The 118288-nt window shown below is 42.6% G+C and overlaps 1 protein-coding gene across 2 annotated transcripts; it reads left to right on the forward strand.

The window, feature by feature from the left end:
* The first annotated feature begins 6404 nt into the window (after positions 1–6404).
* On the forward strand, positions 6405–80713 carry ARK2N (arkadia (RNF111) N-terminal like PKA signaling regulator 2N). Of its 2 annotated transcripts, XM_074952312.1 has the most exons (5): positions 6419–6562; positions 27513–28322; positions 50140–50322; positions 66515–66641; positions 77761–80713. In XM_074952312.1, exons 2-5 carry the CDS (start codon positions 27599–27601, stop codon positions 77948–77950), a joined length of 1224 nt encoding a protein of 407 aa, XP_074808413.1. In that variant the 5' UTR covers positions 6419–6562; positions 27513–27598; the 3' UTR covers positions 77951–80713. The 2 variants fall into 2 exon arrangements, with proteins under 2 accessions (XP_074808414.1, XP_074808413.1); XM_074952313.1 differs by lacking the exons at positions 50140–50322; positions 66515–66641; positions 77761–80713 and adding an exon at positions 36770–38885 and having other exon boundaries at positions 6405–6562.
* Positions 80714–118288: the final 37575 nt, after the last annotated feature.

Raw genomic sequence — 118288 nt, forward strand, 5'->3', positions numbered from 1 at the left:
TTTTCCTTACCAAGTTAGTATGAATTGGAAGGGTCTTAAAGGTGTCCCACCTTACTTTAAGGAATGTTTTGCTTCCTGAGCACTTGAATGGGCATCTCTAGATGCTGCTGTGTCATGGAGCTCTTGTAACAAATCAATGTTGATCTTTGTATGCCTTTTTCCTCCCTTACACAATGACTCTAAGGGGAATAATTCCAGGAGAGGCCATTAGAAAGCTCCGCAGGGAAGTATGTATTCTGTTTCCCTAGTCTAAGTATGCACTTGATTTTTGGTTTGGTTGCAAACTGAAGCACAGCGTCAGAGAGATCCAAAGACTGGCCAATGGCATTTTCAAATGATAAAGTAGCGATATCAATCTCTTGTTGGCCATCGTCGATCGAATATATGTTTTAATGAGCCTGAGCTTCGAAAAGTAGCGATCACCACTCACGACTGTGACTGGCAGCGTGAGCAGAATCCTCAAAGCTATCCACACATTTGGAAAAGTGTCCTTCAGCTCTGCATCATGAATGAATTGGAGAACCTGGGGTGGAGAGTGCTTCCCGTGTTGCAAAATGTGACAGGTGTTGTTCAATTCAACATAGAGATCTTTTATTATGGACATCTGAACATTACATTCCCCATGTGTCAGTGTCTTGTGAAGGTCTGTACAACTGTTCAAGAATGCTACTAAGGTAATACAACCCCCCGCACCCCCAGGTCCTTTTGTGGTGCTTCATTTGTCCAAACCTTTCTTCAAGGGACACTAAAGCAGTGTAAACGAGTGAGCAAAAAACCTCCCTCTTGAATTTTTCTTCCGAGCTTCCCATTACCTCATCTCTTCCTTCATAACCAAACTGTCTCTTCTGATGAATACAAGTTTCCTTGAAGACAGGCTCAACTCCTAAGTTTTCCGCCATTTCTTTGGCAGCAGTAATGGCACCTTCAAATCCATTATCTCTGTAGGCCACGATGAAATTAAGTCAGCTTCTCCTTAAAGTAGTAGCGGTCGCAATGTCCATCAACTGAGTTTGTAATGCCTTGCTTACAATGTTTACTTGGAACAGGATATTTGAAGTCAGTGATCTGGTTTTCCAGGCTTTGCACCTTGTGTTGGATTCTGGCCTTGGCTTTACTTGACTACACCAGTTCCATGAGGGTGTCGTAAACCTCAGACATTCGGTATTTCACTGGCCTTTCGCTGTCGATGCAGCTCTCCCAGCAAGTGTCACTCGTGTCTTCAGAGTCAGATTTGTAGCATTGTCCATGACCTACAGGATTTTCCACCTGATAGTTGATGCTGAAAATGGGATGTATATCCCTTGCAGTACTTTGAAGAGAGATATTGAATCTAAAGAAGACACTGCATCTGACACAACCAGGTTGAGGGAATGACAACCACAAGGCATGAAGAAAGCTTTTGAATTCAGCATAAGGATTCTTGCCAGGACACCACTGTTTCCTCCCTTCGTATTCATGCTGTTATTGTAGCCTTGGCTGCGGCAGTCGTGAAGCTTTATTTTATTCTCATTCAAAACGTTCATGAAGAGTTCTGTTAAGCCTTTTCCAGTAGAGTCATCCACTGACAGGAAACAGATTAAGTGTTCCTTTACTTGGATACAGCCATCCTTGTCATCAGCAATTCTTACTGTAAATGACATCTTTTCCATGTGACTAATGTTGGGAGTGCAGTCCATTATTATGGCACAGAAATTCACTTTTCCAAGCCGCATCAATATGTTATCAAGAACCTTCCTTGCCATAAGGTCAATCAATTTGTTTTGAATTTGTAACCCTTCTGCCAGGTGGAGCCGGCAGCAACCAGGGCGCGGTTCAATATCTAGGGGTTCCTTTTCAACAATACAACACAGAACTGGCTCAAGCCCGCACCCAGTAACCTGGGAAAATTACACACCACCCCTGGGCGCCTCTGACAGGCAATACATTCCCACTTGCAAGCACAGAGTCTGAGTGTAGAAAAGAAACTTTTAATGAAAGGAGGGAACTCACCTGACATTAATTAGGGAAAACGCCACAAGCAGGATTCATAAACATAAACCTGTAAGCAGGATACCCACCCCAGACTGTGTGGGGCAATGTCTTCTGTCTCATGTTCTTGAGTTCTACAACCAAAACTTCCTTTACTGTGCCACACCTTCCCTTCTCCGCCACCCCCGCTTCCTCACCGTACCCTACTCACAGTGGTTGACCTTGGTCAGTGAGGACCGAGGGTTCAGAGGTGCATCTGTGTGAGTTCACCTCACACCTGGGGAAGAAGGTGGATTGCTCCACCACCTGAGTGCTTGCTTTGGCTGGCTGCCTCGCCAGCCACTGTTCCTCACTGCTTGGCTGCCTGGCCATTCTGCCAGCCGCTATTCCTAGCTGCCTCTCGCTGGCTGCTCCCAATGACAAGCCACCTCCCGCCAGCTGACTGCTCGCCTTCTGCTGCCACCTGCCTCTCTGCTGTGACCTCTGCAGGTCAGTCTCTTAGTGACTGTCAGCTCTTAGGTTTCAGAGTAGCAGCCGCGTTAGCCTGTATCCACAAAAAGAAAAGGAGGACTTGTGGCACCTTAGAGACTAACAAATTTATTTGAGCATAAGCTTTCATGAGCTTTCGTGTAGAGCTTTCTTTTTGTCAGCTCTTAGTGATTTTTAGCTCTTAACAGGCTGGGCAGAAACACTGTCCCTGCACAAGTGATTTCAGCTCTTATTGAGCACTTAAAATAACAAAAGGTTCCTAATGGAGCCTATTTAGTTTATCTTTGAAAAGTGGGGAGGAACAGGTTAAACCAGACCGTCGACCCTTAGGGAGAGTCCACACCTCCTAGCTGGGAAACATGTCTCCTCCCCACCCCTGTTACTTTCATTGGGGTCTGGCGTTCGAGCCCCTGGCTTAACGAGGTCCTTTCAGCTGAGGGTGACCTCCTTATTTGGGACAGGGGAGCAAAACTGTGCTTAACCTTTACTCATACAATAAAGACAATAACATTAATAGAATCATAGGACTGGAAGGGACCTTGAGAGGTCATCTAATCCAGTCCCCTGCACTCATGGCATTACTAAGTATTATCTAGACCATCCCTGACAGGTGTTTGTCTGACTTGCTCTTAAAAATCTCCAATGATGGAGACTCCACAACCTCCCTAGGCAATGTATTCCAGTGCTTAACCACCCTGACAGTTAGGAAGTTTTTCCTAATGCCCAGCTTAAACCTCCCGTGCTGCAATTTAAGCCCATTGCATCTTGTCCTATCCTCAGAGGTTAAGAGGAACAATTTTTCTTCCTCCTCCTTGTAACAACCTTTTACATACTTGAAAACAGTTATCATGTCCCCTCACATTCTTCTCTTTTCCAGACTAAACAAACCCAATTTTTTCAATCTTCCCTCATAGGTCATGTTTTCTAGACCTTTAATCATTTTTGTCACTTTTCTCTGGACTCTCTCCAATTTGTCCACATTGTCCTTCCTGAAATATGGCACCCAGAACTGGACACAATACTCCAGATGAAGCCTAATTAGCACAGAGTAGAGCAAAAGAATTACTTCTTGTGTCTTGCTTATAACACTTCTGCTAATACATCCCAGAATGATGTTTGCTTTTTTGGCAACAGTGTTACGCTGTGGACTCATATTTAGCTTGTGGTCCACTAGGACCTCCAGATCTCTCTTTGCAGTACTCCTTCCTAGGCAGTCATTTTCCATTTTGTATGTGTGCAATTGATTGTTCCTTCCTAAGTGGAGTGCTTTGCATTTGTCCTTATTGAATTTCATCCTATTTACTTCGGACCATTTCTCCAGTTTGTCCAAGTCTCTCCTCTTCCCCAACTAGCTGTCAGGGAAGAACTCATTCAGACCCTGCTTACAAATTGTTTTGCTGTAGTAATGGTCGATAGCTTCTTTACGAACTACTCAATGTAGGTGCTCGCGCATGACATTGTCATATTTCCCAAGGAGCGCTACTAAACCGAGGAAATTACCATTATGTTCCATGAACAACTTATCCAAACCCCAGAAAGGCAAATTATTCTTTGCAGGGAAGAGGGTAATTGAGATCAGAGGCTTGAGCACGTTCCTTCAAAGCTGGGTTTCTACATTATTAATGCGCTGGTTTTCTGGATCTATGCATTTATTCAGCTTGAACCTGGACTGGAACTCCATCCATTTGGAGTAGGCCATAAAATGGCCAGACGCCTTTTCATGTTGCTTCAAAGCATCAGCTAAGTTATGCCAGTAATTGTACCCCGAAAGCACAAGCAATCATTTGGCATTCTTGTCAAATATTTTGCAATAAAAACAGAACATGTTGTCTATTGATTCTGAGTAAACTAGTTAATGCGGATTCAGTTTCTTAGCATTCTTGAGCACTCTTTCACAGTGTGACTTTGAGAAGTGTCGCTTCTGCTCATTTACTGGAAACATCATATCCTTGAATTTGCCCAGCCCATTCAAAATTTTATGATCAGTATCGGCAGAGTTTAGGATGGCTGGCCATAAAGCAGGATCTGATGTATCGATTTGTGGGGTGCAATTTTTGTCACTGCTGTTTCTGTCATCATGCAAGGCTGATTCTTCTCTATTGTTTCTCTCCTTTTCATGTAAACCAGATTTTTCTTTATCATCACTCTCCTTTACATCGCCAGGAAAACTGGATGATTCTTCATCACTTTCCTCACATTTCTATTCCTTATCAGGTAAATCTGCTAATTCCTTAGTAATAAGACTTCCATAATTTACACTTTGCTCCTCAATTTCTTCTGCACTGGGACGATCACTATTGCCTAAAGCAGGGGTGGCCAGCCTGCGGCTCCAGAGCTGCAAGGCTCCTCAGAAGTTAATAGGTGGCTCCTTGCATATGTGCTGACTCCAGGGCTGGAGCTACACATGCTAACTTTCCACTGCTCAACCCCAGGCCCTGACCCCACTCCACCCATTCCCCCAAGGCCCTCACACCTTCCCCTGAGCCTGCTGCGCCCTTGCTCCTCCTGCTCCATCCCAGAGCCTCCTGTACACTGCGAAACAGCTGATCACGGTGGGCAGGAGGCACGGGGAGGGAGGGAGAGGTGCTGATCGGCAGGGGTGCCAGCGGGCAGGAGGTGCTGGGACTGGCGGGGTGGGTGTGGGGTCTGCTCATGTATTACTGTGGCTCTTTGGCAATGTACATTGGTAAATTCTGGCTCCTTCTCAGGCTGGCCAACCCGGCCTAAAGCCCAGTCTGTGTTGTTCTGTTTCAGATATTTTCCCATCAAATTTGCCCCTTGCTTCAAATGAGATTGCAGCCGAACTTTTTGCTTCCTATACTGAGCACCTGAAAGCTTCTTTGGGGGCATCTTTTGTTCTCCCTAATACTGTCTGTTTTTCCCCATAGAAAATAAAAGTCTATATTCCGCAGTCTTAGAAAGTCATCAAACATTATGTGTTAAGCATGGCAAAAGGAGTAACAGTATTTCTTTTATATTGTTGCTTAGATAGGGGTTCAATAGATATTTCTGGTGTCTCGTTAAATAGTCCTATATTAGTCAGTATTTACTCTCTTCAAGTCTTAAACCCCAACGTACTTTCACAATTACACAATATTGCAGCTGGGGTCTCACTTCACTCCGTATCTCACTGACTGACTGGCAGGACACTGCCCCTTACACACCCACCAGGGTCTGGCTGACAAGAGTCGAGGCGGTTCAAAGAAAATGTCGTTCTCAAAAAATCTGGAAGGCTGCACGAGATTCTGCAAAGGTCCAGAACGTTCCGCAGCTGGAACACCTGAAACATTTTACTTCAAACATTCTATTTTCCCTTGTGTCGCTAACAACACAGACGGCACCTTGAGCCTGGCGCTTCCCGAGCCTGGCGGCCCTGGACACCCCACTGAGGATGGGGCTGCAGTGTTAACTGGTTTGTGGCTAAGCCACCTCTCTTTCAGCCCCATCCATCATGGGCTTGCCAGGCCTGCCCTGCCTTGCCAGAGGGTGATACCACAAGCCCTTCCCATGGGGCCCCAGAGGGAGCTGGCAGGTGAGGCTCCGGGTCTCTCCCAGGGGGCTCGAGGGGGGAAGAGAAGCGGGACTGGGAAGAGGCTCTGGGTCCGATCCCTCTGGACAGGACCCTAGGTAGGAGGCTCTGGATTATCCCACCCCCGACTCCCCAGAGGAGCGGGGTCTCCCTGGTTCCTTTCCCCATGGGGCCCTGGAAGGAAGGGTTCCGGCTGCTCCCCCATCCCCATGGGGCCCTGGCGGGGGGGCTCGGCCGGCTCCCACTCTCCGGGGGCCTGGCTGAAGGCGGTTCCCGTTCCTGCGCGGCAGGGGGAGGCGCGGCGGGGGCGGGCCGCCAGGTGGCGCTGCAGGGGCCAGCGGCGGGGTCGCTCTGTGCGCGGTACGGCGCTCGGCGGCAGCCCGGTCCCGGCCGCCGGAAGTGACGCCGCGAGCGGAGCCGAGCGGCCTCCGGTGACATTTTCTCTCAGTGGCGCTCAGGGCGGGGAGTGGGGTGGGCAGGCGGCGACGACCCGGCCTCGACCCCCCATGTCCGAGCTGCTCCCCCGCGAGGGGGAGGCGAGGAGGAGCCGCAGTGGCAGTGGCAGTGGCGGCACTGGTGAGCGACGCGCGTTCAGCCGCTGGGGGCTCGGGCCCCGCTCCAGAGCCAGTCTCGGGGGACCCGCCCGCGCGGCCTGCGCTCTCGGAGGAGCCGGCCTCGCTGCCCCCCCCCCCCCCCCGCTCCTCGCCTCAGGCCGGGCTGGGCGGAAGAGGCCCGTACACCCGCCCCCAGCGCGCCGGGACTGGCAGGAGGGGCGGTCTCGGGTAGAATCCGCGTCTCCCCCTCTCCGGGCCGGGGAGGAAGCCCGTGAGCTGGGGCCGGGCCCGGGTCCCGGCGCGCTGCACCGGGCTGGGCCCCGAAGGGATGCCAGGAGGGGCCTGGGCTCTGAGAGTGCGCAGCGCGGGCTCAGTGCGCGGGCGGGAGGGGCCCGGCTGAGGGGCCCTGCTCTGGTGCCAAGGCGCCGGGTGAATTCTGCGTGGGGGTGGGATTCAGGGGTGGTTCTAGCACCCCAGTGCCCGTGTGAATGCCGGGCCCCCTGGCGGGAGGTCACATCCGCACCCTTGAGCTCCGGGTAATGCAGTTCAGCGCACCAGGGGGTGACTCTTGAAGAACTTTATAGCTTCTGGGGGCGGCTTTTCAGGAGCCCTTAGATGTATTTCTCCCCCCCCCCCCCCGCCCATTTTACCACATGGCGGGAAGTGTGGGAGTGCAGCACCTCACTTCTGATTTCAAGAGAAGCCCAGTAGAGACCTTTAGTGTGTCTGGATTTGTTCCAGTCAAGGATGTGGAGTGCCGTTTGAAGTGGGGGCCAATAGAATTTGCTTCTCTGCCTGACCTTTCTCTTTCTCTTAGGCACCCCACCCACCCAGCAGCCTGGTCCTCTGGCCCATGAGTCCCTACACCCATCCCCTCCAAATTTGAACCAGTGATGCTGCAGTCTGGCATGTGAGGTTGCAGCATCACTCAGGTTTGACCCAGTTGCCCTTCCATCATGATGGAGGGGAAACTGGGCCAAATTGGAGTGGGTGGCATTGTGACCCCGGTGCAAACTTGAGTGCTGCCGCAACCCCGTGTGCCAGGTGGGAATGCCATTGACTCAGATTTGGTTCAGCTGCCCCTCCGTCATGACAGAGGAGTGTCCTGAGTGGCGTTGCAACCTGGAGTGTGGGGTCAAAGCACCCTCAGGTTTGGCCCAGTCAAAAAGTGGTCACGTGCCTCTTCTCCCCCCCCCCCCCCCCCACCACTCCAGCTCTGCTGCCTGTCATTCTAGTTATAAACTCTTATGCTCATCCCGTCTGCCTTTAGGGCTCTTACTTACCATGTTTTTTTTTTTTTTAATTAATATTATTGAGGACAGAAAGAATACATAGGGGTAACTGAAATAATAGTTCCTGGTGTTCAGGTTTACTAGGTTAGTGCCAGTGAGCATTGATGTGATATTTTGTGTTCATTCATGTCCTGACTTAAAAGCTCAACTCTCAAGTTTTCCAGTTGCCTTTATAGCCCCATAATCTGTTGTAATTTGATTACTCTAGCTCACTGAATCTGTCTTGACAATGCTGGGAAGCAAATTTTTGGTTTCTTAACTTAAATAGTTCTAGAAAGAAATTTACATAATCTAATACCATAATATGTTTTGTTTGAAAAGTCCCTGGAAACAAATGCATGCCTAATTTATGTAATAAGTAATAGACCTGTCTAAATTTATGCAAAAGTTCCAATTCAAGAGTTTATGATGAGTTCAAATTGTGCTTTCCTTACTTAGGCAAATCTCCCATTGACTTTAATAGGAGTTTCTACTGAGTGACAGTAGGACTTGTCTCCGAAGCTTTAAGTATAAAGACCTTTTAAAAATACTGTAAATAAAGCTTCACTGTCTTGCTTGGTTTGAGAGAGACACTATGGCCATAAGTGCACACTACTACGTATGCCAGCAATTTATGTCAGTCAGGGGTGTGAAAAATAGCACCCCGAGCGACATAAATTATGCTGGCATAAGTGGTGGTGTGCGCTTCTCCTGCTGACATAGCTACTGCCGCTTGTTGGGGGTGGTTTAATTATGTTGACAGGAGAGCTCTCTCCCCTTGGCATAGAGTGGCTGTATGAGAGATCTTACAGTGGTGCAGCTGCATTGGAACAGCTGTGCCGCTGTAGCCCTCTAGTGTAGACATAGCATAAGCTGTTGAATATATTTCAGATGACATTTTCTAATGTTTGAGCTTTTCTTTTTGGTCCTACTCATTGTTATAAATTCTGGCATTTTTGGACAGACTTTTCCAAAGTTGTCTTCACTCTTATTCAGAATATTGAAGAATCTATTCTTAAATCTATCTGATCCTATGTAACTTAAATACACTTCTGAAATGTTTTTAATCTTTAAATAAATCAGCCAAATTGTTTGTGCTCTGAGAAGTTTACACATTTGCCTTTGTAGTCTTTTTGGGAAGTCATAACTCAAACAGCGTAGTTATAAAGTTTCAAACTTTTGATGATAGCTAGTGTTAATATATAAGTAACACACAGTTTCTGACTTTGTTTCAAAGACTGTTAGAACTCCTGTGTAGAAATGCTAGTGTCAAATGTTTTACTGGAATCAGTGAATCTTGGCTATTAAAGTCAACCAAACATAAATCTTTGCTGAAATACGTAACAGTGTTTCTTTAAATATATCAAATTTCTGTTATCTTCTGAAAACAGTTTATTTAGCTTTAACCATTCTTCTGCAGTACTTGCAACCCAAATAATACTGTTATGCTATTTAGACTGATTATAACAAGTGAAGTGCTAGTCTATTTTTCTTGTCCAGGCTAGTGAAATTCAAAATATAAACCGTATAAAAGGTGAAGAGTGAACAAGACTTTTTCAGTTTAGTTTTTCTTGGTCTTTAGTAAGAGCTCTAAAACCTGACAGTTTCTTATTTAAATCTTTTTGTCTTTACAAAACGGAATATTTGGCCTCAACTATCTGACAGCATCCCTTTAACCATTTTAGATAAAAGTGGTGCGGTGGGAAATGAATACGGTATCATCCTTCAGAGCAGTGGTTCTCAACCTATTTACTATTGTTATGCCGCCCATGAGGTGTTATGTGGGCCGCAGCCAATACTACCTGTATGGTCCTGAGGATGGCACCTGGGCAGCAGCTGTGTGCTGATTGGGCTGCAAGTGGGCCGTGGGTTGAGAATCACTGCTTCAGAGGCAGGTTTCAGAGTAGCAGCCGTGTTAGTCTGTATCTGCAAAAAGAAAAGGAGGACTTGTGGCACCTTCTAGACTAACAAATTTATTTGAGCATAAGCTTTTGTGAGCTACAGCTCACTTCATCGGATGCATTCAGTGGAAAATACAGTGGGGAGATTTATGTACATAGAGAACATGAAACAATGGATGTTATCATACCATATTCAGAGGCAGTTCTATTGTGGTGTTTGCCACACCTAGCCCTAATGTTAGGTGTAATTGTTTTTCCTGTGATTAAGTGCTGAGAGCTGTGTCTGGGGAAAATGCAACTTTCTCTCCTTTTCCAGGGCAACTGTTCTCTTAGGCCTCCTTGCAAATCTAGAATTCATTTTACAAGCTTGAAATAAAGTTTTGGGTGGCACAGGATTTTCTGTGATTTGGGTATAGCAAGCGCACAACCTTTTTTTTTTTTCTACATGAAGTTTAGATCCATGTATAAGTAAATCGGTATCACCCAATCAGTGAGATGAAATGTGGTGCAATCAACACAGCAACCATTCCTAAGACTCTAATGACATGCTTGATCAACATGTGAGTGCTGTACTCTTGAGCAGTTTATCTGCTTGGTTAATGATCTGGAAGAGTCAGGTGTTTACAAAAGAAACTGATCCAGAGAAGGGTTTTATTACTTGGAGACTTGAATGGCTGGTAAAATATCAGATAATAATGCCAGTGTACCTATAATACCAGTGTTTTGTTAAGTGAATAATGAGGGGGTGAGGGGCAGAAAGGATGCTGGAAAATGGTTGCTGAATATAGTAGCTGCATATGAACAGAAGGATTAAGATAACAGTTCAGATTCATTTTTATCTATCTCTATTTCTATCTCTATGTATATAAAACACACTTGTATTTTTTTAATTATAAGTGCCAGCTATCCCTATCTGCTTTTCAAACTAATCATTAGTTGGCTGACTTCTTATAGGCATTTCAGCAGAAATGTCTCGAGTAGAGATTCGAAAGAGGAAAAGATAGTGACCTTGTGTTTACTTGTATTGTGGTAGTACCTGGTCTCATGCTAAAATAGGCATTGTAAAAACTGCAACAAAAAGACTACATGCTCTGAAGAGCTTACAGTCTATAAGATAACAAACAAATGGTACAACAAACAGATGATGAAGGAAATGCAAAGCAACAGCCAGGCAACTAAGAATAGCATGATAGTTAGTGGTCACAGCACATGCCATGTAAATCCTCCTGAATTGTAAAAGAAGACATGGAAGCACCTGTGGGAAGCTGACAGACTGGTAGATAAGGCTACCATGAACAATGCAGAGGACATGGGGGTTAATGAAGTAAGGCTGGACGAACAAAGAGTAGAAACAGAATTGTGAATGGCCTTGAAGATTAAGTAGGAAGGAAGGAAGGATACAGTGGAGAGATCCAAAAAAGGGTATGGTTTAGTCAAAGCAGCAAGTAACATATCTGCTGTCAACTTTGCCTGTTGCTCTGATCACATCTCTCCTCTTTGAATCCCTTCACTGTCTTCCCAATTATACTGCATCAAGTTCAAGCTTTCTCTGTTTGTTTTTAAAGATCTTCATGGCTCTGTGTCCTTACTTGCCCATTTCCTTTTGTCTTATTGTGACCACTCCCATATCCTTTGCTCCACCGACAATGCAAATTTCATCACAAAGCATCTGTGTCCCTTGAACCCTGTAGTTTCCGCAGATCTTACAGTATAAAGGAGTGGCTGCAGGTTGTATTTGCTTAAAGAAGGTGGTTAGAACTCCGTTGGCTGTGTTTATTTCCACCCCCCCCCCAGTTCCCCCCCGTCTACACTGCTAACTGAAGGTTTTTGAAAAATTCTTGTAGATTTTAAAGGAACACAATGAACTTTTATCTCTCTGAACACTTTATTACCTACAGTTACTAGTAACCTCTAATGTTCCTAAAAAAAGGTCACAGGAAAAGTGTCTGTATTTTAATATACTCTTCATTTGACTGCACTGAGTCTGTAACGTAATAATATTAAAATGTGACCTAAAACTGCAGACACTGGTAGGGGACTGCTGAGCAAGTGTAGTAAGTCTTTTATCTCCGTTAAAACTGACTAGACTTGAAGCTAACGGTGTTCATATTGCAAAACGTGTATCCACACTCAACCCAGAGGGCCTTCAGTTTTGCGTTTAACTTTTAGCTGTATTGAAAGCCCTAGGAGTTGCTGAGCTACCACAGTACTAGTGCCTGCTCCAATGAAATAGTATTATCTCCCTTAGTCTATTTATAGTGATGATGATTTCCATGGTGGACTGACAAACCAAGCTGTTCAGTTCTCACTAATATATGTGTGTCATTAATCACACGATCTTAAAAGCAAGTCAGTAAAATTAGTATTTTCTTCCCTTAGTTAATTGTACTGTTATAATTGAGAGGAGTATAGGGGTTCGTATAAAAATCCATAACAAAAAATACTTGGTGTGTAGCATTAGATAATCTTCAGTATTGGTAACACCTTCATCATAGAGAATTATTATCCCTATGTTAGATAAGAAACTGAGCTAGAGAGGTTGCAACTGAACTGGTGGCATAGATGAAGTCCAGGCCAGTGTTATAGCCAGGATTAAAACTAAATAGTTCCTTGCTCTCAGCCCGGTGTTCTCTTAGAATATGTTCCCCTGTTCACACGCATCTGTAATACATTTTTCATTGATAGCTGAAGAGGCCAACACAATTGTATTATAGTTACCTTATTTCGCTACATCTTAGATTTTTGACACTTGTATAGTAATTTTACTCATTCAAGATTAAAAACTAGGTTAGTGAGTTAGTGAGATGTTGCTCTTAGTCAATTACAGATGGGTTGCCTGAGGCACAGGAAGGTCAAGTAATACGCCCATGGGCATGCAGTGGGTTGAGTTCAGATCCAGGGTGATCCAGCATCCTCTGTTTTCTCTGAATTTAACTGTGTAGCTGCCTTTCAAACAGAATATGCATAACTCACTTAGCATAATATATTTACTTTCACAGATATACTATGCCTCTCTTGATGCTCAATCTTTGTGGAGAAATCTTAAATTGTTATGATGTTTACATCAGGCTACTTTTAATCACAAATAACAGGTATTTATTTAAGGCTAGATGTAGGTATCAGTGTGTGTATTTAAGATACTTTCAAATTTACATTTGCACCACTTTAATTTCAAGAGGTTACTGAAATTATGGCTTTGGGTATTTATGGTGAAATTCTCCTTTTCTAATAGTATCCTATAGACATTGTTTCTCTGTACCTTCTTAAACTTTCCAGAAAGGTGGACATGCATAACCTGATCACATATGGCAAATTTAACTCCTATCCCAGCCTGCTCCATCAGTGTTTATCAGATGGCCTTGTGTTTTAGTCATTGATAAAACTGCACAAGGCTTCCTTTCACAGAAGCTGGCATTACTGTTTCCATTTTGGGTAAACTGAGGTGAAGCAGTTAAGTGACTTGCCCAAGTTTACAAAGCGAGTGGCAGAGCTGGAAATATGCCCAAGGAGGCCTGACTCAATCTACTCTAAATGATAGATTACAATTGCTATTGCACTCTTTTTCTAAGTTAGATAATTGTCTGTTTTGCTTAAGCAATTATTCCAATATTTAAATGTACCCTATATTAGTTTGTCATAATGCTGATATCCATCTCTGGTAATGCTGGGGAGTCAGGCTGACATTCGTTAGCAGGAAAACAGTTTAAGACTACTAGACTTCTCAGTTTTATCTTGGCTTTCTAATCAGTTGTCAGCTTCCAGTCCACCCACTTCACTCTGCCAGTTCTGTCTTTTCTGAGAATGCTTTCCCAGGGAATTCAAGATGACTGTATAGCAAGAACTGGCACAGCCTCTTAGGGAAAGAGGTGGTGAGTACAGGAGGGGGATTGGAGACTGACTCCTGATTGTGTATGCTTGTCACTGTGGCTGAAGTTAAAATATTTTAAGTGAGCTCACTTACAGTAATATTTTCTATAAACTGTGTGGAATCTCCCACAGAAAAAATACAGGGCTTCAAAGCAGTTTGATTCAAACTTTCTACTTTATGCAGAATTTCTCTTCTTCCTCTTTAGATGATCACTGATAAGGACTGTTAACATTGGGCATTGGTACAGGGCAATAATTTAAAAAACCCTAATACTACAAGTTCAGTACAAACAATATGCAAGTTGACTTTCAGTATAAGGCATTTTGGATAAACTTGTAACCTAAAGAGATGGTATGAGTCGCCTGTTGAATATATAATGCCATTGCTGTTAGATGGACTAGATCTAATAGGTTGCCTCCGTTACCACTTGTAGCCAGTCAGTACCTTTGACAAGAGTAGAGGCATTCAGCAAAATAGGTGCGAACAGAAGACTTTTCTTTGTCTTTAGTGAAGCAGAAACTGACCTTTGGGGGGAAAAAACGTGCTATGACTGACTTTAACATTTGATAAATGAGAAGTATTTAATATCTAAATTTAAAATATTTGAGAGGAGAGTGAGGTCAAGCACACTGCAGGCTAGTCTGAGGACGCTGACGGTGCCTGTAGCAAACCCTGTCTCCAGGCTGTCAAAGTAGAACCTTTCACTAGCACTAGTTCACTTTAATTAAGAGAAAAAGTAGAGGAAGTATTGTAGTTGTTTATTCTCTTCTAAATATTAAAACCTTGGGGGTTAATGATAAAAGCACAGTGTAGCGATGTGTGTTAATTTCACTGAATGAGGCTGCAGCAATATTTTCATGCTAAACTCTGTAGCAGAGCTTGCAGGTACAGCTAGCAAGAAAGTTGGCACGATTATAGTTGGCTGTTGCTCCCTGTGGCAGACTGACAATATTCTGTATTATCCTGAATAAACTTTATGGAATTAAGGTAAAATTTATTGAATTAGGGTTAATATCTCTGAGCTGCATTGTATGAAAAATGCAATCATATATGTGTTGTGGCATTGTATATACCTTCCGTAGTCGGGGATGTTAATATACTTTCTCCTATCAACCTTTTGAAGCCACCCCTCTGGAGAGGTCTGCATATACTAGTTCAAACTGGATTCTCCAGGGCCCAGCGGGCAAAGAAAGGGTTTGTGGATAAATAAGCCTGGTTTTAAACTGGCTCAAGGCCTTCTTCCTCATCCAGCAAATGGACAGGACCCTGATCCATGGAGGGTCCCAATCCTTAGTGGAGGGTTGGAAGGGCTGGGTGCTTGTTCTGAGCTGAAGCTGTGATGAACTAGTAACTGCAAGAACTCCCCTTTGGTTGTGGGCAGGTGGAGAGGGGAAGGGTTTGAAGGACAGTTCCTATTAGAGCTTATTTTAGGGTTATTTTCATTTGAGTAGGTTCTTTCATTGTTCTCTGTGTGTTTTCTCTGTAATGCTTTTTACCTTAAGAGGCTTGCATGGGAAGTACTGTGTGGTGACTTATATCTGTAGCACCTGATAACCTTCTCTAAAGAGAAAGCAAGCAGGTGTCCTCAAACAACCTGTCTGAACTGGGAAATATACAGTGAAGTCAGGGAACTGTGCAGCCTGGAAGTAAGCTGGTCAGAAGGGAGAGGGATGCGGGTCTCAACCCAAGAGAGGTGGAAGCTGGAAGCCTGAGAAGAGTAGGTGCCCTGGCTGGATCACTGAGGAGCAACACAGGTGCAATTGAACTGTGAAACTCCCTGGCCACAGAATACCTGTAGTTTTCCAGGGTTTACAATACAGTTTGATTAGCAGCGTGTAAGCAGAACACCTGATGACAATATTTTTCAAGGCATAAGGAAATTGATGCTGTATAATGTGGCTGATACCCTATCTATATCCATGATTTCATCCAATAAAATGTACTATATTTTGAAAATTGACTTATAGCCTTAATTAAAAGGGGTGTGCAGTAGCCCTTTGAAGGCTGTGGGTTGAGCCTGGCTGGGTATCAATTCAGCATGGTGTGAGGGAATTCAGGAATGGTAGGTTGCTGCAAAACATGCTGGGATGGAGTGCCATGGAATTCTGGTTAGAGAGGAAGTTTTCACAACCCAATTTAAAAAAAAAATTCTAGGGTTCTGATACTATAGAGCCTATATAACTCAATTTTCAAAAATAATTTGAATTTAGAGTAGAGACTTAATTTTGTCACACATGATCAGAGAAGTTTTTTCTTCTGTTTTTCGCAATATGTGTAATAAATCTAATCTTTTTTGTCTATATACTTCTTTGCTGAAGTACGATACTTGGATAAGGGCATGTAATTAAGAGTGAGGGGATTTAAAAATACAAACTAGTGAATGTTGAATTCTTTTAACATTAGGGGTCTGCTATAGGAGTGGGTGGTGAGGTTCGGTGGCCTGCAATGTACAGGAGGTCAGACAAATCAGTGGTTTTCAAACTTTTTTTCTGGTGACCCAGTTGAAGAAAATTATTGATGCCTGTAACCCAACAAAGCGGGGGATGAGGGGTTTGGGGTGTGGCGGGGGCTCTGGGCTGGGGCAGGGCCTTGGGGTGTGGGAGGGGGTCAGGGCTCTGGCCTGGGGGTGCAGGCTCTGGGGTGGGACCGGGAATGAGGGATTTGGGCTGTAGGAGGGGGCTCCGGGTTTTGGGGGGGCTAAGGGCTGGGGCAGGGAGTTGGGATGTGGGAGGGGTCAGGGTTTTGGGCTGGGGGTGCAGGCTCTGGGGTGTGGCCAGGGATGATGAGTTTGGGGTGCGGATTTGGGGCGTGGGCTTATCTCTGGAGGTTCCCGGTCAGTGGCACAATGGGGGTCCTAAGGCAGGCTTCCCGCCTGTCCTGGCATCGCGGATTCCGCTGCGCCCCGGAAGTAGCTAGCAGCAGGTCTGGCTCCTAGGCGGAGGCATGCAAGCAGCTCTTTGCGGCTCTCGCCCGCAGGCACTGACCCCCACTGGTTCTTGGCCAATGGGAGTGCAGAGCTGGTGCTCACGGCAGGGGCAGTGTGTGGAGCCCCATGGCCCCCCCTGCCTAGGAGCTGGACCTGCTGCTGGCTGCTTCCGGGGCACAGCATGGTGTCGGAGCAGGTAGGGACTAGCCTTCCTTAGCTGGGCAGCACCGCCAACGGGACTTTTAACGACCTGGTCAATGATTCTGACCAGAGCCGCCATGACTGAGTGCCTTACATTTCGCAACCCAGTACTGGGTCGCAACCCACAGTTTGAAAACCACTGGAGTAGATGATCATGATGGTCCCTTCTGTCCTTAAAGTCTGAGTGAGAATATTTAAAGGGAATAGTGTTGTTCTCTAAACATGCTAGGTTTACCAGCTTCTCCACTCTTTTCCTACAGTGTGAGGGTGATATTACTATATTTCCCCTACTGCCAATTCAGTTTTGCCTTATTCTTCTTCAAAAACAAAAAATAATCAATGCAGGTACCAGAGTACTCAGGAGAATAATCCTATGCTAGTGACTAATAAATTTAAAGTGCCTCTTATTTAGAGTTACCAATAGTACCATTCAGTCCATGATGCTGTTATTACCAGCTGGAGGGGAGAGAGTGGGTTTGATCATGCATCCTAGGGCCTCCTTGAGCCAGAATAGTTGAAGAGCATATTGTCCATTTATGGAACCAAAGTGCGTGTAGTTGAAACGTAACAATCATCTGCTATCATTCAGCTTTAGTTCTAAAATTCCTCCTCTCCTGCCTTGTCCTCATAACTTATCATAATTTACTACTTATCTACATCAGCTGATGGGCAGAATATTATAATACAACTGGTGCTAAATATTCTTGGACTCCCATTAGCATCACAAGAAATTTTATGCAGTCATAAACAGAGCAACTGTGCTAGTGGTCAAAAGAATCTTCACTCCCACACCACCTGCAATATCTCAACCCAGACTGCAGTTGACAGCTTCAGACCGGAGTCCCTCTCATTGTTAAGAGCTCTCATGCCTCCTTTGTTGAAAGGATCAAAAAAATTATTTTGTTACAGTAGTTCTCAGGTTCTCAAGTCTGGTCAGTGTCCCATTGTTAAGAAATGTACAAACATGGAATAAAAGACAGTCCCTACCCTGAAAGGTTTATAGTCTAAACTGAGAATTTGAAGTAGTCTTTTATGTGACCCAGTTGTACAAATGGGAATTCTTAATCAGAAAGCTGTGATCTATATCAAATGGACCTGTTACCCCCGTGGTTGTTGGAGAGTAGCTGGGTCCTCTATTGACCAATATTATCAAAGTTTGTCATTGTGGGCAATCGCACTGATCACGCTAAATTGCACAGTAACCTAGATAGTTCTCGAGCCAACTAGCAACCCCACTTTTGTCCTCAAAATTATCAAGAAAGTGGTGCTGAGAATAGTCCAGCAGAAGCTGATCTCAATCAATGTTCTTAGACACTTTAGTCAGGTTTCAGATGAGGATATGGCACTGGTACCACCTGTACTCACTTTACAAATGGGTATATATATTCATCCTGCTGGGTTTATAAGAACATAAGAACGGCCATACTGGGTCAGACCAAAGGTCCATCTAGCCCAGTATCTGGTCTTCCGACAGTGGCGAGGTGCCCTGGAGGGAATGAACAGAACAGATAATCATCAAGTGATCCATTCCTTGTCGCCCATTCCCAGCTTCTGGCAAACAGAGGCTAGGGAACACCATCCCTGCCCATCCTGGCTAATAGCCATTGATGGACCTGTCCTCCATGAATTTATCTAGTTCTTTTTTGAACCCTGTTATAGTCTTGACCTTCACAACATCCCCTGGCAAGGAGTTCCACAGGTTGACTGTGTGTTGTGTGAAAAAACTACTTTTTGTTTGTTTTAAACCTGCTGCCTATGGATTTATATAGAGGCAATATGATATTTTCTGTCTTATTATCTATCCCTTTCTTAATGATTCCCAACGTTGTTTGCTTGTTTCACTGCCGCTGCACAATTGTGTACATGTTTTCAAAGACTTATCCCCACTGACTCCAAGATCTTTCTTGAGTGGTAACAGCTAATTTTAGACCCCATAATTTTATATCTATAGTTGGGATTATGTTTTCCAATTTACATTACTTTGCATTTATCAACATTGAATTTCATCTGCCATTTTGTTGCATAGTCATCCAGTTTTGAGAGATCCTTTTGTAGCTCTTTGCAGTTTGCCTGGGACTTCACTATCTTGAGTAGTTTTGTATCATCTTCAAATTTTGCCACCTCACTGTTTACCCCTTTTTCCAGATCATTTATGAATATTCTGATTCGTACTTGTCCCAGTACAGACCTCTGGAGGACACCCCTATTTACCTCTCTCCATTCTGAAAACTGACCATTTGGTCCTACCTTTTTATTTCCTATCTTTTAACCAGTTACCGATCAATGAGAGGATCTTCCCTCTTATCCCATGACTGCTTACTTTGCTTAAGAGCCTTTGGTGAGGGACCTTGTCAAAGGCTTTCTGAAAATCTAAATTCACTGGATCCCCCTTGTCCATGTGTTAGCAGCAGCTTTCAGTTCTGTTTGATCATACTGTGCTGTAGATTTCTATACAAGAGCTAGCAATGATAGATAAACCCAAGTTTGAATCCATGCTCTGCCTGATTTGGAGCAGTGACCTGAACCCAGGTGTGTTCAAATAGCTGCTCCAAATTATGCAGATCAGTGGTTTGAGGGGTTTTGTGCGGCTCTGGTGAGTGCCCTAACCACTGGGCTATTAGCTATTATGGGGCAGATGTCTGTTGAGAGTGCGTGTATGTGTGAGAGAGAGAAAAAGGCTGACCTGACTTAGGTGCCTAACTCAAAGAGGGAGTTTGGGGCTGTGAATCCTGAGAGCGGTGGGTGTTTCCCTCTGGCCTGGAGTTAGGCACCTAACTACCTTTGAGGGATGGTGCTTAGATGCTGCACCTCTCCTTGGAATTATTACTGGCTAGTTTAGGCAGCTCCCCACTCAGTGTGTTGGCTTCTGTGAATCCCTTTTTTAGGAACCTAACTCTCCCCATAAAATGCAGGGGGAGGCTGGGCACTTAACTTGGAGCTGTAAATACTACTGGCTGGCAGGGCACCTGAGTCCCTTTGTGGATCTAGTGTCTTCTGTCTCCATTTTTAGGAACAAGCAGTTTATAAAAATCCATTTCTCTTGAATTCAGAGGGAAGAAGTCTTGTAGATTTGAAAACGCCGGCTACTCACAACAATGGAATATAGACAGCCAGGCACAGTGGAAGGGAAACACTTAACAAAGCGAACACACCTTAACTTCTGTCCTCTTCTCCTGTATATTAAACTCATGAATTTATTTTAGCAAGGAAAATGAGTTCGCTTGGTTCCCTTTCAGCTGGTGAGTGCGTATAGAGTGCCGAGTGCAGGCTCATGTCCTACAGGTATGTTTTGGATTATCTTGGCTGGTCAGTCTTGACTAGTTTTCTTTAATATTCTCCCTTTTCAAGTTCACCTATATTAATATTTTTAAATGGAGGTTTTTTACTCTAAATTCTTGCTTGCTTATGCTGGAAAAGGACTGTTTTTTTTTTTTTTTTTTTTCAAGAATGCAGAGGTGTTTCACATACCCTCTCTTCTGAGTCTTGGATGGTTTGTATACACAGTCTGAGGGCTTAATAGAAATAGTTTATTTTTTAACCTCATTTGTTTATGCAAAACCAGTTGAAGCAGAGCTTTAGTTTCATCCTTTCATCTCATGTTTCTGTAACCATATTGGTTGGAAAGGATGGAGTGTCCAACCTTTTAGGATTGCTGCTGGGCCTGAGTTATGAATTAACTGGCTAAACAGCCAAGTCCACTCCCCAAAAATGTTCCTTAGGTAGAATGGTGTGCTATTGAATCAGCTTTAGGAGAGCATTTTTCTAAGGACCATTTATATAAAGAAGTACAGTATCCAGAAGGTGGTGGTATAGTGGTGTGAAAAAGGCTAGACACTCTAGAGCAGCCCAGGTTTCAAATTCAAGCAAAGATGACTCCGCCATCTTGAGTTAAACCGAGTGCCATGCAGTCTTCTGTTGTTTTATGTATATGGATATGCCTGGCACCTTCCACGAGCAGATAAAAAGATGTGGTGTTGGAGCTTGCAGAGTAAATCAGATCAAGAGCTCAGTAAAAATGACAGACTGTGGTGGGTGGGAAGGAAAACGTCCGTACTTGCACACCTGTCTTGAGGGAGGCTAGTATTTCCAGCAGAGAAAGGACCAATTGAATTGATTTAGTTTTGCTTGTTTTCCTTTGGTTACTTAGATATTTTTGTTGTTGAACATTTATATAAAACTTGAATTCAGTGTTAGATTATCATTGATGGGCTTCACTGAAGGAGTAAAGAAGGGTTTTGAATGGAGACGGTGGCCTATTGGTACTAAAGGGGAGGGAGGAAGTTCCAAGCATAAAAGATGGCATGAAAATCATGAAGACCTATATGTGGGTCTTTTGGATTAGATCTTAAAATTGGAGGGCATTAAAGGTCTCACAATTCTCTTTGTAAGAGTAGGAATTTGCTTCAGTGTCCTTGGCCAAAGCTTCCTCTCTTTGCTTTACTGTGCAGTAGTGCATCCCTGCACTTCAGAGGTGGCTGTAATTACATGTGGTGGAAGTATTTAGACTGTGTGCGAGCTTGTATACCTAAACATACTTGGGGATCTTTCAGTCTGCTACATAAACGTAAAATATATAGGCAGCAATAATTTTAGGCTGAGATAATGAGAATATAAACTTTCATCATATTCTTTAGAACGCTCTCGGCAGTGAGGAATAACTAGCGCAAGGCCTGGGCCTGTCCCAGAAACACCCCGAGGCCCTACCTCTCCACGAAAGGCGGACCAGGTGTGGGCAGGCTCCACCCAGCAGGATCCAAGTGTGGAGGGGCTTAGTGTTTGGGAGGATCCAGATGTGGGGTGAGAGGATTCTGTGTGGGGCAGTCCGGGTGTGGGCAGCTCAGTGGGGGTCTGGGTGCTGGGGCAATGGGATTCTGTAGGGGGGGTCTGGGTGATGGTGGTTGGGCCTCAGCAGGGAAGTTGGGGGATGGGGCTTGGCAGGGGGGTCTAGGTGTGGGGGGCTCCGCAGCAGGGGGCTCAGCAGCGGGGTCTGGGTGCTAGGGGATTTGGGCTTGGTGGAGTGGGGGATGGGTGCAGTTGGTTGGGGGTCGAGGTGTAGGGGGTTCGGGCTTATTGGGGTGGGAGTTGGGGTTCAGGGGGCTCAGCAGGGGTGATCTGGGTGCTTGGGGCTTGGTGGGGTGGGGGTCTGGGTGCAGTGGGTTGGGGGTTGAGGTGCGGGGGTCCTGTTGGAGGGTCGAGGTGTGGGGGTTCCGGCTTATTGTTGTGGGGGTTGGGATTCAGGGGGCTCATCAGGGGTGGTCTGGATGCAGGAGGTCGGGCTCAGGAGCGGGGATTTGAGTGGAGAGGGTCTCTGGATGCAGGGGGTGAGGCTCAGCGGGATGGGGGTTTGGGTGTGGGAGGTTCGGTGCGTGGGGTTCTAGGTGCATGAGGATCTGTGTACGGGGGCATCCAGATGCACAGGGGTTGGGCATATGGGGGAGCAGCTCCCTGTCCAGTAGCTCCTCCCCCCATGGCTGAGGAGTGATGGGGGCAGGAAGTGGGGGTGGGGGGCCTGCAGAGATTCCTGCAGGGGAGGTTTCTGGGGGTGGATTTGACTTGGTCTTGGCTGCTCCTTGCAGGGGAAGAGAAAATCCCATCTCTCCCCCCCTCCCAGCAGGGACTAGCAGCTGAACCCGATGCAGGGTAGGAGCCACTGGCCGAGGCATCCATAGTCCCTACAGTGATTTACTTCTCTGTTGGCTACTCCAGGTGCCCGAAATGGTGCACATGCGCTGCTGGGGAGGGGCGCACAACTGCTCTTGCGGCTTGCCTTTGCTTCCCCCATCAGAAAGTCATTTTTCTGTGGGGAAGCAAAGAAATCTGCAGGGGACATGAATTCTGCATGTGCGCAGTCGTGCACATTTTCCCCAGGAGTAATAGAGCAGTAGACTGAGAATCATGGCCTCTTGGTTTTATTCTTTATTCTGTCACTGTCTTGGTGTGGTGTTTGGACAACTTTTTGTGCTTCAATTTACCCATATGTAAAATGGAAACAGTAATACATGTATTATGGAGATCTTGTGTGGTGTAATTGGATTTCGGAAGCTCTTTAAGAGAACCTGATTAAAGGTTAGAAAGAAATGCTTAGTATTATTATGCCTGCAGTTAATGCATTGAGGCAGAACCCTTGAGTTTCGCAGTCCTTCTGGACCAATGCCTAAATTGTTCACAAGATGCACTTTAATTCAAATAAAGGTGCACTGTTTGACAGTGTGTAAATTAATATTGCATAAGTTTTTATTTCTTAAGTAGAAGTCAAAATGAGCCTATGAGTTGATTGCTGTGAAAATACTTTCTTCATAAAGATCATGTTAGATATTTAGGGGTATCTGACAGTGCTGTTTTAAAGAACTGTTTTCTTAATCTTCAGGCAAACATTTGTTCACTAAGAAAAAGGACAAAATTGTTTTGGCTGAATGGAATTCTTGGACATTGTGTAATTAAATATCCGTTTGAGCCTTTGATGTTTTACAGACTAGTTTTCAGTGCAGTGGTTTTCTGATTTAAGTTGCCTGCTTGGCTTTCTCTTAAGGTTACCTTGAGAACTTATGCAGCATGTTTCCAGGAAAGGGTGGGAGTATTTCAGCATCATCTTTTTGCTTTTCTTTCCTCTTTATATTTCTCAAGTAGAACTAAAGTAATATTTCTTAAGATTTGTTTTTCCTTAGCTTCTCCCATTGACATAGCTACCGCCTCGCAGGGATGTAGATTACGCTGACGGGAGAATGTCTCCCGTCGTTGTAGGAGCGTCTTCACTTAAGCGCTACAGTGGCACAGCTGCAGTACTATATGTGAAGACATGCTCTAAGGCACCAGTCCTCATGCTTCTAGCTGGAGCATCTTTTTTTTCTGTGAAGCAGCAGTGTGCAGATGTTGATTTCAGAATGGAATCTTTAAAATCACCAATCTGCAAGGGGCATGTAGTGGTGTGATTTCTGGGGTCTAGCGGTGATATGGTGGTAGCAAAATCTTCATGTTCTTCAGTTCAGGGGCAGAGGTGGAAGAATATACACATACGCCTGCAAAGATCAGGCAGCAGAATTTTCACACCTCTGCCTGAGATCATCCCCAGGGACATAACATTTCTTTGATCCCAGTGAGAGGAAAATGGGGAAAGTTATGGTGCTCAAGAAAGAGTATCATGAAATCCAAAATTTCCATAAACACGATTACAAGATCACCAGCATGCTTTGGGATTTACAGTGTATTACCGTGTGTGCAGGTAAATAGTGGAGAAGCAGCAGGCATCTGTATCAACGGAGCTGAAGCATGACTGCTGAACATCATCAACCATTTGCCCTGTTGACTTCTGTATCCTATGTTAATCTCAAGTTCCCAGAGCTTCCCCTGGCCCAGGCATATACTGGTTCCCTTCTGACTCCCTAGCTCAGAAGGAAAGGAAATCATGGACTTGATCTCCACAAAGTTTTCTTGGGCCCTTAATTCCCATATGGTATAACTTCTCTAGTTATAGCACTGGAGAAAACTAATGTAGACAAAGCTTGGATGGACTCAAGGTTAAAAATGCTTGAGCCCACATGAGTCTTGTCTACTCTACTGCTTTAACCAGTGTTACCAACAGAGAACTGCACCCATAGCGAATTACAGACAAAAAAAATCTAATGTAGACAATGCCTTGGGATCCATTCCCTGGTATAATACTATTTTTGACCTAGGACAAGTCACTTAAACTCTCTGTGCCTCTGTTTTTCCATCTGTATAACCGGTATATTACTTAATAATAATGAGATTTGCAAGTGAAGTACATGAAAGTATTCTAGTTTTAGGATGCTTTTACATCTCAGTATATTCGCTTTCCTCATTATAAGTTTTTTTTTTCTTTTCTGATGTACAGTAACACCCCGCTTAACGTCCTCTCGCTTAATGTTGTTTCGATCTTACGTCCCTTCTCAGTTACAGAATATGCTCCATTTAAAGTTGTGCAGTGCATCACTGTAATGTTGTTTGGCTGCCTGCTTTGTCCACAGCTGGCAGCCCTCCACCAGCTCCCCTACACCACCCCCCACAGTGCCTCCCGCCCGCCGGCAGACCCCACGGATTAGCGCCTTCTCCTTCCTCCCCCCGCCTCCTGCGCGCGGCAATCAGCTGGCCTGCGGCATTCGGGGGGAGGAGCGAGGACTCGGTGTGCCTTCCCCCTTCCTCCCCTGCCTCCTGCCCATGGCAATCAGCTGGCTTGCGGTGTTCAGGAGGCAGGGGAGGGAGGGGGAGCCTGCACGCTGTGTCCTCGCTCCTCCCTCCTGAACACACCACAAGCCAGCTGATTGCTGTGGGCAGGAGGGAGGGGGGAGGAGCGAGGATGTGGTGTGCGGAGTAAAGGGGGAGGGGAGAGAAGAGGCGGGTTAAAGGTGGGGGCTTGGGAGAAGGGGTTGAGCCCCCCGCCCCTGGTGCTTGCAAAGTAGGGGAAGCTGCCGCTGCTGCTGCGCAGTGTGCCTCTCCTAGCCTACAGTACCTTCAGCCTCCTTGCTTGTCTCATTGTCTCCAGTGCAAGTGGGCTGTGCCTGTGTGGGGTAAGGCGGGGGCACCTCCCAACTATAGTCCTGTACTGTATGACAAAAAATTTCCCTGGAAATTAACCCCCCCTATTTACATTCAATCTTATGGAAAAATTGGATTCGCTTAACATTGTTTCACTTAAAGTCACATTTTTCAGAAACATAACTACAAAGTTAGTGAGGAGTTACTGTAGTCTGTTGTAACATTTGAAAAGAGGCAGAGAAAGTGGGTCTTATGCAGTTATATATTGTCTATAAGAATTCTCTTTAGAAATTAACAGCTTCAGAAGGACCTTCTATTTTGTTTCAAACTAGTTTTGCTCATTTCAAGTACTGTCAGATGCTCTTGCTCTATATACGTCACCATGCTTGCTTCTTTAGCATTTGTAATTGTGATTCCTTCTTAGCAGTTTCCACTTTCTCATTTAGCAAACCTTGATTTGTCATACTTGTGTTTTTCATGGTGCCCAACACTAATACGGCAAGTTTATTTCCTTGTTGAAGTAGCCAATACAATTAATAAATGTCAGCACAACGCTGTGAAAGTTTTGTTAATTTAAACTTTCCTTCCTTCGCTGGTCTGTCTGAAGTACATTTATGACCCACCATAACTGTAGTGCCTGACACTCATGACACTTAGGGAGGAGTGAAATATATTTAAAAAAAAAAATCTCAAGATTCAAGATTATTCAGGGGATTGGTAACAGAATCTAGACCTTTTCCCAGCACCCTCTGGGTTAAGGAAGTACTATTATTCCCATTTTACAGAGAGAAACTGAGTAACAGAAGTACCCAACGTCTCATAGGAAGTCTGTAATGGAGCAGGGAATTGAACCTGGATCTCCTGAGTCTAGATTAGCACCTTCCCCATTAGACCATCCTTCCTATGGGGATGGAGAAGGATTGTGTCCCTAGCCTCTGTTTGCCAGAAGCTGGGAATGGGTGACAGATGGATTGTTTGATGATTACCTGTTCTGTTCATTCCCTCTGGGGCACATGGCATTGGCCTCTGTAGGAAGACAGGATACTGGGCTAGCTGGACCTTTGGTCTGACCCAGTATGGCTATTCTTATGTTATACAAGTACTCATTGTCTTTTTCTAGATCCTACAGAAATAGAGCCTTTAAAAAGCCCTCCCACAAATTAGAACATAGCACTGCATATTTTTCAATATAATGAATGTTGACAGTAGTAACTATTAAATTACTTTGTTTAGAACATACCAATTTTTAGGCCTGAACAAAGTGTCCCTTTTAATTTACATATAAGTGGGAATGATAATTGAAAGATTTTTGCGTGGTTTTACGGTATGTTGAAGTCAAAATTAAAATGTGGATGGAAGGAGATCTATGATAAAGGTGAAAGAATTAATGCTATTTTTATTTATAATACTTTGGAGGTGCTCAGACACTACAAAGGTTGGGGACCTATAAGTTAGCAGCTTTCTAGACAGCTTGATTTTAACATTTAAGATGGAAAAGTGCTGATCAAACTATAACGTGAAGTAAAAGATGCGATTGAAACTGTGTGTGGATAGAAAGTGTTTCTTGTCAGAAGCTGTACCATCTTATGCTGTTCCCTTGACAGATCTTATCAGCAAAACCAGGTCAGGATGGGTCAATACTCATATCCGAGACCTTCAAGGAGCACCTAAATGTTGTATGAAGTATTGTTAGTACTTCACTGTAAATGAACCATCAATGCCACTTCTCTCTGGGCTGGTACTAAACCAGTGCCTCAGCAGATTTAGTGCTACTGGAAGTGGACTGCTAACACGCATTGGGTTCCCACTGGCATGGAAACTGAACTATGTTGTCACCCCTAAAGGTGGCCTCCCCAGGTAGAGGACTTCAGGATTTTTGGGTTTCAGTATGTCACTTTTTACCAATACTGAAGTTTCCTTTAAAGTGTATTAAAAATTACTTCTAGATAAAAGTTCAAAATCTGCTTATATTGTATTAATTTAAACCTTCCAAAGTAAGAGTTTAGAAACTGCAGTCGTTTTTATTTCTGATCTGTTGTGATAACTAGCGCAGATTGAAGTGTATTTTATACAATGATAGTGCCATCTTTCATTAAGAGGGAAAGCATTAAGCATGTCAGTGTAACAGACGGAGTTAACCAGGAAAAGGCAGAAGCTAAAGAAAAGTACCACAGCCACAGTTGTAATGTACCTTAATAGCTTTAACTAAATAAAGAAGTGGCCTCACTGCGTGAAATTGTGGACATGACCAAAAAACTAGAAGTGATTCTGCTATTTGAGTAAATTGTCATTACTGTTCTGTTCTTATGCAGGTTGCTTTGCTGTTGAAAACCTAATCTAGTTCCCCCAGTCCTCTAGACTCCATGCTTTGAGACAAGGAGGAGCTTGGAATTCTGAAATGAAGATGGAGGCAGTGGGAAAAGTAGAAGAACGCATTGACTCAGAAGTCTCACCAAAACTCTCTGAAAAACAAGAGGCAGCTCCTGGTGAAGATGGACCTATAGAACTAGACACGTGTGCTCAGAAAGATGGTGTGCCCATTGTAGCAGATTCTATGGTGCTCTCCTCAATGCCGTGCTTACTGATGGAACTGAGACGGGACTCCTCGGAGTCTCAGTTAGCATCAACAGAGAGTGATAAGCCAACAGCAGGCCAAATTTATGAGAGTGACTCTTCTAATCACTGCATGCTTTCCCCTTCTTCCAGTGGGCATTTGGCTGATTCAGATACGCTGTCTTCCGCAGAAGAGAATGAGCCCTGTCAGGCTGAAGCTCCTGTAGAGGGAGACCCTTCTGGAGTTTCTGGGGCTGCAGCTGGGAGAAAATCCAGACGGTCCAGGTCTGAAAGTGAAACATCAACTATGGCTGCCAAGAAAAATCGACAGTCTAGTGATAAGCAGAATGGACGAGTCACCAAGGTAAAAGGTCATCGGAGCCAAAAGCACAAAGAAAGAATCCGGTTATTAAGACAAAAACGGGAGGCAGCTGCTCGCAAGAAATACAATCTGCTGCAGGACAGCAGTACCAGTGATAGTGACCTGACCTGTGACTCAAGCACGAGTTCATCAGAAGATGAAGAAGAGGTTTCAGGGAGCAGCAAGACAATCACGGCAGAGATACCAGGTAGAGGATGTTTTTTAAACTGAACTGTAAAGCGCCTGACATCGTTTCTCAGCTGTCATGCTAAATTAGATGAGTGACACTTGAGAAAAACCAGGAGAACTGCAGCTCTGTGTAAATTTGAAGACTGCAGTGTATTAACAAGACATGGCAAATTTTAAACTCTGTTCTGAGGTTTTCAGTTTGCTTTTGCACAACAGCAAATTGTACAGGTAAATTGTAGAAGGGACTATCTTGGAATTTTCAGATTTTTCTTTGTAAACCTATATGAACTCTTATCAGTGCTGGTTAGATGGTAATAATCATAACAGCCTATTTAGCCAATACATTATTATAAGTGGGCATCCGCACTTTAATATATTACAATAGCACCTCTGCATCTGTGTTTGGAAAAAATATGGCATATCTATTGCCCATTTTACCATAAGGCCCCATTCTCCAGTGTTGCACTTATGCTGTGCTTTCCAGCTCTACATTTCAAATAAGTAGTTTACTTAACCTTTTTGTTCATTACATTCATGCAAATTGCAGCTGGCCACTTACTTTAGGGCATAAATAAAATTATTTGTACGTGCCCCAAATTGTCCCCACTCCTGGTGTCTCAAAATTTTAGGAGTAAGCCAATTCCATCCTTCTCTGTTACATGAATCTATAATTTTTATATTTCTGAATTCTCTGTTATATCCATGTTGACAAGCTGGGTGCAGCAAATTATTGGGGCATTCTCATGATTTTTATAGCAGAAGAAATAACTTCTTAAAGTTTCTCATCTGGTGAGTCTTCATTATTTAATTGGTGCAAACACCATGGTCAGGATTATGTGTGAACTATTTTTCCAATATACTATACCTCAAAACCTTCATCGTATAGCAACTTTAAAAAATAAAATAAAATTTAAAATAAAGTTTTTGGTTTGCCAGTCTTTCCTGGGTGGATCTGCCTTTCCCCCTTTCTGCTAACTAAAGAGGATGTTTGGGGGATAAACTGCATGCTAAATAACAGCATATTTCTGTAGTTTAAAGGAAGATTTAAAGGAAAATGGCAGTCTTAATAACTTTGACAGCTAAAATGAATGAATATATAAAAAAGATGAATTTACCTACGATTTTACAAATAGCTGTAACTGTTTCAGCTTAGTTTAATAATGGTGAATGGTGCTGGTCTGTCTGTTTGAAAACTGCTATTTTGCTTATACTCTGTAAGGCTGCATCTCTTTGCTAGGATGTAGATTGAACACAGGAAATGCAGTTTATCATTGGAAGGTATGGGAAAGGTACAGACTTCCATAATTATGTGGTTAGTTCTGTTCTTTTTGTTTTTTTAAAAAAAGAGGTTTGTTTAATAGTGGTTCAGTAGCTATATTTACCAGTTAAAATAGTACAATGTAACTGATAACTTTGACAGTCACTTGTCTCATTATTTATTATTTTTAGAGTGCCCTCAGCACTTGGGGCCTGATTCAAAGCCCATTGAAGGCTCCCATTGACTTCAGTGGGCTTTGGATCAGGTCCTTCAGAACAAATAAATAGACCAGGCCAGTTTTTCAAAGGTATTTAGCTCCCTAAAGTTGCAGATAAGCCGTAGTGGGGTTTTCAGAAGCACCTACACACCTAGCTCTCATTGATTGCAATGGAAGTCAGGTGCCTAGGAATTTTTGAAAACCTCACTAGACACCTGGCTGCATCTTTAGGTGCCTACATACCTTTGTAAATCTGGCCCTCAGTCCTGGCCCTGAAGAGCTTGCACTGGAAGGGCCTGATCCGGTGCCCACTGAAATCGATAGAAAGACTCTCATTGACTTCAGTGGACATTGCATCAAGGCCTAATTTTACATGTGACACAAGGAGTGAGCACACAAAACACTTGGGGACAGCATTGACCTGCATATCTTCTTTCATACCCCAGGTGTTCTGATGGACTCTAAACAGTGGGTTTCTCTTTGACGGTTCTCTTTTTTTTTTTTTAAGTGATGTTTAAGACATACTTCATCTTTTTAATGAATCCTTGCTAATTCTTTCACATTTCAGTTACCCTTTAAATGAGAAGGGTTGTGAGAGAAATGATCTAGAACGCATCCTATTGCTCTGTGTAGGCTAGTGAAAATTAATAGATTTAATAGGTGTACTTGAGCCTTGAATCTGACCTGAGTTTCTAGCTCTCCCATTGTAGATGGATCGCTAATGATCTGGCCTGGCTACTTTTACTTAAAATAAATATTTAATTCTGCTTGATCCTTCTTTGAATTGGGTGAACTGGTTGTGTTAAAGTCATAATTATTTGACTTAATAGAGAGCATTGAGAAAGCATAGCGAGTTGACATTAAAAAGAAAAGGCGGACTTGTGGCACCTTAGAGACTAACAAATTTAAATTTGAGACTAAAATAAATTTTAGTCTCTAAGGTGCCACAAGTCCTCCTTTTTCTTTTTGCGGATACAGACTAACACGGCTGCTACTCTGAAACCAAGTTGACATTGTGTTGTGAATAGGACCCTCGAAAGACTTAAATGAAAGACCACTCAGACGCTAGTACAGGGTGGCCCAAAGTGCAGCCTGAAGGCCAAGTTCAGCCATATTTACCCCTATTGGTGATAAAAGGGTGATAAACTGCAGGCTTAATTGCTCCTGAACTTCAGTAACGAGAAACTGCTCTGCATCTATCAAGGGATATATAAGAACGAGCAAATGTGTTCACTTATTTTGAAAAATTCTGTACCTCTTTATGCAAATGACTTATGACACTAACAAGAAGCCAATGTAACCCTCAGTGTCATAAAGCTTGGATGCTCTTGCACTAATGAGTTAGTTTCAAGATTGGTTCAGCAGCTTACCATAGATGTTGTTTTGCAGACATGTCTAGCATAAGCATGAAAAATAGCTACGCCAGCAAAGATGCTCCAAGATTATAACTTTGCTATAGGTGTTTTTTTAGCACAGATACATAGAGATGCTGTAAAAAAGAATAAAATATTCCTGCTGTCATCTTCTGTCAAAATGTGTAAAATTATTTTAGTTATATGGGAAAAAAAAGTTTGTTTTAAACCTGTGGGTAGTTTGAAAATTAAAGTGATGTACTTGGTAGGATACAATTGGGTCTTTAATGCTGAAGGATTTCACTGGACATCTTCCATTTTAAGAGTGCAGATAAGTAATTTTTGAACCCCACAATATGATTGCTTTTGCAGTGAGTTTGGGATGATTATTAAGAAGAAAAATGTCCCAATAAATGCATAATGATGCCGTAAAGATAAACAATCTTACTAACTTTTCTGCTTTCACTCAAACACACGATTTCTGAACCAGACTATTTTGCAATAGAATTTCAATTCTCAGTGCTAATCTGCAAACCTGATAATTTTCATTAAAATATTAGCAGTCTTATTTCACATCTCAGCAAAGGTTGAATAGCAAAATGTTATGATGAGGTTTCATTACTAATACTTCATTACAATTATAACTAGATTAGTGGCATACATGACAAAAGTACATTCTGTGAGGCAGTATTCTTGAATATTTTATGTTGTTCCTTTACGTGCTATAGGCACTATCCCACACCCATTGAAGTTAGTGAGAACCTTTTCATTTATCTCAATGGGCACTGAATTGGGCTCCATCCAGTCCAGTAAACCACAATGGCTTGCTAATTGATGCAGATTAAGATGCCTCTATTGTATTTTAGAGATTGAACAGCAATATTGGCATACAAGATTCCTAAGCAATCCTTGGATATATGATGGTATTCACTTTGGGCACTGATAAAATATGATACAGCAGCTTCTACGAGCACTTCTGTTATTGTTTAGGGTTTTGTTCTTTGTTGATTTCTAATTTCACTCTACAAACTGGCTTTGGATGAAGAAAACTTGGCATGCAAAATGATCCTAGGAATCCAATATTTGGCTTAAAACAATTTGACACTTCTTAAAATATAAAAATATAACATAATATTGTTATTCCACACACCATTGTGCTATGCTATAAGTCAAAAACAGTTTTGAATGTTAAAAAGGGCATTAATCCGTGTTTTAGGCTAATATATGGGGGAATATTGTTAAAAGCTGAAATATTAAAGTTGGAAAAGTTACATATGTGAAATGGCAAATTACCGGTATATTAATAAGGATTTTTAATATGCAGGCCTTTCTGACACATGGTGTAGAGGGCCAACACAAAGCATTTGAACCATGAACCATTTCAATTTCACCTAAGCTTCGTGCCTAGGTCTTTTTTTGGCCCTCTGCCAAGGAATGAATTTTAACTGAAGAGACTAACTGAGGATGATTATTCAAGAGCAGATATATTTAAAAATCTGTTTGGAAGGATTTAGCTGTAAAGTATGCAGTTTTTCTTAAAAGTACTGGGCTAGTGTATCAACAAGTGAGAGACCCACTATTAATAGCTGGGGACAAGATGCAGCATACCATCTTAAACTGATCTTGCCAGATCTCATAAATTAAACAACATTGATCCTAGTTGTTGCTAGGGTGGGAGACCTAAAGAATGCACACAGTAGATTCCGCTTAATAGCAATCCTGATATTAGCAACTTCTGGTTAATAGCAACATATTGCCAGGAAGCAGTCCTATCTCATTAACGTCAGTTTGGATATGTGCAGAGTACCCCCTGCAGGCAGGTTTGTGAGGCTGGAAAGGAAGTACTGGGACTTGCCTTCTCTGGTTGCAGCCCTGCAAAAATACAGCACATCCTAGCCCTTCCTTCTGGAGCTTCAGCCTCTCAAACTTGCCTTCACACGGGAGGTATGGAGCTGTGGGCTGAGCAGTAGCAGGGAGAGGGGCTGCAGCCTGTATGCTGGAGCTGTGATACTTCCCCATGTGCTCTCCAGGTTGTGCCATACCAGGGGATCCCACACAGGGAAGGAAGCTCAGGGAGAGATACTGTGCAGCTCCATGGGTCCCAGCACTCCTGCTCCTTATGGAAAGCCCTGGCATCCAGGCTGCCTCCCCCACAGAACTTCCTTAGCTGCTGCCTTCTGCTTATCAGCAACTGATGGGTAACACCAACTCTTTGCTGGCAACCGAAGGATTGCTAATAAGAGGAATCTGTTGTACATAGACAGTGTTGGTGATTTCAGTAGCTGGTGCTCTAATCTCTTAAATCAGTGTTGAAACCACTGCCCCAGTGCTGAGGGATGTTATTCTGCTGGGGCTGCTATGTTTCAGATGAGGCATAGTGTTTATATACTGATCCCTTTACGGTCACTAAAGATTCCAAGGCTGTTTGGTATCCTAGCCAAATTCAAAAGCTATAAAGTTTTCAGTTTACAGACTGCTGAGAGATCTATTAGATAAATGTTGTTGTTTTAATATCATGCAAAAAGCACCTTGAAACCAGACTTTATGGCACGCAAAGCGGCCGATAAAATTGAAAGATTGACTGTAAAATTTCATGTACAAAATCATACAACATCTTTTACTTAGAAGTGCAAAAGAAGTATCTCAAACTGATTGATATATTTGCTGCTACTGTTAAGTTAAAGTGTAATTATACCCTGAATAGTGCCTCTTTAAAAATGATGTACGATTACATATTTGTGACTCAACAGCTATCATATCAAATTCCTTCAGCAGACCTGTTAAAGAAGCATTTTTTTTCTAGCTTCTAGCCCTGCAAACTCATCCAGGGTTTTGAACGTCAATCTGGATTATTTCTTACCCATCATCACCAGTAGTAAAAAAGGATTGTGCGATTAGAACTTAGTTAACAAGTTGTTGGGATCTGATCCAAAACCCTTTGAAGTCTCCCATTCGTTTAACTGAACTTTGGATCAAGCCCTTGATGAGCAAGCGTAAATAGAGTTCAGCTTACTCTTATTATATTGGCCTGCAGTAATACTTAGGAGTAAAAAGAAGAAAATGTAAGTTTTGTCAGTAAATAGATTTGCTTCCTGTGTGTATATTCAGGGTCACATCTGTTTGAGCAAGAAGATGCCATTTGTAATTATACTTTCTAATCACAACCTTGTTTTAAATAAAATGCAGCCAACTCAATTGAGACCAAATATTATCAAACAGTTTGCTATTGAATAGAGAACTTGAATGCTGAGTTTTAGCCTGTTTAGTATGAAAACAGATAAGTGATAAGCCCTTAAAACCGGGGCTCATAGTGGAAATGCATGTGACCCTTAAATATAGAGAAAATAAGAACAGAATAATCTTAAATATTGGTAACTATCCAAAATTTAAGGTTTCTTCTACGTGTCTAATTTAAATGGCTCCTCAAAAAGAATGTATTGTTTAAATGACACTGTAATTTCCTATAAGAGATAAATCCCCAATAATGTGTTACTACCATATCTCATTATCAGTAAATTCTTGGTCTAGGTCGTCCAGTGATTTCTCTGCATTTTAAGGTATTTTCTGTTGTTCTTAAGATATGATAGCCTATGGATATTGTAAACAATAATGACTTTGTTTACTAAGACACCCATATCCTATAGCAAGTCATTAGGTTTGTAAAGAAAATTGTAAACATCCAAACAGACTCTTCCAGAAATTTAGCTGCATGAAAAAAGCCACTTAATTAAATTTATTTATATATAATTTATCAGTAAATACTAATTTAAATGTAAACTCCATTGGTTAATTACCTGTTTTTAATAGTTTAATGTGATCCTTGTCTAGTTGTGAAAACATCTAAATAAAGTAACCCTTTATGTGTTAGAACAACATAACTGTTCTAGGTACACGCTGTTGACTTTCAATCATACAGGTTCAGATCCTCATGTTACTATCTTTTTTTGAGTTGGCATTTTGAGGAGTTTGAACACCAAACCATAGATTACCACTGTCTTTTTTTTTTTTGTTTAGAAGCTAAAATAATCTAGGATGAGCGCCTCTGTTTAGATCAGGGGTGGGCAAACTACAGCCTGCAGGCCACATCCGGTCCACCAGCCAATTTTATCCTGGCCCTCAAGCTCCTGCTGGGGAGCAGGATTGGGGCTTGCTGCACTCCAGCCGGGGAGTGGGGTCGGGAGGCATTCCGCGCAGCTCCCAGAAGCAGCAGCATGTCCCCCCCCCCCCCCCCCCCGGCTCCTATGTGCAGGAGCAGACAGGGGGCTCCGCATGCTGCCACCACCCCAAGCGCGCACCTGCAGCTCCCATTGGCTGGGAACTGCGGCCAATGGGAGCTGCAGGTGCGGCACCTGCAGATGGGGCAGTACACAGAGCTGCTTGGCTGCTCCTCTGCGTTGGAGCTGGAGGAAGGACATGCCGCTGCTTCTGGGAGCTGCTTGAGGTAAGTGCCGCCTGCACCCTGATCCCCTCCCGGGCCCCAACCTTCTGCCCCAGTCCAGAGCCCCCTCCTGCATCCTGAACTTCTCATTTCTGGAGCCCACAGCCCCAGACAGAGCCATCACCCCCTCCTGCACCCCAACCCCAATTTCATGAGCATTCATGGCTCACCATACAATTTCCAAACCCAGATGTGTCCCTCAGGCCAAAAAGTTTCCCCACTCCTGGCTTAGTTTGTTTCTGACCCTTCCAATGACAGTCATTTTAGCACCTCACTGAGAACGGAGAGCAAGCAGTTTCCTTCTCACTGGACCCAGGAAAGAGGATCTCCTAGGAACAAAATGCCATTTTTCTGATACTGTGGAGAATAAGGATCAGGTCTTGCTCACATTTGAGTCAATGGGAGTTTTGCCATTGATATCAATTTGAGCAGGCTTGGGCTTTGCATGGATTACCCCTGTGGTGTGGTTCCTGCCGTCAGAAACAGAAGCTGTTTTACTCCTCCTTCCCCCGTATAGCAGCATGGTGTTACTTACGTACTACGTGCAAGATCAGGGTTTTGTTTGTGACATTTTATTCTTCCTTTAGTGTCCAGTGTTTTAGAAGTAAAGACTGACAGGGCTAAAATTTGGGATTTGCTACTTGAAACAGTACAATTTTAGTATCAATCTCTATCTCTGTTACGTGTACAGTTATGTGTGTGTTTACCCATCCCTTGGTGGGGAGGGAGGGCACTAACCATTTAAGTAATATGTGTATAATTATTGAGGTTTATCCATTAAAATCTATGATATTTTTGTATTGCAGTTTAATGGAGGTATGCATTATATCATTAAATATTGTACGATGTTTTGATTTTGAATCAACAGTGAAAGCATCTAAAGTTTCTATGGGGATTGGACTAAATTTGGTTTCCAAAACCTACAAGCACATTGTGACGGAATAGTTACCAGAAAAATCTAGAATGAAATATTTTTAAAGCCAAGAACTTGAAGTAATAACTCTGTGGTGCCTGGTGGGTTTTTACTTTGAAGTAAATGCTTCTGGTTAATTTGGAGGCTGCAGATTGGTCTCCCAATATTGTATCCATCTGGCCATAGTTAGAAAAGTTTATACTGTTTTCCTGAGTTAGCATGCCTTAATAAACACTATAATGTTCTTACTTAACGTTGTCTTATCAAATGGCCTCAATGTCTTTAAAGCTGGCTACAGTCGTGCTGGGGGATCTGGAGGAGCGACCAGGGAAATTCCAGGATTGCTTGACAGGGGCACCGTGTGGGATAGGAACTGCATAGGCAATGTCCTGGAAGAGGCCATGAACTGCTTTGCCGAGATGCAGAGGCAGACAGAGGAGAAATTTCGCATGTGGATAGAAAAGCTAACTCGTCTTGACACAGATGAAGAAAGCAAGCAACAACTGGAGCCCAGGGAACCTAAAATGCAACTAGTTGGCCAAAGAATTCCCCCTACCACGCAGTCAGGGGCATACACGCAGATGCCTGATAGCCAAGTACTTCCTCAGCAGTCCTTTAATTCTTATGTGAGCTATCAAAATGTTGACACTATGTTAGAGTTTCCAGCGACTTTTAATAACAATTTTCCAGCTGTGTTTCCAGAGAATGGGAATATTGCAGAGCATGATTTAAATCAATCAAAAACTTAGTCTTTAAAATCTTGACATTACCTTGGATTGTGTTAAGAACAAAATTTGCTTTTCTCCATGCAAGTATTTTTTTTTCCGTGATGGGTTTTTAACATTATGCTGTAAATGTTTTATTTAAAGAAAACTTGTGTTTTTTTTTAAAAAACAAAGCAAGCAAAACACACACATACACAAACACACATGCAAAACTCAAAACAAAAACCTCCTGTCACCAACGTTTGGCAAGATGTAAATTAGAATCCTTGTTACATACCCTTGGAATGGTAGAGCTATGTTTGTTATAGTAGAAGCAATCAGTGTATTCATCTATATGTTCCTCTTGCATGCCAAAATGTTTATAAAGGGAAATATAAGTTTAAAGACTTAAGGAATCTTAGTGAACTTGACTACATAATAATAATTAATACATACTTAAATGTCTGTTCATACCTAAATTCTGCAGCTTAAACTTGTCTATATATTGACCCTCCTCCTTTTTTTGGCAGAAGTCGTAAATAAGCCTACCCTAAAGATTAGCTATACATACTGAATGTGCTCAGTAGTTGATATTCATGTCCCATTTGGTAGTTAATTTTCTCACAAGAGCTTCTATTAATGACATTGCCATATTACATACAACATTCATATTTAGGGGAAGCACCAATTTTGTATGTATGCTTGCATATATATAATTATGTATACACATACACTTTTGTGTGTGCGCGTGACATATGCACACAAATAAAACATTGATGCTTTCTTGTGTGTGTGTGTATATATATATATGGTCAGGCTATGTCTTTCATGCTGAAATAAAAAGAGCAGTGTCAGTTCTGAGATAAGCAAATTTTGTAGGTAGATTTGAGTCTTGGGCCAAGAACTTAAAACCGAATGTCTGATATTCAGATTGGTAAACACTGTGGTGGACTTAATGCACTGTTTGCTTGTGGGTCTTAAAGCAAGAGCATTTTCTGAGCCACCTCTCTGACTGCCATTGAAATGATTACCTGTGATTGGGAATGCCATAGCATTAGTTTTGTTTAAATAATATAAGAACTGTCTACTGTGTGGGTTTTGTTTTAATTGTTATACTGATAATTAGTTATTCTGAGTAATCAGGCTTGAAACTTTGATGTTTAAATTAGGATTAAGCTATATATTATAGAAATAACTAATTCTCACCATTGCCAGAATACATGTGGGTTTCTGTTGCCTTTACTGTTGGGCCTTCATGAGAGAATAATTTCCCCTTAGTTACCAAAAGTATACATTTATATAGTTTGTTTATCCCTTGTATTGGTGAGATGTTTCTAATGCAAATAAAGTCAAAACTGTAATAATGGGAATTAAGTCTCTACCTAGATGTCTTTTGAGTAAAGAAAATGGAAGAGGTCTTTTGGGGCTCTTAGAATTTCAGTTTTTAAACCACGGTGATTTTATGAATTTTTATTTAGATCATTTCAGTAAAGCTTTTTCTTCCAATTAGAAGTACCATTGTGTATCCTACAGGCCTGATACAAAGCCCGATGAAGTCACTGGGAATCTATCAATTTACGTAGCCTTCTGATCAGGCCCTCCATTAATAACTAATATTTTTTACTTGTTTTAAAAATAAAAGTAACCATGGTGTGTTTAATATTTTTCCTATCCCAGCCAATTTAACAAACTTGTCCTCATCTATTTAAAAGTTAAGATCTTTCAGGGAAAACTGATTGCTGATTTAAAAAAAATCTTTTTAGTATTCATAGATTTTAATATATAATATATACATTTAGAATTCTAATATGAGCAGCATATTTAAAGCATGACAACTCTACAGTTTTCCCCATGCATGCAAAAGCTGCTTCCAGCAGTGACTGGTTACTTTTATATATAACAAGGTCACTTATCCAATATGTTAAGCATGCTCTGAAACATTACTATTTTTAAAAAAATGGAGCAATTAGGCATCTGAAAACAAATTGCCTTAAGAATTGAGCAGAATTTGTTCATCTGTTATACAGACTTTTATATACTGATTAGAAATTTCTTGTAACTGGATAATAACTTTGCAATGGTTGTAGTCAATTAAATTTCTCTCTAACTTCTGTGCCTTGTGTAGGTCATAGGAACCTTGAAAAAAAATCTTCGCATTGAAGCTGGATGGGATTTTTTTTATTGAAACTGACCTTTGAAATTTAAGTGTTAATAAACAGCACTCCTAGCTTTGCAACAACAAAAATATACTTTTTGCTTCATAAAACCTTTTCACCACCAATACATTACTTGATTTTATCTGTAAATTACTGTGAATGTTAACAAATCAGAAAATAATAGTGGTGAACATACATGTTTTGATGCATATGGGGATGATGTTTTTTAAGATGGTGCCCTTTTTAGGATAGATTAGTTCAAAGGCAGCCAGTTGATTGTTAGGAAAATGTTTCAGGTTAGAGATGTAGAATTTAACAGTATTTCCATATATAAACTACACAATATTGAAAATATATGAATGTGTAAATGGTTTTAGTTTGGTCAGTTGCTCTATCTGCCTCCAAAACATATGGAGTCAGATCTTCTACTGGCACAAGTCAGTATCACTTCTTTGAAGTCCAATCCAATGTCATTTTATACAAGCTGAGGATCTGGCCCATTAGCTTGTGTTCTGGTTTCAAGAATTAAATTCCTCCTGGGGGGGAAATCTCCACTTGCATTGGTTTGGTATAAATATGATATTTGAGACAACGAATGGTCTGTTTTTATGCTCCTGGAAAATATGCAATATTTTGGTTGTACACTTAAACAAAAGTATCTGTCTTGCTGCTTTATATTATGTATTTGAATTGTTTATGCCAGCACTTGATATCTTTTTAACTGAATGGAGTTCTGGACTTCGGTTGCATTTCTGAAAAACTGAAAGTGTTTGTATTTTATGGTGGTATATTCATACAGCTACAGTTAAGGTTGTCACGGTTTCTGCTATAAGCTCCTATTTTCAAAGATTTTGGCTTGAAATTAATATTTCCAGGGAATTAAGATTTGCTCTGAGCTGAAATTTTAGTATATAAGGTCTGGCCCCCACCTTGACGTCCTGCTAGTAAAATAGTCTGACCTTTTTTATTTTAAGAGTACGAGCCTTGTCTTTAAATTAATTAACTGTTGTGTTTAATGAATACATTTGTGGGAGAGTCCAATGGGAATTCTACATACTCTATATACTCGTTCATTATCCCATTCATTTATAAGCCGACCCCACCAAGATGGATTGGTAAAAATAGCAAAAACTGTATGACCCTTTCATAAACTGACCCTATATTTCAGGGGTTGGCAAACTTTGGCTCCCGGCCTGTCAGGGCAAGCCGCTGGCAGGTCAGGATGTTTTGTTTACCTGGAGCATCTGCCGGCATGGAGCCCCTCAGCTCTCTGTGGCTGCAGTTCACAGGATGCTGAGGGGCTCCATGTCTGCAGCCGCTCCAGGTAAACAAAACGACAGTGTATTAGATATTCAATTCAATGATTCCATAGAGTTTAAAATCATCATATTTTGGTGTAGATCCATTTATGAGTTGATCCCCGCTCTTTGATGTGTCATTTTTTTTACCAAAAATATTTGGCTTATGAACGAGTATATACAGTATGTTGGGGGAACAGCATATTGGAGTCTAGATTACCTTTGATTGGCCTGTGGTTTTTGTTTCAGAATGGAGTAAAGAAACACTCTAGTTTCTTAAGAAAATATTACTTGCAGTCTTTCAGACTCCTGTGAAAGAATAAATATGTTAGGACAGATTGTCAACTTGTGTAAACTGGTATAGCTCCACTGAAGTCCGTGCCTATTCAAAACCACATGAAGAATTGGCCATTAAATTTTATATGCTCGTTTATGCAAAATCTTTAATTTAAAAGACACCTAAAATACTGCAGACATTTATGCATGTGAATAATGAAACTACATGCCTAACTGGAAATTCAGGAACTAGGAATTGGTGCATCTGTGCACTTGAAATACATTTACTTCATTTATGGTTTTTGTAACAAAGTGCAAATGAAACTTAAATCTTTGTACACTCTCTTAATTTAAGTGCCACTGAGGATGTGTGTCAAGCTGATAAATCAGGAAATTCAAAATTCAGATACCGGAATTGGTCTTTGTGTAGAACTCCTTTGAAATCTGTGGGGATTTGGAGTTCAGTAGATTGCAGGCTCAAGTTTTCCTGTAGGTCCTTATGGAGGCTTGGAGCCACTTCTCTCCCCCAGAAATGGGGTAAGTTAAGAAGGATGTGTTGGTTGTAATTATGCATTTCCTGTCTCTTACTTGTTTGTTACACAAGTCTTTTATTTAAATAAAGAGTTTCTGTTTTACTTAGCATACAAATGATAGTTTGACACTGGTTTAGTGTTTTATAAATTATACATTATTGTTCACATTAGAGCCCTATTTTAAAAGGTTTATAACTTGAAAATATTTTAGATTTTTTAAAAATAGTACACAGCAAAACGAAGTGTAGTAAACTCTAACATATCCCTGAAGTCCAGAGTTATAAAACATAATAGTTGTCTCTAGGACTGAAGGAAAAGTATTTTTAAAGCAAGTTAGCCTAATGTTCAGTCTCCATAATTTAGCTCTAAACATTTTACTCTGGGCTGAAATTTGTCATACATCAGCTTCACCTGAGGGCAATTTTTTAAACATCTGGTTAAAAAGTTAATTTTAATACACTTGGTAACTTTAGTGCTATTAGTTCCTATTCTTATCTCTCCAAAATATCATTTGATTTCAGAAGTCACATTTGACAAAGGATTAATTTGGCTGAGACACTAAAATCTGACATGTGGCCTTGGTTGCTGCAAATTTACAAAAACTAAATTTAAACACAAAACCAATTAAATTGCTATGCATTTTTAACATGCATCCTTTAGCCCCAGTCCTGCAGGTCTGATCTGTGTGAACAGACTCTTACCCCCATGTAGAGTCCCAGGAGGCATCTTGATATACTGATCATAGGCACATTTAAGAAATGGTTGACGTGCCCAATGATACTACTGAGATATCTCTTGTGATTTCATGTGATGCATTGACTTCTGATACTTTTGCGTGGCTCTGATTGAAGTTAGTAGAAGTCCATGCATCCATCCAAGGCCTGAATCTGCCTCTTTGTTCATAAAGTACCAGTAAACATTCCTAAACATACATTTACATGAGCTGAATGCCTTCGGAAGAGTTTTTCTAGTATTTTAACTAACAGGTATTTTATTAGAGAGATGTCATCAACTTGAAAACTAGTCATTTAAAAAGAGACACTGATAGTTTCAGATATTGCACCTGGCCAGAGTCCTTCTGTGAGTTTTTTGTGGTTTTTCTATAACATATTTCTATTTATTTTAATAAAAAAATTCTCTCACGTGTTGCCTTGTGACTACACAAACGGAAAACTGACTGGCTATTGGGACTATACAGGTGAAAGCATGAAACTGACTACACAAAAAGTGCTGTCAGATTCACAAAGTAATCGATGTCTGGTCTACACTAGAAAATTAGGTTGATCTAGGTGCATCGCTCAGGGATGTGAAAAATCCATATCCCTGAGAGTTAAGCCGATGTAAGTCTCTTTGTAGACTGCGCTAGGTTGATGGAAGAATTCTTTCATCAGCCTAGCTACCACCTCTTGTAGAAGTGGATTAGTTACAGTAACAGGAGAACCCCTCCCATTGGTGTAGGTATTGTCTACACTGAAGCGCTATGCTGTAGCATTTCAAGTATAGACAAGCCCTGAGAAAATAGAGGAAAAATAATATTTTGCCCAATACCTTTACTTACACTGATCCTCAATGTGACTTGTAATAATGGTAGGTAAAAAAATGATTGTCAGAAATATCATTTTTTGTCTATTATTTAATGTCTATGAAAGGAATATTTTGGTTATTTTTCAGAGCTGCTAAAGCTAAGGATGGATTATCAATCTGAATCTAGCATTTTCTGGGATTATTTGTGGCAGTTGTTACAACCTTAAATGTATTTAAATGATTTTGTTGTTGAAGATATATATCGTCTTTTCCTGTATCACTTACTGTATGTCTCTACTGGCCATTTTAACACAGAGTGTAATCCTGGTTTCATGGAAGTCAGTGGAAAAAAGTCGATTTCCATGGAACCAGTATTCAAACCTTATTTTTAATTATGATGGAGCTAATCCTGTAGTTCTTACTCAAGGATAACTCCCATTGTCCTTAATGGGGCATTTGCATGAATAAGGTCTGCAGCTCAGGCCCGGTAAGTGGATGCTTGATTAGATTCAGCATAACACAGGGCTGTGACATGACACTACAGTTACAAGAAATCATTAGAATGAGAGTGCTGTGTGATATGTACTGTATAAGATAAATATTCAGGCTGATTGATAACGGTGGACAGTACCTAGCAAAAAGTGAAGTCACAAACCCACTTCAGTGTGTGTGGGTGTTTGTTTTTTTGGTTTTTTTTTACAAATTTTATTAATCCCATATAGTATTAGCTTGGGAAAATGAGGGCACATGGAAAATAGTTTCGTTGGCTGAAAGGGACTCAAAAGGTCAGGTGGAAGTTTACAGACTGGCCAACTAGAGTGCCTGGACATTGTTTTTGTAATGTTTAGCTCACAATTCAATAACAGTAGAAACAGAACATACCATCAGAAGATAAACATGCACTGTAAAACAATATGCACCACTTCCTAGAATCTTCAGGACATAGCCATGTTCCATGTGCCTTTATTCAGAGCACAACTAAGTGACTTTATCGCTTGTGTATTATCCAAAAAACAAAGCTATTTTCCGTCTAGCCATCAAATAGCCTGAAAGTATGAATGTTGATCTACAAAGCTTTAACATCTGTGCATAGTATCTTAAAATGAGCTTGAATCTAATCTCAGAACAGATACTCATCTACTTTTCTTCTGATTTTATTGCCATGGTGTAAATGAAATTAAGTATCTTGTTGAATGAAGGAAAAATATGAAAAACACTAATCTCAATAGTAATTTTTGTTCACTTTATGATTTTAGGGAGAATGTAGTTTCACTTTTGTTTTTATTGTATACACAGTGTGTATCTTTTGCCTAACACTGTAAATTTTTAAATGTAACTACTGTAACCTAGAATGAATAAATATAAATAGTAATAAAATGTTTCTTGTTACTAAATTCTAGACAATGGGCAAGATTTTTTTCTTCTCATTTGGGAATCATTTTAGAGTTCAGCTAGTCTGGTTCAATGCCACTTGAACCATGCATGTGTTATGAAACTGTTGCTCTTACTCATGTCTTGAATAATATCAAGCTTGTATTGTGTTTTTTAAATCAAAAAAGTATCCAGTCCAAACTCCTTTAAAAAAAAAAAATATCCTTCTATGGAGTCAGAGGCATTAGTAGTATATATTGCCTAAAATAAATTTTGCAAGTCATGTAGGACCATATTCTTAAGCATAACCTATGTTATGTGTTCTTTGGCCTATGTTATACAGGATGATTCTAATGACCTTTTGGTCTTAAAAACTATAAATCTATGAAATGCTACTTTTTAAAATTTGGTGTAACTCCACTGATGTAAACTAAGTTACCTTGGATTTATACCAGAGATAAATGAGGCCAGAATCTGACCTTTTATTCTTGTGGGTTTTTTCTTTTAAATTTTTTAATATTCTCCTCACATGATAGATACAAAAAATTAAACTTCTCTGTTGTGGGGTAATGCAGTTCAAATACTACAAAGCATTATCAATACCCATAAATAAGATCCAAAAGTATTGCTGTATTGCAAGAATAAAGGAAGCCTTATCTTTATTGGTTTGCCATTAACAGAGTGCCTCTCCCAGTTCTTTGTCACCCTTTTTAATTTTTGTTTCAAGAAAATACTCTGAAGCTAATTTTTTTAACCATTAGTAATTTACTGTTCAGAACTGTCCCAGCATCCTGATTGGAGCACTGGGCTAGAACTCGGGAAACTTCCTGTTTCCAGCTTGGCTGCTGGTTGACTTTGGGCAAGTCACGGCTGTGTGCCTCAGTTCTCCAATCTATAAGATGGAGATAATGATGCTTACATCCTTTGTAAAGCGATTTGAGATCTTCTGATGAAAAGCACTTTGAGAGATTGTTTGTAATACCTGTTTTATATATGAAAATGTAGTGGATAAATTTTCCCTATCACGTTAGAGGAGTTTGCTTCCTGTCCTAAACTCCACTGAATGCATCCGATGAAGTGAGCTGTAGCTCACGAAAGCTTATGCTCAAATAAATTTGTTAGTCTCTAAGGTGCCACAAGTCCTCCTTTTCTTTTTGCAGTGTTATAGTGTATCAATAAACAGCTGTTGGGTTTCATCACAAAGAGGCTGAATTTTATATACAACAATCATCATACACCTGGCTAAATCTGGCCCAAAGTGTTTTGGGATCCAGCAGGGAGAGAGGCACTGTGATTAGTAAACACGTAAGTGGTTAGTAAACATGAGAGAGAGTGAACTAACTATATTGCAAACTTAAAAATATAAAAAATTGACAATTGAGGCCTGAGTCTGATTTTACACTGGTTGAAATTCCATTGACACTGGTGGAGACCATTCTGATTTACATCAGTGTAGGTGAGAATGGAATCAGACCCTTGATGTTTTTATGCCAAGATGGCCTCTGTCTTTCAAAGGAAAAAATTGGTCTATGTTTTTTGCAGTTTTCAGAGTAGCAGCTGTGTTAGTCTGTATTCGCAAAAAGAAAAGGAGGACTTGTGGCACCTTAGAGACTAACAAATTTATTTGAGCTCAAATAAATTTGTTAGTCTGTAAGGTGCCACAAGTACTCCTTTTCATTTTTTGCAGTATTAATGTTAAATGTCAACAGCTGTATTTTGCTGCTGATGTATGTTAACTTTCAGACTTGTCTTTTCCCATGTGTTTATTGCATTAATCATGGATTTAAGCTTTCCACCAATGAAGCTTTTTAAGCATTTCTCCTAAATCAAGTCTCAATAGGTCTGACTTTTAAAAAGAGAAAAAAATTGTTTAGCTTTTGTCAGCTGACTAAAAAACTTCCTGTTTTCTCTCATGTGGAATATCATTTTTGATTTTGCCACAGTCTGCTTTAATAACTCTGCCTTTTGAATTCCTTTTACTCAATCCACTTCCTCAAAAGAGTAGCCTAATTCTTGTGAAAAAACTGGAAAAAGTAAGAGTGTTTGAATTTTTTTTCATCCTTTTCATAAGGATATTTGTAATGAAAACAATTTTTCTTCAGTAACGTTCATTCTTATTCCCTACCTAGAGTCAGTGATCCTGATCTTTCTGGTGCTGTGTGTTAGTTTTGCATTGCACCACCAGTGTAAACTGGCCCTAAAGCTGGCATAACTGGCTTGTAAGGAAGAGGCGGGGGGAATCCACTAATGGTGTGGAGCCAGCATGTGAATCTATGTTGGTCCCAAGATATTAGAGAGACAAAGTGGGTGAGGTAATACCTTTTATTGGACCAATTTCTGTTGGTGAAAGAGAAGGTTTCAAGTTACACAGCGTTCTTTGGTCATTGAAATCAGTGGGAGTTAGGAGCTTAAATACCTTTTGAGGACCTGGGCCTCAGCCCTCAAAATAAAGTGTGAGGGGGATTTAAATAGTGCATAGGTCTTTTGTCCCTTTGCAGAGGGTGCACTAATGTCACCCTTTGTGCTTATCAGCTGCACTGCAGGATCTAGCGCATAACTTTTTCTTTATCCAGATTGTGATGGCAGATGCCAAGAGAATTCTTTTTATCCGTTCGAAAGAAGTACTGACAGTAGCACCGTTAGCTTCCCCATGCTGCCCTGTTCCTTGCCATGTGTGAGGGCATGGAGTTCATCAAGGTTGCCATCAAGGATTCCATTTGTAATGGTGGCTTTGGTCATGTGTATGTCTGTCTCCTAGGAAATTGGACTGTAAACACCAGCTCTTTTAACATAGGCCACTGACAGCTATCAGATTTGCAACAACTTTCAGTCTGTACCAATATGAGCTGGATTTAAAACGGCTACCGAGATGGGAAATGCTATGTATCGCTGTACAAATCTTCTAAGTGCTCTAGTCCTTCTAGAGTTGTTTTTAATGAGAACATCTTGGGTTGATTGTTTTTGGTTTTTTTAAAGGGGCATCACAGCTTTTCAATAGGGCTTATATTCTAGCTTTACGTATGCTGACGGTCTCTGGGTTTTGCTCCAGTCTTGCAGTCATTAAGTTGGCATAATCAGTCATTCACTGATGATAGGTTTAGATAGCCCTGATATTCACGGCACATTTTGTTTCCCAATCTGATTTTGAAAGGCAAGGCTGAGAAAAGCAAAAATCTCTCTCCTTTTGTGGATGGTTTGTAAATAGTCTGCTTGTGATTATGTGGATTTTAAAGATCCTTTAATGGTGGCTGTCAAATTGACAAAATTACTGTACAGTAATGTAAATTGAAGATATTTGTCTGTTTTGATGTATACTAAATTTAAGCTAAGTTATAAGGTGTGCTGTTTGGAAGTGTGGAAGATACAAGAGTGGAGCTACAGATAACAAGTTTATGCTTGTATTTCCTACTGATGAAGACTTTCACACAAGTTATTTCTATGGGTAGGTGAAGAGAATATCACTCTGCATGTATATACATTTATTATACATTTTTGCATGATTATACATGTAGGAGTGGTACAATTTTGACTTGACTTTTGATGCCATTTTCCAACTATAATTTGACTCATGTAGACATGCCGACTTAATTTAAATTTGGCGTCTGCTCTTAGAAAGATTAGTAATAACCAAAAGAGAAACCAAACATTGAAGGAATTATACACAGCTCCTTAAATTTTAGATAACATCCTTACTGAAAACATGGTCAAATAGTCAATATTGTACTTGACCCTCGTATCTTCTGCACTCAAGTATTTATTTTTATAGATCACACAATATATTGATACCATATCACACTGAACTCTGATGATAAGACTGTGAAAACATGCCTTTGGATCATTAATTATATTGTAAATTCTGCATGTAATTTAGTCCAAAATGTGCAAAAAAAAAAAAAAAAACCCCTCAAAAACAACCAATTTAATCATAAAGTTGGTAATCTTGTACTTTGGATTTGCCTTTTTAAAAGAAAACAGTTGTCTTTCCACTAGTCATAAGGATTTTTTTCCCAGTAATAATCATCGGTATTTCATGTTGTGACATATTTGCTCTTTTATACATTGGCATTTAACTACCCATTTATTTTTACGTTGGGTCTGTTCTGAATTTGTAATGTAACAACATTGTTTTATGAAACTGATGTTGGGGGCGTTCTGACTTGAAATGGTTTGTGAATTTTTTCATGTCAGGTTGCAGAACTGATCTTCAGCACAGTTTAAGCAAGATTCCTTCATAATGTTGTGCTTTAGTGAAGTGGGTTGCTAACTGCAGAATACAAATTCCTTAAAATTGTTGTGTTGGATTATTTTCTGAAGGATTAAGTAAAAACAAAACAAGCTCTGGTGGAATCAGCTGTGCAGTGACCCAAGTTTTAAGCTTTAATTATACACTGATCTTTTTTTCTTCAGTGCCAAACACTTTTCATGCTATGCCCCTAAAGAAGCCAGAGTTTCCTGAAACAAATGTTTCTTTTAGAGAACTGCTTTCTTTATTTGTATTTTAGTTGTTTTATAATTTAGAAGGTTCTATACGACAAAAGTAGTAGTAGCCTTGTCAATGTATCCTATTCCTAGTGCAAATAAAAGCTATGCTATGCTGACATCAGCCGAGTCTTGGTCCAGAATATTCAGATATTTTTATATGTGCCACTCAAAGGTATGATTCCTTTGGAGGAAATCTTGGCCCTGTTGAAGTCAGTGGGAGTTTTACAGTTGATTTCAGTGGAGAGAGGATTTCATCCTTTAAAATGTTTTCCAAACTGTCTAGATCAGTTAGAGCTATTAAGGGACGCAGCCTTTTTTTTAATGAAAATGTGGACTTTCATAATATTTATTAATTATTCTTCTGCTTCCAAATGACCCTTTTAATTGAATTTGATTTTATTTTGAGGATGGGCTGCTTCTGGTACCCCATCAAGCTACACGTTATTTTCATCTCTCAAGGATGAAAGAAAACGAAGGAAAGAAAAACACCGCCCCCCCCCCCCCCAAAAAAAAACCTCTTGTAGTTGTTTTTCAATAATAGGCTGCAAAAATCTGAAGGTTTACATCTCTTCTCCCCCCGCACCCACCCACCCCTTGGTGGTGGTAGACTCATACTGTGAAAACACTGCTAAAAGCATACATGTCGCTATGCTTTGCTTTTAACAGAAAACTCTGCCTGAAAGGGTATTATTCGCTTGTATATTTTTACATTTTTTTTGCACTTGTATATGAAAAAAGCCACTGCGGTTTTGACAAATGCCAGTGTCCTTGGCAGGTGGATTTTATGTAAGGAAACTTGCCTGGGGTTAAATGTATTGTGTTTGGATCCATTACACACAAAAAAAATAGCAGTTTTATCCAAATCAACCCCTAAAAAATGTAAGTTGTCATTTGAATTAGGTACAATTCCATAAACATTTTCTCTTCCCTTACTTAATGTCCTGTCATTCAGAATATTATTTCTTTCCTTAAACTGAAACGTATCCGTTTTAGTGTTATAAATGTAATATTGTTAAATATGGAGAATTTTCTGGGTTAATGTAAAGGATAATATGTAAATAGCAGATATGAGAGGGCAAGCTTACATGGCTGGTTACTCTGTATCTTTTCTATTTATGCAAAACTTAAAATGCCTCTGGTGTCAGACTTCCTTCCTCCAGTTGAAGTTTAATCATTAACATACGTGCCTCTGACTCTTCCTTGAGGACATACTTAGGAAGATGTGATGATCCTAGAGCTAGAGATTTATGTTTTAAAAGTGTCTTTCAAAACATGCATTCATCTTGTGTCTATTGCTTTTCCTTTCCTCCTCAGATGGACCTCCGGTTGTAGCTCATTATGATATATCGGACACAAACTCTGACTCTGAAGTGGTAAATGTGGACAATCTATTGGCGGCTGCAGTAGTTCAAGAGCACAATAATTCTGTAGGAAACCAGGACACAGGAGCTACCTGGAGAACCAGAGGTCTGCTAGAGGAACTGAATACTGATACAGGTTCGTCTACATTAACCTCCTTCTCTGATGCTGTAGACCTGACACCAGTTATAAAAAGTATAGAATAGTACAGATCAGGTATAAAGGGTCATGTTGAAGAAACGTGTGTCCTGAATGTACTTGGTTCTTGTTTAGGGACAGATTCTCCCATTCTATCTCATGCTGAGTAGTCTGTTACTCTGTGACTTGTTCCATTGAAATCAATGGACTCATCACAGAGTAAGGGACTGTCCATGCCTGGTCTGTACAACCAAGTTACATTGACGTAAATCACCTTGCACCGATCTATTTGTGCATGTTTCTGTGCTCACATTTGCCTCTGGCTGATGTAAGCGCCCTGTTACAGTAAACACAATAAAACCACCTCCAGGAATCCAAAATTGTGCAGCCACTGCTTGTCATCCCATACCTGCATTACAATGCGATCCCACTTGTCAGTGCTCATTTCTAGGGCCCAGAAGGCAGCGCTCCACTGTCTGCAGCTGCTCTGTGAATGCTACCATCAACCTTGAGTTGTTTTTTGCTATGTCCCTCAGCAAACTGTCCTTGAAGACGTCCTCATGTCCCCAGTTGTTGTGGCGCTTCCTGCGGGCCTGCAAGTACAGGAGAATTATGCATCCTGTATTTTCAGTGTTCATGAGAATAGTGCAGAGCTCTGCAGGCTCCATGCTTCTGTCAGAAGTAGCAGAGACGGAAAAATGCCGCACGGGTTTGTGGGATTTTAAAAAGTGTGAAAATTATGGGATATGGATGATTATGGGATGGAGAAAGTTGCATACTGGGAATTTACCCAAGGATTTAGGAGCTAGGGATTATGTCATTTTTAATCCCACCAACCCATTGCAAAAATTTCCCAAAAGGCACTGCACTCGATGGTGGCACATGGCACACTGGGATACTTACCTGTGACGCACTGAACTTTACAGCCACACAAGCACTCCTAATGAGTAAGACGCAAGCTGCCAGGTGTGCGCACACATGAGCAATGTACAAACTTAGGCAGAGAGATGCTGACATCATCATGCTTTGACCACAGTTTGTAGCTGGGAAATGGCCTACTGACATAGGATGTGATCAGCTACAAATTAAGACAGCTGGAATCAGTTTCCAGGTCAGGCCTGTGAGTACTATGTTAGATATACTCCACACTATCTGCAACCATAAAGTTCAGATCCCAGCAGGGTCAAACTCAACCCTTCAATCTTCCAGAGTAAATAAAATAACTCCCATGAAATTTATTATGTGTAGGTCTTTTGGATGATACCTCTGAAAGCTAAGTACTCGAGTCTACAAGATGCTGAACACCTTTGTTCCAATCTAGCCAAGCACTTAAACATGTACTTAGCTTTAAGTACTTAAGTAGTCCTTTTAAAACCAATAGACTAATCATGTGATTAAAGTTAAGTATGTGCTTAAGTGCTTGGCTGGTTCAGAGCCAGAGTGCCCAGCACCTTGAAAGGTTCAAGCCCTAAGTGATCAATTTTGAAAACACTTTTACTCCTACTTTGATTTTAAGAATTGGTCTACTCATGGTACTTATGCACTATAATTAGTCGTAAGAGTTTTCAGGTTTGGGTCCTAACAACCAGATCCTCCCTTTGAATGCAGTGGAAGTTAGGTACCTAAATATCTTTTGAGGGTCTGGGCCTTAGATCCTGTGTGTGCTACATGGACACTAAAGATCCTAAAAGTTTGCCCCTATGTTTTTAAGCCAAAATTCCCCCTCCCCTCCCCTTACAATTCACCAAAGACCTGGTTGCATTTCAATGCTGTATGAAGGACTTCCAGTATTGACATAGTTTTTAAAGCACTCTGGGGAGCTTGGATGGAAGATGCTATGGAAATGCAACATCTATACCTTTTTTTCAGTCACAAGGAAAAATTTATTTATACTTATAAAAAATGTCTGACTCTGATTTATCTCATTGGAAAACTGCTGGGAATCTGTTACCTTCCCCCAGCTCCAAACCACTGCTTGGAACCTTAAAACTGAAGTCAGCTTTTTCTGACATCCTGCTTGCAGACTAGCCTTGTTATTGAAGGGTTGGCTGTGTTGAGCTGTGACTTTTTTTCTCCTAAAAAAAAACCAGTCAGCCAACGCAACATTGAATCATCTCAAGAATTGCATTGATCTTGCAAACAGGTGGAAGGTCATGGGGGAGTCAGGTTTTGGACCTACTCCTCTTATTGTCCCCTTAATATCAAAATTATTTATTCCCTCTTATCGCCCACCTTTCCAAACACATCACGGAGAATGGGCCAAATCCACTTCAAGTAAGAGTGGGCAGTGGGAAGTGTTGTTGGATGGGATGATAGATGTGAATGGCTCCCATTCACCTCAATGGGCAGTTGACACAGGAACCTAATTATGACAATTTAAATGTCACCATTTACTGTTTCACTGCAGATCATTTTAGCAGAAGCAAGCTAATGCTTATCCATTGTTGTTGGATGTAGTGGTAGATATTTAGTCAGAGAGCTTAAGGCCAGAAGGGACCACTGGATCATCTAGTCTGTACATCACCACCCCCCAGCACCCACACATTAAACCCAGCAACTGAAATTAGACCAAAGTATTATAGCCCACAGGAGACTAGACGAGATGTGCCACAGGGAGAGAATAGGAAGGAACTGAGGTGCATGAAAGGCAGAGGCCCTTGCAGTGGCAAGGACATGATTAAGTGGGATATACCCAGGTAATCCGGGCAAGTGACCTGCACCCACATGCTTTAGAGGAAGGTGGAAAACCTCCAATGTCACTGCCACATATAACATTGTTAGATCCTGAACATGTGAGCAAGAACCAGCCAGCTTCGTGCCACCTCAGAGCCTTGGCCCACCCTGGCCATTTATGTTTGTGACACAATGCAGTGAGGCAGGTAGTTGCTGTCAATATTTGCTGGAGAAGGTAATAAGTAATTCAAACATCCCTTTCTCTAAGTTGAAAGTCACCACTGCTTTAGCCTAAAAGGGGGATGGAAAGAAGAGGAGTATTCCTTCCTCAGTCCCAGAAACCTTAACTGCTTCCTGGGGCAGCTCCAAAATGTCCGAGTTCCCATAGCCAACTGTCCCCTATCTAATTACTGCTAATTACCTCCAGCTTTTCCCAGGCAAATTCAGTGATGAAGTTATCTTTGTCAACAAAAAATCTGCAGCACATTGAACATTTAGGGGCAGCATAATGTGGACTGAATTGACTATAAAAATAAATAAGATGTAATGGATTGGACTTGGGGTGTGCAGAGGGGAAAAACAGAGAAGGAAGAGGGTTTGGGGTAGGTAGTATGGCATAAATCCAGCATCCTTACTGCATATTTAGGTCTTTAGCTGCATAGGACATGGGGACTTGGCTGTACTGATAGTATGAGAGTCTGAAGCTTTGGCCTTCCTTATGCAGTGATTTTAAAATGTACCGTCAAGGCAGATGAATACAAGTGGTCAGTCTCTCAGCACACACTAGTGCAAATATTGTTCACAGATCCACCCATGAAGATGAAGCCAGTGGAAAACTAGAAAATGTTGAAGTGATGTTGTCTGAATTCTGGTGGAAACATCCTATAAATGCAATCTATTTTTTGTATTTAAAAAGTTGAAGATATTTTTGGACTAATCTGGGCTGACTGTCAAGGGCTTTCTTTTCTTTGTCCTAATAATATTTGTAAAACCAGCCACCTGAAGCATTTCCATCTTCTTGTGAGACCTGAGCTACTCTGTAGTGTGTCTCAGGCTCCGGGAAAGGCAGCTGCTTGAAACTTCTCCAAAGAAGCAGGACTAACACAAGTGCATAAAATATAAGTTGGTTAACATACACTCGTGATTAACTTAAGTTAGTGATGTCCACTAAAGCCCTTGAAGATGAGAAGACCAGTCTGTGAATCAATTTTGACATTCTTTTCACTGAACTCAGTGGCTGGGTATCAAGCCCTTCATCTTCTTCTGGCATTAGTCTCAATTTTATGGGGTTGGCTCTTCAAGTCTGTCTGCTCCATTCCAGTCCATGTTGAAGCAGTTCCTTGGAAAGGCCACAGCACGGCTGGCCTTACGTAGGGGCAAACTGGGCTTTGTCATATTGTGTTTTGTCATTCATCATTTAAAGTGGTACAATCAAATAATAGTATCCGTCTCGAATGTAACCTTAGCTTGTACTAACCTAAGCAATGCCAGTTTAAAAAACATTAGCTAAATGCATAACTTTAGACACAGGGCAGATGAAGGTTGCTTGTTTTCAAATTGTATTTTTAGTTATATCTGTAAAAAACTTAAAATTTGCATGAAAGTAAATGGTACCAATAGCAATGATGGAATCAAATGTTAGTGAGTCACATACATGACTCTGATTGGTAAACATAAATGCCAAAATAATTAGAAAAATTAATTCCCTTAATAAGAGAGAGAGAGAGAAAAAAACCGTAATCACATGTTAAAATTATGTTTTTAGTGAAAAAAATGGACTAAAATAGAGTAGATAATGGCAGTAACACAGATTTTAAGCAGATTTTATTAATTTGTGTGTGTCCCTAATAAAGATAGTGTACAAAGTATCAAACGTGTTTCTGATATCTGTGTTAAAGCTCTAGAACTGATACCTCAAGGTTTGGGATTCGGAATATCTTGCTGTATTATCTCCTGATTGATCTAAATTTACATATACATTTTAAACGTGTCTTTTGCTGGAGTTTTATATATTTTTTTCTTTCTTTATATAATAATTAGATACAGTTCTCCTGTCAGCTAATTCCTAAGTTATCTGCAAAACCTTAGAGTTTTCAGGTGCAGAAGTAGTCCCTGGAATCATGGTTAAAGTTTCCTTCCTTGGTGTACTCCAACTCTTTCTAGAAACTGTTCACTTCTAACTGTGGTAACAGCACCTTCATACGTGTCCTGGACAAGTGTGATGTAGTCTTCAGGTATCTGTTTCATTCTCATACACTACCAGATGATTTCTCTTGGAATGTGGTCACAAGCTTTCTCAAGATTGATTAGTACTATGTGCAGGGTTTTTTGCTTTTTTCTGTATTTTTCCACGCGCCATCTTAATGCAAAGATAGCATCCACTGGTGACTTGGCATGACACCACACTGATTGTCATACACCTTGACTTGTCTAGGGGTATGTCTACACAACGAAATTAGGTCGATATTATAGAAGTTGATTTTTAGAAATCGATTTTATACAGTCAATTGTGTGTGTCCCCACTAAGCACATTAAATCGGCGGAGTGCGTCCTTACTACCGTGGCTAGCATCGACTCATGGAGCAGGGCACTGTGGGTAGCTATCCAACAGTTCCCACAGTCTCCGCATTGGAATTCTGTGTTACGCTCCCAATGCCTGATGGGACGTAAACATTGTGGGTAGTTTTGGGTACATGTCTTCATTCTCCCCTCCCCTCCCTCTCTCACTCCATGAAAGCAACTGAAGACAAACATTTTGCACCTTTTTTCCTGGGTTACCTGTGCAGGTGCCATAGCATGGCAAGCATGGAGCCTGCTCAGCTCACCACTGCTGTTGCGAGCATTGTAAACACCTCGCGCATTATAATACAGTATGTGCAGAACCTGGCTGAGAGATGCCAGCACAAGGACGATTGTGATGAGGACATGGACACAGACGTTCCTGAAAGCACGGGCTGTGGCAGTTGGGACATCATGGCGGCAGTGGGGATGGTTGATACAGTGGAACGCTGATTCTGGGCCTGGCAAACAAGCACAGACTGGTGGGACCGCATAGTGTTGCAGGTATGGGATGATCCCCAGTGGCTGCGAAACTTTCGCATGCATAAGGCCACTTTCCTGGAACTCTGTGAGTTGCTTTCCCCCACCCAGAAGCACAGGAATACCAAGATGAGAGCTGCCCTGACGGTTGAGAAGCAAGTGGCGATAGCCCTGTGGAAGCTTGCAGTGCGTGACTGCTACCGGTCAGTCGGAATCAATTTGGAGTGGGCAAATCTACTGTGGGGGCTGCTGTGATCCAAGTAGCCAGCGCAATCACTGACATTCTGCTATCAAGGGTAGTGACTCTGGGAAATGTGAAGGTCACAGTGGATGGCTTTGCTGCAATGGGTTTCTCTAACTGTGGTGGGGCGATAGGTGGAACGCATATCTCTATCTTGGCACCGGACCACCTTGCCAACCAGTACATAAACCGCAAGGGGTACTTCTCAATGGTGCTGCAAGCACCGGTGGATCACAAGAGACATTTCACTGACATCAATGTGGGATGGCCAGGAAAGGTGCATCACACTCACATCTTTAGGAACTCCGGGCTTTTTGAGCAGCTGCAAGAAGCGACTTACTTCCCACACCAGCAAATTACTGTTGGGGATGTTGAAATGCCAATAGTTATCCTTGGAGACCCAGCCTACCCCTTGCTTCCATGGCTCGTGAAGCCATACACAGGCAGCCCGGACAGTAGTAAGGAGCAGTTCAACTATAGGCTGAGGAAGTGCAGAATGGTGGTAGAATGTGCCTTTGGACATTTAAAAGCTCGCTGGCGCTGTTTGCTGACTAGGTTAGACCTCAGCGCAACCAATATTCCCATTGTTATTACTGCTTGCTCCATAATATCTGTGAGAGTAAGGGGAGACGTTTATGGCAGGGTGGGAGGTTAAGGCAAATCACCTGGCTGCCAATTTGGAATAGCCAGACACCAGGGCGATTAGAAGAGCACAGGTAGGTGCGCTGCGCATCAGAGAGGCTTTGAAAACTAGTTTCATGACTGGCCAGGCTACAGTGTGACAGTTGTGTATGTTTCTCCTTGATGCAAACCCGCCCCCTTTCTTGATTTTAATTCCCTGTAAGCCAACCACCCTCCTACTTCGATCACAGCTGGCAAAGGAAATAAAGTCACTATTGTTTTGAAACCATGCATTCTTTATTAATTTAAAAAAAAAAGGGAGATAACTAATAAGGTAGCCCGGGTGGGGTGGGGGAGGAGGGAAGGACAAGGCCACATTGCTTATTGTAGCCACATTACAAATCAAAACTGTTTGTTTGAATGACAGCCTTCTGTTGTTTGGGTCGTTGTCTGGAGTGCAGTGGCTGGGTGACAAGAGCTGCTCCTCTTCCCCCCCCCCCCCCCCCCGCTCTTTGTTCTTGAGCATCTGTGTGAGGAGGCTATGGAACTTAGGGAGGAGGGAAGGTGGTTGTACAGTGGATGCAGCGGCAGTCTGTGCTTTTGTTGGCTTTCCTGCAGCTCCACCAGATGGCTGAGCATGTCCATTTGCTCCCCCATTAGCCTCAGCATAGCATCCTGCCTCTTTTCATTGCTCTCACTTAATGCTTTCCTGGCCTCCGCCACTGAATGCCTCCGTGCATTCAGCTGTGCCCTATCAGTGCGGGAGGACTGCATGAGCTCGGAAAACATGTCATCGCAAGTGTGTTTTTTTTCGCCTTCTAATCTGCGATAACCTCAGGGATGGAGATGATAGGGGGAGCATAGAAAAATTGGCACCTGCAGGGGGAAAAAAAGGGAGGTTTAAAATTTAAGATGGTACATTTAAGATATGTTTCAGAGAAAAAAAGGGAGACTCTTTCACAGTGAATCAAGCAATTCACAGCAGACAGCACATGTGCTTTAGGTACAAGGTTGCATTTTGCCTTTTATATTGAGCGCCTGCCAGTATGGTGACACATGACCCATGGCTGGGCAACAGAATTCGGTTTCCAGGCAGCCATGGTAAGCCAAAGGGTACGCGGTTTGGGCTTCTAATGCCTTCATAACATGTGGGAATGTTTTCAAACTGAAGCACCCTCCTTTCCGATAGCAAGCAATGCCGGTTGGGTTTGCCATTTAAAAGGAGGGGCTGCGGTTTTCGGGTGGGAAACCCCTCTGTGTGGCTATTTGAGATGATCCCTTCACCCCTCCCCCCGCCGCATGGCAATGGGATGATCCCTTATAGCCAAACGCAAACAGCTCAGCATGAACGGGGTCCTTTTACTGTTCCCTTACAAAAATTCCCCTATTTCAACCAGGTGACCATGAATGATATCGCTCTCCTGAGGCTAACACAGAAAGATATAGACCGAATGTTGCTTGAATGCGACCAAAACCCAAGACCATTCGCTGCCATGCTTTGTGTTGCAATGATTCCAGACTACGTGCTACTGGCTTGGCGTGGTAAAGTGTCCTACTGTGGAGGACAAAATAAGGCATCCCTACCCAGAAACCTTCTGCAAAGGCTTTCAGAGTACCTCCAGGAGAGCTTCATGGAGATGTCCCTGGAGGATTCCCTCTCCATCCCCAGACACGTTAACAGACTTTTCCAGTAGCTGTACTGGCTGCAAATGCATCCCAAGTCTTCAGGGCAAATCAAATATTAAACACTATTGCTTTTAAACCCTGTACCGTAGTTACAAATGTGCACTCGCCAGAGGTGCCTTCTCCACCTTCAGGGTTGGGGATCCTGCCTTGGGTGGGTATTGGCTCCAGGGTGATGAAAAGGTCCTGCCTGCCGGGGAGAACGGATTCATTGCTTGCCTGCTGCGCGTTCTCCTTCTCCTCCTCCTCCTCTTCCTCATCCCCAAAATCCTCCTCTGTGTTGCGTGAGACGCCCCCCTTGCAGGTGTTCACGGACAGTGGTGGGGCAGAGATAGGGTCCCCCCCCTAGAATGCTATGCAGCTGATCATAGAAGCGGCATGTATGGGGCTCTTACCCAGAGCGACTGTTTGCCTCCTTTGTCTTTTGGTAGGCTTGCCTGAGCTCCTTGACTTTCACGCGGCACTGATGTGTGTCCTTGTTGTAGCCTCTCTCCACCATGCACTGTGTGATTTTGGCATATATATTAGCATTTCTTCTTTTTGACTGGAGTTCTGCCTGCACAGATTCTTCTTCCCATACAGCAGTCAGATCAAGTGTCTCCCTTTTGGTCCATGCTGGAGCTCGTTTGTGATTCTGGGGGGACTGCATGGTCACCTGTGCTACGCTGACCAAACAGGAAATGCAATTCAAAAGTTCCCAGGGCTTTTCCTGTGTACCTGGCTAGTGCATCGGAGTTGAAAGCGCTGTCCAGAGCGGTCACATTGGAGCACTCTGGGATAGCTCCCAGAGGCCAATAACGTCGATTTGCATCCGCACTACCCCAAATTAGACCCAGCAAGGTCTATTTTAGCGCTACTCCCCTTGCCGGGGAGGAGTACAGAAGTTGATTTTAAGAGCCCTTTAGGTCAACGGAACGGGGTTGCTTGTATAGACGCATTCATTATAAAATCAACCTAATGCAGCTAAATTCGACCTAACCCTGTAGTGTAGACCAGGGCTTCAAAGTCTCTTATCAATAACTTGTCTCCCATATCTTTTTGTGGCTCAAGAGTTTAATGTCCCAGTAGTTACCACAGTCTTGTATGTTTCCTTTTCTTTTAAATATTGGTATTAATGTTCTTTCACCAGGCATCTTCTCAGTCCTCATGATGAAATTAATCAATTCTGTCAATATGTTCATGTCTAATTGCTGCAGGCACTTCCATACTTTTGCAGGTATGCTGTCGGGGCTGGGAACTTTATTTTTCATGTTGCTCAGTGCTTCTGTAAAAGCGTCTCTAAGACTGGTGCCATGAGACATTACTTGGTTTTATCATATGTCTCAGTTCTCTTGGATTCTCTTCATTCATAAGCCTTCCAAAGTAATTTTTTCACCATTCCTTAATCTGGTTTTCACTGATTAACGTATGCCCATTTTTAATAACTTTGATCTCACCAGTGTCTTTAATTCTCTTATCGTGGGTCTTTGTCAATCTATATATTTCTTTCTCATTCTCCTTTGTTTCAAGATGGGCATATAAGCCTTCTCTGGCTTTAGGCTTGGTGGCTGACACCTCTTACTTTGCTATCTTTTTTGGCTTTTTTTAATACTCCTGAAAATCCTGCTGTTGGAGCATTGTTTGCTGAAGTTTAAAACACTTAGTTTTTCTTCAGAGCCTCTCAAGCTTTCTCATTCTACCATGAGGTCTCATTGGGGAAGAAGACTCTTGCTTTTGTTTCACCATGCAGGCTTTTTGCACATGCTAGAATGTAGCTTGCAATATGATTCCACCATTGATGTGTATTTTCTCTTACCCCTTCTAAAGGGATCTTCTGCAACATTTTTATTTTAAACTCCTTGTTAACTTCATTAAGCTTCCACCACTTGGTTTTCTGTACTGCTTTGGACCATTTTCTTCTCATATGCAATATGTCTCCATAGTCAAGAACCAGCATATGTTGAGTTGTAGTGCTTTCCCCTGAGATAACCTTACAGTTTTTTGTGTTCTTCTGCTTGGCTTGGATTATGAGGAAGTAATTTATCTGTACACTGATACTAACATTCCTATCCACAACAACTACACATTCCTGCATCACTTTCTCTAAAACTATACCAAGTCAATTTCTCTTATTCAACGTCCATAGTATAGTAGCATATAGCCTTCCTCAATATCTCTTGTCTTGTCTTGTCGAGACTTTCCACTTGGTCTCTTGAAAGCAGGAAATCTGTACTTTCCTTTTCATCAATGCCTGTACCAGCTCTGTATTTTTTTCCAGTTAATGTCCCAATGTTCAGGGTATCAGTCTTCTTTTCTGGACTCTCTTCTTTGACCACCTCCATCAGGAATGATGCAGTATTCCTTTCAGTAGCAGAAGGGTACTCTGCTTCACTTTGGAGGAAAGCCCTAGTCATATAGGGCATATAAATCCATTTCTTGGATTTATTTGGTGTTCCAAGCCCCAAACATTTTGTAAGCTGGTTGTGTGTTCCAAACTCAGTGGTCTCTTTTTACTGTGCTCCAGGATTGGGAATTTGGAACACAGTCTTTTCTCCCCTAACTGGCTTTCATCTTCGTCCAACCCCCTCTTTATCTGAGGCCTTGTGTACACTACGGGGGTAAGTCAACCTAAGTTATGCAATTCCAACTACGTGAATAACATAACTGGAGTCAACGTAGCTTAGGTCGACTTACTGCGGTATCTATACTGCACTGGGTCGACGGGAGACACAGTCCTGTCGACTAACCTTGCACTTCTTTTTCTGGTGGAGTACTGGAGTCGATGGGAGAGCTATCCGCAGTAAATTTAGCGGGTCTTCGCTAGACCCGCTAGCATGATCCCCAGTGCATCGATCGCCTCAACATCGATCCCTGGTAAGTATAGACATACCCTAAAGGCTTTGGATTTCTTTGATTAAATACTTGCACCGTGCTTGTCAAAAAACCTAGATCCTCCATTGAAGAGAGTCCGAGTCCAGCAGATCATACATTGTGGGCTTATATGAGAAACTTTCTTTGTGTTTAAGTGGAAAATGTCTTCTAGGGAGTGGTAGCAACTCTTTGATGGGGATGCAAATACTTTGGGTTGTTCTGTAAGTGTTGATCTTGGAGGGTAAACAAAATACCTTCTGTGTGTGTGTGTGTGTGTGTGTGTGTGTTTGTGAAAGTGAGAAACTTAACAGCCTAGGTATGACATTTGTGTCTTTAAGCGTTTGCATACTCAAGTCTGCCTCTGCACCTCAACCCTCACCTGTACCAAGCTTCTCATTGTAGTATTTTCTTGTATTTGCTGTGCTAATCATGCTTTCTCGGGTGAATTGCTGAGGCATGGTAATATATAGCCCTATTCTTTAGCACTTCCATTTCATGCTTCACAGTGTGCTCTGCCGCTTTATTACATACGAAATATATATAACAAAATATTTGGAAGTTCTGACAGCCTGATAACAATTGTCAAGGGTTATTCAGTTGAACTTGAATGGTCAAAGTAGTTGGCCTTATCTATTACTCATTTAAAGTTCAACTGACAAGTCATCTTTCTTTTATCGTCATATTTTATTTGTGAGGTGGCAGGACCCACCCCACGTCTGAGCCCAGCACTTTCATACCTCTTTTGACCCTGATCAGGGGCTGTGCCAAGGTGGTGGCCCTCTCTTCCCAAAAGCAGTGATCAAGAAGGTTGGATCAGACTGAGTGGGTATGGTAAGGTGGACATTCAAATAATATCATAGAAGTTGGAGATGGAAGACTGATTAAGTCATTTAGTCAATCCTGTTCCCAGTGCAGGGTTGTTTTCTACAGTGTATTCTCCACTGTTGTGCTTTGTCTAGAACAGCTTTCAATATCTCAAGTGATGTTGCTTCCAGTGCTTCCCCAAGGGGTCATTCCACTATCTAATAGAGCTCTTTACAATTAATAAAAACAATGAGGAGTCCTTGTGGCACGTTAGAGACTAACAGATTTATTTGGGCATGTCAAGGTTCCTTCCCCACTCTGAACGCTAGGGTACAGATGTGGGGACCTGCATGAAAAACCTCCTAAGCTTATCTTTACCAGCTTAGGTCAAAACTTCCCCAAGGTACAAAATATTCCACCCTTTGTCCTCAGATTGGCCGCTACCACCACCAAACGAATACTGGTTACTGGAGAAGAGCTGTTTGGACACGTCTTTCCCCCCAAAATACTTCCCAAAACCTTGCACCACACTTTCTGGACAAGCTTTGGTAAAAAGCCTCACCAATTTGCCTAGGTGACTACAGACCCAGACCCTTGGATCTTAAGAACAATGAACAATCCTCCCAACACTTGCACCCCCCCTTTCCAGGGAAATGTTGGATAAAAAGCCTCACCAATTTGCATAGGTGATCACAGACCCAAACCCTTGGATCTGAGAACAATGAAAAAAGCATTCAGTTTTCTTACAAGAAGACTTTTAATAGAAATAGAAGTAAATAGAAATAAAGAAATCCCCCCCCTGTAAAATCAGGATGGTAGATACCTTACAGGGTAATTAGATTCAAAACATAGAGAACCCCTCTAGGCAAAACCTTAAGTTACAAAAAAGATACACAGACAGAAATAGTTATTCTATTCAGCACAATTCTTTTCTCAGCCATTTAAAGAAATCATAATCTAACACGTACCTAGCTAGATTACTTACTAAAAGTTCTAAGACTCCATTCCTGGTCTATCCCCGGCAAAGACAGAATATAGACAGACTGAGACCCTTTGTTTCTCTCCCTCCTCCCAGCTTTTGAAAGTATCTTGTCTTCTCATTGGTCATTTTGGTCAGGTGCCAGCGAGGTTACCTTTAGCTTCTTAACCCTTTACAGGTGCGAGGAGTTTTCCCCTGGCCAGGAGGAATTTCAAAGGGGTTTACCCTTCCCTTTATATTTATGACAGGGCATAAGCTTTCGTGAGCTAAAACCCACTTCATCAGATGCATGGAGTGGAACATAAGGTAGGGAAGTATAAATGCACAGCATATGAAAAGATGGGAGTTGCCTTACCAAGTTGGGGGTCAGTGCTAATGAGCCAATTCAATTAAGTTGGAAGTTGGCTATTCTCAACAGTTGACAAGAAGGGGTGGAAATCACTTTTGTAGTGCTAATGAGGCCAATGTAAACAAGGTGGCCCATTTCAAACAGTTGGCAAGAAGGTGTGAGTATCAGCAGGGGGAAATTAGTTTTTGTAGTGACCCACCACTCCCAATCTTTATTCGGCTTAATTTGATGGTGTCCAGTTTGCAAATTAATTCCAGTTCTGCAGTTTCTCATTGGAGTCTGTTTTTGAAGTTTTTTTGTTGAAGAATTGCCACTTTTAAGTCTGTTGTTGAATGTCCAGGGAGGTTGAAGTGTTCTCCTGTTTTTGAATGTTATAATTCCTGATGTCAGATTTGTGTCCGTTTATTCTTTTGTGTAGCAACTGTCCAGACTCCAACGAGAAACTGCAGAACTGGAATAAATTTGTTGGTCTCTAAGGTGCCAGAAGGACTTCTCGTTGTTTTTGCTGATCCAGACTAACACGGATACCACTCTGAAACCTTTACAATTAATAGAATCCCATTAGAAAGTTTTTCTAGTGTCCAGCCTAAACCCGCTCTTCCTAATCATCCTTTCCTTGTATCGGCCTAATGTGTAACCGTTTCTCAAGATCTTTTCAAATAGTAGAGGTTATCATGTCCCTTCCTCCTCCTCTGTTTAGCAGGTGTTCAGCCAAGCTATATGTATACACACCCCTCCCTTCTTATCTGAGCGCTTTCCCTCTGGATGAGTGACTCTCCCACTGTGTAGTGCAGGTGTACTAGCTGTTTCCTCAGGCAGTTGGAAAAGCAAGCAGTCTTCTTCAAGGCTGCCCAACCTCTCCCGTCTCACCAGTATGCACTAAAAAGAGATATAGATTTTAACTTTCCTTGGAGCACTGGTAGTAGTTGACTTTTCTAGAGAACTTATCACCAGAGCACCTGAGTGCTCTTTTGGTCCGGTATCTATTTTAGGTGTTTTTTGTGGTTCTCTACACATCTTCACTACAATATGCTAAAGATTTAGTGTTTTCCAGTTCAAAGCTAGGACTTTACCTACTGTGTCATGGTAATGTGGTGTCTGGCACAGTATGTAAAACAGCTTTTAAAAACATCCTTATTGTTTGGTGAACACTCAAGTGAATGTCCAGTGAATGATACTATTTAAAGAACAACTTTTCTGTACACACCTGCAGATCTTTTCATGAATGTTTTTCAAAAAGATTCCCTTATAGAGTATGTTTGTAGGCAGGAGATGCATTTCAGGAGAGTCCATTGACAATTCTGTATTTTTCAGACTGTATTTTGTGTTCTTGGGGGCATCTGTAATTTAAATATCTGAATTTTGTAACTTGAAATTTATAACTACCATGTATTATCATTAACAACAACTACTGCCTCTTGTATTTAGCATCATGTTTCCTCTCAAATCCTTTCCCAATTAATTCAGTGCTAAGGACAAGGTACCCTTTCAACCAAAATTCTCATCATCCACATAGCTGATACAGAGGTAATCGCAGTGAATGTTTGTCCACACTTCCAATCCCTCTGCTTTGACTCTGTTTGAAAGAGACCACCTCTGTGGGCAAGAGAGTAGTTCAGTTTTCATGTCCATTCTCACTGCTGAGGCTAATAAGGGCCAGTTGTGGTGATGGTTTTTATGATGCGGTCAGTGGGAGTTAGAGACAGAGATCACCAACTCACTTCCTAAACCATTAGACAGCCTCATGTGGAACAAGCCTCTGCTGACCTTGGCTGGATTTCGCTGACAGCCAAGAGGTGGCAGAATGTATCCTGTTCTCCAACCCTTTCACTCATCAGTCACCAGAAAAACTATTTATACTGAAAACTGCCTGTTAGTCTGTGACAGTGAACAGACCATTTGGCATGCCCTGGAAGAGGGCCTTTTGCCATATCACATCCCTCTCCAGCAGTCTCCTGGGGGAAGTCCTGTCCAGCAAGACAATGTCATGGGGCTCTGGGATGGAATCCTAGTAGGGGTTTCAGAGTCCCACCTAAGAGGGCCTCACTGATCTGAGGTACTGGCAATCAGCTTGTAGAGAAGAGCTAGGCTAGTTTCATGTGAGAGAGAAATTTGTTTTCTAGAATCCGATAGAGAGCACTCTGCAGAGAGAAGAACTACACTACTTATATTGGTTGCTTTATGTACATGTTGGAGTTTAAGTTGCATGAAGAAGGGACTGATGGTTTGTGTTGATTTCTGATTGCATGATTTCCTGCCCCCCTATCCCGGCTTTTAAAAAATAAACCTGAAACACCACAGAAGATTTTTATTCCGCTTAACCTGTGACTCTTGATTTATTCACAGTAATGTTTCCTTTTCTGAGTGATGGGAGAGCTTGGGTTTATGACTATGGCACTGCTAATTCCTTGTCTAGTGATTTTCATGCATTCATTGCTGGTGCTGGAAGTTACATACAAAAAATAGTTCCTAGAGTAAATGGCTTAATGTTAAGAAAAGGTACAATAAAAACAATTGTTGTAAATTTCCATCTTGCTACTTCAGTAACTGACTGGAAGGAACTTTCTTTTGTCTAGGATAAGGCATAATTTGGCCTTCATATGATTTTTTCTCAGGGTTGGTCAGGAGCAGTCTGACTCTTAAGGCAATTCTGAAGTACTACAGGTGAAGAATCTAATTATTTCTAGAGTTGGAAAGCTCTCATAACAGTAATTGCGTACGACCTTTTGTGCGACAGCCCTATCACTTGAGCCATTCAAAACAAGATTGGACAAATCACTTCAATATACAGTATCAGCCAGTCCTGCAGTAGGAGGGGGTTGCATGAGGTGATCTAATAGATTATCTCAAATTCATTGATCATTTGTGGTTAGTTTGATGGGAAGTAACTTTCAGCATTGGTTTTCTGAGTTCTTTAGGCTCAGGTTGTGTTTGCATTTTTTCTTCTATGCAGGTCATCTGGATCCAGGTTTCCTAGCAAGTGAGAGAACCTCTTCTGGCAATGCACAGATCAATGAAGAAATTAATATTGCCTCTTCTGACAGTGAAGTGGAGATTGTGGGAGTTCAAGAACATGCAAGGTACTTATTATATTTTTTGCTTTATATTTTAATTTTGAATTCTTCATTTTATCCAAACTCTTAAATAGCCAAAATAAATGAAAAAGAGAAATGCTGACTGACTTCTGATGTTACAGTTCAGCCATGACCAGTGCCAAATATGCAAAATATATACTGTTTTATTAGGTTCTTATACTCTGCCTATCATTGTGATATCAGAGTTGCCTATCTTTTTTAGCCTATTAATGTTTTCAGATGTACACAGATTAAGCATGTGATTTCTATATAAAATATATTGATAGGCAAGGTATACTTGATACTGATGTGATGTGTTTATTCAGTGTACAACTGAACACACTAATAGGGTTACACAAAAATAGGTGTGTTTAAGGTCTCCCACTGTGTGTGTACACAGTGCCCTTAAAAATGTGCACTTATTTCATTTAAGTATTGAAATGGTTTCTTGGATATTTAATTCCCCATTTTAAGAACATTGACCGTTTAAATACTTGCATGGTCAATGTGATAAATGTAAGGATGCCCACTGTGACGCTCTGCACTCCATATTCACCATAGTGATATGATTATGATATGGTTATAATAGAATTATGATGCATCTTGTACAAAATGTCATGTGAGGGGTCAATGGAAAAGTTATGGTTTGCTGAATATGATTATTCTATTTGTATGAATGTATCATTTTTGTATCTGGAGTTGACTGTGCATCTGTATTTCAAATGTGTTTGCTCCTGGGTAACACCCACAAAGTTTGGTTACATCCAGTCTAGCCAGCACATAGTGAAGGGGCTATCCAAGGTAATGGCTCATCAGCGAAGACAGTGGGCCATGGGAAAAGCTTGGCCTCGCCTGATAAGCTTTGTGTGGATGCTTCAGCCAAAATATAGGTAATGGCTGCCATTACTCATCCAAGCATGCAAGGGCAAGTGACTAGATCATGTGATACTGAACTTCATCTCATTGCTTGTACTTTTTCACAAATTGTGCTTGGGGGCTTGGCTTGAAACAAAAGTTGCCTCCACGTGGAAGAAGCTATAAAAGGGGGAGGTGACATGACTACTAGGCCTCCCTCCCCATAGAAGACAACACCTGGAAACAGCTAAAAAACAATGACTGAACTGGGGAAGGGAGGTCTCAGGCGGGAAAGAAGAAAGCCTGCCTGTGTATGGAAGCTTGGTGGACTGTTTGTACTATCTAACAGGGTGAGATTCAAATCCTATCCAGTTTAGAGAATTTAGACTGCATTTTTGTTTTATTTCTTATGGTAATCTACTGTACATTATCACTTAAATCTATCTTTTGGTAGTTAATAAATTTGTTTTATATTTTTACCTAAAACAGTGTGTTTTGCTTTAAGTGCTTGGGGAATCTCAGGAATGGGGACTGGTGCATTGTCTTCTCCACATTGAGGGAGGGGCAGACTGGGTGGTATTCTTTACTGGTCAGGCTTTTGACCAGGGCAAGATGGTACAGCTCTGGGTTCCTAGGCTGTGGAGTTGGGCTGGGGAGGAGGAGGTTACTGGCTGTAGCCTCTCTGTTGTTAGTTCATGAATGGCCAAGGAGAAGTGTTCATGTAACTGCAGCTGGGTGTGTCCCTGTCTGTGTAAGTGCAAGTCCTGGAGAGGATTGTAGCTTGTCACAGCGTGACACAGAGCCCAGGCCAGGGAGAAGATAGCACAGTGATATCCCAGTTCCAGGTTGCATCCCAGAGGGGCCCAGCACACCCACTGTAGCTTAAGAATTAGCCAATATGTTTTTACGAGTCGTAATTTTATTTCAGAACATTTCATGTGCTCAACCTGAGATGAGAATTGGGGAACAAAATCCTAATAGGTGGCAGGCCCACCATGTTTTAATTTATAATCTTTAAGCCTTATATATTTCTTGCATTGAATGCCTTCCCATATCTATCTTTGGACCGAGGTATTATGAAGTAATTAACAGGTTGAGGCCCACATAGAGACTTTTTTTCTCTGTTCTGGGAAACTAAATTGGAAAAAAAATCAGTCGTTATTGTCCACACAAAGCTACGTTTGAAACATGCACAGCTCTGCTTGCTGATATTGGGGGTGGGGAGATAGAACCCTGGCTCCACCTACTCTTCACCCTCTTTGCTCCTTCACCACTTATGGGCTGGTGGGAGGAGGGACGTAGGAAGTATGCAACACCCAAGATCTCAATCCTTTGTAGTTACACAGAAGGCCTTACTCAGTCTGACACCATAGGACCCTGGCACAACCTAGACCTGTGGGATTTTGGGGGGAGGGGGACAGACAGACAGATGGATGACATTTTGTGTGCAGGTTGAGCCTTATCTTATGAAATATTGATAATTCTTTTAAAGACGATCTCACTTGGAATACATGGTTTCTATATCCTGCTGATCTACTATTTAGAAGACCTTTCTCCTCATTGTAAATTAAATTTATTGTCCTTCACTACTAGTTTGTGTAGATGCTAATACTAATCACATTCATGTTTCATCCCTTTCTCTCTTTTTTAAACTTTCTAAGTTGTTTGCCTCAGTAATACTTAAAATGCAAACCTTTCTAAATTCAATGCACAATTGCTAGTGAAAGTTAGTTTTAGTGGACATAGGCTTGCTAATGTGGAAATATTTCCTGCACTTCAAAAAGGAAGGAGAGAGAAGGTTGTTTTTCCAGCACATTTTTCTGAAGTCATCCTCAGCTGTGTTTTCCTTTTGTGCTTATAACTATTTTGCCATTTTTGGGGAGGCCATCTCTCATCAGTTCTGTTTTGAAACTTGCACCTTTTGGTTGTTTGTTTCCTATTTAGAATTTTATTTCTCTTGCAGGTCTAGGCTTGCAGTTATGAAGTATTGATGGGCTTCTGGCAGGGTTGTCATGTTGAAAAGGTTTTAGGTTTTTGATCAGTATTTTTTTGCATGCTTAGTTTGTATGATTGGATTCAGTTCGCACTGTATTTCTCTGCTCCATACTCTGTAGTGTTGCTGGATTGGTGTGGGCTGTGAAACTTGAGTTTCTTTTTTCATTTGTGGTGGTTTAGATTCTAGTGATTTGATGACATTTTTCATCATTAGAAACGGTTTGGTATTTACTTAAAGCACTGAATCCTTTTGGTAGTTATTGGCTGTTTTTTGTTTGTTGAGTGGATTTCCTACCATGCATGTATTTAAAAAATAAATCTTCCTCTGTTTCTCCTTTTCTGTTTTGGGTTTGTTGCATTTACCATGATGACGTATTCACCTCATGCTCAGGTTGTCAAGCATGTTTCCTGAGCTAATGTTTGATTTAACCTTCTGCAGTTGGCTGCCTTGTGTGATTTGTTCAAGGATATGAATTTTTGTTAGGCATCATTTCCATGTAGTAATTAATAGCTAGATTTTTTTCATCTTCAGGGTGAAAAGTTACCTTTAGTTTTGCCTAGGTCCCAAAGGCCAGGTCTACATTGGCGCTTAAGTCGATATAGGGTACGTAGCTCTGGAGTGTGAAAAAATCACGCACAGCCCGAGCAATCTAGCTTACATCGACCTAACACAGTGTCTACACCACGCTATGTCAATGGGAGACGCTCTCCTGCTGACTTCACCTCCCCGAGAGGCAAAAGGTAAGTACTGAAGTTGACAGGAGAGCACTTTCCCGTTGACTCATTGTGTCTTCACCAGACCCTCTAAATCGACACCGCTGCATCAATTGCAGCGGCGCCGATTTAGCACGCAGTGTAGACAAGCCCAAAGAGACTGTCATTTTACACTGGAACAATGCACTGTAACTATCATGTTCTTGTGGACTCAAGCATCATGAGATACTTCTGCTTTGGCCACTGTCTTGTCTTGTTAATTATTATTAAAGGCTTTTTTTTTTAAAGAAAGAAATTTTAGTAGATATATAGAACTCCAAAAGATTTGAGAAAACTGACGGAAAAGCCACCTTGAACTTTACATCTAAGGTTAAATAGCAGGCCGCAGGCAGAATAGGAAACATGAATGCAGTACTTTTAAAGAGCAGTAAAAGAAACATTAAAAAAATCAGCTTGGACAAGGAAGAGTTTCATCAAATAGAATTAGAAAATCCTCAGTCTCCCATCACAGAGAAATGTGGGGAATGTAACCTGAATAGATCTGGGAAAATTCATCTAGCTTTCATCATACAGAATTTTAAAAAATAAATTTGGAACACATGGAGTGGTTTGAAAGATTTACTAGCACTTATTTTAAGAAGGTTATCAGTGGCAAGAGATGTGACAATCCTAAATCAGTGCCAGTAAAAAACCTTTTTACCACTCCATTTTGTAGCAAAATACATCTGTATATTTTTGCTTTTTGTTTTGTTTCTTCCTAAATATTACCAGGTACTTATCTTGTCTGTCAGTAAGGCAGTATAACAGTTAGAAGTATGTTGTAAGGTAACATATTTATGCCTCAGTTTAACAAAGCACTCAAGCATGTGCTTAACTTCAAGCCCATGCTGAAATCCCATTGTCTTTAATCATTACAAGCGTAATTGTTTTGCTGAATTAGTGCCTTATATTTGGACAGTTACAATATTCAGTATTCACACATATGCAGGTAGTCTTGAGTTAATATTGTAGCCTGATCTATAGATTATGAATAAGAATTCCCAGTTATCACCTTAAGGTTAGATAGGTTCTTGTCTCAAGGTCAAGCCCCATATTACAATTATTTTATAATTGGGAATCCTGATGTGCACAGGTGCAACACTCACACTATAGGAACTCTTTTATATTTACAAATAAATCTATTAATACATTTAGCAAAATCACACACACTCTAACTCAGTAAGGTAAATAAAGATAATATAGAAAGTACATCTGAACATCCATACTCTCACCATCCCTTGCAGAACAGCCTGAAATGTTAGCCATTATCTTCCTCATCACCATCACCTTCCTCATCTTCACCAGTGGCCATCATTCTGGCCCCTCCCAAGGGCTACATCTCTCTCCAACTGACCACATGCTGGGATGCCACTTTTATAATACGTTACACTGATGTTACCATGTCTAATGCGTATTCAACAGGGGTTTCTTCCTTCTTCCTTATTTGTATTTCCTCCCCTTACCAATGTTAACATGTCCTTCTATAGGTTACTATATTCATGATTTTAACTCATCATATATGTCAGTTCGTTGCCATGGCACTCTTGCAGATGGCTATTCTGTTCAGAACCTTCCAGAAGCTGGTGTTCGTTCATGTTCCTGTGGTTGGCTCATGTCATTATGGACAAAATTGCCCCCTACACTGTACGTCCAGTTCCCCAAAATGTATGAGTTACCTCAGTTTGTTTATGCTAAAGTTCGTAGGCTTCAATCCTCCTGCTAACTGCTGAAGCCAATATCTTGCAGGATACAAGCCTGTAGGTTCCTTGCATTACTGCTGAATACAATAAAGCAGAATGTTATACAAAGCAGTGAATATAATAGAGGTAAGGATGGCCCACTGGGCTACAGACACCCTTCCCTTGTTAGGGTATAGTTAATAAAGCTTATCACATACATTTAGGGCCTTACCGTGTGCTTAAAACCTGTGCCTTACATAACCTAATAGATGATTGATAAAAGAGAAGTGCCTGCCCAGTTAATATATGTGTATAAGTGACTGTGGGGTGCAACAAAAATATAAATGTGTGACTTTGCACTCCAATTGACCATAAAAATATCTTGATATTCGGTCATTACCATACTGGCTATCTCCACTATACATCACCCTTCTTATACGCGCTACTCACTTGGTTAACCTGATAGGCTACCAACAACGATGACGACAAATTCTGTTGGTACCCTCCTTCTGGCCACGCAGCTGTATGTCCACCTTAAACATCTTGTATCCGCCAATGTACGGATACCCAGAGCAACAGGCCATCACTGGAATTTCCCATGTTGGGTGATATGCTACCAGAGCAGGTACATTGATGCATTTAATGTTGACGTTATCTTCAAGATGACCTACTGAGTGGATAGCTGCAAAGTGACTGAACACATCCTCATCTGGATTGAACACAGGCAAGGAGGTGATGTAATCTTAGTTAAATACGAGTCTTAATTAGGGTGAGTGTGACAGACCCCATATCTGAGTTGTTCTCAGTGGCACTTTTAAATAAGAATTAAAGCAAGTGGCTCTTCCTGTTCCATATTTAAAAACAGTTTCAACAATATAATTTAGCAACTACTAATCCTTGATTAAATGTGGGGCCTTTCCCAATTCTAAATTGTGCTATATGTGTGTACTGTATGCAGAAATTGATATGACAATTGTATCCATTACTACTCCTGGCATAAGTGTAGCCACCTACCATCCTGGCGTTATTGATTAGAGGGCAGACCTTTTTCCAGGTTACTAAAGGTGACATGGCTACATTTATTAGTTTATAGTTAAGGTTTGCCCTTTTACCTGGTATGTCCTTTACAATAGGCCCATTTTAGATACATACTGTTTTCTAGTACATATATACATTGATACCATCAGTTCAGGCAATAAATTCAATACTGTCCATGATAATTAGTCGTCCTTGAGTTCGGTATACTGCCATTTGGGGACAAAATCATATGGCTTCGAAGATAGCAGTGCACCAAAGAGTAAGCTGCTGCCATTGATTCCAGACCACAGTTACTTCAGCCTTAGAGGTCATCATTTGGAGGTTTACAACAAAGTCTGTTTTCTTTGCTTCCTTCACATGGTACAAGTACTGGAGCTTGAGAGTCTGCATGTAATTGGCCAGGTGCTTCCCTGAACAAACTGTCAGGACAGCAAGAGTGCTGCATTGTAGCTGTAATATAGGTATGAATCCTACATTAATATGATGGTGGTTTGCTCAGTGAACTTATGAATTTTAATCTGGGTTCTGCCAAACTGGCCACATTGCTTGACAAACTCTAAATCAAAATTTTGTGTGTGTTATATACACATCGATTAGTTAGGTTTGTCTCAATTAATAATTTAATTTTAACTATCTTTGATTTCTGCAAAGATTGAACCACCCCAGCTGTAATATAGGGACACACCCATTGTAATTAGATTTTAATTATAATACTGAAATAGTGTGGTACCACAAAGAAAAATGTTTTACTAGTAATAATTTTATTATTTACATCTTTGCGCACAAAAAGATTGTTGCAATAAAAACAAAAGTATGAAAAATCCTAAACTAGGCACGTGACACAAAACATAAAAATAAATCCAAACAAGTAATCCCAACATACCACAAACTATACCACCAATGGATTAAATATTGCTGCTCAGAGCAAGTCCAGGAAACCTAAGGGTTGAAATTATTGAATGTCCTGGGTTTACAACCTTGGTTTATCTATAAAATAAGTTTAATGATTTAGTCAGGAGCTTGCTTTTCTTTAATCTTTAAATCCTAGATTAAAACAGAATTGGGCAAAAAAAAAAAATAACACATTCTTTATTTAGGAAGTATAAAGGGGAAATTGCAATTAGATTCAACGTTTTATTTTCATGAACTAGGACCTATAATAATAAGCATGATTTATATTGTGGTAGCAAAGTTTTCTACCTGTCGCTTGTGAGAGGCGTCAATAGTTCCTTAGAAGAATTATTCCTGTGTGAAGCAGAAAGACTATATGTTGATGAATTCCTTTACCATGTTGGGTAAGTCTGGAATTGCAACTAACATGATACCTATTTTTGGAATAATAATGCACAACCAATTAGTTAAATTAGGAATATATCTAATACAAACATGCAAGTAACAAAAAATATAAATACTTAATGCTTGACTATTCCCTAAGGCCGTTACCTCGCTCCTTTTTCTACTTTTTCTCATGGAGGATAGGTCCATCAATGGCTATTAGCCAGGATGGGCAGGGATGGTGTCCCTAGCCTCTGTTTGCCAGAAGCTGAGAATGGGTGACGGGGATGGATCATTTGATGATTACCTGTTCTGTTCATTCCCTCTGGTGCACCTGGCATTAGCCACCGTTGGAAGACAGGATACTGGGTTAGATGGACCCTTGGTCTGACCCAGTATGGCCGTTTTTATGTTCTTATGCACTGCTTCCCCTACCACTTACAGGTTAGAGGAGTAGTAAACAGAGTTTGCTTTATCTTGTACATGCACATTTAGACAAGGTTTTGTCTAGTCTGTCTAAAGGATGCTGAACCTTCTCTCTTAATTTATGGGATATATGTTTTTAAAATATATATAAGATGTTTTATGGGTCCCTACTCTTTAATAATATGCTGCCAAATTCAAGTTAGAAGCAATTTTCTTTGCCTACTTCCCCTTTTCCTCTCAAGCACAGAGTGCAAAAGTACTTTCCCTTTCAGTAACATGTTAGTCGCTGGTCAAAGCCTAAGTGATTTTGCTGCTGAGGATTACTTAGAAATTACAAGCTAAAGGCACAGAGCCTGTTGTCTTGGTGGATTGCAGGGTACGGGCTAAATGCATAGTTACAAGGTCTCTAAAATGAAGCTTTCGGTACTTTCTGGTAAATAAGGGTTTTTCCCTTGTTCCTTTGATACTTCTTATTCAACCATTCCTTTATATTACCGTTTAATTTAGTCTCCTGGGATTTTAACACCCTGCTTTGGTGGAAGTTGGATTTATACTAATAGCTGTGCTTAGACTGTCTTGTTGCTTCTCATTTCTCCATTTGAGTCATTACCCACTGATGAGCATTAGTTGTTACGTTACATTAGACATATGATCATATGAACAAACCCACAAGTTAGGGCGATTAAAAATTAGTCTATGTTGCATTCATATGAAACCTCCTCCATAATCTTTAATATGTTTGTATGCTATGTTTTGGTAGACCACAACCGGAATTCTGAGCAGACTCTACTTCACTTACCTCCAACTCCTACTTCAAATGAGCTCAATTAAATCTTACTAGCTAGCTGCATTCTAAATCTGCGCAATAAGCACTTAACACTGTACATATGTAGAAGTGTCCCTCCTTAAATAATTAACCCCTTAACCAGTTTCAACAATTACTTGAACAAGTCTCAAGAAAAGCAGAGGGGATGGGGTTCTGCTCCCCCTCTCTTCTCTCGATGGCTAATGTGCTCTTATCCGATCGAGAATAATTACCCTGTCGGGACCTACAGAGCAGCAAAGGGGAGGCTGCTGATAGATGGATCTGGGCTCAGCCCGGGAGAGTTGAGGGGACTGAAATAAAGTATCCTGGACCGTACAAGTTCTGAGCCGCTGCGGCCTCTTGGCACCACCTCAAAGTGTGGGTCATTGGGCCAAATGCGACTGCCATAGTAACTTATAGGTACCTCAAAATTACAACCAGTTTACAAAGCCCCCTTAACATGTGTATAAAGGAATCCCCTCCTTGCGTGATTCTAAACACCAGTGACTAGTCGATAATACCCAATGAGGAGTGCAATCAGGCTGAAGTCCCACATCACTCACTTGCATCCCTTACATGGTTATAATTTCCTTGGGCATCTAATGGTGGGAGACAGGTGGTTACTCACGAGGGTCCCACCCTGCCTCTGGCATGCCAAGTGAATCTGATAGTCAAGAAATCAAGTGCTCCTCTGTTTGATGTGGGTCTGTGTTACTACTGTCCTCCAGGAGGGCATACCCTCCCCCTCTTGCTAAGAAAAGCAGAAATAGTAGACTAGAGGCAAAGAACTAGAAAAGAGGAACAATAGCAGAGGGGGAAAGAGCAAGTCCCTGGTGAGTTACAGTGAGTGTTTCTGACAGGAACCAAATTCTGACTGAGAGTTTGTCTGGATTTTAATTTAGATTTTACCAGAGGTGAGTTTACCTATTCCGGGTAGGGAGATTACCGCGGTATACCCTCAGGGTCACTGTTCAGGCACCAATCTGTAGCCTGATCTATAGATTATGAATAAGAATACCCAGTTATCACCTTAAGGTTAGACAGGTTCTTGTCCCAAGATCAAGCCCTGTATTATTAAAATTATTATAGAATTGGGAACCCCGATGTGCACAGGTGCAACGCTCACACTATAGGAACTCTTTTTTATATTTACAAATAAATAATCTGTTAATACATTTAGCAAAGTCACACACACTCTAACTCAGTAAGGTAAATAAAGATAATACATAAAGTATATCTGAATATCCATACTCTCACCATCCCTTGCAGAACAACCTGAAATGTTAGCCATTATCTTCCTCATCACTGTCACCTTCCTCATCTTCACCAGGGGCCATCATTCTGGCCCCTCCCAAGGGCTACATCTCTCCCTCTCCCTGTACAAGTGACCACACACTGGGATGCAAATTTTATAATGTTACTCTGATGTTACGTGTCTAATGTATATTCAGTAGGGGTTTTCCCCCTCTTCCTTATTTGTATTTCCTCCCCTTACCAATGTTAGGTTGTACAGGTTAGTAAATTTATGATTTTAACTCATCATGTAGGTCAATTCGTTGCCATGGCACTCTTACGGTTGGATGTTCCGTCCAGAACCTTCCAGAAGTTGGTGTGTGTTCATGTTTCTGTTGTTGGCTGATGTCATTATAGACGCAATTCCCCGCTAGGCTCTACTTCCAGTTCCCCAAAACTTATGTGTTACCTAAATTTATCTATGCCAAAGTTCATAGGCCTCAATCCTCATGCTAACTGCTGCAGCCAGTGTCTTACAGGATATAAGCCTGTAAGTTCCTTGCATTATTGTTGAATATAATAAATATATATTGTTGAATATATATATACTGTTGAGTATAAAAATCAGAATATAATACAAAGCAGTGAATATAATACAAGTAATATAATACCCCACTGGGCTACAAAAGCAATAAAGGACAATGGCTTATTTTTTTAAAAAATAATTGTACGAAACATAGGTATGTCTACTATAATCGTTGCAAGGCATGTATCATCTCTGTTAATGGGAATCTGGTCTCGTGTGTGTGTGTGTATATATATATATATGTGTGTGTGTGTGTATATGTGTGTGTGTGTGTATATATATATATATATATACACACACAAATGTAGTAAGTCATGTTGGCAGACCTTCATGGACTCCACAAATGGAAAAGGCACGAGCAAATTTTGAAGAGAGACCTGTTAATTGGATGCAAATTAACACCTTGAAATATTGCAACGAAGGATTTTATATGGAGAGTTGACAGTAGTGTTAATGCTTTTGCTCTTCGCTTTGTTGCAGGTGTGCCCATCCTAGGGGAGGTGTGATTCAGAGTGTGTCTTCCTGGAAACATGGCTCAGGCTCACAGTACATTAGCACTCGGCAAACACAGTCATGGACAGCGGTGGCCCCCCAGCAGAATTGGGCTTCACCCCCAGAAGTAGTTGATCTCACTTTGGACGAGGATACCAGACGCAAATATCTACTGTAATGCAATGTCACTGTGTTTTTGCCCCCACCATCCCTTCCCCTCTTTATGGCACGGAAGTTCATTGTTGTAGCTTCAGCTTCAGAAGCCCTGTTCTTAGCGTTATGGACTTAAAACTCCTGGAGAATTTCCTTTTCCATCAGAATGCAGTGTCATTTTAATATTGCTTCAAATATTTTACCTTCTCAAAGGAGGATTTTTCCTAGTATGAAAACTTGATAGCACTGAATTTAAATGACACCTATGGTTATGCATTGTGTGTGTTAATCTAAAGAAATAATTGTGCAGACAGATACACGCTCCCATCCTCTCCCACCACTGATATCAAAATGATTTTAATTTACCAGTAAATTGATTTTGTTGCTAAAGCTAGTGTTTTTGCTGTGTGAGCATCAGAGACAGTGATGGCCTGATTTTGAGAGGTGCTGAGCCCCCTTCCATTGATTTCAGTGGAACTGCAAGTGCTCAGCCCTTCTGAAAATTGGACCAACAGCATTTACCCAATTTGATTTGGTTTCTTCACCAGCAGGACTGTCGTTTTATAGAAAGGCCCATAACATGCACTGGACAACTTTTTAATTCAAGGATTGTCATTTTCTGTTGTAATTTATAGTTTACATTCTGTTCAGTGCTGTCTTCTGTCTTTCTTGGCTATGGTGTTTTGTTGGTCATTTGCCACAGCATGTTACATTTTTTTCCCCCCCAAATAACAATGACTTAATAGCAGCTGATCAGCACAAAAGCATAAGAAAATAGTCACAAAAAGACTCAGCATTCCTGCCCATTTTAAAGGAATCTGAATCCCTTGCATTTTAGGATCCTGATTTTTTTTTAACCATGCCTCTCAATCTTCTTCCTTCTGAAAGGTTCCTTTTGTACTTTACCTCTTTCCTTCAATCATCTTCTCCAAAAAACTTACTCTATCAGGCCCCATTCCAGCACAGCACTTAAGCAGATGTGTAATTTTAAGCACCAGAGTAGCTCCATTGAAATCAATGGGGCTACTCAAATGCTTAAAACTGTCAATGTGCTTAAGTACTTTGCAGGATCAGGGCCTACACTTATCCTTTGGTTTTAAGTAGTTCTGCCCATTTACCTATTCTTAGGTCATGTTTTCTATCCTAGTGTTTGAACCTCTCTTAGGGTCTGATCCTGCAAACACTTACCTACCAAAGCTGGATGTTTACTACAGTGAAATCAATTGGACTAGACACTCTAGTATGCATTAGTCCCTATAGTAAGTATTGAAGTAGCCCTTAATCACTCACACTGGCTCCTGTTCAAGGTAAAAACCAAAGACTAAACTTCAAAACAAGAGGATGTTCACTTTAAATATCTATTGTGCAATTGAAATGTGTCCTTTTGTATTCAAAATGCTTTTAATGGGATTTTTCTACAGTTCCAACACAGAATTTTTACCAGGTAGGGTTATGCAGCAAGTAGAAAGGACACCGCAAGTCCTGATCTGGTTGATTTGGTGTCAGTTTGCAAGAGCACAGGGTGGCTTCCAAAAATTTGCTGTATGGACAAGAATTTTGCCTTTGGTAGCACAGATTTGTTAAAAAAAAAATTGATTCTAGTATTGTTAATAGTAAACAGTTTGCTTTGCTTCAAAAAGTGGAAAGGTTGTGACTGCACTTTAAAGAGCAACTAGGTAAAGGATTTATGTTCTGTTTTAAAAGTTTCTAAAACATTAAATGGTGATCAGCGTGTTGCATGACCATAATCTGTAAGATGTATTTGGTGCTTCTGGTAATTGGTCTCTTTGTTTGGGGGTGGGAGGGAGTGTAGTGAATGGAATCCATACTCATTGCAATAGAGAACTGTCCTGTAATATTGGTTCACTATATTAATAGTGACTATTGATCTTTTTTCCTAATTGGTTAATTACATAACTCATCCATCATTTTAGCAGATTAGCACCATGCTGTAGGTTAACTGGGAAAGATGATTTAGTGTGGCTGCTTTTTACTGTTTCATGAAGTTGTCTTTAAAAGATCAGTTTCTAAGAAAGCTGCAGGGACCCATTTGTAGTCCTTCCATTTAAAAAATTGCAAACAGACTTTCTGTTTCTCAGTTTGTATATGATGTGACTTCCATGTATATATAAAAATGACTGCATCCTAACCAAACTTCCTTCAATTGTGCACTGTGTTTGTTTTAAACAAATCATGTATTTTAGTCTGATGCTGGTTTTCTTTTCTTTTATTTAAAACACTACATATTTCTTTTATTCTTTTAACAAATTTTAAAGGGTAGTGATCTAAAAACCACAATCACTGGATAGCTAGGAAGTATTTCTTTTTTTTGTTTGGGGGATTTTTTTTAAGAGAGCAAAAGGTGCCTGGACAATTTTGCTCTTCTCAACAGGAAAGTGAAATGTTAGCCATTGTATGGCGAAGAACCAATGCACTTGGGGCCTGATCCCAAAGCCCACTGAAGGCAGTCGGAGGCTTTCCATTGACTTCAGTGGGCACTGTCTTAAGCCCTTTGTGGTTCAGCAGTTCCTCTATTGCTAGCGTTTGAACTTGGAATCTTCTGCAGTGGAGACAAATCATTGCTCAGAATTTAATGTTTAAAATGTGCAACTCTAATTAAAAATTTGGTTCTTCTTGACACTCATTATTTAGTTCTCATTTTCCATCTAGTATTTAATGGTCTTCGGAGGAAAAAAATAATAATAAGAGTGTTATATATATATATATATATATATATATAAAAAAAAAAATAAATATATATATATTTTTGGTGCAAGATGAGACCTTCTGTTTTTTGAAACAAGTCTGTAGCATAAAGGTTAAACTATTTTAAGACAAAATAAAAGAGTGTATTATTTAAACAATATTACCTTGTGTGGGAGTTTTTTTTTCCACTTCCATTTAATACTGTGATATTTGGAGTGCCTCCAAAATAAAGCCTTTAAGCTCTGAGAGTGGGTTATATACTTTTAGAATTCAGTACTATTCCCTTCTCTGACATTCAGTTTGATGCCTAGAATGTTAAATGTTTTATTTCCTCACCACAAAAGCTTTCCTTTATCCAGCATGTCAAAGACTTGGTCCAGCACAACAATTTTGGATTATAGTACTGATGGTACTGATGGGAGGTGACAACTGGTAACAATGAATAGTGGATTCCTATATTTATTTATAGGACCTAGGTACACCATGGGTACCAGCAAGACAGGTTTCTACAAACCATTCCCACCATGTGCCTTAAACCTTACCGGCAGGGACCACAAGTAGGGATGAGAATACCATGTCCAATTCAGTCTCAGTCCTGATACTCAAAGCCTTCCATAGGATTCACTCCAGCTACTTGGGATCACAACTCTTCCTCTGTGACCACCCATGTCAGCCAAGTTCTATTGGAACCATGAAACTGACCAATAGGGGGAGACTTCTGAATGTGGGAGACAAAACTTCCCCTGGAGTTGGATCTAGACTATGGAACTCACTCCTGCAGAAGATAAGAATGACGTGGGCCTCTCCACATTCAGAATTAAATGCAAAGTTCCTTACTTTGACTTAACTTTCCCATTACCTTTCAGTCTGCTCATGCATAGGAGGGAAGCAAAGGGAAAGAAAAGAAATATACTACCTTTCAAGCTATTCCTGCAGGAGAAGAGGGTAGAGGAAGAGTTTTGTTTAGTATCAGTCTTTTTGTTAGATGAGGACGCAAGCTGGTACTACACTAAGTGCCATATATACTAAATACAAAGATAAATAGGGAGAGGTGCTGAGGGTATTTCACTCTTCATACCCATTCACTCCTTAGTATTGAAATTACAAATTGTGGTGGTGATGTGTTGTGGACATTGGTACAGGACTCCAACTAATTTCACATCGGGCATCAGAAGAGAGGTTGACGCTTTAGAGTTTGATGCAAAGCTAGAAAGGACAACTGGTGCACCTGCTGGTCATTCAGCTCCTGATTTGATATTGATGCTCATTTTGAAAGATTGCAGTAACAGGCTGGATATGTTTCTCACCATTTTTCTATCATTTATATTTTTAAAATCTGCTTTCTTCACACCCAGAAGGGTACCATAAACTAAGCCTTCATAAATTGAAATATAGAGCATCTGAAGTTCTACCCCAATCACCTACTTCTTTCCTCCTGGCTCAGGCTGATTCACTTCGTATTGCCACTTTTCTTTATGAAAATCATGATTCCTGGGACAACACAAGAGCTGGCAAGAGCTAATAGATCAGTCCTCATTTTCCTTCCCTTCCTCACCCCCCACACCCCATAAGATCTTCTGGATGCGAATTAATTTCTTGGCTGAAAAGCTGTTCCATCTGCTTTGAAATGGGAATTGAAAGTAAATGGATTGAAAGGTGGTCCACTTTCACAGTAGCATTTGTAAATACCTCTGTATCCTTTGGTGAAATGCTGTTCCCCCCGTCCCGCCTTCTTAGGGCCATAGTCTGAATGACCATTGCTATCGCGCCCTGTTTCCCAGAGTATCAATGAATTACGACTACAGTTTACACTGGTAAAAGAGCAGCACTCCACCAAAGTTCTATCCAAAGTTCTAATCCAAAGGCTGGGTTACCACCAACAGGTCCTGCATTTAAAGTGGTCTGGAACAGGTAAAAATAAGAATAGTCTCCACCTAATATTGAAATGAGATGGAAAAGTCCAGGAGTTCAGAGCCTTGAGTCTTTCTTGATACCAGGGTTGAGCAGAACTCTCATGTCCCTGAGCAGATGGGTGTGTTCTGTACAGACTCGATGAGAACACTGATGTGTAGAGAACACCCTTACGCACCCTGGCTGCTTTCTCTTGGAGATGGTTATTCAGCTGTATTTACAATTTCGCTTAAAATTAAAATTGGCTGCCAGCTGCTGATAGGGGGGATGGCATTTTTCAAAGGGTAAATCTAAGGGGGTGAAATGGGCAGGGGTAAACCTGATAAACTCACTTAACCCCCGATAAACCTCCTGTGTTATTGCCTTGATTTGCCCATTTAGGGATCGCACGTGAGAAATTGGCAAGAGGCAAGTGAGAAACCGTGCCGGAGATGGAAGGGCAAAAGAACTAGAACATGTAGTGTTTTTTCCCAAGTTGCTGATGAAAAATCTTAAGTGTTTGATATGCTATTGCTTCCAGTGAGAAGCCCTGATTAGGCTGAATGTTTAGAAAGCAAAGTTCTGCAGAACACTAAGAAAGGGAGAATCACAGCGCGCCCTTCATCAGGGAGTTACCTACTGAAGATCCTGTCCTTTCCATCATGTTAAAACTGCGGCCCTCCCGGGACCTTTATTTTGTCATACTGACTAAAGATTTTATTTAAAGGTGTTTCTTGTGTGTTCAGTGGCTAGGGAAAGGTAATTGGATATGGAGCCTATTACCTAGGATTCCTGTTTGAATCCCACTAAGGCGGTAGTAACTGAAAGTCATTTTGCTGGTTGTTGGATGGCCAATGTGAAGGGAGTTATGGTCTCCATCTAGTTCCCTAAGTGATGTGTCTGCATCACAACTGGCACCTTTGTTGGTATGAAATTATCTTCTCGTTCTTTTGCAGTGGGTCCCTCCAGCTCAGGGTTGAGACATGTTTTGGAGAGGGGAAGGGGCAGTGCAAGGAAGCCAGCAGTATCTCTTCTGTAGCTAAATAAAGGAGTTCCATCTGCAGGGCTGTCAGATGGATACCTCTTATGAGCGCTCTCTGAGACAATAAATTGAAAACACACATTCAAGAGCTAACATAGCTGCTGAAGGCCATGATGGAAAAAAGCATTAGCCCTGTTTAAAACTGAGGCATGTGTTAATATATACACACACAGTGCCTGCTGGAAAATGGAGTTTATTATACATGGCTGTTCAAACCTGCTACTTTCTCCCCAAGACTCCCTCATCCTCAATCTCACACAGACCTGCTGAAGTCCCACTTTGGTTTTTTTTAAACCATAATCCTCAAGTGAAAATGCAGAAAATTACAGCACCTGTTCCCACACTTAGTTTATAGTTGTGTGTCAGTGCTCACATATTCCAGTTAGGTATTCAAGTACTATGGTCATGAATGTAATGTAGAAACCTAGATAGCTTCCTGGTCAGCATGTAGCTTTTCACTCCTTTGGCCTTCACCTTATAAAAAGCAAGTATGGCAAGCCCTCTGACTTAGTTAAAAGAAAAGGAGTACTTGTGGCACCTTAGAGACTAACCAATTACTCTGCTACTCTGAAACCTGACTTAGTTAGTTACCATTAGTCGAAAGAGGTGGCAAAGGCCTAACTTGTCATCTGGTATGTCCCTTGCCCATTGCAAGTTTATTCTCTCTTATTTAAATACTAGACTAATCCTGGGTTTACTCTGGGTGTTGTTTGGTGAAATGGACTAGATAATGTAATAGAACTTTTCCCTCTAGTTTGGATGATGATGATTTGTATTACTGTGGTTGCCTAAAGGCTTCATTCGATATCAGGGCCCCTTTGTGCTAGATACTGCACATACACATAAGGGAGACCGTCCATGCCCCAAAGTGTTTACATGATGGAGTGTTTACATGACAGATGGAGACCTGAGATGTAGAAAAATGAAATGATGTGCCCAAGATCACATAGGTGGTCTTTGGTGGAGCCACAAATTTGTACCCAGACCCCCTGAATCCCAGTCCAGAGTCCTAATCACAAAACCATTGTTCCTCTCAGGATGTGTCATCAGGCATGTTTTAAATGTTAAGCAATAGTCTTCCTGCCATTTTCTTTGGAAGCTCTTTCAGATTTTAACGATAGCCTTAAATAGCCCAATTTCATCCCAATACTCATAATAACCCTTTAGAACACCCTAAAGCTTTGCAAATTGTAACCTCCAGGATAAGGCTGAGAACTAACTGACTTTGCCCTGGTCTACACTATGAGTTTAGGTCGAATTTAGCAGTGTTAGGTCGATTTAACCCTGCACTCGTCCACATGACGAAGCTATTTTTGTCAACTTAAAGGGCTCTTAAAATCGATTTTGGTACTCCTCCCCAACAAGGGGATTAATTAGCGCTAAAATCGACATCGCTGGGTCGAATTTGGGGTAGTGTAGATGCAATTCAACGGTATTGGCCTCCGGGAGCTATCCCAGAGTGCTCCATTGTGACAACTCTGGACAGCACTTTCAACTCAGATGCACTAGTCAGGTACACAGGAAAAGCCCTGGGAGCTTTTGAATTTCATTTTCTGTTTGGCCAGCATGGCGAGCTCATCTGCACAGGTGACCATGCAGTCCCCCGAAAGCGGGGGGAACTGGATCTGATCGCTGTATGGGGAGACGAATCTGTGCTGTCAGAACTCCATTCCAAAAGACGTAATGCCAATATATATGCCAAAATCTCCAAGGGCAAATGTGAGGTGTTTACAATGCTGACAACTGCAGCGGTGAGCAGAGAGGGCTCCCGCTTGCAGTGCTATGGCATATGCGCGGGCAATCCAGGAAAAAGGGCAAGTAATGATTCTCTGACGTTGCTTTCACAGAGGGAGGGAGCGAGGGAATGGTCACTGACGACACGTACCCAAAACCACTGGCGGTTTCCTTGTCCGTTATCTCAATTTTTTTTTAATTAATAAAGAATGCAAAACAATAGTTACTTGATTTTGAAGTGGGGAGGGTGGTTGGCTTACAGGGAATTAACAAATCAACAAAGGGGGCTGGTTTGCATCAAGGAGAAACACGCACAACTGTCACACCGTAGCCTGGCCAGTCATGAAACTAGTTTTCAAAGTCTCTTGTGATGCGCAGTGTGCCTTGCTGTGCTCTTCTAATCAGTGTCTGGCTGCTCAAAATCGGACACCAGGCAATTTGCCTCAATCTCCCACCCCGCCATAAACGTCCCCCACCCCCTTACTCTCATAGATATTATGGAGCACACAGCAAGCAGAAATAACAATGGGAATGTTGGTTGTGCTGAGGTCTGACCAACAACGCCAGCGAGCTTTTAACCATAAAGGCACATTTTACCACCATTCTGCACTTGCTCAGCCTATAGTTAAACTGCTCCTTACTACTGTCCAGGCTTCATGAGCCATGGGAGCAAGGGGTAGGCTGGGGTAGGTGAAACTGCATGGTGCTGCCGGCTGGGAGAGCAGCCTGAGGCAGAAGCCTCCAGCTCGCAGGAGATCAAGATAGCAGAGTTGCAGCAGAAGCGGTGGAGCGAGCAAAACACCATGGAGGAGGACGGCTCGCAGTCCTACTGCACCATCTGCTGCAGAGTTGCAGTGGAGCTGTTCACCATTGATGCGAAGGCACCCAGGAGCTGCCGCTGTGTGGCCGAGGCAAAAGAGCAGGAGCCCTGGAGCTGTTTCCTGTGGAATGTGTGCCTGCAAGACTTCTTCACCAGCGACAAAGGACAGGAATATGATGCACCTAAAATCTAAAAAGGCCTGCACATTTCCCAGAGTCACTACCCTTGATAACAGAATGTCAATGATTGCATTGGCTACTTGGATCACAGCAGCCCTCACAGTAGACTTGCCCACAACAGCAGTGGTGACGGTAAGCTGAGTGGGCTCCCGCTTGCAGTGCTATGGCGTCTGTGCGGTTAACCCAGGAAAAAAGCCGCGAAACGATTGTCTGCCGTTGCTTTCATGGAGGGAGGGAGAGAGGGAGGGGCGACTGACAACATGTACCCAAAACCACCCGCGACAACGTTTTTGCCCCATCAGGCATTGGGAGCTCAACCCAGAATTCCAGTGGACAATGAAGACTGCGGGAACTGTGGGATAGCTACCCACAGTGCATCACTCCGAAAGTCTATGCTAGCCAGGGTACTGTGAACGCACTCCGCCGACTTAATGCACTTAGTGGGGACACACGAAATCGACTGTATAAAACCGCTTCCGAAAAATCGACTTCTATAAAATCCACCTAATTTCATAGTGTAGACATACCCTTTGTAACAGCCGGTATACAATTTAAATTCTCCAGCGGGAGTATATCGGGATGTGTTTCTGTTATCTTTTGTATTCTGCTCTGGTGATGGCCTCATTATTATATGAACCCAAAGGGGAGTGTTAGTGTCAGAGATATTTGGCTTGGAGTTATGCTTTTAAGAGCCTGATGAGCAATGTGTTGCTATTATACTGCTTTATGAGATGTGCTCTTACTCTAAGCTCATCTCACCTGCTCGAGTGGATGTGCAGGATATGACAGGGATTCATGAAAGGATAATTGTATTGCTTTTCCACATGATTACATTTCCCATTTGGGGCCATTTGTTAACACTCTCCCGGGGGTGTATATGACAAAAACACCTAATAAAAATATCCTTTGACAGGATATGAGCAGCCAGCTACAAATCACAAGCTAAACACAGGCGGTCTATTTTCAGACATCTTAGTAACACCTTGGTCCTGCCAACATTTTATAGCTTAATGGGTTCTGTAACCTGCACAAATAGCCAAAAAGAAGCCCTGTATAACAATGCAGAGAACTGGCTGACTATTCATTACAAGGTATTTTCTTTGTGGGCTTTTCTTCTGGTTGTGCATTGCCCCTGAATAGATTTACTTTTTCCTCATTTGTTCATCAGAATAGATGGACATATTTGGGAAAACAGTTCATAGTGGGGACTCTTCTGAGTATTTGGGGTTAGATATTGAGCTGTGTGATTGGTAATTTAAATCACATGATTCATAGACATTAAGGCTGGAAGGGACCATTATGTTCATCTAATCTGACCTCCTGAATAAGGAAAGCCAAAGAAACTCACCCAGTAATTCCTGCATCAAGCCCATAACTTCCCTTTGAGCTATAGCATATCATTTAGAAAGACATCCAGTCTTGATTTAAAGACTATAAGTGATGGACCACCATGGTACTATCCCACTATGTGCCTAAGCAAGTTGTTCTAATGATTAATGACCCTCACTCATTTAAAAAAAAAATTGCACCTTATTTCTAGTCTGAATTCGTCAAGCTTCAGGTAAGTTCTGGTTTCTGTTCTTTAATTGGACGACCGAGCCTTTATACCCAGGAGGAGTGCCTGTAAATAGCATTGGAGTGTTGAAAGAGGAGATGCAGGACACAACTGCATCCTCTCAGAGCTTCGTGACTGTGTCCTTCTTGTGGATTATCAACAGGGCTTATGCACAGAGGGAGGGGCAGTTCACCCTGATTTAGGGTGGCAAAACTGGTATTTTAGCATTAAAAATAGTATTTGAAGTCATCTGTATGTGATGAAGCTGAATTAAATAAAGCAAAGGAGAAAAAGAAAACAGCTCTCTGTGTCTTTTGTCAAATCACTCGTCTTTTAACACCTTTCTTCAGTGTATCAAGGTCTTGGCTCTGGGCTGCTAATGTGAGCTTTTCCAGTCCTAGAATGAATATTAAATATCGGGGAGACATAGGGTGGTCAGATTTTCAAAGTGAAACACCAGGAAAGCTTTTCAAAGTGAAGGAAGGAAAAGGGAATCTAGAGGAGTGTGCTCAGGTGTTGCAGTGATGGCATAAAACCCAAGATGAAGAATAAGACCATGTCCACAAGAGGAAAAAATGTATATTTTTAACACAGGTTAACTAACAGGTGTTTAAATCCTCATGCAGACAAGGACAGTTGTCATTTTAACATGTGTTAGCTGGTCCAGGTAAATCCGCAGTGGAAGCCAAGGGTTTAGCAGCTAACCAGTGTTGAAATACACTTTTTGTTCCCAGTGAAAACAAGGCCTTAGAGAAAGTTTTGACTAGGGGGTCAGGACAGTACCTGTAGGAAACTTTTCAGAGCAGATTTTCAAAAGATCTCAGCTCCCACTTAGGAACATAAGAATGACCATATTGTGTCAGACCAAAGGTCAGTCTAGCTCAGTATCCTGTCTTCTGACAGGCCAAAGCCGGGTGTCCCAGAGGGAATGGACAGAACAGGTAATCATCAAGTGATCCATCCCCGTCACCCATTCCCAGCCTCTGGCAAACTGAGGTTAGGGACACCATCCCTGCCCATCCTGGCTAATAGCCATTGATGGATCTATCCTCCGTGTATTCATCTAATTCGTTTTTGAATCTATTATAGTCTTGGCCTTCACAACATTCTCTTGCAAAGAGTTCTACAGGTTGACTGTGCGTTGTGTGAAGAAATACTTGGTTTGTTTTGTTTTAAACCTGCTGCCTATTCATTGCATTTGGTGACCCCCTAGTTCTTGTGTTATGAGAAGGAGTAAATAACACTTTCTTATTTACTTTCTCCACACCAGTCATAATTGTATAGACCTCTCTCATATCCCCCCCCCCCCCCCCCCGCCCAGTCATCTCTTTTCCAAGCTGGAAAATCCCAATTTTATTAATCTCGCCTCATACGGAAGCTGTTCCATACCCCTAATAATTTTTGTTGTTCTTTTCTGAACCTTTTCCAATTCCAATATTTTTTTTTTGGATGTGGCGACCACAACTGCACGCAGTACTCAAGATGTGGGCATACCATGGATTCATATAGAGGTAGTATGATATTTTCTGTCTTATTATCTCTCCCTTTCTTAATGATTCCCAACATTGTTAGCTTTTTTGACTACCGCTGAACATTGAATGGATGTTTTCAGAGAACTATCCACAATGACTCCAAGATCTCTTTCTTGAGTGGTTATAGCTAATTTAGACCCCATCGTTTTATATGTATAGTTGGGATTATGTTTTCCAATGCGCATTACTTTGCATTTATCAACATTGAATTTCATCTGCCATTTTGTTGCCCAGTCACCCAGTTTTGAGAGATCCCTTTGTAACTCTTCACTGATTTGGAATTCACTATCTCGAGTAGTTTTGTATCATCTGCAAATTTTGCCACCTCACTGTTTACCCCTTTTTCCAGATCATTTATGCATATTCTGATTAGTACTGGTCCTAGTTCAGACCCCTGGGGGACACCACTATTTATTTACCTCTCTCCATTCTGAAAACTGACCATTTATTCCTACCCTTTGTTTCCTATCTTTCAGTTGGTTACTGATCCATGAGAGGACCTTCCTTCTTGTCCCATGACAGCTTACTTTGCTTAAAAGCCTTTGGTGAAGGACCTTTTGTCAAAGGCTTTCTTAAAATCTAAGTACCACTATATCCATTGGATCACCTTTGTCCACATGCTTGTTGCCCCCTCAAAGAATTCTAGTAGATTGGTGAGGCATGATTTCCCTTTACAAAAAACATGTTGACTCTTCCTCAACAAATCATGTTCATCAATGTGTCTGGTTGAAACTATAGAACAGAACAAAATGATCAGTTTGCCTGGAACTGAAGTAAGTCTTACCGGCCTGTAATTGCTGGGATTGCCTCTGGAGCCTTATTTTTAAATTGACATCACATTAGCTATCCTCCAGTCATCTAGTACAGAAGCTGATTTAAATGATAGGCTACATACCACAGTTAGCAGTTCTGAAAATTTCACATTAGAGTTCCCTCAGAACTCATGGATGAATACCATCTGGTCCTGGTGATTTATTACAGATTAGTTTATACATTTGTTCCAAAACCACCTCTAATGGCACCTCAATCTGGGACAGTTCCTCAGATTTATCACCTAAAAAGAATGGCTCAGGTTTGGGAATCTCTGTCACATCCTCAGCCATGAAGACTGATGCAAAGAATTAATTTAGTTTCTCTGCAATGGCCTTATTGTCCTTGAGTGCTCCTTTAGCATCTCGATTGTCCAGTGGTCCCACTGGTTGTTTATCAGGCTTCCTGCTTCTGATGTACTTACATTTTTTTTTGCTATTACTTTTTGAATCTTTGGCTAGCTGTTCTTCAAATTCTTTTTTGGCCTTCCTAAATGTTTACACTTCATTTGCCAGAGTTTATGCTCCTTTTTTATTTTCCTCACTAGGATTTAACTTCCACTTTTTAAAGGATGCCTTTTTGCCTCTCACTGCTTCTTTTACTTTGTTGTTTAGCCACGGTGGCTCTTTTTTGGTTCTCTTACTATGTTTTTTAATTTGGGGTATACATTTAAGTTGAGCCTCTATTACAGTTTCTTTAAAGTTTCCATTCAGCTTGCAGGGATTTCCCTTTTGGCACTGTACCTTTTAATTTCTGTTTAACTAACCTCCTCATTTTTGTATCGTCCCCCTTTTGGAAATTAAATGTTAACATGGTGGGCTGCTGTGGTGTTTTCCCCACCACAGGGATGTTAAGTTTAATTATATTATGGTCACTATTACCAAGCGGTTCAGTTATATTCACCTCTTGGACCTGATCCTGTGCTCCATTTAGGACTAAATCAAGAATTACCTCTCCTCTTGTGGGTTCCAGGACTAGCTGCTCCAAGAAGCAGTCATTTAAGGTGTGAAGAAACTTTATCTCTGCATCCTGTCCTGAGGTGACATGTACCCAGTCAATATGGGAATAGTTGAAATCCCCCATTATTATTGAGTTTTTTATTTTTATAGCCTCTTTAATCTCCCTGAGCCTTTCACAGTCACTATCACCATCCGGTTCAGGGGGTCGGTAATATATCCCTATTGCTATATTCTTATTATTCAAGCATGGAACTACTATCCGTAGAGATTCTATGATACAGTTTAGTTCATTTAAGACTTTTATTTTATTTGACTCTAGGTTTTCTTTCACATATAGTGCCACTCCCCCACCAGCACGATCTGTTCTGGTCCTTCCATTCTGTACCCTGGTATTACTGAGTTCCTTTGATTATCCTCATTCCACCAAGCTTCTGTGATGCCTAATATATCAATATCCTCATTTAATACGAGGCACTCTAGTTCACCTCTCTTATTATTTAGACTTCTACAATTTGTATACAAGCACTTAAAAAAATTGTCACTTTTTAGCCGTTTGCCACTACGTGATGTAATTGAATGGGACTTTTTTTTCATTTGACTCTTTCTCATCAGATCCTACCTGTATTTTATCTTCCATCCTCTCCTCCTTACTAGGACATAGAGAATCTCCATTAATAGATCCTCCCCTAAGGAATGTCTCTGTCCAAACCACATGCTCCTCCGCACCTGTCAGCTTTCCCCCAACCCTTTGTTTAAAAACAGCTCTACAGCCTTTCCCAAAGGTTGACCCCAGTTCCTAATAAATCCAAACCCCTCCTCCCTACACCGTCATCTCATCCATGCATTGAGACCCTGCAGTTCTTTACTTAGGATAAATTTACACTGCAGTTGGTGTGTGAGAGAGAGAGAGCGAGAGTGATTGAAGTGCATGTAGACATACCTGAGCTAGCTTTAATCTAGCTATGTTGGGTACTAACAACAGTGAACCTCCCAATTGCAGCGTAGAAGTTCTCTTAGGCACAAAAATAAAATGGCCAAGTTGTCACTGGGAATATTGAGCTGTTTTTTCATGTTCTCTGTGTGTGTGTATGTGTATATCTATCTATCTATCTTCCTACTGTATTTTCCACCACATGCCTCTGATGAAGTGGGCTTTAGCCCATGAAAATTTATGCTCAAATAAATTTGTTAGTCTCTAAGGTGCCACAAGTCCTCCTCGTTCTTTAAAATGTAAAGAGTGATGCTGAGGGACAACTTTGTTTGTTTGGACAATAAACATGCCTAAAAGAGACTGTGGGAGTGGCAGTGACTCCTTAGCAAGCTGGGGAGAAGCCCTGCCTTGTCATGGTGAGTTTCTAGGCATCGCCATTGTGGAGAGTAGCCTTAAGACTTGGCCCGAGCACTCCAAAAAGGCTCAGAACCAGAAGGCAAAGAAAAAGAACCCAACTGTTCTGTTTTAAAATCTCATGATTTTGCAGGGCCTGACTCTTGATTTTGGAACCTCTGGAGCTGGCAATGCTGGAATATATTAAATAAATAGAGACAGTACTCCTTGCACAGAGAGACAGCATTGCCTGGTAACTCACTTTAACAGAGTCCTTTGCCTTAACAAATAAATACATAAATACAAAGCCTTGAGCTTTTTGGTATTTGCTGGCTTGGAAGACCGTGTGTGCTGCTCGAATGATCATGTACTACTGAAACTGGAGAGAGTAAATAGATGCCGTCTCCTCAATAATTGAAGAAGCAGTGTCCTTTCCCTATGGCCTATGCTCTGCAGAGTAACTCAAAAGACTGTTGCACAGTTCCTCATAGAACAGTTCAGCATAAATTCATATTTCAGCTGAGGAATTTAGCCCCCCCCCCCCCGCCAAAACGTGTAACGTACATTCATAAGCTGTGGAAATGTTTCAATGTCTTATTCCAGACCAAATAAGAACAGCTATAATGAGTCAGACCAATGGCCAATTTAGTCCAGATTCCTATCTCTGACAGCATCCAGTGCTAGATGCTTCATAGGGAATGAAAAGTATATGGTGATTTCAATTGATCCATCCCATGTTGTCCAATTCCAGCTTTGGGCAGTTGGAGGTTTAGGGACATCCGGATCATGGGGTTAAATCACTGACCATCTTGGCTAATAGCCATTGAACTTATCTAATCCTTTTTTTAACTCAGTTATACTTTTGGCTTTACATCCCCTGGCAATGAGTTCCACAGGTTGACACTGCATTGTGTGAAGAAGTACTTCATTTTGTTTGTCTGAAATTTGTGAAGTGCAGTTCAGAAGCGATCATGCCATTAAGCATATATGTAAAATCCCTGTGATGGGACATGCATATCCCGCACTAGGCAAGGAAGGGTTAATCTCACATTATGGGTGGTGGAAATCCCATCCCTTAGGCCAGACTGGGCATGCTCCAAATGCTGCACTAGTATAAAGAATAGCAGCCCAGCTTATTCCGGGCTGACTGCCAGAGAAGAAGGACACTCAGTCGAGGCTCCAGCCTGGGAGCTGCTTCAGCCCCTGACTGCAGGAGCCAGAGAGCCCGAGGCCCAGATCGGAGACCAGTTGCCCACAGCCAGTCAACAGGAGTCAGAGTCCCAACAAACTACCTGCGCCAAGGAGCTTGGAGACCCCAATGACGAATGGCTTCAGGACTCATGATAGGAAGTGGCCCAGGGAGTGGAGTGAGTGGTACCTCACACCCGATGAAAATCAGCGTGTTGCGGAAGGATCCCTTCTGACTGGATGATGACCACGCTCACTACTGGGCGCCCCTCCCACCGCCCGCCGCCTCCCACCCTAGGTGACAGCTTACTTCTATGACTCTGGCCACTAGGTTGCACGGCCGTGACCTTGAGGACAACTGTACTGACTCAGGCCACTAGGTCACACGGCCCCGACCTTGAGGGCAACTGTACTGACTCTGGCCGCTAGGCTGCATGGCCCTGAATTCAGTGGCTGCGGTACTGAGGCTGACCACTAGGCCTCACTGCCTTGAACCCAAGGGCTGTCCTTTTGAATCTGACCATTGTGCCTTATCGTGGTAAGGCCCGGAACGGTCAGGTAGACTGTAACCGCGGTGTCAGCACACCCATCGTCCTCTTCAACAGGAGAAGGGGCATGCATTCACTGCCACAAACCCACTAACATTACAAATGATGGAAATCTCAAGACAACAATGCTGACACCAACCTTAAAACCCAGTTCATCCACGCAGACTATTAAACAGAAATATTAAGAACATAGGAACCTCCTGGGTCATCAGTCCAGTCCCCTGCCATCACAGGGCAGCCCCATTCATAAACTTATCCAACTCCCTCTTAAAACTAGTTAGGTTGTTTGTCCCCATCACTCCTATAAGAAGGCTGTCCCAGAACCTCAATGACCAGCACCCAGTCAGTCTTAACTCTCCCCCAGATTTGTGTTACTGGACTGATCTGAACCTGCAGCCCCTGGGTTTTCCTTCGGAGATCTACTGCAAGTTCTATCCAAGGGTCAGCCTTGCTAACATTGTGAGGTATGATTAAATCACACCAGAGGTGTTCTGTGTGCGGCACAATCGTGTGTTAATGTCTTTACGGTCACCCAGTAGTAGAGATGGGTTCAAACCCATCTGGATTCACATACCCCTGAGATTCTCAGGTTTGGCCCATTATAAAAATTAGGGGTGCTAGCGATAAAATGGGGAGCTGGATCTAAGTTTGGATTTTGATCACTCTCCCAAGTGTAGGGGTGAGTTGGATCCAGGCTTTTGGGTTGGGTCCATCTTCCTGGAACAGAACTGTACTCGTTGATTTAGGCCAGGTCTATTCTAAAAAAGTATCAGTATAGTAATATCAGTTGGGGGCGTGTGTGATTTTTTTTATGACATTTCTATAGCAACAAAAACCCTCCTGTGAATATAGTGATACCAGCCAAAAAAGTGCTTTTGTCAGTATTATTATTATTATTTTTTTTTTTTACATTCAGGGAATCAGTACAAACGATCCCAGCCCAAGCACTCTTTCTGGTATAGTCCGTGTCTCTGCTAGGAGGGCTTGCCAGCACAGCTGTGGTCTATTCCACAGACTGCTGGAGGTGTAGCCCTGTCAGCTGGGGGCTTGATGAGCTGCGATCCCTGACTAACATGCTGAGCTGGCAGAAGACCCTAGTGGAAGTGCAGTGACGCTGGAAAAACGGCACTTTTGCATGTAGCTTGTTTCGTTCATGGCGTCCTGGTCTACGCTACAAAGGCCAACTAGCTTTGTGTGTGTGTGTGTGTGTGTGTGTGTGAAAAAAACCCCAAACTACTCCCTCAGCCCACATAGCAATGGTGACGAAAACCTCAGCATAGATGCAACTGTGCCGACGGGAGAGCGCTTCTGTCGGCGGAGCTCACGTCACTTGGTCAGGCAGTGAGACTCTGCCATCAGCAAACCTGCCGTTGGCATTCGGTGCGCCTACGCTAGTGAGCCCTGCTGGCATAGGCTCGGTAGGTGAGACCGGGCCGGCGTGGTTTGACTGTCCCAGTATGAAGTGCAGCTTTGTCAGCATAGCTGCGTCTGCGGGAGGAGCTCTTTGTTGGTGTAGTGTCCTCCCGGTGCTGGGGGTTGGGGGGGGGGGTTGTGAGGGGTGTTCCACACAGCCTCCCTGCCTTCAAGTAGTCCATATTTTCCTTCTTCAAACCAGAGTTCCCCCCAGCTCTCCTTCTGGGACAGAGGTGGTGTCTCAGCCCTCTCACCTTCGGGTGGTCAGTATGTCCATCCTTTAAACAGGCGCCCCCCCCCAGCCATCCCTGTTCTCTGGAGCTGGGCCTGTAGCTTATGCCAGTTGCAAGGCTCTGGCCAGTTCCCTTCAGCTGAGTACCCCCTCCGGTTAGTCCCTTGGTTTGGGGGTCAGCTCTGACAGACAGTCTGTCCTGCCGATGTCTGGCCTCCTGCTGCAAGGGAGGAGGCAGCCTTTATATGGCCCCTTTCTGCTTGTTCTTCCCCCCACTGGTTGCCTCACTCACTCCACCAGGCTTCTGGTCCCAGGCTCTTAAAGAAAGAGTTCCTGTCTCTCCCCAAACCACGGCTTATTTGTGGGATGGCTTCCGCTCTATCCATATCCCCTCTTAGGTCCCTGTATACCTTTATTGGCCCTTTCCAAATCCTCGAAAGTTTGTCTCTCTCACCAACAGAAGTTGGTCCAGTAGAAGATATTACCTCACCCAGCTTGTCTCAGTAATATCCTGGGACTGACATGGCTACAACAACACTTCTTATACCACCCAGGGTGGCATTGATAATAGTGGGCTACAGCTAGGCTTGGAAGGATTAGACTTTTGCTGGTAATTGTTGATGTCACTGAACACAGACAAATCGACGAAAAAAACGTGTCCATTGATGAGGATGGACATTTACAGCTCGGCAAAGTAAGCAGAATGCGGCTTGAGAACTCAGCGGTGTTTACTTTCAGGGGATTTACTTTGTCTCTTTTGACAGGTAATGTTGACGATTTGTGTTTTAACCATTGTTGAGCTTTAACTTTTAAAAACTCAGTGGCTGTTATTCAATAACTATTGCCTGACCCCTCCATTGTCTGCCCACCCCCTCCCACCCCATTTCCCACAAGCGTGAAAATTTAAATAAATAAAAATTTAAAAAATCCTTAAAACCCAGAACTTTGCACAACTGTGAAAATTTAAATGGATCCAAATAGAAAAATGAACGATATCAGTAAAAATTACATATAAAAATAATCAAACCTGACGTCTGCAAAGCCTAGCTACAGCACAGGAAAATGTCTGGCACACTTTTCCAAGGCTCCTCTGCTTTCAGAGGAAGCCCCATATACCCACGGTTGGCAAAGTGCCCCTGTGTGCTTAGACAGACACTGAAATGTCCATAGTTTCACTGAAATCTATGAAGATGCAGATTTTTGCTGCTAAGGAGTCATGGCTGCTCCAAGCGGCATCAGAATACTTTGGCTATGAGTTTCCTGCAAAGAGAGTATGGTGTTGACATTGAGATAACTCTCAGTGTAAAATCCTAGTGGAGACAAGACACTGTAGTTTTAACTCCAAGTAGCTGGTTTAGGACAGCCGCGGGTGAGGGTATATGGCCGACCACATCTAGCTATAGTTAGGTTACACGCTACTCATCTCAGTGGGAAGAGGTACCCTTTGTTGTAGTGAACTCATAGTCTAAGGTTTCAGTAGTCATGGCACTTCAGATTTCTCACCCCAAAATAATAGCTCTCATGTTGTTCCTCTGGCCTGGCCTCCTTATGTGCAGTATGTAAAATCTCATATGCACCTGCCTATGGTACTGGTGTCAATCTGGCAAAGAGACAAAACATCAAGTGTAGGATATGGGAGAATGCCTTGGATACAATGATCAGAGAGAGAACATTCTATTGGCCAGAATGCAACATCTGACTCCGTTAGATCAAAACCCAAATAGAAACACTGAATGAAGAATCATCTGGGAATGCCTTTCCTTGATCTTCATTGACTGCTGCTGCCCCAGGATTTGCTCTCCCAGCTCCATAATTAATATGGCACTGCACACAATCGTCAATTTGTTCTGATATACATGCCAATTGCATTCTCTCAGCACCAGCTGGGCCCACAAGATCTGGTTCTGGAAGGTTCCCTTTTAGATTTTTCACTAAGCAGCCACAGGGGCACCAGCTTTGTGGACCATTTGTGCAGAAGGAAGTGGAAACAGGCTAAAAAGTGGAACAGGCTGAAACTTTCATTTAAAACTCTTTTTTTGGGGGGGGGAGGGGAGATGAAAACAGCTTTTTTGGGGGAGGGGGTGAAATAGAAATTTAAACAGGAAATGACCATTTTCAATGAAATTCTTCAGGCTTCCACTGAAAACCAAAAAATTTTGGCCAAAAACTGAAAAAAATTCCATTTCTGCATGCTGGATTTTATTTGATTTTTTTTCAAATGAAAACCTGAAAACTATTAAAGAAAACACAAAAATAAAAACAATTTTGCTTCCATCAAAATTTTTCATTGGAACCAGATCTACTGGAGAGACATGAAGACAAACAGAGTTGAGGGACTCTCTGAATACAACTGACTCTGCACTCAAACTCTGCATTGCTGATGTAGGGGCTAACTAAAAGCATTTCACTGAAACCTGAGACTCCCTGCTCTTTGAGAAGGCAGAAAACATCAAGGACAAGAAAAGGAGTACTTGTGGCACCTTAGAGACTAACCAATTTATTTGAGCATAAGCTTTCGTGAGCTACAGCTCACTTCATCGGATAAGCTTATGCTCAAATAAATTGCTTGGTCTCTAAGGTGCCACAAATACTCCTTTTCTTTTTGCAAATACAGACTAACACGGCTGTTACTCTGAAACCTATCAAGGAAAAGGAGACCTTCAGACTACTTTCCCTCCCAGTTTTGCTGTCCCATTTCTCTTTTCTTCTGATTTGGGAGGGAATGGAGAGGCTCTGGCTGGCGTATGCGCTTGCGGGACACATTTTTAATCTGAGGAATATAAAATCCTAGTATGTACTGGAGTTTGGATGCCAGTCAAATGGAGGTTGTCTCTCTCTCTCCTCATCAATTCATTGCGTAGCTGCATCTTTAATTTAACAAAACAGAATGAGATCCTTAACATTAAAAATGTGAAGCAATGATTTCATGTGAGCACGCTTTGCTTTTGAAGAAAGAGAATCAATTCTCAGGTCATAAGTGTACCACACCCAAGGCAGCACCAACAAATGTCCCACTGAAGGCTGGAGCTGTAATATACCGGCTAGTGTATCTATACAGTAGTGTCCTCTGTTGACTAACATGTCGGATTGTCCAAGGGTGTGTGTAAGTGTGTTTCCCGCTAGTGGTCATCCCAGAGCCTTCATACTGGCACACCTAACAGGGATTCTGCTTTACATCGTGGTAGAGTTTGCTGGTGAATGGGAACTCTTTCAGTGCCACAGAATTGTTTCTCAATGATTTGCAATTGGAGAAGAGAACTTTGCGCAAACTACTTTCCTCAGTGTAATATATTCGTGATGCAACTTCCCTCCTGCCCACAAGTCATCTGAGTAGTTCCAGTTCTGGAATCTGCGCATGACAGAGACATGGCTGTTATCGGTGCTGTCTGATGACAAGAGAACTAGCAGGCTGGGGTCATGTAGCCTAGGAGTTTGGGAACAGTCCATGATCACTGGTTCCACCACTCATTTAGTTTAACTTCCCAGCCTAGGGGTTACTACGTCTCCTTCCTGAACTCATCATCAACAAATTCTGACTCGGCTCACAACAGCTTTGTGCTCCTGATATTTCTGCTCAAAGAGTCTCCAGCTAGACTAACACGGCTGCGACTCTGCAACTAGAAATAGACCTTGGAAAGTCACTAGATGGCGCCAATTAGCTACATTTTTTTGGATGCAATTCAAAACCACACCCAATACATGCATTGCAGACATTTCCAGATGGGTTCTGGGGTCACGCCTCTGGTCTAGAGATGGATAGGCGGGATAAGCTGCTGATTGCATGACAGGTGTTGTTGAGTTCTGAACAGTGCTAGAAAGTGCAACGAGACTTGAGCTGCAGCACCATGAAAACATTTCCCCTGCAGAATGCTGTTGTAATCCTAACACTGCTGGCTAAATAGGAAGGCAAGGTGCAAATTTTCCTGTGCAATTTACAAAGTAAGATGCAGTCTTGGCCAGTCCTGTCAGCGGCTCTTAAAGCAAATGGCATGTACAGTGCTGACTTCATAGCATGCAACCGACAGTGCTTTGTTAATGTGCTGGGATTTTTCCTAACGTTTTGCTGGCTACATCCCTGCCCATTATCTGCTCTGCTGTGTAGCATGGCAATAACTGTAACAAATGCCAGGTTCCAGAGCCCAATCTGGAGACTCCCCTTTGACATCCGCAACTAAATAAGGAATCCATCTGCTGCCAAAAGTAAGCTTGGGTACTGACTAGATGAATCTCCCAGGGAGCTGGGATTAGCATCCAGGTCTTTAATGCAGGTCTCTATCACATGAGCACACTTTACCCCTAGACAGAGTCTTTCTTCCCATCAACCTATCCAGTTTTCCTCTGCTCCTTTCTTCCCATCAACCCATCTGCTCTCCTCTGCTCATTTCTGATTCTCTTTTTTGCCTGCATGCTTCCTGTGTTATGCACTCCTGGGTCTCCTCCACCCCATCCTTCAGCCATGTAGGCCTCCAACCCACCACATTCCCTGTGTCCCACCTCCCCCAACTCTAAGCAGGTGTCCTGTGCCCTCCTGTCCACAACCAGGTGTGACCAAGTGGGAATTTGCTGTAAGATTTTTATGAAGCCTATGTGTGCCTCAGTTTCCCTGATATTTTGCATGGCTACAGTGGTGGTGGGGAGGAAGGAGTAAGTTGGCTCCCACAGTAGGCTAAGACATGGGGGAGAGAGTGTCACCTAGCTCTCTGAGCCTGAATGGGTCATTAAAAAGGACTTGCCTAGGGGGACCCCAAATCAATGGAAAATTGGAGAAGAAAATGGAAACCCCAGTCTCCAGGACATTGACATTGACATAGAGGGTGATGGATTTCCCTGCCTTCCAGTAGGGAAGCTGAGCAAAGACCTCAGCTCAGGAACAAAGGACTGGAAGATGTGCAGTGGGGGGTAAGTGCTGGCTTCTGCAGGACGCTGGGAGCTCTCTCACCTGGGAACTGACTAAGGAGGTCGGATTGAGAGAGAGACACAGAGCCTGAACATGGTGTTCACCACAGCTTGGCTGGGGCTCTGGGCTCACCAGAATGGACTATGCTTTAACCTTCAGTTCTCTCTGCTCACCTAAGGACTTCCCAGGCTGTGTTCCAGTGTACTAATAAACCCGACTGTTTTGACAGCGCGGTTGGAGTGTCCCTGCAAATCGGGGGTCTGGTGCATTAATCCGTGAGGCATGTGCAAGTCTCTACCAGGAGCTGGTCTTAGTTGGACTCGCTGAATGGAGCTCACGGTGTGAAGCAGGAGAGCTGAGGCCCAAAGGTTCCGTCTTGGGACTCAGTGAGGCCGTGTGGCCTGCCCGAAGAAAGGGCGAGAACCCTTGCCGTTTCGGCACATCAAAGGGGCTCCGCCAAGAGATTGTTGCAAAGCTGGGGGTGTGGCACTAATCCTGTGGATACATGACACCAGGTCTTCTGGGTCCTGCTGCTGCCAGGGATAGGTGCTTGGAAGGGGACATTGACAAGCCTGCTCTCTTGTGCTCTCACGCACACTGACATCTGTTCCTTTGAACGCAAAGCTATGTTTTGCAAGTGGCTTTGTGATGGGCCAAACCCAAACCCTGCATTGCTGCCTGCCAAGGGTCCCTCACAGTCACACAGTGATCTCTGCTGTCACTCATGCTCTCTCATGCCAACTTAAATGCAGGCAGGGAGCAAGACTTTGCCATTAGCTTCTCTTCTTGGCTATGAGAGGCTACTCCTGGGGCTTCCTCGCAGGCAACCAGACCATATTCCCCCTTGTCCCACAGCTCAGTGCTTCTCAGTGCAGCCCTACCTCCCCCTGGCCCCGAGCAGCAGCCCAGCCTCACTAGCCAGCCATGTTATGAGGGAGATGAGTGCCAAGGGAATTGAGGGAGAGAGCAGCCTGCGTGGGAGACAGGACAACTGAGAAAAGAGGAGCCAGTGGGAAAAGGCGAGGAGAAAGGCCCAAGGAGGGGCAAAGAGAGAGACTGGGAGTGAGAAGGGGGAAAGGGAACACAGTGGGAACAAACACGGGGAGGGTGCACAGGACTGGAGGTCAGGACTCCTGGATTCCAAACCCGGCTCTACTGCTGACTCATTTGTGACCTGGAGAAAGGCACGTCACTCTCCGGTGCCTCAGTTTCCCCGTTGGTGACACAGGGATAAAAATCCTGAGCTATCTCACCTTAGTAATAATAATACCTGGCTTTCACACAGTGCTGCTCACCCATAAATCTTAAAGCGCTTCACAATTTTTAATGTATTTATCTCCACTACACCCCTGTGAGGTAGGGAAGTGCTGTTTCCCCTTTTTTGCAGATGGGGAACTGAGACTCAGAGCAGCTAAGTGACTTGCCCAAGGTTACACAGGAAGTTTAGGATGCAAGTGTTAGCAGTAATGTCTTACTAGAAGATAGGGGAGTCAGAAATCTTGTTCCCTTCACAGCCCACGTGCTCAAAAAGGTCACCTGAGGAGCGCCCCGAACAGCTGTATCAAAGTATCTAAACAGCTGCAGCCGTGGGGTGTTGGGAATCTGGCCCTAGACCCAAATGTTAGAGCATAGGCTTGTCTTGTTCAACTGCCAACCAAACCAAAAAAGCATATTTAAATAGAAAACTCGACACATTATTGATCAAGTAACGTTCCTTACTCGGATAGTAATTTCAGAACCACCCCCCATATGTTTTTATACAGATTTGAAGTAGGAGAGTTTATGATATGTAAAATAGCTATAAAAGGAGGGAAATAACCTTGCCCAGCCAACTCTGACAGTGACATGAAATGATTCTGCTGTAATCCCAAAATAACTACAGTTGAGGCAAAATCAGGATCATTTACCTGGTTCCAGCAGCCCTGGACTTTTGCAGCTGAGATAAATTGGGACAAGACACTCTGGTATTTCAAAAGCCAAACAGCCCCGACGAGGCTTTGCAAAACCAAAACCACCTTGAGTTTGCGCATCTTTGAACTAACCACTGAGATCGCGGTAATTAGCAAATGAAACATAGACTTCAATTCCTGAAGCTGTTTAAATCCTGGTGCAGGAACAGGAGTTTCCAGTAGGGGGCTCTCTCTTTGTTTCTATCAAAAGAAATGAAAACCGCTTAAAGGCCAGCCCTGGTAGTGATCATTTTCAAAAGCAACTGTTTAAAGCACAGGGGGGCGGGGAAGAGCCATATTTATGGCCTGTACAACAGCAATGAGCTTGTAGAAAAATACTGACCAATTTAATGCAGCTGTTTGCCTCACCCTGTTGCAGGGATGTTGCTCCGTCATTGTAAAAGCCTTTTTGCATTTAGTGCCCAAACGGGGAGCTGTAGTGCAAAATGAGAGCTAACAATTCTATAGTGTGTGTAGCAGCGTGGTCCAGTGGTTAGGGCACTGGTGTGGGACTCCGGAAGGCTGGGATCTGTTGTTGGCTCTGCCACTGAGCTGTTTTGGGGCCACGGGCAAGTCCCTTAACTCTCCGTGTCTCTGTTTCCATTGTGTCTTGTCTATTTAGATGATAGCTCTTTGAGGCAGGGACTGTCACTTGTGTTTGTTTGATGCAAACACAAAGGGGTCCCCATCAAGGGATTATTCACATGCTTAAAGTTAAACCTACCTGTGACAGAGTGCACTCACCCCCCAATGGACGGGGAAGGGTTAACTCTGCATTGTGGGCTGAGGAAGCCACACCCCCTCAACCCTCCAAGTGTAGCTGGAGTATAAAAGGGAGCCGGAGAAGGCACAGGAAAGTATGGGCTCCAGCCTGGGGAGTGCTAGAAGGTCTGACAGCAGAAACCAGTGACATTACAGCCCTGGCAGAGACCCAGAAACCAGCAGAGGTCTGTGAGAACCCAGGGTCACTGGGAGCCATCCATGCTGAATAGACTGGAAACGCCTGGTGCTCGACTACAAGGGATAAGGTACGAAGTAGCCCAGTGGGAGGAGGCAGCCATGTGCCTGGGAACAGTCAGTGTGTTTTGGTCTGGATCCCTGCTGACTCAGTGGCAGAGACTCTTGCCACTGATAGGGCCCTGGGCTGGGACTTGGTGGAGCAGGGGGGCCCAGGTCCCCCTACCCTGGCTGTCACCCACCCCTAAGTGGTGTTCCACTTCCCAGACTGGCTGCTGGACCACTCAGCCCTGAAAAAGGGGGCAGCCATATTGACTCTGGCCATCAGGCTGTACAACCCTGAGAGCAAGGGTGACTCTATTTATGCTGGCTATAGGCCTTACAGCCCTGAGGCCAAGGGCATTCCAGGAGACTTATTCATGGGGTGCATGCACCATGCACCCCACCCTGTCATACTAACTAAAATCCCATGGCAACCCATCAGGAGACCAACAGATGGGATGGGGATGATTAGCCATGAGATATTATTGGGCAGAGTGGAACAAACACTTCCATACTGCAGCTACTGCCTGGTGATAAGGCTTAGTGAGATGAAGAAGCTGCACTGGTTAAGCTAAACTGGTGTGTGTACATCCCCAGGCTCACACTGATGCATTTAGTGATGTAAATAAGGGAAGAAACAGTGGTGAGCATACACTGTTCTTGTTTTTGCTCTGTGTGCCTTCAAACTTTGTGTAGCTAGGTGAGGCAACTCTGCTGGATGGGCCAGAATCCTCCAGAACTTGGGTGTGGCAGGCACTAGGCATGCTCATTGGCTGTCTGAAGTTACTTGGGTGATTTCCATTGTGGGCAAGCAGCTGGGCAGGACATGCTCAAAGTCACTCTGAGAGTGAAACCAATGGGAATTCAAGGGGAGGGGCAGGAGTTTATAAATAGAAGTGGGAGCCCAACTGAAGAACTCTGTGGTAGAACAGCACAAAGCTCAGGGCCAGATTTCCAATTAGAACAGTAAGCACATGCCATGGGATACCTAGAAGTTAAACATGGATTAAAAGTTTCATTTTTTTCCGGAAAACATGAAGGTGAGCTGTAGGCATGGGGGGGCACTGAAGACGCTGTGCACAGGGGCACATCAGGGGTAAATCTGGCCGTGACAAGATCCAGGCAAGTCCACAGTAAGGATTGTGTTCCAGGGACTCTGCTGATTCTGTTGGCTTTAGACTGCAGGTTGCATCACTCCCCTGGAGAAGAAGAGGACTAGAATTGACTGCAGGCTGTGCAAATTGTAGACTGATATTGCAAAGTCTTATGGGGAATTTGAAGGTGATTGTGGGGCTATCACTACTTTCCCACCTTTAAGGAGCTGATGTGCCATACAGAGGGTTTGGACACCATTCCTCAGACTGAGCAGGGTGAATCCTCCCAGAGAAGAGGAAGCGTATGTATGTACATGCATAGTTATAGGTTGCATTTGAACTTGCAATATAAGTACTTAAAATTGGGGGGGAATCCCCTGAAAGCATTGATTTTTGTAGAGTTGTGACTGACAATATTTATAGTTTCTTGATTTACAAGTACACTGTCATGTGCTCACATGGATCAAGAGGGATTTAGTAAATATTTTCCTTTTGGGGTTCAGTCATTCCTGCTGACAGAGATTTCTCTGTCTAATATAGAGAGATCTATTCCACAAACTCCCGAAAACACCAGACTGTTCTGCACCCCAGCAAAGAGGTAAGCTGAGATACAGGAAGGGGAAACACTATACCCGTACCTGCCATAACTTGTTGCCTTTGCCAGACTGGCTATATGTGCTCATACTTCACTTCCATCTCATGAAAGCAAGCCCTAAACCAAAGGCAAAGGGCCTGCATGCAAAGCACCACTGCTTTAACTAAATCAGTGCAACATCACCTCTTCCTTAAACTGGTGCAACCTTGTGTGGACCCTAGGCCTTAGGGCAGTGGTTCCCAAACCATGGGGCAGGCCCCCCTAGGGGGCCTGTGGGAATGTTTGGGGGGTGCCCAGCTGGGTCCAGGCCAACCCCCAGTCCAGCTCTGCCTCTAGCCCCAGTTCCTCCTCATCCCCAGATCCACCTTCAGCTCAAGCTCCTCTGCTGAGCCAACTGCACAGCAATGGAGGGGGGGATGTGGACAAATTCCATTACTGGTAAGGGGTCGGAGGTGGCATGACAAGACAGTGGTGCCCAAACGGCTCCTAAGGTTCACTGGGAGACCTTGGGATACTACAAACCACCCAGAAGTGCAGAGATGGGCATTGGTCACTGCCAAGAGAATCAGTGGCATGCTCTGCACTCCAGCACCTATGTTGCTGAGCGATGGTCTACGTTACAAAGTTAGGTTGGCTTACAACATCACTCAGGGCTGTGAAAAAGCCTTGCTCTGTGTGATGTAATTAAGCTGACCTAAGTCCTGGCATAGACACCTTAAGGCCCATGGTAAAATGCTTCCATCAGCCTAGCTATCACCTCTTGGAGAGGTGGGTTTGCTACAACATGGAGGAACCCCTTCTGTCACTGTAGTAAGTGTCTATGACTAGTACACAGACACCTGCAGGACCCTACAGGATATGTCCTCTCAGTTTGACAGGAAATCATTGATAACTACTCTTTTGAATATTGATTTTCAACCAGTTGTGCATCCACCTTATAGTATTTTCATGTAGACCACATTTCCCTAGTTTGCTTATGAGAATGTCCTGTCAGACTGTCAAAAGCCTTACTACAAATCACATCTACTGCTTCCCCCCCATGCATTAGGCCAGTAACCCTGTCAAACAAGGAGATTAGGTTGGTCTGGCATGATTTGTTCTTGTCAGAGCCATGCTGGCTATTCCTTATTACTCTTATCCTCTAGGTGCTTACAAATCGATTGTTTAATAATTTGTTCCAGAATCCTTCCAGTGTTGAAGTCAGGCTCTGTAATTCCCCAGATCCTCTTGTTAGGATATAGATATTCAGGCCTGTACTTGAAGAATTTAGGTGTATTCTTATCACTTGGCTAGTTATAGAGGTATAGAAGAATCAAAGTCACTGTCTGCCAGTGTAAGGGCCTTCTCTTACTGTGACAGTCTGAGGCCCTATTCTTAGGCTAAGGCCTTTGGCTAAGCAGCAGAGGCAGCCATAAGCTGGGAAGTGAACAGTCACATCCTCACATTCCAAACTAGTCACCCTGAAATAAGGTGCTATTGGGCTGTTAGGCACTATCAGGACAGGATTGTATTCCTATCACCTACAGAGAAAGGGAGGTGCCTAGAAAATGTAAAAGGAAACTTAGTTTGATAGCATCCTGTCTGGCAAGAACTCACTTATCAATAGCTGGGATGTGAAATCCTCACTTCTGTATTTTGTCATTATAGTTCCCACTTTGCTATTGTTTGTCTGTATAATCTCTGTCTGCTGTATAATTAATTTTGCTGGGTGTAAACTAAGGTGGTGGGATATAATTGGTTAAATAATCATGTTACAATATGTTAGGATTGGTTAAATTTCAGGAAAATGATTGGTTAAGGTATAGCTAAGCAGAACTCAAGTTTTACTGTATAGTTTGCAGTCAATCAGGAAAGGAGTGGGTGGGGGAAATTGGAATCATGTTTTGCTAAAGGGGGAGATGGGAACAGGGAATGGGGGTAAGGAAATTGGAATCATGTTTTGCTAAGGGCAGGAATGGGAACAGGGACACAGGTGTAAGGCTCTGTGGTGTCAGAGCTGGGAAGGAGGATACTAAGGAAGGAAACTGGAATCATGCTTGCTGGAAGTTCACCCCAATAAACATTGAATTGTTTGCACCTTTGGACTTTGGGTATTGTTGCTCTCTTCATGCGAGAAGGACCAGGGAAGTAAGTGGGTGAAGGAATAAGCCCCATAACACCTCTTTATTCCCCTTTTTAAAGGTAGATACTATAATTGCCCTTCTTCAGTGCTCTGGGACTTCACCCATCCTCCATGAGCTTTCAAAGATAATTGGTAATGGTTCCAAGATTGCTTCAGAGCTAGTTCCTTAAGTACCCTAGGGTGAATTTTATCAGGCCCTGCCAACTTGAATACAAACATCTAACTTACCCAATATTCTTTACCCTGTTCTTTCCCTCTTCTGGTTTGTGTTCCTTTCTTTAATATTAATTGTCAGATAATTATACTTTTCAGTGAGGACTGAAGCAAAATAGGCATTAAACACTTCAGCCTTCTTGATGTCTGTTAGCTCTGCTTCCCCAGTAAGTAGTGGACCTACACTTTCCTTCATCTTTCTCTTGCTCCTACTGCATTTATAGAACCTCTTCCTGTATTTTGGGTATTTCTATTATGTTATATTGGTTAAATTGTTTCCTGGATGCTTGAGTGTCACTGCTACCTCGAGAATGCTGCAAATCGTTTTTAAGGTTATTTCAATTACCATTGCACCTAGGAGCCTTGGTCAGCATGGACCAGGAGCTCATTGTGGTGAGTGCTGGACAAACACAGAACAAAAAGATGGAGCCTGCCCCAAAGAACTTACAATATAAATATAAAATGAGAGAACAGATGGATACAGGCAGACCAGTGGGAGCGCAGAAGGAAACAATGAGACAATGGTTTCTGAAATACTGACTTGACTCTACAGGAAAAGTAACCAAAATGTATGTTTTATATTGGGTGTAGTATTACCCCACAGTTTGCACTTGTATAAGGAAAGAACAGTATGATAAAACAGCAGCAAGCTTTTAGAGCCTGAGTCTCCTCCCACATCAGCAGTCTTGCCAACTCTTGCAATTTTGAGTCTCATGATATCTGGTGTTTTTCTTTAAAGCCACAGCTCCTGGAGTCAAGTGATTATGTGTAAGCCTACATTTTAGTCATGGGTTTTTTAGTAAAAGTTATGGCCAGGTCACAAGCAGTGTGTGTTTAAAAAAAAAAAAAAAAAAAAAAAAAAATTCACAGCCTGTGACCGGTCTATGACTTTTACTAAAAATACCCCTAACTAAAACTGGGGCCAGGACCCCCCCCAGGTGTTGGAGAGGGCAGGCAGCAGGGCTGGCAGGCGTCTACCCATCTCCGACTGTCATGTTCCTGCAGCTCCTAGGGGGAGGGATGGCAGGGGGGGGCTCTGCATGCTGCTCCTGCCACAAGTGCCAGCTCCACAGCTCCCATTGGCCAGGAACAGTAGCGCATGGAGCCCCCTGGCCCCTCTGCCTAGGAGCTGCAGGGAGATGCTGGTGGGAGCTGGGGACCCCCCCAGGTAAGCACCCCCCAACTCCCCCCAGGTAAGCACCCCCCAACCAGCCATGAGCCCTCTCCCACACACCCAAACTGCTGCTGGCCCAGGGGCTGCCCAGCTCAGACAGCCCCTGAGCCAGCACCAGACACTGCAGAAGTCACTGACTTCATGAAAAGTCACGGAATCCATGACCAACACATGGCCTTGATTACCTGGGAATCGCAGCTGTCTATTTTGTTTGAAAGGTTGAAAACAAGAACCCTGGAGCCTAAAATAAAAAGGCAAATAAAAACCCCAAATACATCATTAAAAGAAAAACCTCATGATTTTAAAGCTGCTCTCGTGAACTGGGGGGGGGGGGGGGACCTGACTCATGAGTTTTGAATGCTTGGGGATGGAAATAGTGTCAACTTTCTGTGTTTGCAGCTCAATCACTGTAATTCAGGCTACATCTACACTATGAACTAGGGGCATGATTCCATTGCTCGCGTACATGCTCTCACAGTACATAAGAAGAACAGCCCGACTGGGTCAGACCAAAGGTCCATCTAGCCCAGTATCCTGTCTTCCAACAGTGGCCAGTGCCAGGTGCCCCAGAGGGGATGAACAGAACAGGTAATCATCAAGTGATCCATGCCCTGTCACCCATTCCCAGCTTCTGGCAAACAGAGGCTAGGGACACCACTCCTGCCCATTCTGGCTAATAGCCATTGATGGACCTATCCTCCATGAATGTATCTAGTTCTTTTGAATCATCTTATGGTTTTGGCCTTCACAACATCCTCTGGCAAGGAGTTCCACAGGTTGACTGTGCATTGTGTAAAGAAATACTTCCTTTTATTTGTTTTAAACCTGCTGCCTAGTAATTTCATTTGGTGACCTTAGTTCTTGTGGTGTTTACTCCTTCTCCTAACACTTCCTTATCTATTTTCTCTACACCGGTCATGATTTTATAGTAGCTTGTTGAGAGCTAGTACCAACGTAAATAGCAGGGCAGCCATGGTAGCCCAGGCAGTTGCTGCACTCCTGAGCCATGCTGAGTATGTAACCACCGTTTTCAGGAAAGTTTGTACCTGACCCGCTGAGCCATGCTGCTACTATTCCATCACTGAGATACTGCGAGTATGGCTATGCATGCTGGGGATTCATGCTCATAGTATATAGCTCATAAAGGGTCATTACAAGGAGGAGGGAGGAAAAATTATTCTCCTTAACACCTGAGAATAGGACAAGAAATGGGCTTAAATTGCAGCAAGGGCGGTTTAGGTTGGACATTAGGAAAAACTTCCTAACTGTCAGGGTGGTTAAGCACGGGAATAAATTGCCCAGGGAGCTTGTGGAATCTCCCTCACTAGAGTTTTTTTTGAAGAGCAGGTTAGACAAACACCTGTCAGGGATGGTCTGAGTATTGCCACGCGTGCAGGGGATGGGAGTAGATGACCTCCTGAGGTCCCTTCCAGTTCTACAATTCTACTGCCATAGCCTCAGGTAAATTGTGGTGGAGCACAGCTATGGTTATGAGCTGGGTAAAATCTTGTTAAGGTTGTGTTAAGACCTTGCTCAAGCTGATTTGTGAATGAGTTTAAAAGAAGGGTGAGGGCCACACCTAAAACAGAGCCTATAGAGTCTGCCCAGAAACCAGCACCAGCAGAGGTTTGACTGGGTATTGTGACCAGGTGTGTGAGAGTGATTTAGGTGGGGATCGGCCCTGCTTTGAGCAGGGGGTTGGACTAGATAGATGACCTCCTGAGGTCCCTTCCAATCTTGATATTCTATGATTCTAGAACACACACAAACTGGGAACAGACCAGAAAAGCCAAGCAGGAGCCTGTAAAACAGAGTGAGGGTTTGGGTTTGGTGTTGGCTAAAGAGGCAGGGGCCTACCTGCAAGCTAAGAAACAGCTCCTTTTGTTCTTGATTCCTTCGGCCTGTGGACACAGGGCTTTGTAAATAAACAAAGCTGTGTCAAAGAAATGCCTGACTGTCACCAATTAATGCTTACACCTAGATCATCTCCAGGCTCCCCAAACTTTGACTAGCCGCTTGGGTCAAAAGCGGCAATGCTGTACACGACACATTTGTTGTGTCTTTCCTGTCTACACAGCATTAAGAATATGAGGCAACCTCAAGGACATCGCTAAGTTCCAAATGACTGTATTTACTAACTAGCTTCTGCAGTTAGTCCCACTAGAGGGCTCCCAAGGTATTTAAAGGGATACTCTCCAATTCCTGTGCACTCCATCAATCATATTTTCTATGATCAAGAAACAGTAAAATCACAATTATATGTAAAGGTGAAGAACACGCAAAATGCAACTACTAATTGGATGTCAGTCTAAATCTTCATTTATTCCATTCCATACCATGCCATTTAGCAAGAGAATACATATTTTAAATGATTCCTATTAATGTAAGGCAAAGATGGTCTGCTGCAATGCCGTCTCAGTTCTGATCCTAGAGAGGCTGACATGATCAAAAAAGGTGAAACAAGGGCAAGCCATTACATTATTACAAAGGAAAAAAGGCTCAGAACAAGAAAAAACATACACTGAACCTTCTGTGCTAACAACTGCTTGAGATCTTGCCAGTTTGAAGATGCAGTGACAGTGGGCTTTGAATCCCCTTAAACGCTGCCGCTTATGAGGCGATATCCTCATTCAAGAGCACACATGCTGCACAAGGGCACATAAACCACCATGTGCGCACACTGGAGCCTCAGACTGGCACGTTCTATCCTGAAAAGTCAGTGGGTGAGATCCAGATTATTCACCCTGGATTGATGGTGGTGTAACACAGATCAGAATCTCACCCCTGCCACTTCCTTTTATTAATGTAAGGAGATTACATGCAAAGATTGGTCTCTGCTCTAAAGGACTGAAATATCTTTACAAAACCAGGACAGCTGCAGATATCCTAGTATAACAATGAACCTGCAAACCATTGTAGATTTGCCAGCTTCCCTCTTTCCCTTCACACCCATTTTTGTCCAACACTTCCTACTTTTTTCCTCTGCTAAATAACCTCTACATACCCTGATCTGACCTACTGCTTGCCATCTTGTCTGTTGTTTATTTAATGCATCTATCTTAGATTGCAACAGGAATGTGCTTTGATTGCACAAAATGATCAAGCCGCACCAACGCACAGAACTGGGGGCAGAATCTCTATAATAAGCCAGCCCAAATTCCTGAATCCCAGCTCCATTGGAATGCTGGTAAAATTCAGGGTCCGATCTGATTTGAGATGGGACTGAGCCTCGCAATGTAAAATGAGATGCTTGTCTCTCCTACCCTGCTCTATTGCTCCCACGGAATCATAGAATATCAGGGTTGGAAGAGACCTCAGGAGGTCATCTAGTCCAACCTCTGCTCAAAGCAGGACCAACCCCAACTAAATCATCCCAGCCAGGGCTTTGTCAAGCCGGGTCTTAAAAACATCTAAAGATGGAGATTCCACCACCTCCCTAGGTAACCCATTCCAGTGCTTAACCACCTCCTAGTGAAATAGCTTTTCCTAATATCCAACCTAGACCTCCCCCACTTCAACTTGAGACCATTGCTTTTTGTTCTGTCATCTGCCACCACTGAGAACAGCCAAGCTCCATCCTCTTTGGAACCCCCCTTCAGGTAGTTGAAGGCTGCTATCAAATCCCCCCCTCATTCTTCTCTTCTGCAGACTAAATAATCCCAGTTCCCTCAGCCTCTCCTCATAAGTCATGTGCCCCATCCCCCTGATCATTTTCGTTGCCCTCTGCTGGACTCTCTCCAATTTGTCCACATCCTTTCTGTAGTGGGGGGGGCCCCCAAAACTGGATGCAATATTCCAGATGTGGCCTCACCAATGCCGAATAGAGGGGAATAATCACTTCCCTTGTACTGCTGGCAATGCTCCTACTAATGCAGCCTAATATGCCATTAGCCTTCTTAGCAACAAGGGCACACTGCTGACTCATCCAGCTTCTCATCCACTGTAATCCCAGGTCCTTTTCTGCAGAACTGCTGCTTAGCCAGCTGGTCCCCAGCCTGTAGCAGTGAATGGGATTCTTCCATCCTACGTGCAGGACTCTGCACTTGTCCTTGTTGAACCTCATCAGATTTCTTTTGGCCCAATCCTCCAATTTGTCTAGGTCCCTCTGGACCCTATCCCTACCCTCCAGCATATCTACCTCTCCCCCCCCATTTTAGTGTAATCTGCAAACTTGCTGCGGGTGCAATCCATTCCATCATCCAGATCATTAATAAAGATGTTGAACAAAACCGGCCCCAGGACTGACTTCTGGGGCACTCTGCTTGATACCGGCTGCCAACTAGACATCGAGCCGTTGATCACTACTCATTGAGCCTGATGATCTAGGCCAGCTTTCTATCCACTTTACAGTCCATTCATCCAATCCATATGTTTTTAACTTGCTGGCAAGAATACTGTGGGAGACCATATCAAAAGCTTTGCTAAAGTCAGGATATATCACGTCCACCACTTTCCTCATATCCACAGAGCCAGTTATCTCATCATAGAAGGCAATCAGGTTGGTCAGGCATGACTTGCCCTTGGTGAATCCATGTTGACTGTTCCTGATCACCTTCCTCTCCTCCAAGTGCTTCAAAACGGATTCCTTGAGGACCTGCTCCATGATTTTTCTGGTAGGGTGGGCTGATTCATGATTTTTGAATGGTTGGGAGCAGAAATATTAATTCAGTAAAGGCTGAGAAAGTGGTGAAATAAACATCTAAGCCTTCCAAAAAGACAGCTAGCAAAACCAGGCTAGACCAGACATGACCTCCTGATATTTCTAAGGGCTTGTATAGATGAGGGAAATTTGCACTGGTGTAACTACGTTGAGGAAGCTACACTAGAGCAAACCCCTAATGGAGATGTACTGTTTGGACCAAAACATAGCTTCCCCTACACTAAGGATGTGTCTACACTGCAATGGGAGGTGTGGCCGCAACACTGGTTGAGGTACCTGAGCTATCTTTGATCTAGATGTTTACACCCACTGACCTGTCATGTCTCTGATTGCAGTGAAAACTTGCATGCCCCAACAAGTGGTACTGGTAGGAGCCTCAGCAGTGCCTCTCATCTATATTAGAGTTTGCATCAGTGTAGCTACTGGTATAAAAAGAGTCAACAGCATCACCCCAAATAAACTAGGCCTAAGGTTTATAAAACAAAAAAAACAAACATGCAGGAAAACAAACAAACCCTTGTCAGGTCAACCTCCGTATGTCATAAAGAAGGAACAAACCCAATTTCCCCACCCCCACCACACCTTGTGGGGATGTTTACAGGCCAAATCTTGATCCCATTGAAATCAATAGCAATACCCTGGCCCTATGTACATGCAAAGTGCCCTCTGCTTTATCTGTCCCAAGATAGCAAGGAGGAGGAAATAACCTTTTAAGTCTCCTCCCCCCCCCCACACCTCTTTTTAAAAACAAAACAATGAGCCTATCTGGAACTCCCTTATTATTTAGTCCATTAACAGCCTCTGAGTATTCCGGCTGCCTCTCTTGTTTCTGGGCTGAGTTCTATTGTCCTCATTTGCTTTGCATTGTTGCATTGTCTCTTAAATCTTTGTTTATCCAGCCACTTGTGAATCATTTGCGCTTTGAGCAGTTGACTCAGTCATGTATTGGGGCTGATTTTTTTCCAGAGGTTGTCTCAGAACTAGCTTGATCTCTTTCGTGAAATGTGTACCCTGGTTCCACATCTTTTTCTTTCTCTCTGATATTTGCAAAGCTTGTTGCTCAGGTTTGATTTCACTCTGTTTGTGATTCTTATGTAGATATGCTAGGGTGAACTGCTCCGTCCCTGGCGTACCTAGGAACACCAGAAATCAGACTGGGACTCTAATGAATTTTGCAGCAGTTAGAAATGGTTCTGAAAGCCTTAGCTTTACCCATGGGAAACTCGTTAATTCCTGGGTGGCTGTCATCTGGGAACTGGCTACATTTCCTAGGGGGCTTGAAATTTGCTAGAGAACATTATACTGGGGAGGAGGGAAGGTTTCTGGCAGAAATGGATACATAGCACAAAGTTCTGGGGTATTTGGATCCAGGCTTTTGGCTAGTTAGAACTGGAGACATCTGTCAAGTTCAGATCCTACTTTGAACTCCTCAAGGCTTGGGAGTGGTCTGGTTTGGGAGTTCGTCTTGGGCCTCATCTCTAGTTTCTGGTTCTGGAAGGGAGGGTCACTGTGGACATTTTGCTTGAAGTGAATCCCTCTCCATTCCTGGGCCTATGATCTAGACACCACATGTCTCCTGTAACTGGTCCTACATTAAAGCCCAACACCTGCTGGGAAGAGCAGACTCCACTGGGAGCAAGGCCAGCAATAACCTTCCCACGGAAACTTCAACTCAGGTCCCAGAAGTAGTGGATTCTCATGCATGGTTTAAGATATATTGGTCAGATTTTACGCACGTGTAAAGCCATACAACTTTTGGGTATAGACCAGCCTTATCGCTAACCTGTGCAAGCTGGTTTTTGCTGGGCGTGGTACCAGAACATGGCTGGAAAAAAGAAAAGTGTGGATCCCCTGATAGACATCCAGGGTGATTGGGACTAGGTGAAGATGAGCAACATATCAACCCCAGGCAGAAACTGATCGACTGGAGGGGCATTCGGTAGATTGGTCCAACCCTGACTCTGGGTCTTGCTGGCCATAGATCCTGGGAACCCTAGTCTAAAGGCTGCTCTAACTCATGCTCCATTGCCCATGATTCTATTAGGCTGTTATGGGAGCTGAGAGCATCTGGGATGCAGTTGTGCTCCTACCATGCTCCTGGCCCCTCTGGCCACGTCCTTGGCATGCCCCAGTGCCAGAGGCTTTAAAGGGGATGGTGCTGAGCCACCCCTAGGCCACCCAGGGTAAGCCCCTCTGTTAGGAATATTCCCATGTGAGCAGATCTGCTGCCAGAGCAGTGTAACAGGGCCATAAAACAACAGACTCAAGCCCTTGATCTCTTTGCTTACAGAGGCTTTTCTCCTACCTGGCTGGGTTCTCTAGGTGCTTCTGTCTGTAAGGTAACAAACTAACAACAATAACTAAGCGCTGGGTGGTGGTCTTGTGACTAAGGCACTGCAGTGGGATCCAGGAAATCTGGATTCAGATCCCACCCTCTGCAACAGACATAGACCCCAATCCTGCAAAGATTCACGCGGGTATTTAACTTGATTACTGTGGGTTGTTCCACTGATTTCAGTGGGACAGCTCACAATAGGAAAGTTAAGCACTTGCATTAAGTCTTTGCAGGATTGATGGCGGGAGGCTTTGCTATGTGTTCTGGGGCCAGTCACTTAATTTCTTTGTGCTTCCGTTTCCCATCTGTAAAATGATCGGTCAGTGAGACAGCTGTACTCACAAAGGTGCTGTGAGGGGACTCCATTGATGATAATGAGGTACCCAGCTATTAGGGTGATGTGGACCTTATAAGGAGAAAGATATACAGCCCTGTCTGCTTTATTTAAAAAGACGGAGTTATATTATTAATAAGACCTTTGCTTGGGGAACTGTTGGATTTGGCTGATTCCAGCTCACTTGCCAGAATGAATTACTCGACATGTGCTGCAGTTTGTTTCACCATTGTTCTGTTTCACACACGTTAAATACAAAATTGACTCTTTTTGTCTCCTCACCAGAGAAACCCCTTTCCCTCCCCCCCCACACAAATATTTTGATCACAAAACTAAGAGTGGGTGCTGAAGTCTGATGTCTGCGAGTTGAATCTAGTTTATTTTTAATCTGGGGACAGTCTGCAAAAGAAGCCATTTATTATAAGCAATTACAAAGCCAGCATTCAAAAAAGAGCGATGAGACGGTGAATAGTCCCCTCAAAGACAGCTGCAAGCTCACTAACATATCCCAGTGTTCAGGGAACATAAAGAAATGAGATTCCGAGTTGTGAGAGAGTGCTGGGCAATCTATTGGAAATCTGTTCCAACAAAGTATCCACTTTCAGCCATAAAGAGAGCCTCTCTGTGCAGGCTGTCTATTTACTCTTTGTCTTCAGCTGGAGAGACCAGTTCCTGCAGGATGGATCCCTTTGGTGTGTCATACAATCTCCCCCTTCCCCTTCCTCCCCCCTTCCTTCATTACCCAACCAAAGGCTAAGTGTGTGGGGTTTTGGGGTTTTTTTTCTTCCCTCCCCCCTTTTCATAAATGGGCAGACAGAGTCGATGGCTCCTTGAATTTGTGCTGCCAGTTTCCCTTTCCAGCCTGGAACAGGTGGGGAGCTTCCAAGAGAGAAGGAGGAGAATCACGTGAAATAGCAGGGAAGAGTCTTGTTCCCTTCATGCTCAGTTAGGCAGGGAATGCAGCTTCCCTGGCATTGCTCGGAGGAAGCTGCTGCCTTTTTTTCTTCTTCTTCTGTGAAAGGGTTTCCCCTGGGATCCTTCTTCTCCCTTTCCCAGGTTTCTGTCCCCCTTCCCCACCACATACATTTCTTCTCTTGCTTTTGATTTACATAAACCCATGCAGAAGGGGGGTGGGAATCTGCTGAAATCTGGAGATTGGCTTCTTCCTGGTGGGTCTTATGATCTTCCCTGCACCAAAAGCCCCACTGTATTTTCAGGATGTCATTTACACGAGACCCCTGCCTGGGGTTAGTATTGAGCTAGAGCACCCCAGGAGGAGCCCTGGGGGGAGATGATTGTGTTGCAGGCAGGAGTGGTCTCTCCAAATGCTGCTCGGTGTGCAACCTGCAGCTTGCTTCCCTCCTTGCACTGCCCCCACTCTACAAGCTGAGGGGGAAGAGGGGAGGGGTTGTGACCATGCCTTTCCACACACGCCCTTTTTGGTGACTTTCTACCAAGGAGGTGGGGGGGCGAGATAAAGCAGTTCATATGCTTCGCAGGGTTGCTATTGCAGGAAGTCCCTGCTAGGCCACACAGGGAGCTGATGGCACAGCTGAGCAAGGCCCATCAGGGGTCCATACCTGGGCCCGACTGGAGCTTTTATTTCAGATCAAGGGAATGCCCCTGGGGAGAGCACAGTGTGTGCATCTCTTCAGGAGCAGACTGCATGAGAATAGCAGCTGCTTTTATAGGACGATGGGGAGAGATGCTCCTCCAGCAGTTCAGGGGCCCTGCTCCTCTCTGCCCCCATCTGCATGAAGCAGAGAGGGGCTCCTAGGAAGGAAGCTGCTGGTGCCAGCTGAGGTTTTTGTGAGCAGGGCTAGGAGACTGGGCCACTACTTTATTCCCAGCTGGAGTCTGGGGGCTACAGCCAGCCCTGAGCTGCTGGACTTTTCATAGACTGGGAGGCTCCCACTGCCTGCTTTCTCCATCTCACCTGCTCCCATGCCGGGGAAAGCAATGGGCATCTTGTCTCCCTCTCCCTGCTCTCCTAGGGGAATAGGGCAGAGCCGAGAAGAGCCCAGAGCTGCCGCAGCAAGGCCGGTGGAGCCCTGCAGAG

The sequence above is a fragment of the Natator depressus genome, chromosome 5 (assembly GCF_965152275.1).
Source record: "Natator depressus isolate rNatDep1 chromosome 5, rNatDep2.hap1, whole genome shotgun sequence".
NCBI classification, from domain to species: domain Eukaryota; kingdom Metazoa; phylum Chordata; order Testudines; family Cheloniidae; genus Natator; species Natator depressus.

Excerpts from the sequence above, each read along its gene's own strand:
- ARK2N (XM_074952312.1), top strand. The coding sequence starts at position 27,599 with ATGAAGATGGAGGCAGTGGGAAAAGTAGAAGAACGCATTGACTCAGAA. Across the intron at positions 28,323-50,139 it reads AATCACGGCAGAGATACCAG|ATGGACCTCCGGTTGTAGCT; the intron begins GTAGAGGATGTT and ends TTTCCTCCTCAG. Across the intron at positions 50,323-66,514 it reads GGAACTGAATACTGATACAG|GTCATCTGGATCCAGGTTTC; the intron begins GTTCGTCTACAT and ends TCTTCTATGCAG.